The 140922-nt window shown below is 47.3% G+C and overlaps 51 non-coding genes across 51 annotated transcripts; all 51 read left to right on the forward strand.

The window, feature by feature from the left end:
* The first annotated feature begins 4862 nt into the window (after positions 1–4862).
* On the forward strand, positions 4863–4934 carry trnad-guc (transfer RNA aspartic acid (anticodon GUC)). Its single transcript has one exon. It is a non-coding gene; the product is annotated as a tRNA-Asp (tRNA).
* A 3260-nt stretch (positions 4935–8194) lies between these two features.
* On the forward strand, positions 8195–8266 carry trnad-guc (transfer RNA aspartic acid (anticodon GUC)). Its single transcript has one exon. It is a non-coding gene; the product is annotated as a tRNA-Asp (tRNA).
* A 1596-nt stretch (positions 8267–9862) lies between these two features.
* trnad-guc (transfer RNA aspartic acid (anticodon GUC)) lies at positions 9863–9934 on the forward strand. The gene has a single exon. It is a non-coding gene; the product is annotated as a tRNA-Asp (tRNA).
* Positions 9935–11528: 1594 nt separating this feature from the next.
* On the forward strand, positions 11529–11600 carry trnad-guc (transfer RNA aspartic acid (anticodon GUC)). The gene has a single exon. It is a non-coding gene; the product is annotated as a tRNA-Asp (tRNA).
* Positions 11601–14860: 3260 nt separating this feature from the next.
* On the forward strand, positions 14861–14932 carry trnad-guc (transfer RNA aspartic acid (anticodon GUC)). Its single transcript has one exon. It is a non-coding gene; the product is annotated as a tRNA-Asp (tRNA).
* Positions 14933–18192: 3260 nt separating this feature from the next.
* On the forward strand, positions 18193–18264 carry trnad-guc (transfer RNA aspartic acid (anticodon GUC)). Its single transcript has one exon. It is a non-coding gene; the product is annotated as a tRNA-Asp (tRNA).
* A 1594-nt stretch (positions 18265–19858) lies between these two features.
* trnad-guc (transfer RNA aspartic acid (anticodon GUC)) lies at positions 19859–19930 on the forward strand. The gene has a single exon. It is a non-coding gene; the product is annotated as a tRNA-Asp (tRNA).
* A 1594-nt stretch (positions 19931–21524) lies between these two features.
* trnad-guc (transfer RNA aspartic acid (anticodon GUC)) lies at positions 21525–21596 on the forward strand. The gene has a single exon. It is a non-coding gene; the product is annotated as a tRNA-Asp (tRNA).
* Positions 21597–23190: 1594 nt separating this feature from the next.
* On the forward strand, positions 23191–23262 carry trnad-guc (transfer RNA aspartic acid (anticodon GUC)). Its single transcript has one exon. It is a non-coding gene; the product is annotated as a tRNA-Asp (tRNA).
* Positions 23263–24856: 1594 nt separating this feature from the next.
* trnad-guc (transfer RNA aspartic acid (anticodon GUC)) lies at positions 24857–24928 on the forward strand. Its single transcript has one exon. It is a non-coding gene; the product is annotated as a tRNA-Asp (tRNA).
* Positions 24929–26524: 1596 nt separating this feature from the next.
* trnad-guc (transfer RNA aspartic acid (anticodon GUC)) lies at positions 26525–26596 on the forward strand. Its single transcript has one exon. It is a non-coding gene; the product is annotated as a tRNA-Asp (tRNA).
* An 8260-nt stretch (positions 26597–34856) lies between these two features.
* On the forward strand, positions 34857–34928 carry trnad-guc (transfer RNA aspartic acid (anticodon GUC)). Its single transcript has one exon. It is a non-coding gene; the product is annotated as a tRNA-Asp (tRNA).
* Positions 34929–36522: 1594 nt separating this feature from the next.
* trnad-guc (transfer RNA aspartic acid (anticodon GUC)) lies at positions 36523–36594 on the forward strand. The gene has a single exon. It is a non-coding gene; the product is annotated as a tRNA-Asp (tRNA).
* Positions 36595–38186: 1592 nt separating this feature from the next.
* On the forward strand, positions 38187–38258 carry trnad-guc (transfer RNA aspartic acid (anticodon GUC)). Its single transcript has one exon. It is a non-coding gene; the product is annotated as a tRNA-Asp (tRNA).
* Positions 38259–41517: 3259 nt separating this feature from the next.
* On the forward strand, positions 41518–41589 carry trnad-guc (transfer RNA aspartic acid (anticodon GUC)). The gene has a single exon. It is a non-coding gene; the product is annotated as a tRNA-Asp (tRNA).
* A 1592-nt stretch (positions 41590–43181) lies between these two features.
* trnad-guc (transfer RNA aspartic acid (anticodon GUC)) lies at positions 43182–43253 on the forward strand. The gene has a single exon. It is a non-coding gene; the product is annotated as a tRNA-Asp (tRNA).
* Positions 43254–46512: 3259 nt separating this feature from the next.
* On the forward strand, positions 46513–46584 carry trnad-guc (transfer RNA aspartic acid (anticodon GUC)). Its single transcript has one exon. It is a non-coding gene; the product is annotated as a tRNA-Asp (tRNA).
* A 3256-nt stretch (positions 46585–49840) lies between these two features.
* On the forward strand, positions 49841–49912 carry trnad-guc (transfer RNA aspartic acid (anticodon GUC)). The gene has a single exon. It is a non-coding gene; the product is annotated as a tRNA-Asp (tRNA).
* Positions 49913–51504: 1592 nt separating this feature from the next.
* Positions 51505–51576, forward strand: trnad-guc (transfer RNA aspartic acid (anticodon GUC)). The gene has a single exon. It is a non-coding gene; the product is annotated as a tRNA-Asp (tRNA).
* Positions 51577–53170: 1594 nt separating this feature from the next.
* On the forward strand, positions 53171–53242 carry trnad-guc (transfer RNA aspartic acid (anticodon GUC)). The gene has a single exon. It is a non-coding gene; the product is annotated as a tRNA-Asp (tRNA).
* Positions 53243–54835: 1593 nt separating this feature from the next.
* On the forward strand, positions 54836–54907 carry trnad-guc (transfer RNA aspartic acid (anticodon GUC)). Its single transcript has one exon. It is a non-coding gene; the product is annotated as a tRNA-Asp (tRNA).
* Positions 54908–56499: 1592 nt separating this feature from the next.
* trnad-guc (transfer RNA aspartic acid (anticodon GUC)) lies at positions 56500–56571 on the forward strand. Its single transcript has one exon. It is a non-coding gene; the product is annotated as a tRNA-Asp (tRNA).
* A 1592-nt stretch (positions 56572–58163) lies between these two features.
* On the forward strand, positions 58164–58235 carry trnad-guc (transfer RNA aspartic acid (anticodon GUC)). Its single transcript has one exon. It is a non-coding gene; the product is annotated as a tRNA-Asp (tRNA).
* A 1593-nt stretch (positions 58236–59828) lies between these two features.
* trnad-guc (transfer RNA aspartic acid (anticodon GUC)) lies at positions 59829–59900 on the forward strand. Its single transcript has one exon. It is a non-coding gene; the product is annotated as a tRNA-Asp (tRNA).
* A 1592-nt stretch (positions 59901–61492) lies between these two features.
* On the forward strand, positions 61493–61564 carry trnad-guc (transfer RNA aspartic acid (anticodon GUC)). Its single transcript has one exon. It is a non-coding gene; the product is annotated as a tRNA-Asp (tRNA).
* A 1593-nt stretch (positions 61565–63157) lies between these two features.
* On the forward strand, positions 63158–63229 carry trnad-guc (transfer RNA aspartic acid (anticodon GUC)). Its single transcript has one exon. It is a non-coding gene; the product is annotated as a tRNA-Asp (tRNA).
* Positions 63230–64820: 1591 nt separating this feature from the next.
* On the forward strand, positions 64821–64892 carry trnad-guc (transfer RNA aspartic acid (anticodon GUC)). The gene has a single exon. It is a non-coding gene; the product is annotated as a tRNA-Asp (tRNA).
* A 1592-nt stretch (positions 64893–66484) lies between these two features.
* trnad-guc (transfer RNA aspartic acid (anticodon GUC)) lies at positions 66485–66556 on the forward strand. Its single transcript has one exon. It is a non-coding gene; the product is annotated as a tRNA-Asp (tRNA).
* Positions 66557–68149: 1593 nt separating this feature from the next.
* Positions 68150–68221, forward strand: trnad-guc (transfer RNA aspartic acid (anticodon GUC)). Its single transcript has one exon. It is a non-coding gene; the product is annotated as a tRNA-Asp (tRNA).
* Positions 68222–71479: 3258 nt separating this feature from the next.
* Positions 71480–71551, forward strand: trnad-guc (transfer RNA aspartic acid (anticodon GUC)). Its single transcript has one exon. It is a non-coding gene; the product is annotated as a tRNA-Asp (tRNA).
* Positions 71552–73144: 1593 nt separating this feature from the next.
* On the forward strand, positions 73145–73216 carry trnac-gca (transfer RNA cysteine (anticodon GCA)). Its single transcript has one exon. It is a non-coding gene; the product is annotated as a tRNA-Cys (tRNA).
* Positions 73217–76473: 3257 nt separating this feature from the next.
* Positions 76474–76545, forward strand: trnad-guc (transfer RNA aspartic acid (anticodon GUC)). Its single transcript has one exon. It is a non-coding gene; the product is annotated as a tRNA-Asp (tRNA).
* A 1592-nt stretch (positions 76546–78137) lies between these two features.
* trnad-guc (transfer RNA aspartic acid (anticodon GUC)) lies at positions 78138–78209 on the forward strand. Its single transcript has one exon. It is a non-coding gene; the product is annotated as a tRNA-Asp (tRNA).
* A 1592-nt stretch (positions 78210–79801) lies between these two features.
* Positions 79802–79873, forward strand: trnad-guc (transfer RNA aspartic acid (anticodon GUC)). Its single transcript has one exon. It is a non-coding gene; the product is annotated as a tRNA-Asp (tRNA).
* A 1592-nt stretch (positions 79874–81465) lies between these two features.
* trnad-guc (transfer RNA aspartic acid (anticodon GUC)) lies at positions 81466–81537 on the forward strand. Its single transcript has one exon. It is a non-coding gene; the product is annotated as a tRNA-Asp (tRNA).
* Positions 81538–83129: 1592 nt separating this feature from the next.
* trnad-guc (transfer RNA aspartic acid (anticodon GUC)) lies at positions 83130–83201 on the forward strand. Its single transcript has one exon. It is a non-coding gene; the product is annotated as a tRNA-Asp (tRNA).
* A 1591-nt stretch (positions 83202–84792) lies between these two features.
* On the forward strand, positions 84793–84864 carry trnad-guc (transfer RNA aspartic acid (anticodon GUC)). Its single transcript has one exon. It is a non-coding gene; the product is annotated as a tRNA-Asp (tRNA).
* A 1592-nt stretch (positions 84865–86456) lies between these two features.
* On the forward strand, positions 86457–86528 carry trnad-guc (transfer RNA aspartic acid (anticodon GUC)). The gene has a single exon. It is a non-coding gene; the product is annotated as a tRNA-Asp (tRNA).
* Positions 86529–91449: 4921 nt separating this feature from the next.
* trnad-guc (transfer RNA aspartic acid (anticodon GUC)) lies at positions 91450–91521 on the forward strand. The gene has a single exon. It is a non-coding gene; the product is annotated as a tRNA-Asp (tRNA).
* Positions 91522–96432: 4911 nt separating this feature from the next.
* On the forward strand, positions 96433–96504 carry trnad-guc (transfer RNA aspartic acid (anticodon GUC)). The gene has a single exon. It is a non-coding gene; the product is annotated as a tRNA-Asp (tRNA).
* A 1592-nt stretch (positions 96505–98096) lies between these two features.
* trnad-guc (transfer RNA aspartic acid (anticodon GUC)) lies at positions 98097–98168 on the forward strand. Its single transcript has one exon. It is a non-coding gene; the product is annotated as a tRNA-Asp (tRNA).
* A 1592-nt stretch (positions 98169–99760) lies between these two features.
* trnad-guc (transfer RNA aspartic acid (anticodon GUC)) lies at positions 99761–99832 on the forward strand. Its single transcript has one exon. It is a non-coding gene; the product is annotated as a tRNA-Asp (tRNA).
* Positions 99833–101423: 1591 nt separating this feature from the next.
* On the forward strand, positions 101424–101495 carry trnad-guc (transfer RNA aspartic acid (anticodon GUC)). Its single transcript has one exon. It is a non-coding gene; the product is annotated as a tRNA-Asp (tRNA).
* Positions 101496–104752: 3257 nt separating this feature from the next.
* trnad-guc (transfer RNA aspartic acid (anticodon GUC)) lies at positions 104753–104824 on the forward strand. The gene has a single exon. It is a non-coding gene; the product is annotated as a tRNA-Asp (tRNA).
* Positions 104825–106417: 1593 nt separating this feature from the next.
* trnad-guc (transfer RNA aspartic acid (anticodon GUC)) lies at positions 106418–106489 on the forward strand. The gene has a single exon. It is a non-coding gene; the product is annotated as a tRNA-Asp (tRNA).
* A 1592-nt stretch (positions 106490–108081) lies between these two features.
* trnad-guc (transfer RNA aspartic acid (anticodon GUC)) lies at positions 108082–108153 on the forward strand. Its single transcript has one exon. It is a non-coding gene; the product is annotated as a tRNA-Asp (tRNA).
* Positions 108154–109745: 1592 nt separating this feature from the next.
* trnad-guc (transfer RNA aspartic acid (anticodon GUC)) lies at positions 109746–109817 on the forward strand. The gene has a single exon. It is a non-coding gene; the product is annotated as a tRNA-Asp (tRNA).
* Positions 109818–111409: 1592 nt separating this feature from the next.
* trnad-guc (transfer RNA aspartic acid (anticodon GUC)) lies at positions 111410–111481 on the forward strand. Its single transcript has one exon. It is a non-coding gene; the product is annotated as a tRNA-Asp (tRNA).
* Positions 111482–133029: 21548 nt separating this feature from the next.
* Positions 133030–133101, forward strand: trnad-guc (transfer RNA aspartic acid (anticodon GUC)). The gene has a single exon. It is a non-coding gene; the product is annotated as a tRNA-Asp (tRNA).
* Positions 133102–134695: 1594 nt separating this feature from the next.
* trnad-guc (transfer RNA aspartic acid (anticodon GUC)) lies at positions 134696–134767 on the forward strand. The gene has a single exon. It is a non-coding gene; the product is annotated as a tRNA-Asp (tRNA).
* A 3255-nt stretch (positions 134768–138022) lies between these two features.
* trnad-guc (transfer RNA aspartic acid (anticodon GUC)) lies at positions 138023–138094 on the forward strand. The gene has a single exon. It is a non-coding gene; the product is annotated as a tRNA-Asp (tRNA).
* The last annotated feature ends 2828 nt before the right edge of the window (positions 138095–140922 follow it).

Here is a 140922-nt window from a genome sequence, read left to right on the forward strand (position 1 = left end):
CATGAACTGGAAGGCCATTGTTGGCCTAACATAATTCAATCGTATAAAAAAAAAGAATGCAGGTTTGCTGCATAGACCAAGCAGATGCAGAACCGATGAAGCAGCATCAGAAAATTAGGATATCAGTTGGAAATGATGTGTAATACAAATTCAAGATCTCTGACTTATCTGAAGAGGCCCAGAAAGATCCTGCAAAGAAATGGAAAGTGCTAGAAGACCAGCTTCGCATCAGAGTAAAATTTAGAATTCATCGCCTGGAATTGATATCCTACAGGCACCAGCCATAGGAATCATTAGACCAATTCATCAGTAGATGCCATAGTAAGGACAACATAGACCATAGAACTGTACAGCACAGTGCAAGCCCTTCGGCCCCACGATGATGTGCCGAACATTTAACCTACTCTAATATCAAACTAACTACCTACCCTTCATTCTACTATCAGCCATGTACCTATCCAAGAGTCGCTTAAATGCCCCTAATGTATCTGCTTCTACTACCAACGCTGGCAGCGCATTCCACGCACCCACCACTCTCTGTGTAAAGAATCTACCTCTGACATCTCCCCGAAACCTTCCTCCAATCACAACAATTGTGATTATTCAGAAACTGAGCTGTTGGAGAGAATAAAGCAGCTGGTGATTATCTCAACACCTATTGAAGCGTTTCAAAAAGACCTCTTGGGAAAAAGAAAGGTCACAGCATAGACGTGCTGCTCGAGCATGTCTGGAAACATGAAGCCATTGTAGCTGGACAACAACATCAGTAAGCATTAGGTGCAGCAGACAGTATCAACGCAGTAATCAGGTCACAACAGCTCAACAAGTTGAGTGGTAAGACTGGTTTGTCCACTTACCATAAGGTTGCCCTGTATTTCAAGATCTGTGCAAGGTGTGTAGTGCAAAAGGATGCGAGGCCCAACTATGCAAGAAATCGGGCTCCAAATATGCAGCCAGACGTCACAATAGGACATAAACAAACAGAAGACAGGTGCGGTAGCATTGCACCAGCAGCAAAGACAGCCGCAGGGACCTGTATAAGTGCAAGCCGATACACAAAGTCCACAGCAAAATAGATTTGAGACAAGACAGCGTGGAGCGATTCTCAGCCAGAAGACGAGCAGACATTTCACATTGTGACCCTGACACATTGTGTTGATGAAGTCAAACAATTGGAAACTTTTGCTGTTATTAATATCATGTGTCCAAAGAAAGTTGGCAAACACACAGTCAGGACTAAAAGTTACACTGGAGTTAATGCAAATATCGTGCCAATCCGAATACTGAAGGAGATGATCCAGGGTTATTGGAAATGAATTATACAACTAACAACTGCAAAGTTAACTGCAGACAATACATACATAGAGGGGAGACTGGGAGTGGGGTTGGTGGTGGCGGGGTGGAGAAAGCATGGACATCAAGGTGGAATATGTGCTCAAATTCGATTTATTGCAATCAGAAACAGCCAATGATCCACAACTGAAGGCACTGCAAAGTGTCATCATATGATAAAAGAGGTGCAAGAAACCTTCCGATGATTTTGGTCTGATTGAGATGAACTCGGTATATCGAGAGGCATAAACCTACAAGGAAACCAAGTGATTGTGCCCAAAGCTCTCCGACAGGACATCTTGTCACCAAGGGCAAATGGATATAGAGTGAATAAGACAATTGACGGGGATTAACATTGACATCGGTGGCATGCGAGAGCCACCAGCCACAATAACGTAAAGAACTTGTACATCCTCACGAGATTCCGCCCGACCATTGATCCAAAATCACCACTGATCTGTTTACAGTGAGCGGAGAGGACTTTACCTTAGTCTCCAAATTTCCAGTTGACAGACTGGTAAAAGTGTAGTTGTCACAGACAAATTTAGTCCCATATTCAGTGTGTACAGTGCAATTGAAGAACTTATTTCTGTCAGTGAACCACAAACTTTCCAGGGATATGTTTGCCATATGGGGCATGAACCATGTGACGCCCTGACCACGTTAACCTAGAACTAACGATCTTGCCGAGTGAATGGTTTGCACAGTTAAATCGCTTAGCCTAAAGGTTAGGACCACGAAATAAGATTTTTGAGTTGTCATGATACACTTCAGAATGACCCCTATGGAAATAGGCTTACCGTCACGTGCAGAAATCATGTTTGGCAGACAGGTGAGAACGATTGTACCAAGCCAAGAGGCACTGAAAAAAGTGTTGGGAATGCAACATACACAATGCTCAAAGCCTGTACGATCCCTTTCCAACAGCTACTCAACGTATTCGAGTGATCAGCCCGTGGCCCTGATTTTATTTTTAATTCCCTTGCAGCACTCCTGCCATTCTTTCTTGAATGTTAACATTCAATCTGAAAGCGCACGACTTTCAGTCAGCTCACACAACAACATGCTACCTAAACTAATCCTTCTTGCCTTGTACGTCTGCTTCGAATGCGAATCACCTTATCTTCTTGTCCTCTGGTTAACCGTTCCCTCCTGCCACAAAAAAGCTTTCTCGCTCAAAACAGTCCTTGTTTGGAACACCAAGATCAAAACTTCTGTGAGCACGAGAGAACAACGCCCATCTTGCACTTTTGCACACCGTGTACCTGAAGTCATCCACGGCGAGCCCATGGTGCCAATCCTTCTCGATACCCACACGAAGGATTTCTTTCTAAAGTGTGGTGTCGGGAAAGGGGTAAAGAATAATGCAGCGTGGGCCAAAACATTGAACTCCAAGTATTTTGCATATCGTGCTTGCTTCTGTTGCAAAGCCAGGAAAAGAGAGAAAAACAAACAAGGAAAGAAAGAAAGAAACAAACAAGCAAACAAGCAAAAAAAAACCATATGCGTTTCCTGCTTGCCTGTAGTGGCCGATGATGTGCAATATCAAGCCCGCAAAAGTGCGAATCCGCCGTCCAGATCTCTGCAGCTGTCACAGGACTGAACTGGATGAAAGTGTTGAATGTATGCCATCACAGAGAGGAGGCAAATCACTGTGCGATGTAACATCAATGATGTGGGATGAGGGATAAAATTGAATTGATTGAGTCAAGAGCTTTAGCGGTGGTACTGCGTCGGCTACCTGGCTCCAAAGTAGAAGCCTAAATGGTGATGGAAACGTGCCCCCTCCAAGCTGACACAACTTCTACGAAGCCCAAATGTGGCTGGGAATCTCTGGCAAACTGTAGGAAGTTGCTCTATGTGCTTCCTCGTTAGTATAGTGGTGAGTATCCCCGCCTGTCACGCGGGCGACCGGGATTCAATTCCCGGACGGGGAGGCGTGAGCGCTGCTGAAGCCACCTGGGAGCTATTAGGGGAAACTTTTTGAATTCCAAATCGCTTTGCACTGCCGCATGGAGACTCTCATCCACAACACGTACGCGGCCCGCCACCCGTTTTATCAAAACTATCAACAGCAAACATGTTCCACACATCCGCCTATCACAATCACCGCACAACATCCGCTCTTTACTCATCAGACTGGCCACTTTCTCTTCTTTGCATTCACAAAGCGGCTCATTCAAAATGCACTAAACACATTTTCCTTGGCACATTTCATTGCTTCATTAAACTGCGACGCTTTCTACAACCAACATGCTTTATAAGCCACGACGCAACACATTTCACTACATCTTTCACGCGGCAGCAACACCATTGCGTTCATAGTCTGACAGCAAAATAGCCCTCTAGCAGCCACACACCACCACCTGTTCAAGGCAGATAGACAATCTGAGGAGGAAGGTCACACACCTTGTACGCCATCAAACTTCAGCAAGGGCCACCTGGACGGAAAGAAGTGAAAGGTGGCAAAGGTTAATAACCTCGAATGGCTCAGTAACAAGCGCAACGAGACAAGGTGCTCAGAGGCACTGAAGAAAGTGTTGGGAATGCTACATGCCCAATACACATAGCCTGTGCGATCCCTTTGCAAGAGCTACTCAACGTATTCGAGTGATCAGCCCTCGGCCCTGATTTTTTTTAAAATTCCCTTGCAGCATCCTGCCATTCTCTCTTGAATGTTAACATTCAATCTGAAAGCACACGACTTTCAGTCAGCTCACACAACAACATGCTGCCTAAACTAATCCTTCTTTCCTTGTACGTCTGCTTCGAATGCGAATCACCTTATCTTCTTGTCCTCTGGTTAACCCTTCCCTCCTGCCACAAAAAAGCTTGCACGCTCAAAACAGTCCTTGTTTGGAACACCAAGATCAAAACTTCTGTGAGCACGATAGATCAACGCCCATCTTGCACTTTTGCACACCGTGTACCTGAAGTCATCCACGGCGAGCCCATGGTGCCAATCCTTCTCGATACCCACACGAAGGATTTCTTTCTAAAGTGTGGTGTCGGGAAAGGGGAAAAGAATAATGCAGCGTGGGCCAAAACATTGAACTCCAAATATTTTGCATATCGTGCTTGCTTCTGTTGCAAAGCCAGGAAAAGAGAGAAAAACAAACAAGTAAAGAAAGAAAGAAACAAACAAGCAAACAAGCAAAAAAAAATCATATGCGTTTCCTGCTTGCCTGTAGTGGCGGATGATGTGCAATATCAAGCCCGCAAAAGTGCGAATCCGCCGTCCAGATCTCTGCAGCTGTCACAGGACTGAACTGGATGAAAGTGTTGAATGTATGCCATCACAGAGAGGAGGCAAATCACTGTGCGATGTAACATCAATGATGTGGGATGAGGGATAAAATTGAATTGATTGAGTCAAGAGCTTTAGCGGTGGTACTGCGTCGGCTGCCTGGCTCCAAAGTAGAAGCCGAAATGGTGATGGAAACGTGCCACCTCCAAGCTGACACAACATCTATGAAGCCCAAAGGTGGCTGGCAATCTCTGGCAAACTGTAGGATGGGTCTCTGTGTGCTTCCTCGTTAGTATAGTGGTGAGTATCCCCGCCTGTCACGCGGGAGACCGGGATTCAATTCCCCGACGGGGAGGCGTGAGCGTTGCTGAGGCCACCCGAGAGCTGGTCGGGGAAACTTTTTGAATTCCAAATCGCTTTGCACTGCCGCATGGAGACTCTCATCCACAACACGTACGCGGCCCGCCACCCGTTTTATCAAAACTATCAACAGCAAACATGTTCCACACATCCGCCTATCACAATCACCGCACAACATCCGCTCTTTACTCATCAGACTGGCCACTTTCTCTTCTTTGCATTCACAAAGCGGCTCATTCAAAATGCACTAAACACATTTTCCTTGGCATATTTCATTGCTTCATTAAACCGCGACGCTTTCTACAACCAACATGCTTTATAAGCCACGACGCAACACATTTCACTACATCTTTCACGCGGCAGCAACACCATTGCGTTCATAGTCTGACAGCAAAATGACCCTCTAGCAGCCACACACCACCACCTGTTCAAGGCAGATAGACAATCTGAGGAGGAAGGTCACACACCTTGTACGCCATCAAACTTCAGCAAGGGCCACCTGGACGGAAAGAAGTGAAAGGTGGCAAAGGTTAATAACCTCGAATGGCTCAGTAAGAAGCGCAACGAGACAAGGTGCTCAGAGGCACTGAAGAAAGTGTTGGGAATGCTACATGCCCAATACACATAGCCTGTGCGATCCCTTTGCAAGAGCTACTCAACGTATTCGAATGATCAGCCCACGGCCCTGATTTTTTTTTTAATTCCCTTGCAGCATCCTGCCATTCTCTCTTGAATGTTAACATTCAATCTGAAAGCACACGACTTTTAGTCAGCTCACACAACAACATGCTGCCTAAACTAATCCTTCTTTCCTTGTACGTCTGCTTCGAATGCGAATCACCTTATCTTCTTGTCCTCTGGTTAACCCTTCCCTCCTGCCACAAAAAAGCTTTCTCGCTCAAAACAGTCCTTGTTTGGAACACCAAGATCAAAACTTCTGTGAGCACGAGAGAACAACGCCCATCTTGCACTTTTGCACACCGTGTACCTGAAGTCATCCACGGCGAGCCCATGGTGCCAATCCTTCTCGATACCCACACGAAGGATTTCTTTCTAAAGTGTGGTGTCGGGAAAGGGGAAAAGAATAATGCAGCGTGGGCCAAAACATTGAACTCCAAGTATTTTGCATACCGTGCTTGCTTCTGTTGCAAAGCCAGGAAAAGAGAGAAAAACAAACAAGTAAAGAAAGAAAGAAACAAACAAGCAAACAAGCAAAAAAAAAATCATATGCATTTCCTGCTTGCCTGTAGTGGCTGATGATGTGCAATATCAAGCCCGCAAAAGTGAGAATCCGCCGTCCAGATCTCTGCAGCTGTCACAGGACTGAACTGGATGAAAGTGTTGAATGTATGCCATCACAGAGAGGAGGCAATTCACTGTGCGATGTAACATCAATGATGTGGGATGAGGGATAAAATTGAATTGATTGAGTCAAGAGCTTTAGCGGTGGTACTGCGTCGGCTGCCTGGCTCCAAAGTAGAAGCCTAAATGGTGATGGAAACGTGCCCCCTCCAAGCTGGCACAACATCTATGAAGTCCAAAGGTGGCTGGCAATCTCTGGCAAACTGTAGGAAGCATTTCTGTGTGCTTCCTCGTTAGTATAGTGGTGAGTATCCCCGCCTGTCACGCGGGAGACCAGCGTTCAATTCCCCGACGGGGAGGCGTGAGCGTTGTTGAGGCCACCCGAGAGCTGGTAGGGGAAACTTTTTGAATTCCAAATCGCTTTGCACTGCCGCATGGAGACTCTCATCCACAACACGTACGCGGCCCGCCACCCGTTTTATCAAAACTATCAACAGCAAACATGTTCCACACATCCGCCTATCACAATCACCGCACAACATCCGCTCTTTACTCATCAGACTGGCCACTTTCACTTCTTTGCATTCACAAAGCGGCTCATTCAAAATGCACTAAACACATTTTCCTTGGCACATTTCATTGCTTCATTAAACCGCGACGCTTTCGACAACCAACATGCTTTCTAAGCCACGACGCAACACATTTCACTACATCTTTCACGCGGCAGCAACACCATTGCGTTCATAGTCTGACAGCAAAATGACCCTCTAGCAGCCACACACCACCACCTGTTCAAGGCAGATAGACAATCTGAGGAGGAAGGTCACACACCTTGTACGCCATCAAACTTCAGCAAGGGCCACCTGGACGGAAAGAAGTGAAAGGTGGCAAAGGTTAATAACCTCGAATGGCTCAGTAAGAAGCGCAACGAGACAAGGTGCTCAGAGGCACTGAAGAAAGTGTTGGGAATGCTACATGCCCAATACACATAGCCTGTGCGATCCCTTTGCAAGAGCTACTCAACGTATTCGAGTGATCAGCCCACGGCCCTGATTTTTTTTTTAATTCCCTTGCAGCATCCTGCCATTCTCTCTTGAATGTTAACATTCAATCTGAAAGCACACGACTTTTAGTCAGCTCACACAACAACATGCTGCCTAAACTAATCCTTCTTTCCTTGTACGTCTGCTTCGAATGCGAATCACCTTATCTTCTTGTCCTCTGGTTAACCCTTCCCTCCTGCCACAAAAAAGCTTTCTCGCTCAAAACAGTCCTTGTTTGGAACACCAAGATCAAAACTTCTGTGAGCACGAGAGAACAACGCCCATCTTGCACTTTTGCACACCGTGTACCTGAAGTCATCCACGGCGAGCCCATGGTGCCAATCCTTCTCGATACCCACACGAAGGATTTCTTTCTAAAGTGTGGTGTCGGGAAAGGGGAAAAGAATAATGCAGCGTGGGCCAAAACATTGAACTCCAAGTATTTTGCATACCGTGCTTGCTTCTGTTGCAAAGCCAGGAAAAGAGAGAAAAACAAACAAGTAAAGAAAGAAAGAAACAAACAAGCAAACAAGCAAAAAAAAAATCATATGCGTTTCCTGCTTGCCTGTAGTGGCTGATGATGTGCAATATCAAGCCCGCAAAAGTGAGAATCCGCCGTCCAGATCTCTGCAGCTGTCACAGGACTGAACTGGATGAAAGTGTTGAATGTATGCCATCACAGAGAGGAGGCAAATCACTGTGCGATGTAACATCAATGATGTGGGATGAGGGATAAAATTGAATTGATTGAGTCAAGAGCTTTAGCGGTGGTACTGCGTCGGCTGCCTGGCTCCAAAGTAGAAGCCTAAATGGTGATGGAAACGTGCCCCCTCCAAGCTGGCACAACATCTATGAAGTCCAAAGGTGGCTGGCAATCTCTGGCAAACTGTAGGAAGCATTTCTGTGTGCTTCCTCGTTAGTATAGTGGTGAGTATCCCCGCCTGTCACGCGGGAGACCGGGGTTCAATTCCCCGACGGGGAGGCGTGAGCGTTGTTAAGGCCACCCGAGAGCTGGTAGGGGAAACTTTTTGAATTCCAAATCGCTTTGCACTGCCGCATGGAGACTCTCATCCACAACACGTACGCGGCCCGCCACCCGTTTTATCAAAACTATCAACAGCAAACATGTTCCACACATCCGCCTATCACAATCACCGCACAACATCCGCTCTTTACTCATCAGACTGGCCACTTTCACTTCTTTGCATTCACAAAGCGGCTCATTCAAAATGCACTAAACACATTTTCCTTGGCACATTTCATTGCTTCATTAAACCGCGACGTTTTCGACAACCAACATGCTTTCTAAGCCACGACGCAACACATTTCACTACATCTTTCACGCGGCAGCAACACCATTGCGTTCATAGTCTGACAGCAAAATGACCCTCTAGCAGCCACACACCACCACCTGTTCAAGGCAGATAGACAATCTGAGGAGGAAGGTCACACACCTTGTACGCCATCAAACTTCAGCAAGGGCCACCTGGACGGAAAGAAGTGAAAGGTGGCAAAGGTTAATAACCTCGAATGGCTCAGTAAGAAGCGCAACGAGACAAGGTGCTCAGAGGCACTGAAGAAAGTGTTGGGAATGCTACATGCCCAATACACATAGCCGGTGCGATCCATTTGCAAGAGCTACTGAACGTATTCGAGTGATCAGCCCTCGGCCCTGATTATTTTTTTTAATTCCCTTGCAGCATCCTGCCATTCTCTCTTGAATGTTAACATTCAGTCTGAAAGCACACGACTTTCAGTCAGCTCACACAACAATATGCTGCCTAAACTAATCCTTCTTTCCTTGTACGTCTGCTTCGAATGCGAATCACCTTATCTTCTTGTCCTCTGGTTAACCCTTCCCTCCTGCCACAAAAAAGCTTGCACGCTCAAAACAGTCCTTGTTTGGAACACCAAGATCAAAACTTCTGTGAGCACGATAGATCAACGCCCATCTTGCACTTTTGCACACCGTGTGCCTGAAGTCATCCACGGCGAGCCCATGGTGCCAATCCTTCTCGATACCCACACGAAGGATTTCTTTCTAAAGTGTGGTGTCGGGAAAGGGGAAAAGAATAATGCAGCGTGGGCCAAAACATTGAACTCCAAATATTTTGCATATCGTGCTTGCTTCTGTTGCAAAGCCAGGAAAAGAGAGAAAAACAAACAAGTAAAGAAAGAAAGAAACAAACAAACAAACAAGCAAAAAAAAATCATATGCGTTTCCTGCTTGCCTGTAGTGGCCGATGATGTGCAATATCAAGGCCGCAAAAGTGCGAATCTGCCGTCCAGATCTCTGCAGCTGTCACAGGACTGAACTGGATGAAAGTGTTGAATGTATGCCATCACAGAGAGGAGGCAAATCACTGTGCGATGTAACATCAATGATGTGGGATGAGGGATAAAATTGAATTGATTGAGTCAAGAGCTTTAGCGGTGGTACTGCGTCGGCTGCCTGGCTCCAAAGTAGAAGCCTAAATGGTGATGGAAGCGTTTCCCAGTTCCAAGATGACAGAACATCTATGAAGCCTAAAGGTGGATGGCAATCTCTGGCAAACTGTAGGATGGGTCTCTGTGTGCTTCCTCGTTAGTATAGTGGTGAGTATCCCCGCCTGTCACGCGGGAGACCGGGATTCAATTCCCCGACGGGGAGGCGTGAGCGTTGCTGAGGCCACCCGAGAGCTGTTAAGGGAAACTTTTTGAATTCCAAATCGCTTTGCACTGCCGCATGGAGACTCTCATCCACAACAGGTACGCGGCCCGCCACCCGTTTTATCAAAACTATCAACAGCAAACATGTTCCACACATCCGCCTATCACAATCACCGCACAACACCCGCTCTTTACTCATCAGACTGGCCACTTTCTCTTCTTTGCATTCACAAAGCGGCTCATTCAAAATGCACTAAACACATTTTCCTTGGCACATTTCATTGCTTCATTAAACCGCGACGCTTTCTACAACCAACATGCTTTATAAGCCACGACGCAACACATTTCACTACATCTTTCACGCGGCAGCAACACCATTGCGTTCATAGTCTGACAGCAAAATGACCCTCTAGCAGCCACACACCACCACCTGTTCAAGGCAGATAGACAATCTGAGGAGGAAGGTCACACACCTTGTACGCCATCAAACTTCAGCAAGGGCCACCTGGACGGAAAGAAGTGAAAGGTGGCAAAGGTTAATAACCTCGAATGGCTCAGTAAGAAGCGCAACGAGACAAGGTGCTCAGAGGCACTGAAGAAAGTGTTGGGAATGCTACATGCCCAATACACATAGCCTGTGCGATCCCTTTGCAAGAGCTACTCAACGTATTCGAGTGATCAGCCCTCGGCCCTGATTTTTTTTTTAATTCCCTTGCAGCATCCTGCCATTCTCTCTTGAATGTTAACATTCAATCTGAAAGCACACGACTTTTAGTCAGCTCACACAACAACATGCTGCCTAAACTAATCCTTCTTTCCTTGTACGTCTGCTTCGAATGCGAATCACCTTATCTTCTTGTCCTCTGGTTAACCCTTCCCTCCTGCCACAAAAAAAGCTTTCTCGCTCAAAACAGTCCTTGTTTGGAACACCAAGATCAAAACTTCTGTGAGCACGATAGAACAACGCCCATCTTGCACTTTTGCACACCGTGAACCTGAAGTCATCCACGGCGAGCCCATGGTGCCAATCCTTCTCGATACCCACATGAAGGATTTCTTTCTAAAGTGTGGTGTCGGGAAAGGGGAAAAGAATAATGCAGCGTGGACAAAACATTGAACTCCAAGTATTTTGCATATCGTGCTTGCTTCTGTTGCAAAGCCAGGAAAAGAGAGAAAAACAAACAAGTAAAGAAAGAAAGAAACAAACAAACAAACAAGCAAAAAAAAATCATATGCGTTTCCTGCTTGCCTGTAGTGGCCGATGATGTGCAATATCAAGCCCGCAAAAGTGCGAATCCGCCGTCCAGATCTCTGCAGCTGTCACAGGACTGAACTGGATGAAAGTGTTGAATGTATGCCATCACAGAGAGGAGGCAAATCACTGTGCGATGTAACATCAATGATGTGGGATGAGGGATAAAATTGAATTGATTGAGTCAAGAGCTTTAGCGGTGGTACTGCGTCGGCTGCCTGGCTCCAAAGTAGAAGCCTAAATGGTGATGGAAGCGTTTCAAGTTCCAAGCTGACACAAAATCTATGAAGCCCAAAGGTGTTTGGCAATCTCTGGCAAACTGTAGGATGGGACTCTGTGTGCTTCCTCGTTAGTATAGTGGTGAGTATCCCCGCCTGTCACGCGGGAGACCGGGATTCAATTCCCCGACGGGGAGGCGTGAGCGTTGCTGAGGCCACCCGAGAGCTGTTAAGGGAAACTTTTTGAATTCCAAATCGCTTTGCACTGCCGCATGGAGACTCTCATCCACAACAGGTACGCGGCCCGCCACCCGTTTTATCAAAACTATCAACAGCAAACATGTTCCACACATCCTCCTATCACAATCACCGCACAACATCCGCTCTTTACTCATCAGACAGGCCACTTTCTCTTCTTTGCATTCAAAAAGCGGCTCATTCAAAATGCACTAAACACATTTTCCTTGGCACATTTCATTGCTTCATTAAACCGCGATGCTTTCTACAACCAACATGCTTTATAAGCCACGACGCAACACATTTCACTACATCTTTCACGCGGCAGCAACACCATTGCGTTCATAGTCTGACAGCAAAATGACCCTCTAGCAGCCACACACCACCACCTGTTCAAGGCAGATAGACAATCTGAGGAGGAAGGTCACACACCTTGTACGCCATCAAACTTCAGCAAGGGCCACCTGGACGGAAAGAAGTGAAAGGTGGCAAAGGTTAATAACCTCGAATGGCTCAGTAACAAGCGCAACGAGACAAGGTGCTCAGAGGCACTGAAGAAAGTGTTGGGAATGCTACATGCCCAATACACATAGCCTGTGCGATCCCTTTGCAAGAGCTACTCAACGTATTCGAGTGATCAGCCCTCGGCCCTGATTTTTTTTTTAATTCCCTTGCAGCATCATGCCATTCTCTCTTGAATGTTAACATTCAATCTGAAAGCACACGACTTTTAGTCAGCTCACACAACAACATGCTGCCTAAACTAATCCTTCTTTCCTTGTACGTCTGCTTCGAATGCGAATCACCTTATCTTCTTGTCCTCTGGTTAACCCTTCCCTCCTGCCACAAAAAAAGCTTTCTCGCTCAAAACAGTCCTTGTTTGGAACACCAAGATCAAAACTTCTGTGAGCACGAGAGAACAACGCCCATCTTGCACTTTTGCACACCGTGTACCTGAAGTCATCCACGGCGAGCCCATGGTGCCAATCCTTCTCGATACCCACACGAAGGATTTCTTTCTAAAGTGTGGTGTCGGGAAAGGGGAAAAGAATAATGCAGCGTGGGCCATAACATTGAACTCCAAGTATTTTGCATATCGTGCTTGCTTCTGTTGCAAAGCCAGGAAAAGAGAGAAAAACAAACAAGTAAAGAAAGAAAGAAACAAACAAGCAAACAAGCAAAAAAAAATCATATGCGTTTCCTGCTTGCCTGTAGTGGCTGATGATGTGCAATATCAAGCCCGCAAAAGTGCGAATCCGCCGTCCAGATCTCTGCAGCTGTCACAGGACTGAACTGGATGAAAGTGTTGAATGTATGCCATCACAGAGAGGAGGCAAATCACTGTGCGATGTAACATCAATGATGTGGGATGAGGGATAAAATTGAATTGATTGAGTCAAGAGCTTTAGCGGTGGTACTGCGTCGGCTGCCTGGTTCCAAAGTAGAAGCCTAAATGGTGATGGAAACGTGCCCCCTCCAAGCTGGCATAACATCTATGAAGTCCAAAGTTGGCTGGCAATCTCTGGCAAACTGTAGGAAGCGTCACTGTGTGCTTCCTCGTTAGTATCGTGGGGGGTATCCCCGCCTGTCACGCGAGAGACCGATGTTCAATTCCCCGACGGGGAGGCGTGAGCGTTGCTGAGGCCACCCGAGAGCTGGTAGGGGAAACTTTTTGAATTCCAAATCGCTTTGCACTGCCGCATGGAGACTCTCATCCACAACACGTACGCGGCCCGCCACCCGTTTTATCAAAACTATCAACAGCAAACATGTTCCACACATCCGCCTATCACAATCACCGCACAACATCCGCTCTTTACTCATCAGATTGGCCACTTTCTCTTCTTTGCATTCACAAAGCGGCTCATTCAAAATGCACTAAACACATTTTCCTTGGCACATTTCATTGCTTCATTAAACCGCGACGCTTTCGACAACCAACATGCTTTCTAAGCCACGACGCAACACATTTCACTACATCTTTCACGCGGCAGCAACACCATTGCGTTCATAGTCTGACAGCAAAATGACCCTCTAGCAGCCACACACCACCACCTGTTCAAGGCAGATAGACAATCTGAGGAGGAAGGTCACACACCTTGTACGCCATCAAACTTCAGCAAGGGCCACCTGGACGGAAAGAAGTGAAAGGTGGCAAAGGTTATTAACCTCGAATGGCTCAGTAACAAGCGCAACGGGACAAGGTGCTCAGAGGCACTGAAGAAAGTGTTGGAAATGCTACATGCCCAATACACATAGCCTGTGCGATCCCTTTGCAAGAGCTACTCAACGTATTCGAGTGATCAGCCCTCGGCCCTGATTATTTTTTTTAATTCCCTTGCAGCATCCTGCCATTCTCTCTTGAATGTTAACATTCAATCTGAAAGCACACGACTTTCAGTCAGCTCACACAACAATATGCTGCCTAAACTAATCCTTCTTTCCTTGTACGTCTGCTTCGAATGCGAATCACCTTATCTTCTTGTCCTCCGGTTAACCCTTCCCTCCTGCCACAAAAAAGCTTGCACGCTTAAAACAGTCCTTGTTTGGAACACCAAGATCAAAACTTCTGTGAGCACGATAGATCAACGCCCATCTTGCACTTTTGCGCACCGTGTACCTGAAGTCATCCACGGCGAGCCCATGGTGCCAATCCTTCTCGATACCCACACGAAGGATTTCTTTCTAAAGTGTGGTGTCGGGAAAGGGGAAAAGAATAATGCAGCGTGGGCCAAAACATTGAACTCCAAATGTTTTGCATATCGTGCTTGCTTCTGTTGCAAAGCCAGGAAAAGAGAGAAAAACAAACAAGTAAAGAAAGAAAGAAACAAACAAACAAACAAGCAAAAAAAAATCATATGCGTTTCCTGCTTGCCTGTAGTGGCCGATGATGTGCAATATCAAGCCCGCAAAAGTGCGAATCCGCCGTCCAGATCTCTGCAGCTGTCACAGGACTGAACTGGATGAAAGTGTTGAATGTATGCCATCACAGAGAGGAGGCAAATCACTGTGCGATGTAACATCAATGATGTGGGATGAGGGATAAAATTGAATTGATTGAGTCAAGAGCTTTAGCGGTGGTACTGCGTCGGCTGCCTGGCTCCAAAGTAGAAGCCGAAATGGTGATGGAAACGTGCCACCTCCAAGCTGACACAACATCGATGAAGCCCAAAGGTGGCTGGCAATCTCTGGCAAACTGTATAAAGTGCTTCTGTGTGCTTCCTCGTTAGTATAGTGGTGAGTATCCCCGCCTGTCACGCGGGAGACCGGGGTTCAATTCCCCGACGGGGAGGCGAGAGCGTTGCTGAGGCCACCCGAGAGCTGTTCGGGGGAACTTTTTGAATTCCAAATCGCTTTGCACTGCCGCATGGAGACTCTCATCCACAACACGTACGCGGCCCGTCACCCGTTTTATCAAAATTATCAACAGCAAACATGTTCCACACATCCGCCTATCACAATCACCGCACAACATCCGCTCTTTACTCATCAGAGTGGCCACTTTCTCTTCTTTGCATTCACAAAGCGGCTCATTCAAAATGCACTAAACACATTTTCCTTGGCACATTTCATTGCTTCATTAAACCGCGACGCTTTCGACAACCAACATGCTTTATAAGCCACGACGCAACACATTTCACTACATCTTCCACACGGCAGCAACACCATTGCGTTCATAGTCTGACAGCAAAATGACCCTCTAGCAGCCACACACCACCACCTGTTCAAGGAAGATAGACAATCTGAGGAGGAAGGTCACACACCTTGTACGCCATCAAACTTCAGCAAGGGCCACCTGGACGGAAAGAAGTGAAAGGTGGCAAAGGTTAATAACCTCGAATGGCTCAGTAACAAGCGCAACGAGACAAGGTGCTCAGAGGCACTGAAGAAAGTGTTGGGAATGCTACATGCCCAATACACATAGCCTGTGCGATCCCTTTGCAAGAGCTACTCAACGTATTCGAGTGATCAGCCCTCGGCCCTGATTATTTTTTTTAATTCCCTTGCAGCATCCTGCCATTCTCTCTTGAATGTTAACATTCAATCTGAAAGCACACGACTTTCAGTCAGCTCACACAACAATATGCTGCCTAAACTAATCCTTCTTTCCTTGTACGTCTGCTTCGAATGCGAATCGCCTTATCTTCTTGTCCTCCGGTTAACCCTTCCCTCCTGCCACAAAAAAGCTTGCACGCTCAAAACAGTCCTTGTTTGGAACACCAAGATCAAAACTTCTGTGAGCACGATAGATCAACGCCCATCTTGCACTTTTGCACACCGTGTACCTGAAGTCATCCACGGCGAGCCCATGGTGCCAATCCTTCTCGATACCCACATGAAGGATTTCTTTCTAAAGTGTGGTGTCGGGAAAGGGGAAAAGAATAATGCAGCGTGGGCCAAAACATTGAACTCCAAATATTTTGCATATCGTGCTTGCTTCTGTTGCAAAGCCAGGAAAAGAGAGAAAAACAAGCAAGTAAAGAAAGAAAGAAAAAAACAAACAAACAAGCAAAAAAAAATCATATGCGTTTCCTGCTTGCCTGTAGTGGCCGATGATGTGCAATATCAAGCCCGCAAAAGTGCGAATCCGCCGTCCAGATCTTTGCAGCTGTCACAGGACTGAACTGGATGAAAGTGTTGAATGTATGCCATCACAGAGAGGAGGCAAATCACTGTGCGATGTAACATCAATGATGTGGGATGAGGGATAAAATTGAATTGATTGAATCAAGAGCTTTAGCGGTGGTACTGCGTCGGCTGCCTGGCTCCAAAGTAGAAGCCGAAATGGTGATGGAAACGTGCCACCTCCAAGCTGACACAACATCTCTGAAGCCCAAAGGTGGCTGGCAATCTCTGGCAAACTGTATAAAGGGCTTCTGTGTGCTTCCTCGTTAGTATAGTGGTGAATATCCTCGCCTGTCCCGCGGGCGACCGGGGTTCAATTCCCCGACGGGGAGGCGAGAGCGTTGCTGAGGCCACCCGAGAGCTGTTAGGGGAAACTTTTTGAATTCCAAATCGCTTTGCACTGCCGCATGGAGACTCTCATCCACAACACGTACGCGGCCCGCCACCCGTTTTATCAAAACTATCAACAGCAAACATGTTCCACACATCCGCCTATCACAATCACCGCACAACATCCGCTCTTTTCTCATCAGACTGGCCACTTTCTCTTCTTTGCATTCACAAAGCGGCTCATTCAAAATGCACTAAACACATTTTCCTTGGCACATTTCATTGCTTCATTAAACCGCGACGCTTTCGACAACCAACATGCTTTCTAAGCCACGACGCAACACATTTCACTACATCTTCCACACGGCAGCAACACCATTGCGTTCATAGTCTGACAGCAAAATGACCCTCTAGCAGCCACACACCACCACCTGTTCAAGGCAGATAGACAATCTGAGGAGGAAGGTCACACACCTTGTACGCCATCAAACTTCAGCAAGGGCCACCTGGACGGAAAGAAGTGAAAGGTGGCAAAGGTTAATAACCTCGAATGGCTCAGTAACAAGCGCAACGAGACAAGGTGCTCAGAGGCACTGAAGAAAGTGTTGGGAATGCTACATGCCCAATACACATAGCCTGTGCGATCCCTTTGCAAGAGCTACTCAACGTATTCGAGTGATCAGCCCTCGGCCCTGATTATTTTTTTTAATTCCCTTGCAGCATCCTGCCATTCTCTCTTGAATGTTAACATTCAATCTGAAAGCACACGACTTTCAGTCAGCTCACACAACAATATGCTGCCTAAACTAATCCTTCTTTCCTTGTACGTCTGCTTCGAATGCGAATCACCTTATCTTCTTGTCCTCCGGTTAACCCTTCCCTCCTGCCACAAAAAAGCTTGCACGCTCAAAACAGTCCTTGTTTGGAACACCAAGATCAAAACTTCTGTGAGCACGATAGATCAACGCCCATCTTGCACTTTTGCACACCGTGTACCTGAAGTCATCCACGGCGAGCCCATGGTGCCAATCCTTCTCGATACCCACACGAAGGATTTCTTTCTAAAGTGTGGTGTCGGGAAAGGGGAAAAGAATAATGCAGCGTGGGCCAAAACATTGAACTCCAAATGTTTTGCATATCGTGCTTGCTTCTGTTGCAAAGCCAGGAAAAGAGAGAAAAACAAACAAGTAAAGAAAGAAAGAAACAAACAAACAAACAAGCAAAAAAAAATCATATGCGTTTCCTGCTTGCCTGTAGTGGCCGATGATGTGCAATATCAAGCCCGCAAAAGTGCGAATCCGCCGTCCAGATCTCTGCAGCTGTCACAGGACTGAACTGGATGAAAGTGTTGAATGTATGCCATCACAGAGAGGAGGCAAATCACTGTGCGATGTAACATCAATGATGTGGGATGAGGGATAAAATTGAATTGATTGAGTCAAGAGCTTTAGCGGTGGTACTGCGTCGGCTGCCTGGCTCCAAAGAAGAAGCCGAAATGGTGATGGAAACGTGCCACCTCCAAGCTGACACAACATCTATGAAGCCCAAAGGTGGCTGGCAATCTCTGGCAAACTGTATAAAGTGTTTCTGTGTGCTTCCTCGTTAGTATAGTGGTGAGTATCCCCGCCTGTCACGTGGGAGACCGGGGTTCAATTCCCCGACGGGGAAGCGAGAGCGTTGCTGAGGCCACCCGAGAGCTGTTCGGGGGAACTTTTTGAATTCCAAATCGCTTTGCACTGCCGCATGGAGACTCTCATCCACAACACGTACGCGGCCCGCCACCCGTTTTATCAAAATTATCAACAGCAAACATGTTCCACACATCCGCCTATCACAATCACCGCACAACATCCGCTCTTTACTCATCAGAGTGGCCACTTTCTCTTCTTTGCATTCACAAAGCGGCTCATTCAAAATGCACTAAACACATTTTCCTTGGCACATTTCATTGCTTCATTAAACCGCGACGCTTTCTACAACCAACATGCTTTATAAGCCACGACGCAACACATTTCACTACATCTTCCACACGGCAGCAACACCATTGCGTTCATAGTCTGACAGCAAAATGACCCTCTAGCAGCCACACACCACCACCTGTTCAAGGCAGATAGACAATCTGAGGAGGAAGGTCACACACCTTGTACGCCATCAAACTTCAGCAAGGGCCACCTGGACGGAAAGAAGTGAAAGGTGGCAAAGGTTAATACCCTCGAATGGCTGAGTAACAAGCGCAACGAGACAAGGTGCTCAGAGGCACTGAAGAAAGTGTTGGGAATGCTACATGCCCAATACACATAGCCTGTGCGATCCCTTTGCAAGAGCTACTCAACGTATTCGAGTGATCAGCCCTCGGCCCTGATTATTTTTTTTAATTCCCTTGCAGCATCCTGCCATTCTCTCTTGAATGTTAACATTCAATCTGAAAGCACACGACTTTCAGTCAGCTCACACAACAATATGCTGCCTAAACTAATCCTTCTTTCCTTGTACGTCTGCTTCGAATGCGAATCACCTTATCTTCTTGTCCTCCGGTTAACCCTTCCCTCCTGCCACAAAAAAGCTTGCACGCTCAAAACAGTCCTTGTTTGGAACACCAAGATCAAAACTTCTGTGAGCACGATAGATCAACGCCCATCTTGCACTTTTGCACACCGTGTACCTGAAGTCATCCACGGCGAGCCCATGGTGCCAATCCTTCTCGATACCCACATGAAGGATTTCTTTCTAAAGTGTGGTGTCGGGAAAGGGGAAAAGAATAATGCAGCGTGGGCCAAAACATTGAACTCCAAATATTTTGCATATCGTGCTTGCTTCTGTTGCAAAGCCAGGAAAAGAGAGAAAAACAAGCAAGTAAAGAAAGAAAGAAACAAACAAACAAACAAGCAAAAAAAAATCATATGCGTTTCCTGCTTGCCTGTAGTGGCCGATGATGTGCAATATCAAGCCCGCAAAAGTGCGAATCCGCCGTCCAGATCTCTGCAGCTGTCACAGGACTGAACTGGATGAAAGTGTTGAATGTATGCCATCACAGAGAGGAGGCAAATCACTGTGCGATGTAACATCAATGATGTGGGATGAGGGATAAAATTGAATTGATTGAATCAAGAGCTTTAGGGGTGGTACTGCGTCGGCTGCCTGGCTCCAAAGTAGAAGCCGAAATGGTGATGGAAACGTGCCACCTCCAAGCTGACACAACATCTCTGAAGCCCAAAGGTGGCTGGCAATCTCTGGCAAACTGTATGAAGGGTTTCTGTGTGCTTCCTCGTTAGTATAGTGGTGAGTATCCCCGCCTGTCACGCGGGCGACCGGGGTTCAATTCCCCGACGGGGAGACGAGAGCGTTGCTGAGGCCACCCGAGAGCTGTTAGGGGAAACTTTTTGAATTCCAAATCGCTTTGCACTGCCGCATGGAGACTCTCATCCACAACACGTACGCGGCCCGCCACCCGTTTTATCAAAACTATCAACAGCAAACATGTTCCACACATCCGCCTATCACAATCACCGCACAACATCCGCTCTTTACTCATCAGACTGGCCACTTTCTCTTCTTTGCATTCACAAAGCGGCTCATTCAAAATGCACTAAACACATTTTCCTTGGCACATTTCATTGCTTCATTAAACCGCGACGCTTTCGACAACCAACATGCTTTCTAAGCCACGACGCAACACATTTCACTACATCTTCCACACGGCAGCAACACCATTGCGTTCATAGTCTGACAGCAAAATGACCCTCTAGCAGCCACACACCACCACCTGTTCAAGGCAGATAGACAATCTGAGGAGGAAGGTCACACACCTTGTACGCCATCAAACTTCAGCAAGGGCCACCTGGACGGAAAGAAGTGAAAGGTGGCAAAGGTTAATAACCTCGAATGGCTCAGTAACAAGCGCAACGAGACAAGGTGCTCAGAGGCACTGAAGAAAGTGTTGGGAATGCTACATGCCCAATACACACAGCCTGTGCGATCCCTTTGCAAGAGCTACTCAACGTATTCGAGTGATCAGCCCTCGGCCCTGATTATTTTTTTTAATTCCCTTGCAGCATCCTGCCATTCTCTCTTGAATGTTAACATTCAATCTGAAAGCACACGACTTTCAGTCAGCTCACACAACAATATGCTGCCTAAACTAATCCTTCTTTCCTTGTACGTCTGCTTCGAATGCGAATCACCTTATCTTCTTGTCCTCTGGTTAACCCTTCCCTCCTGCCACAAAAAAGCTTGCACGCTCAAAACAGTCCTTGTTTGGAACACCAAGATCAAAACTTCTGTGAGCACGATAGATCAACGCCCATCTTGCACTTTTGCACACCGTGTACCTGAAGTCATCCACGGCGAGCCCATGGTGCCAATCCTTCTCGATACCCACACGAAGGATTTCTTTCTAAAGTGTGGTGTCGGGAAAGGGGAAAAGAATAATGCAGCGTGGGCCAAAACATTGAACTCCAAATATTTTGCATATCGTGCTTGCTTCTGTTGCAAAGCCAGGAAAAGAGAGAAAAACAAACAAGTAAAGAAAGAAAGAAACAAACAAACAAACAAGCAAAAAAAAATCATATGCGTTTCCTGCTTGCCTGTCGTGGCCGATGATGTGCAATATCAAGCCCGCAAAAGTGCGAATCCGCCGTCCAGATCTCTGCAGCTGTCACAGGACTGAACTGGATGAAAGTGTTGAATGTATGCCATCACAGAGAGGAGGCAAATCACTGTGCGATGTAACATCAATGATGTGGGATGAGGGATAAAATTGAATTGATTGAGTCAAGAGCTTTAGCGGTGGTACTGCGTCGGCTGCCTGGCTCCAAAGTAGAAGCCGAAATGGTGATGGAAACGTGCCACCTCCAAGCTGACACAACATCTATGAAGCCCAAAGGTGGCTGGCAATCTCTGGCAAACTGTATAAAGGTTTTTTGTGTGCTTCCTCGTTAGTATAGTGGTGAGTATCCCCGCCTGTCACGCGGGAGACCGGGGTTCAATTCCCCGACGGGGAGGCGAGAGCGTTGCTGAGGCCACCCGAGAGCTGGTAGGGGAAACTTTTTGAATTCCAAATCGTTTTGCACTGCCGCATGGAGACTCTCATCCACAACAGGTACGCGGCCCGCCACCCGTTTTATCAAAACTATCAACAGCAAACATGTTCCACACATCCGCCTATCACAATCACCGCACAACATCCGCTCTTTACTCATCAGACTGGCCACTTTCTCTTCTTTGCATTCACAAAGCGGCTCATTCAAAATGCACTAAACACATTTTCCTTGGCACATTTCATTGCTTCATTAAACCGCGACGCTTTCGACAACCAACATGCTTTCTAAGCCACGACGCAACACATTTCACTACATCTTTCACGCGGCAGCAACACCATTGCGTTCATAGTCTGACAGCAAAATGACCCTCGAGCAGCCACACACCACCACCTGTTCAAGGCAGATGGACAATCTGAGGAGGAAGGTCACACACCTTGTACGCCATCAAACTTCAGCAAGGGCCACCTGGACGGAAAGAAGTGAAAGGTGGCAAAGGTTAATAACCTCGAATGGCTCAGTAACAAGCGCAACGAGACAAGGTGCTCAGAGGCACTGAAGAAAGTGTTGGGAATGCTACATGCCCAATACACACACCCTGTGCGATCCCTTTGCAAGAGCTACTCAACGTATTCGAGTGATCAGCCCTCGGCCCTGATTATTTTTTTTAATTCCCTTGCAGCATCCTGCCATTCTCTCTTGAATGTTAACATTCAATCTGAAAGCACACGACTTTCAGTCAGCTCACACAACAATATGCTGCCTAAACTAATCCTTCTTTCCTTGTACGTCTGCTTCGAATGCGAATCACCTTATCTTCTTGTCCTCCGGTTAACCCTTCCCTCCTGCCACAAAAAAGCTTGCACGCTCAAAACAGTCCTTGTTTGGAACACCAAGATCAAAACTTCTGTGAGCACGATAGAACAACGCCCATCTTGCACTTTTGCACACCGTGTACCTGAAGTCATCCACGGCGAGCCCATGGTGCCAATCCTTCTCGATACCCACACGAAGGATTTCTTTCTAAAGTGTGGTGTCGGGAAAGGGGAAAAGAATAATGCAGCGTGGGCCAAAACATTGAACTCCAAATATTTTGCATATCGTGCTTGCTTCTGTTGCAAAGCCAGGAAAAGAGAGAAAAACAAACAAGTAAAGAAAGAAAGAAACAAACAAACAAACAAGCAAAAAAAAATCATATGCGTTTCCTGCTTGCCTGTCGTGGCCGATGATGTGCAATATCAAGCCCGCAAAAGTGCGAATCCGCCGTCCAGATCTCTGCAGCTGTCACAGGACTGAACTGGATGAAAGTGTTGAATGTATGCCATCACAGAGAGGAGGCAAATCACTGTGCGATGTAACATCAATGATGTGGGATGAGGGATAAAATTGAATTGATTGAATCAAGAGCTTTAGCGGTGGTACTGCGTCGGCTGCCTGGCTCCAAAGTAGAAGCCGAAATGGTGATGGAAACGTGCCACCTCCAAGCTGACACAACATCTATGAAGCCCAAAGGTGGCTGGCAATCTCTGGCAAACTGTATAAGGGGTTTCAGTGTGCTTCCTCGTTAGTATAGTGGTGAGTATCCCCGCCTGTCACGCGGGAGACCGGGGTTCAATTCCCCGACGGGGAGGCGAGAGTGTTGCTGAGGCCACCCGAGAGCTGGTAGGGGAAACTTTTTGAATTCCAAATCGCTTTGCACTGCCGCATGGAGACTCTCATCCATACGCTTACGCGGCCCGCCACCCGTTTTATCAAAATTATCAACCGCAAACATGTTCCACACATCCGCCTATCACAATCACCGCACAACATCAGCTCTTTACTCATCAGAGTGGCCACTTTCTCTTCTTTGCATTCACAAAGCGGCTCATTCAAAATGCACTAAACACATTTTCCTTGGCACATTTCATTGCTTCATTAAACCGCGACGCTTTCTACAACCAACATGCTTTATAAGCCACGACGCAACACATTTCACTACATCTTCCACACGGCAGCAACACCATTGCGTTCATAGTCTGACAGCAAAATGACCCTCTAGCAGCCACACACCACCACCTGTTCAAGGCAGATAGACAATCTGAGGAGGAAGGTCACACACCTTGTACGCCATCAAACTTCAGCAAGGGCCACCTGGACGGAAAGAAGTGAAAGGTGGCAAAGGTTAATACCCTCGAATGGCTGAGTAACAAGCGCAACGAGACAAGGTGCTCAGAGGCACTGAAGAAAGTGTTGGGAATGCTACATGCCCAATACACATAGCCTGTGCGATCCCTTTGCAAGAGCTACTCAACGTATTCGTGTGATCAGCCCTCGGCCCTGATTTCTTTTTTAATTCCCTTGCAGCATCCTGCCATTCTCTCTTGAATGTTAACATTCAATCTGAAAGCACACGACTTTCAGTCAGCTCACACAACAACATGCTGCCTAAACTAATCCTTCTTTCCTTGTACGTCTGCTTCGAATGCGAATCACCTTATCTTCTTGTCCTCTGGTTAACCCTTCCCTCCTGCCACAAAAAAGCTTGCTCGCTCAAAACAGTCCTTGTTTGGAACACCAAGATCAAAACTTCTGTGAGCACGATAGAACAACGCCCATCTTGCACTTTTGCACACCGTGTACCTGAAGTCATCCACGGCGAGCCCATGGTGCCAATCCTTCTCGATACCCACACGAAGGATTTCTTTCTAAAGTGTGGTGTCGGGAAAGGGGAAAAGAATAATGCAGCGTGGGCCAAAACATTGAACTCCAAGTATTTTGCATATCGTGCTTGCTTCTGTTGCAAAGCCAGGAAAAGAGAGAAAAACAAACAAGTAAAGAAAGAAAGAAACAAACAAACAAACAAGCAAAAAAAAATCATATGCGTTTCCTGCTTGCCTGTAGTGGCCGATGATGTGCAATATCAAGCCCGCAAAAGTGCGAATCCGCCGTCCAGATCTCTGCAGCTGTCACAGGACTGAACTGGATGAAAGTGTTGAATGTATGCCATCACAGAGAGGAGGCAAATCACTGTGCGATGTAACATCAATGATGTGGGATGAGGGATAAAATTGAATTGATTGAGTCAAGAGCTTTAGCGGTGGTACTGCGTCGGCTGCCTGGCTCCAAAGTAGAAGCCTAAATGGTGATGGAAGCGTTTCCCAGTTCCAAGATGACAGAACATCTATGAAGCCTAAAGGTGGATGGCAATCTCTGGCAAACTGTCGGATGGGTCTCTGTGTGCTTCCTCGTTAGTATAGTGGTGAGTATCCCCGCCTGTCACGCGGGAGACCGGGATTCAATTCCCCGACGGGGAGGCGTGAGCGTTGCTGAGGCCACCCGAGAGCTGTTAAGGGAAACTTTTTGAATTCCAAATCGCTTTGCACTGCCGCATGGAGACTCTCATCCACAACAGGTACGCGGCCCGCCACCCGTTTTATCAAAACTATCAACAGCAAACATGTTCCACACATCCGCCTATCACAATCACCGCACAACACCCGCTCTTTACTCATCAGACTGGCCACTTTCTCTTCTTTGCATTCACAAAGCGGCTCATTCAAAATGCACTAAACACATTTTCCTTGGCACATTTCATTGCTTCATTAAACCGCGACGCTTTCTACAACCAACATGCTTTATAAGCCACGACGCAACACATTTCACTACATCTTTCACGCGGCAGCAACACCATTGCGTTCATACTCTGACAGCAAAATAACCCTCTAGCAGCCACACACCACCACCTGTTCAAGGCAGATAGACAATCTGAGGAGGAAGGTCACACACCTTGTACGCCATCAAACTTCAGCAAGGGCCACCTGGACGGAAAGAAGTGAAAGGTGGCAAAGGTTAATAACCTCGAATGGCTCAGTAACAAGCGCAACGAGACAAGGTGCTCAGAGGCACTGAAGAAAGTGTTGGGAATGCTACATGCCCAATACACATAGCCTGTGCGATCCCTTTGCAAGAGCTACTCAACGTATTCGAGTGATCAGCCCTCGGCCCTGATTTTTTTTTTAATTCCCTTGCAGCATCCTGCCATTCTCTCTTGAATGTTAACATTCAATCTGAAAGCACACGACTTTTAGTCAGCTCACACAACAACATGCTGCCTAAACTAATCCTTCTTTCCTTGTACGTCTGCTTCGAATGCGAATCACCTTATCTTCTTGTCCTCTGGTTAACCCTTCCCTCCTGCCACAAAAAAAGCTTTCTCGCTCAAAACAGTCCTTGTTTGGAACACCAAGATCAAAACTTCTGTGAGCACGATAGAACAACGCCCATCTTGCACTTTTGCACACCGTGAACCTGAAGTCATCCACGGCGAGCCCATGGTGCCAATCCTTCTCGATACCCACATGAAGGATTTCTTTCTAAAGTGTGGTGTCGGGAAAGGGGAAAAGAATAATGCAGCGTGGGCCAAAACATTGAACTCCAAGTATTTTGCATATCGTGCTTGCTTCTGTTGCAAAGCCAGGAAAAGAGAGAAAAACAAACAAGTAAAGAAAGAAAGAAACAAACAAACAAACAAGCAAAAAAAAATCATATGCGTTTCCTGCTTGCCTGTAGTGGCCGATGATGTGCAATATCAAGCCCGCAAAAGTGCGAATCCGCCGTCCAGATCTCTGCAGCTGTCACAGGACTGAACTGGATGAAAGTGTTGAATGTATGCCATCACAGACTGGAGGCAAATCACTGTGCGATGTAACATCAATGATGTGGGATGAGGGATAAAATTGAATTGATTGAGTCAAGAGCTTTAGCGGTGGTACTGCGTCGGCTGCCTGGCTCCAAAGTAGAAGCCTAAATGGTGATGGAAGCGTTTCCCAGTTCCAAGCTGACACAAAATCTATGAAGCCCAAAGGTGTTTGGCAATCTCTGGCAAACTGTAGGATGGGTCTCTGTGTGCTTCCTCGTTAGTATAGTGGTGAGTATCCCCGCCTGTCACGCGGGAGACCGGGATTCAATTCCCCGACGGGGAGGCGTGAGCGTTGCTGAGGCCACCCGAGAGCTGTTAAGGGAAACTTTTTGAATTCCAAATCGCTTTGCACTGCCGCATGGAGACTCTCATCCACAACAGGTACGCGGCCCGCCACCCGTTTTATCAAAACTATCAACAGCAAACATGTTCCACACATCCGCCTATCACAATCACCGCACAACATCCGCTCTTTACTCATCAGACTGGCCACTTTCTCTTCTTTGCATTCAAAAAGCGGCTCATTCAAAATGCACTAAACACATTTTCCTTGGCACATTTCATTGCTTCATTAAACCGCGATGCTTTCTACAACCAACATGCTTTATAAGCCACGACGCAACACATTTCACTACATCTTTCACGCGGCAGCAACACCATTGCGTTCATAGTCTGACAGCAAAATGACCCTCTAGCAGCCACACACCACCACCTGTTCAAGGCAGATAGACAATCTGAGGAGGAAGGTCACACACCTTGTACGCCATCAAACTTCAGCAAGGGCCACCTGGACGGAAAGAAGTGAAAGGTGGCAAAGGTTAATAACCTCGAATGGCTCAGTAACAAGCGCAACGAGACAAGGTACTCAGAGGCACTGAAGAAAGTGTTGGGAATGCTACATGCCCAATACACATAGCCTGTGCGATCCCTTTGCAAGAGCTACTCAACGTATTCGCGTGATCAGCCCTCGGCCCTGATTTTTTTTTTAATTCCCTTGCAGCATCATGCCATTCTCTCTTGAATGTTAACATTCAATCTGAAAGCACACGACTTTTAGTCAGCTCACACAACAACATGCTGCCTAAACTAATCCTTCTTTCCTTGTACGTCTGCTTCGAATGCGAATCACCTTATCTTCTTGTCCTCTGGTTAACCCTTCCCTCCTGCCACAAAAAAAGCTTTCTCGCTCAAAACAGTCCTTGTTTGGAACACCAAGATCAAAACTTCTGTGAGCACGAGAGAACAACGCCCATCTTGCACTTTTGCACACCGTGTACCTGAAGTCATCCACGGCGAGCCCATGGTGCCAATCCTTCTCGATACCCACACGAAGGATTTCTTTCTAAAGTGTGGTGTCGGGAAAGGGGAAAAGAATAATGCAGCGTGGGCCAAAACATTGAACTCCAAGTATTTTGCATATCGTGCTTGCTTCTGTTGCAAAGCCAGGAAAAGAGAGAAAAACAAACAAGTAAAGAAAGAAAGAAACAAACAAGCAAACAAGCAAAAAAAAATCATATGCGTTTCCTGCTTGCCTGTAGTGGCTGATGATGTGCAATATCAAGCCCGCAAAAGTGCGAATCCGCCGTCCAGATCTCTGCAGCTGTCACAGGACTGAACTGGATGAAAGTGTTGAATGTATGCCATCACAGAGAGGAGGCAAATCACTGTGCGATGTAACATCAATGATGTGGGATGAGGGATAAAATTGAATTGATTGAGTCAAGAGCTTTAGCGGTGGTACTGCGTCGGCTGCCCTGTTCCAAAGTAGAAGCCTAAATGGTGATGGAAACGTGCCCCCTCCAAGCTGGCACAACATCTATGAAGTCCAAAGTTGGCTGGCAATCTCTGGCAAACTGTAGGAAGCGTCACTGTGTGCTTCCTCGTTAGTATCGTGGGGGGTATCCCCGCCTGTCACGCGAGAGACCGAGGTTCAATTCCCCGACGGGGAGGCGTGAGCATTGCTGAGGCCACCCGAGAGCTGGTAGGGGAAACTTTTTGAATTCCAAATCGCTTTGCACTGCCGCATGGAGACTCTCATCCACAACACGTACGCGGCCCGCCACCCGTTTTATCAAAACTATCAACAGCAAACATGTTCCACACATCCGCCTATCACAATCACCGCACAACATCCGCTCTTTACTCATCAGATTGGCCACTTTCTCTTCTTTGCATTCACAAAGCGGCTCATTCAAAATGCACTAAACACATTTTCCTTGGCACATTTCATTGCTTCATTAAACCGCGACGCTTTCGACAACCAACATGCTTTCTAAGCCACGACGCAACACATTTCACTACATCTTTCACGCGGCAGCAACACCATTGCGTTCATAGTCTGACAGCAAAATGACCCTCTAGCAGCCACACACCACCACCTGTTCAAGGCAGATAGACAATCTGAGGAGGAAGGTCACACACCTTGTACGCCATCAAACTTCAGCAAGGGCCACCTGGACGGAAAGAAGTGAAAGGTGGCAAAGGTTAATAACCTCGAATGGCTCAGTAACAAGCGCAACGAGACAAGGTGCTCAGAGGCACTGAAGAAAGTGTTGGGAATGCTACATGCCCAATACACATAGCCTGTGCGATCCCTTTGCAAGAGCTACTCAACGTATTCGAGTGATCAGCCCTCGGCCCTGATTATTTTTTTTAATTCCCTTGCAGCATCCTGCCATTCTCTCTTGAATGTTAACATTCAATCTGAAAGCACACGACTTTCAGTCAGCTCACACAACAATATGCTGCCTAAACTAATCCTTCTTTCCTTGTACGTCTGCTTCGAATGCGAATCACCTTATCTTCTTGTCCTCCGGTTAACCCTTCCCTCCTGCCACAAAAAAGCTTGCACGCTCAAAACAGTCCTTGTTTGGAACACCAAGATCAAAACTTCTGTGAGCACGATAGATCAACGCCCATCTTGCACTTTTGCACACCGTGTACCTGAAGTCATCCACGGCGAGCCCATGGTGCCAATCCTTCTCGATACCCACACGAAGGATTTCTTTCTAAAGTGTGGTGTCGGGAAAGGGGAAAAGAATAATGCAGCGTGGGCCAAAACATTGAACTCCAAGTATTTTGCATATCGTGCTTGCTTCTGTTGCAAAGCCAGGAAAAGAGAGAAAAACAAACAAGTAAAGAAAGAAAGAAACAAACAAGCAAACAAGCAAAAAAAAATCATATGCGTTTCCTGCTTGCCTGTAGTGGCTGATGATGTGCAATATCAAGCCCGCAAAAGTGCGAATCCGCCGTCCAGATCTCTGCAGCTGTCACAGGACTGAACTGGATGAAAGTGTTGAATGTATGCCATCACAGAGAGGAGGCAAATCACTGTGCGATGTAACATCAATGATGTGGGATGAGGGATAAAATTGAATTGATTGAGTCAAGAGCTTTAGCGGTGGTACTGCGTCGGCTGCCCTGTTCCAAAGTAGAAGCCTAAATGGTGATGGAAACGTGCCCCCTCCAAGCTGGCACAACATCTATGAAGTCCAAAGTTGGCTGGCAATCTCTGGCAAACTGTAGGAAGCGTCACTGTGTGCTTCCTCGTTAGTATCGTGGGGGGTATCCCCGCCTGTCACGCGAGAGACCGAGGTTCAATTCCCCGACGGGGAGGCGTGAGCATTGCTGAGGCCACCCGAGAGCTGGTAGGGGAAACTTTTTGAATTCCAAATCGCTTTGCACTGCCGCATGGAGACTCTCATCCACAACACGTACGCGGCCCGCCACCCGTTTTATCAAAACTATCAACAGCAAACATGTTCCACACATCCGCCTATCACAATCACCGCACAACATCCGCTCTTTACTCATCAGATTGGCCACTTTCTCTTCTTTGCATTCACAAAGCGGCTCATTCAAAATGCACTAAACACATTTTCCTTGGCACATTTCATTGCTTCATTAAACCGCGACGCTTTCGACAACCAACATGCTTTCTAAGCCACGACGCAACACATTTCACTACATCTTTCACGCGGCAGCAACACCATTGCGTTCATAGTCTGACAGCAAAATGACCCTCTAGCAGCCACACACCACCACCTGTTCAAGGCAGATAGACAATCTGAGGAGGAAGGTCACACACCTTGTACGCCATCAAACTTCAGCAAGGGCCACCTGGACGGAAAGAAGTGAAAGGTGGCAAAGGTTAATAACCTCGAATGGCTCAGTAACAAGCGCAACGAGACAAGGTGCTCAGAGGCACTGAAGAAAGTGTTGGGAATGCTACATGCCCAATACACATAGCCTGTGCGATCCCTTTGCAAGAGCTACTCAACGTATTCGAGTGATCAGCCCTCGGCCCTGATTATTTTTTTTAATTCCCTTGCAGCATCCTGCCATTCTCTCTTGAATGTTAACATTCAATCTGAAAGCACACGACTTTCAGTCAGCTCACACAACAATATGCTGCCTAAACTAATCCTTCTTTCCTTGTACGTCTGCTTCGAATGCGAATCACCTTATCTTCTTGTCCTCCGGTTAACCCTTCCCTCCTGCCACAAAAAAGCTTGCACGCTCAAAACAGTCCTTGTTTGGAACACCAAGATCAAAACTTCTGTGAGCACGATAGATCAACGCCCATCTTGCACTTTTGCACACCGTGTACCTGAAGTCATCCACGGCGAGCCCATGGTGCCAATCCTTCTCGATACCCACATGAAGGATTTCTTTCTAAAGTGTGGTGTCGGGAAAGGGGAAAAGAATAATGCAGCGTGGGCCAAAACATTGAACTCCAAATATTTTGCATATCGTGCTTGCTTCTGTTGCAAAGCCAGGAAAAGAGAGAAAAACAAGCAAGTAAAGAAAGAAAGAAACAAACAAACAAACAAGCAAAAAAAAATCATATGCGTTTCCTGCTTGCCTGTAGTGGCCGATGATGTGCAATATCAAGCCCGCAAAAGTGCGAATCCGCCGTCCAGATCTTTGCAGCTGTCACAGGACTGAACTGGATGAAAGTGTTGAATGTATGCCATCACAGAGAGGAGGCAAATCACTGTGCGATGTAACATCAATGATGTGGGATGAGGGATAAAATTGAATTGATTGAATCAAGAGCTTTAGCGGTGGTACTGCGTCGGCTGCCTGGCTCCAAAGTAGAAGCCGAAATGGTGATGGAAACGTGCCACCTCCAAGCTGACACAACATCTCTGAAGCCCAAAGGTGGCTGGCAATCTCTGGCAAACTGTATGAAGGGTTTCTGTGTGCTTCCTCGTTAGTATAGTGGTGAATATCCTCGCCTGTCTCGCGGGCGACCGGGGTTTCAATTCCCCGACGGGGAGGCGAGAGCGTTGCTGAGGCCACCCGAGAGCTGTTAGGGGAAACTTTTTGAATTCCAAATCGCTTTGCACTGCCGCATGGAGACTCTCATCCACAACACGTACGCGGCCCGCCACCCGTTTTATCAAAACTATCAACAGCAAACATGTTCCACACATCCGCCTATCACAATCACCGCACAACATCCGCTCTTTTCTCATCAGACTGGCCACTTTCTCTTCTTTGCATTCACAAAGCGGCTCATTCAAAATGCACTAAACACATTTTCCTTGGCACATTTCATTGCTTCATTAAACCGCGACGCTTTCGAAAACCAACATGCTTTCTAAGCCACGACGCAACACATTTCACTACATCTTCCACACGGCAGCAACACCATTGCGTTCATAGTCTGACAGCAAAATGACCCTCTAGCAGCCACACACCACCACCTGTTCAAGGCAGATAGACAATCTGAGGAGGAAGGTCGCACACCTTGTACGCCATCAAACTTCAGCAAGGGCCACCTGGACGGAAAGAAGTGAAAGGTGGCAAAGGTTAATAACCTCGAATGGCTCAGTAACAAGCGCAACGAGACAAGGTGCTCAGAGGCACTGAAGAAAGTGTTGGGAATGCTACATGCCCAATACACATAGCCTGTGCGATCCCTTTGCAAGAGCTACTCAACGTATTCGAGTGATCAGCCCTCGGCCCTGATTATTTTTTTTAATTCCCTTGCAGCATCCTGCCATTCTCTCTTGAATGTTAACATTCAATCTGAAAGCACACGACTTTCAGTCAGCTCACACAACAATATGCTGCCTAAACTAATCCTTCTTTCCTTGTACGTCTGCTTCGAATGCGAATCACCTTATCTTCTTGTCCTCCGGTTAACCCTTCCCTCCTGCCACAAAAAAGCTTGCACGCTCAAAACAGTCCTTGTTTGGAACACCAAGATCAAAACTTCTGTGAGCACGATAGATCAACGCCCATCTTGCACTTTTGCACACCGTGTACCTGAAGTCATCCACGGCGAGCCCATGGTGCCAATCCTTCTCGATACCCACATGAAGGATTTCTTTCTAAAGTGTGGTGTCGGGAAAGGGGAAAAGAATAATGCAGCGTGGGCCAAAACATTGAACTCCAAATATTTTGCATATCGTGCTTGCTTCTGTTGCAAAGCCAGGAAAAGAGAGAAAAACAAGCAAGTAAAGAAAGAAAGAAACAAACAAACAAACAAGCAAAAAAAAATCATATGCGTTTCCTGCTTGCCTGTAGTGGCCGATGATGTGCAATATCAAGCCCGCAAAAGTGCGAATCCGCCGTCCAGATCTTTGCAGCTGTCACAGGACTGAACTGGATGAAAGTGTTGAATGTATGCCATCACAGAGAGGAGGCAAATCACTGTGCGATGTAACATCAATGATGTGGGATGAGGGATAAAATTGAATTGATTGAATCAAGAGCTTTAGCGGTGGTACTGCGTCGGCTGCCTGGCTCCAAAGTAGAAGCCGAAATGGTGATGGAAACGTGCCACCTCCAAGCTGACACAACATCTCTGAAGCCCAAAGGTGGCTGGCAATCTCTGGCAAACTGTATGAAGGGTTTCTGTGTGCTTCCTCGTTAGTATAGTGGTGAATATCCTCGCCTGTCTCGCGGGCGACCGGGGTTTCAATTCCCCGACGGGGAGGCGAGAGCGTTGCTGAGGCCACCCGAGAGCTGTTAGGGGAAACTTTTTGAATTCCAAATCGCTTTGCACTGCCGCATGGAGACTCTCATCCACAACACGTACGCGGCCCGCCACCCGTTTTATCAAAACTATCAACAGCAAACATGTTCCACACATCCGCCTATCACAATCACCGCACAACATCCGCTCTTTTCTCATCAGACTGGCCACTTTCTCTTCTTTGCATTCACAAAGCGGCTCATTCAAAATGCACTAAACACATTTTCCTTGGCACATTTCATTGCTTCATTAAACCGCGACGCTTTCGAAAACCAACATGCTTTCTAAGCCACGACGCAACACATTTCACTACATCTTCCACACGGCAGCAACACCATTGCGTTCATAGTCTGACAGCAAAATGACCCTCTAGCAGCCACACACCACCACCTGTTCAAGGCAGATAGACAATCTGAGGAGGAAGGTCGCACACCTTGTACGCCATCAAACTTCAGCAAGGGCCACCTGGACGGAAAGAAGTGAAAGGTGGCAAAGGTTAATAACCTCGAATGGCTCAGTAACAAGCGCAACGAGACAAGGTGCTCAGAGGCACTGAAGAAAGTGTTGGGAATGCTACATGCCCAATACACATAGCCTGTGCGATCCCTTTGCAAGAGCTACTCAACGTATTCGAGTGATCAGCCCTCGGCCCTGATTATTTTTTTTAATTCCCTTGCAGCATCCTGCCATTCTCTCTTGAATGTTAACATTCAATCTGAAAGCACACGACTTTCAGTCAGCTCACACAACAATATGCTGCCTAAACTAATCCTTCTTTCCTTGTACGTCTGCTTCGAATGCGAATCACCTTATCTTCTTGTCCTCCGGTTAACCCTTCCCTCCTGCCACAAAAAAGCTTGCACGCTCAAAACAGTCCTTGTTTGGAACACCAAGATCAAAACTTCTTTGAGCACGATAGATCAACGCCCATCTTGCACTTTTGCACACCGTGTACCTGAAGTCATCCACGGCGAGCCCATGGTGCCAATCCTTCTCGATACCCACACGAAGGATTTCTTTCTAAAGTGTGGTGTCGGGAAAGGGGAAAAGAATAATGCAGCGTGGGCCAAAACATTGAACTCCAAATGTTTTGCATATCGTGCTTGCTTCTGTTGCAAAGCCAGGAAAAGAGAGAAAAACAAACAAGTAAAGAAAGAAAGAAACAAACAAACAAACAAGCAAAAAAAAATCATATGCGTTTCCTGCTTGACTGTAGTGGCCGATGATGTGCAATATCAAGCCCGCAAAAGTGCGAATCCGCCGTCCAGATCTCTGCAGCTGTCACAGGACTGAACTGGATGAAAGTGTTGAATGTATGCCATCACAGAGAGGAGGCAAATCACTGTGCGATGTAACATCAATGATGTGGGATGAGGGATAAAATTGAATTGATTGAGTCAAGAGCTTTAGCGGTGGTACTGCGTCGGCTGCCTGGCTCCAAAGTAGAAGCCGAAATGGTGATGGAAACGTGCCACCTCCAAGCTGACACAACATCTATGAAGCCCAAAGGTGGCTGGCAATCTCTGGCAAACTGTATAAAGTGTTTCTGTGTGCTTCCTCGTTAGTATAGTGGTGAGTATCCCCGCCTGTCACGCGGGAGACCGGGGTTCAATTCCCCGACGGGGAAGCGAGAGCGTTGCTGAGGCCACCCGAGAGCTGTTCGGGGGAACTTTTTGAATTCCAAATCGCTTTGCACTGCCGCATGGAGACTCTCATCCACAACACGTACGCGGCCCGCCACCCGTTTTATCAAAACTATCAACAGCAAACATGTTCCACACATCCGCCTATCACAATCACCGCACAACATCCGCTCTTTACTCATCAGACTGGCCACTTTCTCTTCTTTGCATTCACAAAGCGGCTCATTCAAAATGCACTAAACACATTTTCCTTGGCACATTTCATTGCTTCATTAAACCGCGACGCTTTCTACAACCAACATGCTTTATAAGCCACGACGCAACACATTTCACTACATCTTCCACACGGCAGCAACACCATTGCGTTCATAGTCTGACAGCAAAATGACCCTCTAGCAGCCACACACCACCACCTGTTCAAGGCAGATAGACAATCTGAGGAGGAAGGTCACACACCTTGTACGCCATCAAACTTCAGCAAGGGCCACCTGGACGGAAAGAAGTGAAAGGTGGCAAAGGTTAATAACCTCGAATGGCTCAGTAACAAGCGCAACGAGACAAGGTGCTCAGAGGCACTGAAGAAAGTGTTGGGAATGCTACATGCCCAATACACATAGCCTGTGCGATCCCTTTGCAAGAGCTACTCAACGTATTCGAGTGATCAGCCCTCGGCCCTGATTATTTTTTTTAATTCCCTTGCAGCATCCTGCCATTCTCTCTTGAATGTTAACATTCAATCTGAAAGCACACGACTTTCAGTCAGCTCACACAACAATATGCTGCCTAAACTAATCCTTCTTTCCTTGTACGTCTGCTTCGAATGCGAATCACCTTATCTTCTTGTCCTCCGGTTAACCCTTCCCTCCTGCCACAAAAAAGCTTGCACGCTCAAAACAGTCCTTGTTTGGAACACCAAGATCAAAACTTCTGTGAGCACGATAGATCAACGCCCATCTTGCACTTTTGCACACCGTGTACCTGAAGTCATCCACGGCGAGCCCATGGTGCCAATCCTTCTCGATACCCACACGAAGGATTTCTTTCTAAAGTGTGGTGTCGGGAAAGGGGAAAAGAATAATGCAGCGTGGGCCAAAACATTGAACTCCAAATATTTTGCATATCGTGCTTGCTTCTGTTGCAAAGCCAGGAAAAGAGAGAAAAACAAACAAGTAAAGAAAGAAAGAAACAAACAAACAAACAAGCAAAAAAAAATCATATGCGTTTCCTGCTTGCCTGTAGTGGCCGATGATGTGCAATATCAAGCCCGCAAAAGTGCGAATCCGCCGTCCAGATCTCTGCAGCTGTCACAGGACTGAACTGGATGAAAGTGTTGAATGTATGCCATCACAGAGAGGAGGCAAATCACTGTGCGATGTAACATCAATGATGTGGGATGAGGGATAAAATTGAATTGATTGAATCAAGAGCTTTAGCGGTGGTACTGCGTCGGCTGCCTGGCTCCAAAGTAGAAGCCGAAATGGTGATGGAAACGTGCCACCTCCAAGCTGACACAACATCTCTGAAGCCCAAAGGTGGCTGGCAATCTCGGGCAAACTGTATGAAGTGTTTCTCTGTGTTTCCTCGTTAGTATAGTGGTGAGTATCCCCGCCTGTCTCGCGGGCGACCGGGGTTCAATTCCCCGACGGGGAGGCGAGAGCGTTGCAGAGGCCACCCGAGAGCTGTTAAAGGGAGCTTTTTGAATTCCAAATCGCTTTGCACTGCCGCATGGAGACTCTCATCCACAACACGTACGCGGCCCGCCACCCGTTTTATCAAAATTATCAACAGCAAACATGTTCCACACATCCGCCTATCACAATCACCGCACAACATCCGCTCTTTACTCATCAGACTGGCCACTTTCTCTTCTTTGCATTCACAAAGCGGCTCATTCAAAATGCACTAAACACATTTTCCTTGGCACATTTCATTGCTTCATTAAACCGCGACGCTTTCTACAACCAACATGCTTTATAAGCCACGACGCAACACATTTCACTACATCTTCCACACGGCAGCAACACCATTGCGTTCATAGTCTGACAGCAAAATGACCCTCTAGCAGCCACACACCACCACCTGTTCAAGGCAGATAGACAATCTGAGGAGGAAGGTCACACACCTTGTACGCCATCAAACTTCAGCAAGGGCCACCTGGACGGAAAGAAGTGAAAGGTGGCAAAGGTTAATAACCTCGAATGGCTCAGTAACAAGCGCAACGAGACAAGGTGCTCAGAGGCACTGAAGAAAGTGTTGGGAATGCTACATGCCCAATACACATAGCCTGTGCGATCCCTTTGCAAGAGCTACTCAACGTATTCGAGTGATCAGCCCTCGGCCCTGATTATTTTTTTAATTCCCTTGCAGCATCCTGCCATTCTCTCTTGAATGTTAACATTCAATCTGAAAGCACACGACTTTCAGTCAGCTCACACAACAACATGCTGCCTGAACTAATCCTTCTTTCCTTGTACGTCTGCTTCGAATGCGAATCACCTTATCTTCTTGTCCTCTGGTTAACCCTTCCCTCCTGCCACAAAAAAGCTTTCTCGCTCAAAACAGTCCTTGTTTGGAACACCAAGATCAAAACTTCTGTGAGCACGATAGAACAACGCCCATCTTGCACTTTTGCACACCGTGTACCTGAAGTCATCCACGGCGAGCCCATGGTGCCAATCCTTCTCGATACCCACACGAAGGATTTCTTTCCAAAGTGTGGTGTCGGGAAAGGGGAAAAGAATAATGCAGCGTGGGCCAAAACATTGAACTCCAAATATTTTGCATATCGTGCTTGCTTCTGTTGCAAAGCCAGGAAAAGAGAGAAAAACAAACAAGTAAAGAAAGAAAGAAACAAACAAACAAACAAGCAAAAAAAATCATATGCGTTTCCTGCTTGCCTGTAGTGGCCGATGATGTGCAATATCAAGCCCGCAAAAGTGCGAATCCGCCGTCCAGATCTATGCAGCTGTCACAGGACTGAACTGGATGAAAGTGTTGAATGTATGCCATCACAGAGAGGAGGCAAATCACTGTGCGATGTAACATCAATGATCTGGGATGAGGGATAAAATTGAATTGATTGAATCAAGAGCTTTAGCGGTGGTACTGCGTCGGCTGCCTGGCTCCAAAGTAGAAGCCGAAATGGTGATGGAAACGTGCCACCTCCAAGCTGACACAACATCTCTGAAGCCCAAAGGTGGCTGGCAATCTCTGGCAAACTGTATGAAGTGTTTCTGTGTGTTTCCTCGTTAGTATAGTGGTGAGTATCCCCGCCTGTCTCGCGGGCGACCGGGGTTCAATTCCCCGACGGGGAGGCGAGAGCGTTGCTGAGGCCACCCGAGAGCTGTTAGAGGGAGCTTTTTGAATTCCAAATCGCTTTGCACTGCCGCATGGAGACTCTCATCCACAACACGTACGCGGCCCGCCACCCGTTTTATCAAAATTATCAACAGCAAACATGTTCCACACATCCGCCTATCACAATCACCGCACAACATCCGCTCTTTACTCATCAGACTGGCCACTTTCTCTTCTTTGCATTCACAAAGCGGCTCATTCAAAATGCACTAAACACATTTTCCTTGGCACATTTCATTGCTTCATTAAACCGCGACGCTTTCTACAACCAACATGCTTTATAAGCCACGACGCAACACATTTCACTACATCTTCCACACGGCAGCAACACCATTGCGTTCATAGTCTGACAGCAAAATGACCCTCTAGCAGCCACACACCACCACCTGTTCAAGGCAGGTAGACAATCTGAGGAGGAAGGTCACACACCTTGTACGCCATCAAACTTCAGCAAGGGCCACCTGGACGGAAAGAAGTGAAAGGTGGCAAAGGTTAATGCCCTCGAATGGCTCAGCAACAAGCGCAACGAGACAAGGTGCTCAGAGGCACTGAAGAAAGTGTTGGGAATGTTACATGCCCAATACACATAGCCTGTGCGATCCCTTTGCAAGAGCTACTCAACGTATTCGAGTGATCAGCCCTCGGCCCTGATTTCTTTTTTAATTCCCTTGCAGCATCCTGCCATTCTCTCTTGAATGTTAACATTCAATCTGAAAGCACACGACTTTCAGTCAGCTCACACAACAACATGCTGCCTAAACTAATCCTACTTTCCTTGCACGTCTGCTTCGAATGCGAATCACCTTATCTTCTTGTCCTCTGGTTAACCCTTCCCTCCTGCCACAAAAAAGCTAGTTCGCTCAAAACAGTCCTTGTTTGGAACACCAAGATCAAAACTTCTGTGAGCACGATAGAACAACGCCCATCTTGCACTTTTGCACACCGTGTACCTGAAGTCATCCACGGCGAGCCCATGGTGCCAATCCTTCTCGATACCCACACGAAGGATTTCTTTCTAAAGTGTGGTGTCGGGAAAGGGGAAAAGAATAATGCAGCGTGGGCCAAAACATTGAACTCCAAGTATTTTGCATATCGTGCTTGCTTCTGTTGCAAAGCCAGGAAAAGAGAGAAAAACAAACAAGTGAAGAAAGAAAGAAATAAACAAACAAACAAGTAAAAAAAAATCATATGCGTTTCCTGCTTGCCTGTAGTGGCCGATGATGTGCAATATCAAGCCCGCAAAAGTGCGAATCCGCCGTCCAGATCTCTGCAGCTGTCACAGGAGTGAACTGGATGAAAGTGTTGAATGTATGCCATCACAGAGAGGAGGCAAATCACTGTGCGATGTAACATCAATGATGTGGGATGAGGGATAAAATTGAATTGATTGAGTCAAGAGCTTTAGCGGTGGTACTGCGTCGGCTGCCTGGCTCCAAAGTAGAAGCCTAAATGGTGATGGAAGCGTGCCCCCTCCAAGCTGACACAACATCTATGAAGCCCAAAGGTGGACGGCAATCTCTGGCAAACTGTAGGATGGGTCTCTGTGTGCTTCCTCGTTAGTATAGTGGTGAGTATCCCCGCCTGTCACGCGGGAGACGGGGATTCAATTCCCCGACGGGGAGGCGTGAGCGTTGCTGAGGCCACCCGAGAGCTGTTAAGGGAAACTTTTTGAATTCCAAATCGCTTTGCACTGCCGCATGGAGACTCTCATCCACAACAGGTACGCGGCCCGCCACCCGTTTTATCAAAACTATCAACAGCAAACATGTTCCACACATCCGCCTATCACAATCACCGCACAACATCCGCTCTTTACTCATCAGACTGGCCACTTTCTCTTCTTTGCATTCACAAAGCGGCTCATTCAAAATGCACTAAACACATTTTTCTTGGCACATTTCATTGCTTCATTAAACCGCGACGCTTTCTACAACCAACATGCTTTATAAGCCACGACGCAACACATTTCACTACATCTTCCACACGGCAGCAACACCATTGCGTTCATAGTCTGACAGCAAAATGACCCTCTAGCAGCCACACACCACCACCTGTTCAAGGCAGATAGACAATCTGAGGAGGAAGGTCACACACCTTGTACGCCATCAAACTTCAGCAAGGGCCACCTGGACGGAAAGAAGTGAAAGGTGGCAAAGGTTAATAACCTCGAATGGCTCAGTAACAAGCGCAACGAGACAAGGTGCTCAGAGGCACTGAAGAAAGTGTTGGGAATGCTACATGCCCAATACACATAGCCTGTGCGATCCCTTTGCAAGAGCTACTCAACGTATTCGAGTGATCAGCCCTCGGCCCTGATTATTTTTTTTAATTCCCTTGCAGCATCCTGCCATTCTCTCTTGAATGTTAACATTCAATCTGAAAGCACACGACTTTCAGTCAGCTCACACAACAATATGCTGCCTAAACTAATCCTTCTTTCCTTGTACGTCTGCTTCGAATGCGAATCACCTTATCTTCTTGTCCTCCGGTTAACCCTTCCCTCCTGCCACAAAAAAGCTTGCACGCTCAAAACAGTCCTTGTTTGGAACACCAAGATCAAAACTTCTGTGAGCACGATAGATCAACGCCCATCTTGCACTTTTGCACACCGTGTACCTGAAGTCATCCACGGCGAGCCCATGGTGCCAATCCTTCTCGATACCCACACGAAGGATTTCTTTCTAAAGTGTGGTGTCGGGAAAGGGGAAAAGAATAATGCAGCGTGGGCCAAAACATTGAACTCCAAATATTTTGCATATCGTGCTTGCTTCTGTTGCAAAGCCAGGAAAAGAGAGAAAAACAAACAAGTAAAGAAAGAAAGAAACAAACAAACAAACAAGCAAAAAAAAATCATATGCGTTTCCTGCTTGCCTGTAGTGGCCGATGATGTGCAATATCAAGCCCGCAAAAGTGCGAATCCGCCGTCCAGATCTCTGCAGCTGTCACAGGACTGAACTGGATGAAAGTGTTGAATGTATGCCATCACAGAGAGGAGGCAAATCACTGTGCGATGTAACATCAATGATGTGGGATGAGGGATAAAATTGAATTGATTGAATCAAGAGCTTTAGCGGTGGTACTGCGTCGGCTGCCTGGCTCCAAAGTAGAAGCCGAAATGGTGATGGAAACGTGCCACCTCCAAGCTGACACAACATCTCTGAAGCCCAAAGGTGGCTGGCAATCTCGGGCAAACTGTATGAAGTGTTTCTCTGTGTTTCCTCGTTAGTATAGTGGTGAGTATCCCCGCCTGTCTCGCGGGCGACCGGGGTTCAATTCCCCGACGGGGAGGCGAGAGCGTTGCAGAGGCCACCCGAGAGCTGTTAAAGGGAGCTTTTTGAATTCCAAATCGCTTTGCACTGCCGCATGGAGACTCTCATCCACAACACGTACGCGGCCCGCCACCCGTTTTATCAAAATTATCAACAGCAAACATGTTCCACACATCCGCCTATCACAATCACCGCACAACATCCGCTCTTTACTCATCAGACTGGCCACTTTCTCTTCTTTGCATTCACAAAGCGGCTCATTCAAAATGCACTAAACACATTTTCCTTGGCACATTTCATTGCTTCATTAAACCGCGACGCTTTCTACAACCAACATGCTTTATAAGCCACGACGCAACACATTTCACTACATCTTCCACACGGCAGCAACACCATTGCGTTCATAGTCTGACAGCAAAATGACCCTCTAGCAGCCACACACCACCACCTGTTCAAGGCAGGTAGACAATCTGAGGAGGAAGGTCACACACCTTGTACGCCATCAAACTTCAGCAAGGGCCACCTGGACGGAAAGAAGTGAAAGGTGGCAAAGGTTAATAACCTCGAATGGCTCAGTAACAAGCGCAACGAGACAAGGTGCTCAGAGGCACTGAAGAAAGTGTTGGGAATGCTACATGCCCAATACACATAGCCTGTGCGATCCCTTTGCAAGAGCTACTCAACGTATTCGAGTGATCAGCCCTCGGCCCTGATTATTTTTTTAATTCCCTTGCAGCATCCTGCCATTCTCTCTTGAATGTTAACATTCAATCTGAAAGCACACGACTTTCAGTCAGCTCACACAACAACATGCTGCCTGAACTAATCCTTCTTTCCTTGTACGTCTGCTTCGAATGCGAATCACCTTATCTTCTTGTCCTCTGGTTAACCCTTCCCTCCTGCCACAAAAAAGCTTTCTCGCTCAAAACAGTCCTTGTTTGGAACACCAAGATCAAAACTTCTGTGAGCACGATAGAACAACGCCCATCTTGCACTTTTGCACACCGTGTACCTGAAGTCATCCACGGCGAGCCCATGGTGCCAATCCTTCTCGATACCCACACGAAGGATTTCTTTCTAAAGTGTGGTGTCGGGAAAGGGGAAAAGAATAATGCAGCGTGGGCCAAAACATTGAACTCCAAATATTTTGCATATCGTGCTTGCTTCTGTTGCAAAGCCAGGAAAAGAGAGAAAAACAAACAAGTAAAGAAAGAAAGAAACAAACAAACAAACAAGCAAAAAAAATCATATGCGTTTCCTGCTTGCCTGTAGTGGCCGATGATGTGCAATATCAAGCCCGCAAAAGTGCGAATCCGCCGTCCAGATCTATGCAGCTGTCACAGGACTGAACTGGATGAAAGTGTTGAATGTATGCCATCACAGAGAGGAGGCAAATCACTGTGCGATGTAACATCAATGATCTGGGATGAGGGATAAAATTGAATTGATTGAATCAAGAGCTTTAGCGGTGGTACTGCGTCGGCTGCCTGGCTCCAAAGTAGAAGCCGAAATGGTGATGGAAACGTGCCACCTCCAAGCTGACACAACATCTCTGAAGCCCAAAGGTGGCTGGCAATCTCTGGCAAACTGTATGAAGTGTTTCTGTGTGTTTCCTCGTTAGTATAGTGGTGAGTATCCCCGCCTGTCTCGCGGGCGACCGGGGTTCAATTCCCCGACGGGGAGGCGAGAGCGTTGCTGAGGCCACCCGAGAGCTGTTAGAGGGAGCTTTTTGAATTCCAAATCGCTTTGCACTGCCGCATGGAGACTCTCATCCACAACACGTACGCGGCCCGCCACCCGTTTTATCAAAATTATCAACAGCAAACATGTTCCACACATCCGCCTATCACAATCACCGCACAACATCCGCTCTTTACTCATCAGACTGGCCACTTTCTCTTCTTTGCATTCACAAAGCGGCTCATTCAAAATGCACTAAACACATTTTCCTTGGCACATTTCATTGCTTCATTAAACCGCGACGCTTTCTACAACCAACATGCTTTATAAGCCACGACGCAACACATTTCACTACATCTTCCACACGGCAGCAACACCATTGCGTTCATAGTCTGACAGCAAAATGACCCTCTAGCAGCCACACACCACCACCTGTTCAAGGCAGGTAGACAATCTGAGGAGGAAGGTCACACACCTTGTACGCCATCAAACTTCAGCAAGGGCCACCTGGACGGAAAGAAGTGAAAGGTGGCAAAGGTTAATGCCCTCGAATGGCTCAGCAACAAGCGCAACGAGACAAGGTGCTCAGAGGCACTGAAGAAAGTGTTGGGAATGTTACATGCCCAATACACATAGCCTGTGCGATCCCTTTGCAAGAGCTACTCAACGTATTCGAGTGATCAGCCCTCGGCCCTGATTTCTTTTTTAATTCCCTTGCAGCATCCTGCCATTCTCTCTTGAATGTTAACATTCAATCTGAAAGCACACGACTTTCAGTCAGCTCACACAACAACATGCTGCCTAAACTAATCCAACTTTCCTTGCACGTCTGCTTCGAATGCGAATCACCTTATCTTCTTGTCCTCTGGTTAACCCTTCCCTCCTGCCACAAAAAAGCTAGTTCGCTCAAAACAGTCCTTGTTTGGAACACCAAGATCAAAACTTCTGTGAGCACGATAGAACAACGCCCATCTTGCACTTTTGCACACCGTGTACCTGAAGTCATCCACGGCGAGCCCATGGTGCCAATCCTTCTCGATACCCACACGAAGGATTTCTTTCTAAAGTGTGGTGTCGGGAAAGGGGAAAAGAATAATGCAGCGTGGGCCAAAACATTGAACTCCAAGTATTTTGCATATCGTGCTTGCTTCTGTTGCAAAGCCAGGAAAAGAGAGAAAAACAAACAAGTGAAGAAAGAAAGAAATAAACAAACAAACAAGTAAAAAAAAATCATATGCGTTTCCTGCTTGCCTGTAGTGGCCGATGATGTGCAATATCAAGCCCGCAAAAGTGCGAATCCGCCGTCCAGATCTCTGCAGCTGTCACAGGAGTGAACTGGATGAAAGTGTTGAATGTATGCCATCACAGAGAGGAGGCAAATCACTGTGCGATGTAACATCAATGATGTGGGATGAGGGATAAAATTGAATTGATTGAGTCAAGAGCTTTAGCGGTGGTACTGCGTCGGCTGCCTGGCTCCAAAGTAGAAGCCTAAATGGTGATGGAAGCGTGCCCCCTCCAAGCTGACACAACATCTATGAAGCCCAAAGGTGGACGGCAATCTCTGGCAAACTGTAGGATGGGTCTCTGTGTGCTTCCTCGTTAGTATAGTGGTGAGTATCCCCGCCTGTCACGCGGGAGACGGGGATTCAATTCCCCGACGGGGAGGCGTGAGCGTTGCTGAGGCCACCCGAGAGCTGTTAAGGGAAACTTTTTGAATTCCAAATCGCTTTGCACTGCCGCATGGAGACTCTCATCCACAACAGGTACGCGGCCCGCCACCCGTTTTATCAAAACTATCAACAGCAAACATGTTCCACACATCCGCCTATCACAATCACCGCACAACATCCGCTCTTTACTCATCAGACTGGCCACTTTCTCTTCTTTGCATTCACAAAGCGGCTCATTCAAAATGCACTAAACACATTTTCCTTGGCACATTTCATTGCTTCATTAAACCGCGACGCTTTCTACAACCAACATGCTTTATAAGCCACGACGCAACACATTTCACTACATCTTTCACGCGGCAGCAACACCATTGCGTTCATAGTCTGACAGCAAAATGACCCTCTAGCAGCCACACACCACCACCTGTTCAAGGCAGATAGACAATCTGAGGAGGAAGGTCACACACCTTGTACGCCATCAAACTTCAGCAAGGGCCACCTGGACGGAAAGAAGTGAAAGGTGGCAAAGGTTAATAACCTCGAATGGCTCAGTAACAAGTGCAACGAGACAAGGTGCTCAGAGGCACTGAAGAAAGTGTTGGGAATGCTACATGCCCAATACACATAGCCTGTGCGATCCCTTTGCAAGAGCTACTCAACGTATTCGAGTGATCAGCCCTCGGCCCTGATTTTTTTTTTAATTCCCTTGCAGCATCCTGCCATTCTCTCTTGAATGTTAACATTCAATCTGAAAGCACACGACTTTTAGTCAGCTCACACAACAACATGCTGCCTAAACTAATCCTTCTTTCCTTGTACGTCTGCTTCGAATGCGAATCACCTTATCTTCTTGTCCTCTGGTTAACCCTTCCCTCCTGCCACAAAAAAAGCTTTCTCGCTCAAAACAGTCCTTGTTTGGAACACCAAGATCAAACCTTCTGTGAGCACGAGAGAACAACGCCCATCTTGCACTTTTGCACACCGTGTACCTGAAGTCATCCACGGCGAGCCCATGGTGCCAATCCTTCTCGATACCCACACGAAGGATTTCTTTCTAAAGTGTGGTGTCGGGAAAGGGGAAAAGAATAATGCAGCGTGGGCCAAAACATTGAACTCCAAGTATTTTGCATATCGTGCTTGCTTCTGTTGCAAAGCCAGGAAAAGAGAGAAAAACAAACAAGTAAAGAAAGAAAGAAACAAACAAGCAAACAAGCAAAAAAAAATCATATGCGTTTCCTGCTTGCCTGTAGTGGTTGATGATGTGCAATATCAAGCCCGCAAAAGTGCGAATCCGCCGTCCAGATCTCTGCAGCTGTCACAGGACTGAACTGGATGAAAGTGTTGAATGTATGCCATCACAGAGAGGAGGCAAATCACTGTGCGATGTAACATCAATGATGTGGGATGAGGGATAAAATTGAATTGATTGAGTCAAGAGCTTTAGCGGTGGTACTGCGTCGGCTGCCTGGCTCCAAAGTAGAAGCCTAAATGGTGATGGAAGCGTGCCCCCTCCAAGCTGACACAACATCTATGAAGCCCAAAGGTGGCTGGCAATCTCTGGCAAACTGTAGGGTGGGTCTCTGTGTGCTTCCTCGTTAGTATAGTGGTGAGTATCCCCGCCTGTCACGCGGGAGACCGGGATTCAATTCCCCGACGGGGAGGCGTGAGCGTTGCTGAGGCCACCCGAGAGCTGTTCAGGGAAACTTTTTGAATTCCAAATCGCTTTGCACTGCCGCATGGAGACTCTCATCCACAACACGTACGCGGCCCGCCACCCGTTTTATCAAAATTATCAACAGCAAACATGTTCCACACATCCGCCTATCACAATCACCGCACAACATCCGCTCTTTACTCATCAGAGTGGCCACTTTCTCTTCTTTGCATTCACAAAGCGGCTCATTCAAAATGCACTAAACACATTTTCCTTGGCACATTTCATTGCTTCATTAAACCGCGACGCTTTCTACAACCAAAATGCTTTATAAGCCACGACGCAACACATTTCACTACATCTTCCACACGGCAGCAACACCATTGCATTCATAGTCTGACAGCAAAATGACCCTCTTGCAGCCACACACCACCACCTGTTCAAGGCAGATAGACAATCTGAGGAGGAAGGTCACACACCTTGTACGCCATCAAACTTCAGCAAGGGCCACCTGGACGGAAAGAAGTGAAAGGTGGCAAAGGTTAATAACCTCGAATGGCTCAGTAACAAGCGCAACGAGACAAGGTGCTCAGAGGCACTGAAGAAAGTGTTGGGAATGCTCCATCCCAATACACATAGCCTGTGCGATCCCTTTGCAAGAGCGACTCAACGTATTCGAATGATCAGCCCTCGGCCCTGATTTCTTTTTTAATTCCCTTGCAGCATCCTGCCATTCTCTCTTGAATGTTAACATTCAATCTGAAAGCACATGACCTTCAGTCAGCTCACACAACAACATGCTGCCTAAACTAATCCTTCTTTCCTTGTACGTCTGCTTCGAATGCGAATCACCTTATCTTCTTGTCCTCTGGTTAACCCTTCCCTCCTGCCACAAAAAAGCTTGCTCGCTCAAAACAGTCCTTGTTTGGAACACCAAGATCAAAACTTCTGTGAGCACGATAGAACAACGCCCATCTTGCACTTTTGCACACCGTGGACCTGAAGTCATCCACGGCGAGCCCATGGTGCCAATCCTTCTCGATACCCACACGAAGGATTTCTTTCTAAAGTGTGGTGTCGGGAAAGGGGAAAAGAATAATGCAGCGTGGGCCAAAACATTGAACTCCAAGTATTTTGCATATCGTGCTTGCTTCTGTTGCAAAGCCAGGAAAAGAGAGAAAAACAAACAAGTAAAGAAAGAAAGAAACAAACAAACAAACAAGCAAAAAAAAATCATATGCATTTCCTGCTTGCCTGTAGTGGCCGATGATGTGCAATATCAAGCCCGCAAAAGTGCGAATCCGCCGTCCAGATCTCTGCAGCTGTCACAGGACTGAACTGGATGAAAGTGTTGAATGTATGCCATCACAGAGAGGAGGCAATTCACTGTGCGATGTAACATCAATGATGTGGGATGAGGGATAAAATTGAATTGATTGAGTCAAGAGCTTTAGCGGTGGTACTGCGTCGGCTGCCTGGCTCCAAAGTAGAAGCCTAAATGGTGATGGAAGCGTGCCCCCTCCAAGCTGACACAACATCTATGAAGCCCAAAGGTGGCTGGCAATCTCTGGCAAACTGTAGGGTGCGTCTTTGTGTGCTTCCTCGTTAGTATAGTGGTGAGTATCCCCACTTGTCAGGCGGGAGACCGGGGTTCAATTCCCCGACGGGGAGGCGTGAGCGTTGCTGAGACTACCCGAGAGCTGGTCGGGGAAACTTTTTCAATTCCAAATCGCTTTGCACTGCCGCATGGAGACTCTCATCCACAACACGTACGCGGCCCGCCACCCGTTTTATCAAAACTATCAGCAGCAAACATGTTCCACACATCCGCCTATCACAATCACCGCACAACATCCGCTCTTTACTCATCAGACTGGCCACTTTCTCTTCTTTGCATTCACGAAGCGGCTCATTCAAAATGCACTAAACACATTTTCCTTGGCACATTTCATTGCTTCATTAAACCGCGACGCTTTCTACAACCAACATGCTTAATAAGCCACGACGCAACACATTACACTACATCTTTCACGCGGCAGCAACACCATTGCGTTCATAGTCTGACAGCAAAATGACCCTCTAGCAGCCACACACCACCACCTGTTCAAGGCAGATAGACAATCTGAGGAGGAAGGTCACACACCTTGTACGCCATCAAACTTCAGCAAGGGCCACCTGGACGGAAAGAAGTGAAAGGTGGCAAAGGTTAATAACCTCGAATGGCTCAGTAACAAGCGCAACGAGACAAGGTGCTCAGAGGCACTGAAGAAAGTGTTGGGAATGCTACATGCCCAATACACATAGCCTGTGCGATCCCTTTGCAAGAGCTACTCAACGTATTCGAGTGATCAGCCTCGGCCCTGATTTTTTTTTTTAATTCCCTTGCAGCATCCTGCCATTCTCTCTTGAATGTTAACATTCAATCTGAAAGCACACGACTTTCAGTCAGCTCACACAACAACATGCTGCCTGAACTAATCCTTCTTTCCTTGTACGTCTGCTTGGAATGCGAATCACCTTATCTTCTTGTCCTCTGGTTAACCCTTCCCTCCTGCCACAAAAAAGCTTTCTCGCTCAAAACAGTCCTTGTTTGGAACACCAAGATCAAAACTTCTGTGAGCACGATAGAACAACGCCCATCTTGCACTTTTGCACACCGTGTACCTGAAGTCATCCACGGCGAGCCCATGGTGCCAATCCTTCTCGATACCCACACGAAGGATTTCTTTCTAAAGTGTGGTGTCGGGAAAGGGGAAAAGAATAATGCAGCGTGGGCCAAAACATTGAACTCCAAATATTTTGCATATCGTGCTTGCTTCTGTTGCAAAGCCAGGAAAAGAGAGAAAAACAAACAAATAAAGAAAGAAAGAAACAAACAAACAAACAAGCAAAAAAAATCATATGCGTTTCCTGCTTGCCTGTAGTGGCCGATGATGTGCAATATCAAGCCCGCAAAAGTGCGAATCCGCCGTCCAGATCTCTGCAGCTGTCACAGGACTGAACTGGATGAAAGTGTTGAATGTATGCCATCACAGAGAGGAGGCAAATCACTGTGCGATGTAACATCAATGATCTGGGATGAGGGATAAAATTGAATTGATTGAGTCAAGAGCTTGAGCGGTGGTACTGCGTCGGCTGCCTGGCTCCAAAGCAGAAGCCTAAATGGTGATGGAAACGTGCCCCCTCCAAGCTGACACTACATCGATGAAGCCCAAAGGTGGCTGGCAATCTCTGGCAAACTGTAGGAAGCCTTTCTGTGTGCTTCCTCGTTAGTATAGTGGTGAGTATCCCCGCCTGTCACGCGGGAGACCGGGGTTCAATTCCCCGACGGGGAGGCGTGAGCGTTGCTGAGGCCACCCGAGAGCTGGTCGGGGAAACTGTTTGAATTCCAAATCGCTTTGCACTGCCGCATGGAGACTCTCATCCACAACACGTACGCGGCCCGCCACCCGTTTTATCAAAACTATCAACAGCAAACATGTTCCACACATCCGCCTATCACAATCACCGCACAACATCCGCTCTTTACTCATCAGAGTGGCCACTTTCTCTTCTTTGCATTCACAAAGCGGCTCATTCAAAATGCACTGAACACATTTTCCTTGGCACATTTCATTGCTTCATTAAACCGCGACGCTTTCTACAACCAACATGCTTTATAAGCCACGACGCAACACATTTCACTACATCTTTCACGCGGCAGCAACACCATTGCATTCATAGTCTGACAGCAAAATGACCCTCTAGCAGCCACACACCACCACCTGTTCAAGGCAGATAGACAATCTGAGGAGGAAGGTCACACACCTTGTACGCCATCAAACTTCAGCAAGGGCCACCTGGACGGAAAGAAGTGAAAGGTGGCAAAGGTTAATAACCTCGAATGGCTCAGTAACAAGCGCAACGAGACAAGGTGCTCAAAGGCACTGAAGAAAGTGTTGGGAATGCTACATGCCCAATACACATAGCCTGTGCGATCCCTTTGCAAGAGCTACTCAACGTATTCGAGTGATCAGCCTCGGCCCTGATTTTTTTTTTAATTCCCTTGCAGCATCCTGCCATTCTCTCTTGAATGTTAACATTCAATCTGAAAGCACACGACTTTCAGTCAGCTCACACAACAACATGCTGCCTAAACTAATCCTTCTTTCCTTGTACGTCTGCTTCGAATGCGAATCACCTTATCTTCTTGTCCTCTGGTTAACCATTCCCTCCTGCCACAAAAAAGCTTGCTCGCTCAAAACAGTGTTTGTTTGGAACACCAAGATCAAAACTTCTGTGAGCACGATAGAACAACGCCCATCTTGCACTTTTGCACACCGTGTACCTGAAGTCATCCACGGCGAGCCCATGGTGCCAATCCTTCTCGATACCCACACGAAGGATTTCTTTCTAAAGTGTGGTGTCGGGAAAGGGGAAAAGAATAATGCAGCGTGGGCCAAAACATTGAACTCCAAGTATTTTGCATATCGTGCTTGCTTCTGTTGCAAAGCCAGGAAAAGAGAGAAAAACAAACAAGTAAAGAAAGAAAGAAAGAAACAAACAAACAAGCAAAAAAAAATCATATGCATTTCCTGCTTGCCTGTAGTGGCCGATGATGTGCAATATCAAGCCCGCAAAAGTGCGAATCCGCCGTCCAGATCTCTGCAGCTGTCACAGGACTGAACTGGATGAAAGTGTTGAATGTATGCCATCACAGAGAGGAGGCAAATCACTGTGCGATGTAACATCAATGATGTGGGATGAGGGATAAAATTGAATTGATTGAGTCAAGAGCTTTAGCGGTGGTACTGCGTCGGCTGCCTGGCTCCAAAGTAGAAGCCTAAATGGTGATGGAAGCGTGCCCCCTCCAAGCTGACACAACATCTATGAAGCCCAAAGGTGGCTGGCAATCTCTGGCAAACTGTAGGGTGCGTTTCTGTGTGCTTCCTCGTTAGTATAGTGGTGAGTATCCCCGCCTGTCACGCGGGAGACCGGGGTTCAATTCCCCGACGGGGAGGCGTGAGCGTTGCTGAGACTACCCGAGAGCTGGTCGGGGAAACTTTTTGAATTCCAAATCGCTTTGCACTGCCGCATGGAGACTCTCATCCACAACACGTACGCGGCCCGCCACCCGTTTTATCAAAACTATCAGCAGCAAACATGTTCCACACATCCGCCTATCACAATCACCGCACAACATCCGCTCTTTACTCATCAGACTGGCCACTTTCTCTTCTTTGCATTCACGAAGCGGCTCATTCAAAATGCACTAAACACATTTTCCTTGGCACATTTCATTGCTTCATTAAACCGCGACGCTTTCTACAACCAACATGCTTAATAAGCCACGACGCAACACATTACACTACATCTTTCACGCGGCAGCAACACCATTGCGTTCATAGTCTGACAGCAAAATGACCCTCTAGCAGCCACACACCACCACCTGTTCAAGGCAGATAGACAATCTGAGGAGGAAGGTCACACACCTTGTACGCCATCAAACTTCAGCAAGGGCCACCTGGACGGAAAGAAGTGAAAGGTGGCAAAGGTTAATAACCTCGAATGGCTCAGTAACAAGCGCAACGAGACAAGGTGCTCAGAGGCACTGAAGAAAGTGTTGGGAATGCTACATGCCCAATACACATAGCCTGTGCGATCCCTTTGCAAGAGCTACTCAACGTATTCGAGTGATCAGCCTCGGCCCTGATTTTTTTTTTAAATTCCCTTGCAGCATCCTGCCATTCTCTCTTGAATGTTAACATTCAATCTGAAAGCACACGACTTTCAGTCAGCTCACACAACAACATGCTGCCTGAACTAATCCTTCTTTCCTTGTACGTCTGCTTCGAATGCGAATCACCTTATCTTCTTGTCCTCTGGTTAACCCTTCCCTCCTGCCACAAAAAAAGCTTTCTCGCTCAAAACAGTCCTTGTTTGGAACACCAAGATCAAAACTTCTGTGAGCACGATAGAACAACGCCCATCTTGCACTTTTGCACACCGTGTACCTGAAGTCATCCACGGCGAGCCCATGGTGCCAATCCTTCTCGATACCCACACGAAGGATTTCTTTCTAAAGTGTGGTGTCGGGAAAGGGGAAAAGAATAATGCAGCGTGGGCCAAAACATTGAACTCCAAGTATTTTGCATATCGTGCTTGCTTCTGTTGCAAAGCCAGGAAAAGAGAGAAAAACAAACAAGTGAAGAAAGAAAGAAAGAAACAAACAAACAAGTAAAAAAAAATCATATGCGTTTCCTGCTTGCCTGTAGTGGCCGATGATGTGCAATATCAAGCCCGCAAAAGTGCGAATCCGCCGTCCAGATCTCTGCAGCTGTCACAGGAGTGAACTGGATGAAAGTGTTGAATGTATGCCATCACAGAGAGGAGGCAAATCACTGTGCGATGTAACATCAATGATGTGGGATGAGGGATAAAATTGAATTGATTGAGTCAAGAGCTTTAGCGGTGGTACTGCGTCGGCTGCCTGGCTCCAAAGTAGAAGCCTAAATGGTGATGGAAGCGTGCCCCCTCCAAGCTGACACAACATCTATGAAGCCCAAAGGTGGACGGCAATCTCTGGCAAACTGTAGGATGGGTCTCTGTGTGCTTCCTCGTTAGTATAGTGGTGAGTATCCCCGCCTGTCACGCGGGAGACCGGGATTCAATTCCCCGACGGGGAGGCGTGAGCGTTGCTGAGGCCACCCGAGAGCTGTTCAGGGAAACTTTTTGAATTCCAAATCGCTTTGCACTGCCGCATGGAGACTCTCATCCACAACACGTACGCGGCCCGCCACCCGTTTTATCAAAATTATCAACAGCAAACATGTTCCACACATCCGCCTATCACAATCACCGCACAACATCCGCTCTTTACTCATCAGAGTGGCCACTTTCTCTTCTTTGCATTCACAAAGCGGCTCATTCAAAATGCACTAAACACATTTTCCTTGGCACATTTCATTGCTTCATTAAACCGCGACGCTTTCTACAACCAAAATGCTTTATAAGCCACGACGCAACACATTTCACTACATCTTCCACACGGCAGCAACACCATTGCATTCATAGTCTGACAGCAAAATGACCCTCTTGCAGCCACACACCACCACCTGTTCAAGGCAGATAGACAATCTGAGGAGGAAGGTCACACACCTTGTACGCCATCAAACTTCAGCAAGGGCCACCTGGACGGAAAGAAGTGAAAGGTGGCAAAGGTTAATAACCTCGAATGGCTCAGTAACAAGCGCAACGAGACAAGGTGCTCAGAGGCACTGAAGAAAGTGTTGGGAATGCTACATGCCCAATACACATAGCCTGTGCGATCCCTTTGCAAGAGCGACTCAACGTATTCGAATGATCAGCCCTCGGCCCTGATTTCTTTTTTAATTCCCTTGCAGCATCCTGCCATTCTCTCTTGAATGTTAACATTCAATCTGAAAGCACACGACCTTCAGTCAGCTCACACAACAACATGCTGCCTAAACTAATCCTTCTTTCCTTGTACGTCTGCTTCGAATGCGAATCACCTTATCTTCTTGTCCTCTGGTTAACCCTTCCCTCCTGCCACAAAAAAGCTTGCTCGCTCAAAACAGTCCTTGTTTGGAACACCAAGATCAAAACTTCTGTGAGCACGATAGAACAACGCCCATCTTGCACTTTTGCACACCGTGTACCTGAAGTCATCCACGGCGAGCCCATGGTGCCAATCCTTCTCGATACCCACACGAAGGATTTCTTTCTAAAGTGTGGTGTCGGGAAAGGGGAAAAGAATAATGCAGCGTGGGCCAAAACATTGAACTCCAAGTATTTTGCATATCGTGCTTGCTTCTGTTGCAAAGCCAGGAAAAGAGAGAAAAACAAACAAGTAAAGAAAGAAAGAAAGAAACAAACAAACAAGCAAAAAAAAATCATATGCATTTCCTGCTTGCCTGTAGTGGCCGATGATGTGCAATATCAAGCCCGCAAAAGTGCGAATCCGCCGTCCAGATCTCTGCAGCTGTCACAGGACTGAACTGGATGAAAGTGTTGAATGTATGCCATCACAGAGAGGAGGCAAATCACTGTGCGATGTAACATCAATGATGTGGGATGAGGGATAAAATTGAATTGATTGAGTCAAGAGCTTTAGCGGTGGTACTGCGTCGGCTGCCTGGCTCCAAAGTAGAAGCCTAAATGGTGATGGAAGCGTGCCCCCTCCAAGCTGACACAACATCTATGAAGCCCAAAGGTGGCTGGCAATCTCTGGCAAACTGTAGGGTGCGTCTCTGTGTGCTTCCTCGTTAGTATAGTGGTGAGTATCCCCGCATGTCACGCGGGAGACCGGGGTTCAATTCCCCGACGGGGAGGCGTGAGCGTTGCTGAGACTACCCGAGAGCTGGTCGGGGAAACTTTTTGAATTCCAAATCGCTTTGCACTGCCGCATGGAGACTCTCATCCACAACACGTACGCGGCCCGCCACCCGTTTTATCAAAACTATCAGCAGCAAACATGTTCCACACATCCGCCTATCACAATCACCGCACAACATCCGCTCTTTACTCATCAGACTGGCCACTTTCTCTTCTTTGCATTCACGAAGCGGCTCATTCAAAATGCACTAAACACATTTTCCTTGGCACATTTCATTGCTTCATTAAACCGCGACGCTTTCTACAACCAACATGCTTAATAAGCCACGACGCAACACATTACACTACATCTTTCACGCGGCAGCAACACCATTGCGTTCATAGTCTGACAGCAAAATGACCCTCTAGCAGCCACACACCACCACCTGTTCAAGGCAGATAGACAATCTGAGGAGGAAGGTCACACACCTTGTACGCCATCAAACTTCAGCAAGGGCCACCTGGACGGAAAGAAGTGAAAGGTGGCAAAGGTTAATAACCTCGAATGGCTCAGTAACAAGCGCAACGAGACAAGGTGCTCAGAGGCACTGAAGAAAGTGTTGGGAATGCTACATGCCCAATACACATAGCCTGTGCGATCCCTTTGCAAGAGCTACTCAACGTATTCGAGTGATCAGCCTCGGCCCTGATTTTTTTTTTTAATTCCCTTGCAGCATCCTGCCATTCTCTCTTGAATGTTAACATTCAATCTGAAAGCACACGACTTTCAGTCAGCTCACACAACAACATGCTGCCTGAACTAATCCTTCTTTCCTTGTACGTCTGCTTCGAATGCGAATCACCTTATCTTCTTGTCCTCTGGTTAACCCTTCCCTCCTGCCACAAAAAAGCTTTCTCGCTCAAAACAGTCCTTGTTTGGAACACCAAGATCAAAACTTCTGTGAGCACGATAGAACAACGCCCATCTTGCACTTTTGCACACCGTGTACCTGAAGTCATCCACGGCGAGCCCATGGTGCCAATCCTTCTCGATACCCACACGAAGGATTTCTTTCTAAAGTGTGGTGTCGGGAAAGGGGAAAAGAATAATGCAGCGTGGGCCAAAACATTGAACTCCAAATATTTTGCATATCGTGCTTGCTTCTGTTGCAAAGCCAGGAAAAGAGAGAAAAACAAACAAATAAAGAAAGAAAGAAACAAACAAACAAACAAGCAAAAAAAATCATATGCGTTTCCTGCTTGCCTGTAGTGGCCGATGATGTGCAATATCAAGCCCGCAAAAGTGCGAATCCGCCGTCCAGATCTCTGCAGCTGTCACAGGACTGAACTGGATGAAAGTGTTGAATGTATGCCATCACAGAGAGGAGGCAAATCACTGTGCGATGTAACATCAATGATCTGGGATGAGGGATAAAATTGAATTGATTGAGTCAAGAGCTTGAGCGGTGGTACTGCGTCGGCTGCCTGGCTCCAAAGCAGAAGCCTAAATGGTGATGGAAACGTGCCCCCTCCAAGCTGACACTACATCGATGAAGCCCAAAGGTGGCTGGCAATCTCTGGCAAACTGTAGGAAGCATTTCTGTGTGCTTCCTCGTTAGTATAGTGGTGAGTATCCCCGCCTGTCACGCGGGAGACCGGGGTTCAATTCCCCGACGGGGAGGCGTGAGCGTTGCTGAGGCCACCCGAGAGCTGGTCGGGGAAACTGTTTGAATTCCAAATCGCTTTGCACTGCCGCATGGAGACTCTCATCCACAACACGTACGCGGCCCGCCACCCGTTTTATCAAAACTATCAACAGCAAACATGTTCCACACATCCGCCTATCACAATCACCGCACAACATCCGCTCTTTACTCATCAGAGTGGCCACTTTCTCTTCTTTGCATTCACAAAGCGGCTCATTCAAAATGCACTGAACACATTTTCCTTGGCACATTTCATTGCTTCATTAAACCGCGACGCTTTCTACAACCAACATGCTTTATAAGCCACGACGCAACACATTTCACTACATCTTTCACGCGGCAGCAACACCATTGCGTTCATAGTCTGACAGCAAAATGACCCTCTAGCAGCCACACACCACCACCTGTTCAAGGCAGATAGACAATCTGAGGAGGAAGGTCACACACCTTGTACGCCATCAAACTTCAGCAAGGGCCACCTGGACGGAAAGAAGTGAAAGGTGGCAAAGGTTAATAACCTCGAATGGCTCAGTAACAAGCGCAACGAGACAAGGTGCTCAGAGGCACTGAAGAAAGTGTTGGGAATGCTACATGCCCAATACACATAGCCTGTGCGATCCCTTTGCAAGAGCTACTCAACGTATTCGAGTGATCAGCCTCGGCCCTGATTTTTTTTTTAATTCCCTTGCAGCATCCTGCCATTCTCTCTTGAATGTTAACATTCAATCTGAAAGCACACGACTTTCAGTCAGCTCACACAACAACATGCTGCCTAAACTAATCCTTCTTTCCTTGTACGTCTGCTTCGAATGCGAATCACCTTATCTTCTTGTCCTCTGGTTAACCATTCCCTCCTGCCACAAAAAAGCTTGCTCGCTCAAAACAGTGTTTGTTTGGAACACCAAGATCAAAACTTCTGTGAGCACGATAGAACAACGCCCATCTTGCACTTTTGCACACCGTGTACCTGAAGTCATCCACGGCGAGCCCATGGTGCCAATCCTTCTCGATACCCACACGAAGGATTTCTTTCTAAAGTGTGGTGTCGGGAAAGGGGAAAAGAATAATGCAGCGTGGGCCAAAACATTGAACTCCAAGTATTTTGCATATCGTGCTTGCTTCTGTTGCAAAGCCAGGAAAAGAGAGAAAAACAAACAAGTAAAGAAAGAAAGAAAGAAACAAACAAACAAGCAAAAAAAAATCATATGCATTTCCTGCTTGCCTGTAGTGGCCGATGATGTGCAATATCAAGCCCGCAAAAGTGCGAATCCGCCGTCCAGATCTCTGCAGCTGTCACAGGACTGAACTGGATGAAAGTGTTGAATGTATGCCATCACAGAGAGGAGGCAAATCACTGTGCGATGTAACATCAATGATGTGGGATGAGGGATAAAATTGAATTGATTGAGTCAAGAGCTTTAGCGGTGGTACTGCGTCGGCTGCCTGGCTCCAAAGTAGAAGCCTAAATGGTGATGGAAGCGTGCCCCCTCCAAGCTGACACAACATCTATGAAGCACAAAGGTGGCTGGCAATCTCTGGCAAACTGTAGGGTGCGTTTCTGTGTGCTTCCTCGTTAGTATAGTGGTGAGTATCCCCGCCTGTCACGCGGGAGACCGGGGTTCAATTCCCCGACGGGGAGGCGTGAGCGTTGCTGAGACTACCCGAGAGCTGGTCGGGGAAACTTTTTGAATTCCAAATCGCTTTGCACTGCCGCATGGAGACTCTCATCCACAACACGTACGCGGCCCGCCACCCGTTTTATCAAAACTATCAGCAGCAAACATGTTCCACACATCCGCCTATCACAATCACCGCACAACATCCGCTCTTTACTCATCAGACTGGCCACTTTCTCTTCTTTGCATTCACGAAGCGGCTCATTCAAAATGCACTAAACACATTTTCCTTGGCACATTTCATTGCTTCATTAAACCGCGACGCTTTCTACAACCAACATGCTTAATAAGCCACGACGCAACACATTACACTACATCTTTCACGCGGCAGCAACACCATTGCGTTCATAGTCTGACAGCAAAATGACCCTCTAGCAGCCACACACCACCACCTGTTCAAGGCAGATAGACAATCTGAGGAGGAAGGTCACACACCTTGTACGCCATCAAACTTCAGCAAGGGCCACCTGGACGGAAAGAAGTGAAAGGTGGCAAAGGTTAATAACCTCGAATGGCTCAGTAACAAGCGCAACGAGACAAGGTGCTCAGAGGCACTGAAGAAAGTGTTGGGAATGCTACATGCCCAATACACATAGCCTGTGCGATCCCTTTGCAAGAGCTACTCAACGTATTCGAGTGATCAGCCTCGGCCCTGATTTTTTTTTTTAATTCCCTTGCAGCATCCTGCCATTCTCTCTTGAATGTTAACATTCAATCTGAAAGCACACGACTTTCAGTCAGCTCACACAACAACATGCTGCCTGAACTAATCCTTCTTTCCTTGTACGTCTGCTTCGAATGCGAATCACCTTATCTTCTTGTCCTCTGGTTAACCCTTCCCTCCTGCCACAAAAAAAGCTTTCTCGCTCAAAACAGTCCTTGTTTGGAACACCAAGATCAAAACTTCTGTGAGCACGATAGAACAACGCCCATCTTGCACTTTTGCACACCGTGTACCTGAAGTCATCCACGGCGAGCCCATGGTGCCAATCCTTCTCGATACCCACACGAAGGATTTCTTTCTAAAGTGTGGTGTCGGGAAAGGGGAAAAGAATAATGCAGCGTGGGCCAAAACATTGAACTCCAAATATTTTGCATATCGTGCTTGCTTCTGTTTCAAAGCCAGGAAAAGAGAGAAAAACAAACAAGTAAAGAAAGAAAGAAACAAACAAACAAACAAGCAAAAAAAATCATATGCGTTTCCTGCTTGCCTGTAGTGGCCGATGATGTGCAATATCAAGCCCGCAAAAGTGCGAATCCGCCGTCCAGATCTCTGCAGCTGTCACAGGACTGAACTGGATGAAAGTGTTGAATGTATGCCATCACAGAGAGGAGGCAAATCACTGTGCGATGTAACATCAATGATCTGGGATGAGGGATAAAATTGAATTGATTGAGTCAAGAGCTTGAGCGGTGGTACTGCGTCGGCTGCCTGGCTCCAAAGCAGAAGCCTAAATGGTGATGGAAACGTGCCCCCTCCAAGCTGACACTACATCGATGAAGCCCAAAGGTGGCTGGCAATCTCTGGCAAACTGTAGGAAGCGTTTCTGTGTGCTTCCTCGTTAGTATAGTGGTGAGTATCCCCGCTTGTCACGCGGGAGACCGGGGTTCAATTCCCCGACGGGGAGGCGTGAGCGTTGCTGAGGCCACCCGAGAGCTGGTCGGGGAAACTGTTTGAATTCCAAATCGCTTTGCACTGCCGCATGGAGACTCTCATCCACAACACGTACGCGGCCCGCCGCCCGTTTTATCAAAACTATCAACAGCAAACATGTTCCACACATCCGCCTATCACAATCACCGCACAACATCCGCTCTTTACTCATCAGACTGGCCACTTTCTCTTCTTTGCATTCACAAAGCGGCTCATTCAAAATGCACTGAACACATTTTCCTTGGCACATTTCATTGCTTCATTAAACCGCGACGCTTTCTACAACCAACATGCTTTATAAGCCACGACGCAACACATTTCACTACATCTTTCACGCGGCAGCAACACCATTGCGTTCATAGTCTGACAGCAAAATGACCCTCTAGCAGCCACACACCACCACCTGTTCAAGGCAGATAGACAATCTGAGGAGGAAGGTCACACACCTTGTACGCCATCAAACTTCAGCAAGGGCCACCTGGACGGAAAGAAGTGAAAGGTGGCAAAGGTTAATAACCTCGAATGGCTCAGTAACAAGCGCAACGAGACAAGGTGCTCAGAGGCACTGAAGAAAGTGTTGGGAATGCTACATGCCCAATACACATAGCCTGTGCGATCCCTTTGCAAGAGCTACTCAACGTATTCGAGTGATCAGCCTCGGCCCTGATTTTTTTTTTAATTCCCTTGCAGCATCCTGCCATTCTCTCTTGAATGTTAACATTCAATCTGAAAGCACACGACTTTCAGTCAGCTCACACAACAACATGCTGCCTAAACTAATCCTTCTTTCCTTGTACGTCTGCTTCGAATGCGAATCACCTTATCTTCTTGTCCTCTGGTTAACCATTCCCTCCTGCCACAAAAAAGCTTGCTCGCTCAAAACAGTGTTTGTTTGGAACACCAAGATCAAAACTTCTGTGAGCACGATAGAACAACGCCCATCTTGCACTTTTGCACACCGTGTACCTGAAGTCATCCACGGCGAGCCCATGGTGCCAATCCTTCTCGATACCCACACGAAGGATTTCTTTCTAAAGTGTGGTGTCGGGAAAGGGGAAAAGAATAATGCAGCGTGGGCCAAAACATTGAACTCCAAGTATTTTGCATATCGTGCTTGCTTCTGTTGCAAAGCCAGGAAAAGAGAGAAAAACAAACAAGTAAAGAAAGAAAGAAAGAAACAAACAAACAAGCAAAAAAAAATCATATGCATTTCCTGCTTGCCTGTAGTGGCCGATGATGTGCAATATCAAGCCCGCAAAAGTGCGAATCCGCCGTCCAGATCTCTGCAGCTGTCACAGGACTGAACTGGATGAAAGTGTTGAATGTATGCCATCACAGAGAGGAGGCAAATCACTGTGCGATGTAACATCAATGATGTGGGATGAGGGATAAAATTGAATTGATTGAGTCAAGAGCTTTAGCGGTGGTACTGCGTCGGCTGCCTGGCTCCAAAGTAGAAGCCTAAATGGTGATGGAAGCGTGCCCCCTCCAAGCTGACACAACATCTATGAAGCCCAAAGGTGGCTGGCAATCTCTGGCAAACTGTAGGGTGCGTTTCTGTGTGCTTCCTCGTTAGTATAGTGGTGAGTATCCCCGCCTGTCACGCGGGAGACCGGGGTTCAATTCCCCGACGGGGAGGCGTGAGCGTTGCTGAGACTACCCGAGAGCTGGTCGGGGAAACTTTTTGAATTCCAAATCGCTTTGCACTGCCGCATGGAGACTCTCATCCACAACACGTACGCGGCCCGCCACCCGTTTTATCAAAACTATCAGCAGCAAACATGTTCCACACATCCGCCTATCACAATCACCGCACAACATCCGCTCTTTACTCATCAGACTGGCCACTTTCTCTTCTTTGCATTCACGAAGCGGCTCATTCAAAATGCACTAAACACATTTTCCTTGGCACATTTCATTGCTTCATTAAACCTCGACGCTTTCTACAACCAACATGCTTAATAAGCCACGACGCAACACATTACACTACATCTTTCACGCGGCAGCAACACCATTGCGTTCATAGTCTGACAGCAAAATGACCCTCTAGCAGCCACACACCACCACCTGTTCAAGGCAGATAGACAATCTGAGGAGGAAGGTCACACACCTTGTACGCCATCAAACTTCAGCAAGGGCCACCTGGACGGAAAGAAGTGAAAGGTGGCAAAGGTTAATAACCTCGAATGGCTCAGTAACAAGCGCAACGAGACAAGGTGCTCAGAGGCACTGAAGAAAGTGTTGGGAATGCTACATGCCCAATACACATAGCCTGTGCGATCCCTTTGCAAGAGCTACTCAACGTATTCGAGTGATCAGCCTCGGCCCTGATTTTTTTTTTTAATTCCCTTGCAGCATCCTGCCATTCTCTCTTGAATGTTAACATTCAATCTGAAAGCACACGACTTTCAGTCAGCTCACACAACAACATGCTGCCTGAACTAATCCTTCTTTCCTTGTACGTCTGCTTCGAATGCGAATCACCTTATCTTCTTGTCCTCTGGTTAACCCTTCCCTCCTGCCACAAAAAAAGCTTTCTCGCTCAAAACAGTCCTTGTTTGGAACACCAAGATCAAAACTTCTGTGAGCACGATAGAACAACGCCCATCTTGCACTTTTGCACACCGTGTACCTGAAGTCATCCACGGCGAGCCCATGGTGCCAATCCTTCTCGATACCCACACGAAGGATTTCTTTCTAAAGTGTGGTGTCGGGAAAGGGGAAAAGAATAATGCAGCGTGGGCCAAAACATTGAACTCCAAATATTTTGCATATCGTGCTTGCCTCTGTTGCAAAGCCAGGAAAAGAGAGAAAAACAAACAAGTAAAGAAAGAAAGAAACAAACAAACAAACAAGCAAAAAAAATCATATGCGTTTCCTGCTTGCCTGTAGTGGCCGATGATGTGCAATATCAAGCCCGCAAAAGTGCGAATCCGCCGTCCAGATCTCTGCAGCTGTCACAGGACTGAACTGGATGAAAGTGTTGAATGTATGCCATCACAGAGAGGAGGCAAATCACTGTGCGATGTAACATCAATGATCTGGGATGAGGGATAAAATTGAATTGATTGAGTCAAGAGCTTGAGCGGTGGTACTGCGTCGGCTGCCTGGCTCCAAAGCAGAAGCCTAAATGGTGATGGAAACGTGCCCCCTCCAAGCTGACACTACATCGATGAAGCCCAAAGGTGGCTGGCAATCTCTGGCAAACTGTAGGAAGCGTTTCTGTGTGCTTCCTCGTTAGTATAGTGGTGAGTATCCCCGCCTGTCACGCGGGAGACCGGGGTTCAATTCCCCGACGGGGAGGCGTGAGCGTTGCTGAGGCCACCCGAGAGCTGGTCGGGCAAACTGTTTGAATTCCAAATCGCTTTGCACTGCCGCATGGAGACTCTCATCCACAACACGTACGCGGCCCGCCGCCCGTTTTATCAAAACTATCAACAGCAAACATGTTCCACACATCCGCCTATCACAATCACCGCACAACATCCGCTCTTTACTCATCAGACTGGCCACTTTCTCTTCTTTGCATTCACAAAGCGGCTCATTCAAAATGCACTGAACACATTTTCCTTGGCACATTTCATTGCTTCATTAAACCGCGACGCTTTCTACAACCAACATGCTTTATAAGCCACGACGCAACACATTTCACTACATCTTTCACGCGGCAGCAACACCATTGCGTTCATAGTCTGACAGCAAAATGACCCTCTAGCAGCCACACGCCACCACCTGTTCAAGGCAGATAGACAATCTGAGGAGGAAGGTCACACACCTTGTACGCCATCAAACTTCAGCAAGGGCCACCTGGACGGAAAGAAGTGAAAGGTGGCAAAGGTTAATAACCTCGAATGGCTCAGTAACAAGCGCAACGAGACAAGGTGCTCAGAGGCACTGAAGAAAGTGTTGGGAATGCTACATGCCCAATACACATAGCCTGTGCGATCCCTTTGCAAGAGCTACTCAACGTATTCGAGTGATCAGCCTCGGCCCTGATTTTTTTTTTAATTCCCTTGCAGCATCCTGCCATTCTCTCTTGAATGTTAACATTCAATCTGAAAGCACACGACTTTCAGTCAGCTCACACAACAACAAGCTGCCTAAACTAATCCTTCCTTCCTTGTACGTCTGCTTCGAATGCGAATCACCTTATCTTCTTGTCCTCTGGTTAACCCTTCCCCCCTGCCACAAAAAAGCTTTCTCGCTCAAAACAGTCCTTGTTTGGAACACCAAGATCAAAACTTCTGTGAGCACGATAGAACAACGCCCATCTTGCACTTTTGCACACCGTGTACCTGAAGTCATCCACGGCGAGCCCATGGTGCCAATCCTTCTCGATACCCACACGAAGGATTTCTTTCTAAAGTGTGGTGTCGGGAAAGGGGAAAAGAATAATGCAGCGTGGGCCAAAACATTGAACTCCAAATATTTTGCATATCGTGCTTGCTTCTGTTGCAAAGCCAGGAAAAGAGAGAAAAACAAACAAGTAAAGAAAGAAAGAAACAAACAAACAAACAAGCAAAAAAAATCATATGCGTTTCCTGCTTGCCTGTAGTGGCCGATGATGTGCAATATCAAGCCCGCAAAAGTGCGAATCCGCCGTCCAGATCTCTGCAGCTGTCACAGGACTGAACTGGATGAAAGTGTTGAATGTATGCCATCACAGAGAGGAGGCAAATCACTGTGCGATGTAACATCAATGATCTGGGATGAGGGATAAAATTGAATTGATTGAGTCAAGAGCTTGAGCGGTGGTACTGCGTCGGCTGCCTGGCTCCAAAGCAGAAGCCTAAATGGTGATGCAAACGTGCCCCCTCCAAGCTGACACTACATCGATGAAGCCCAAAGGTGGCTGGCAATCTCTGGCAAACTGTAGGAAGCGTTTCTGTGTGCTTCCTCGTTAGTATAGTGGTGAGTATCCCCGCCTGTCACGCGGGAGACCGGGGTTCAATTCCTCGACGGGGAGGCGTGAGCGTTGCTGAGGCCACCCGAGAGCTGGTCGGGGAAACTGTTTGAATTCCAAATCGCTTTGCACTGCCGCATGGAGACTCTCATCCACAACACGTACGCGGCCCGCCGCCCGTTTTATCAAAACTATCAACAGCAAACATGTTCCACACATCCGCCTATCACAATCACCGCACAACATCCGCTCTTTACTCATCAGACTGGCCACTTTCTCTTCTTTGCATTCACAAAGCGGCTCATTCAAAATGCACTGAACACATTTTTCTTGGCACATTTCATTGCTTCATTAAACCGCGACGCTTTCTACAACCAACATGCTTTATAAGCCACGACGCAACACATTTCACTACATCTTTCACGCGGCAGCAACACCATTGCGTTCATAGTCTGACAGCAAAATGACCCTCTAGCAGCCACACACCACCACCTGTTCAAGGCAGATAGACAATCTGAGGAGGAAGGTCACACACCTTGTACGCCATCAAACTTCAGCAAGGGCCACCTGGACGGAAAGAAGTGAAAGGTGGCAAAGGTTAATAACCTCGAATGGCTCAGTAACAAGCGCAACGAGACAAGGTGCTCAGAGGCACTGAAGAAAGTGTTGGGAATGCTACATGCCCAATACACATAGCCTGTGCGATCCCTTTGCAAGAGCTACTCAACGTATTCGAGTGATCAGCCTCGGCCCTGATTTTTTTTTTAATTCCCTTGCAGCATCCTGCCATTCTCTCTTGAATGTTAACATTCAATCTGAAAGCACACGACTTTCAGTCAGCTCACACAACAACATGCTGCCTAAACTAATCCTTCTTTCCTTGTACGTCTGCTTCGAATGCGAATCACCTTATCTTCTTGTCCTCTGGTTAACCATTCCCTCCTGCCACAAAAAAGCTTGCTCGCTCAAAACAGTGTTTGTTTGGAACACCAAGATCAAAACTTCTGTGAGCACGATAGAACAACGCCCATCTTGCACTTTTGCACACCGTGTACCTGAAGTCATCCACGGCGAGCCCATGGTGCCAATCCTTCTCGATACCCACACGAAGGATTTCTTTCTAAAGTGTGGTGTCGGGAAAGGGGAAAAGAATAATGCAGCGTGGGCCAAAACATTGAACTCCAAGTATTTTGCATATCGTGCTTGCTTCTGTTGCAAAGCCAGGAAAAGAGAGAAAAACAAACAAGTAAAGAAAGAAAGAAAGAAACAAACAAACAAGCAAAAAAAAATCATATGCATTTCCTGCTTGCCTGTAGTGGCCGATGATGTGCAATATCAAGCCCGCAAAAGTGCGAATCCGCCGTCCAGATCTCTGCAGCTGTCACAGGACTGAACTGGATGAAAGTGTTGAATGTATGCCATCACAGAGAGGAGGCAAATCACTGTGCGATGTAACATCAATGATGTGGGATGAGGGATAAAATTGAATTGATTGAGTCAAGAGCTTTAGCGGTGGTACTGCGTCGGCTGCCTGGCTCCAAAGTAGAAGCCTAAATGGTGATGGAAGCGTGCCCCCTCCAAGCTGACACAACATCTATGAAGCCCAAAGGTGGCTGGCAATCTCTGGCAAACTGTAGGGTGCGTTTCTGTGTGCTTCCTCGTTAATATAGTGGTGAGTATCCCCGCCTGTCACGCGGGAGACCGGGGTTCAATTCCCCGACGGGGAGGCGTGAGCGTTGCTGAGACTACCCGAGAGCTGGTCGGGGAAACTTTTTGAATTCCAAATCGCTTTGCACTGCCGCATGGAGACTCTCATCCACAACACGTACGCGGCCCGCCACCCGTTTTATCAAAACTATCAGCAGCAAACATGTTCCACACATCCGCCTATCACAATCACCGCACAACATCCGCTCTTTACTCATCAGACTGGCCACTTTCTCTTCTTTGCATTCACGAAGCGGCTCATTCAAAATGCACTAAACACATTTTCCTTGGCACATTTCATTGCTTCATTAAACCGCGACGCTTTCTACAACCAACATGCTTAATAAGCCACGACGCAACACATTACACTACATCTTTCACGCGGCAGCAACACCATTGCGTTCATAGTCTGACAGCAAAATGACCCTCTAGCAGCCACACACCACCACCTGTTCAAGGCAGATAGACAATCTGAGGAGGAAGGTCACACACCTTGTACGCCATCAAACTTCAGCAAGGGCCACCTGGACGGAAAGAAGTGAAAGGTGGCAAAGGTTAATAACCTCGAATGGCTCAGTAACAAGCGCAACGAGACAAGGTGCTCAGAGGCACTGAAGAAAGTGTTGGGAATGCTACATGCCCAATACACATAGCCTGTGCGATCCCTTTGCAAGAGCTACTCAACGTATTCGAGTGATCAGCCTCGGCCCTGATTTTTTTTTTTAATTCCCTTGCAGCATCCTGCCATTCTCTCTTGAATGTTAACATTCAATCTGAAAGCACACGACTTTCAGTCAGCTCACACAACAACATGCTGCCTGAACTAATCCTTCTTTCCTTGTACGTCTGCTTCGAATGCGAATCACCTTATCTTCTTGTCCTCTGGTTAACCCTTCCCTCCTGCCACAAAAAAAGCTTTCTCGCTCAAAACAGTCCTTGTTTGGAACACCAAGATCAAAACTTCTGTGAGCACGATAGAACAACGCCCATCTTGCACTTTTGCACACCGTGTACCTGAAGTCATCCACGGCGAGCCCATGGTGCCAATCCTTCTCGATACCCACACGAAGGATTTCTTTCTAAAGTGTGGTGTCGGGAAAGGGGAAAAGAATAATGCAGCGTGGGCCAAAACATTGAACTCCAAATATTTTGCATATCGTGCTTGCTTCTGTTGCAAAGCCAGGAAAAGAGAGAAAAACAAACAAGTAAAGAAAGAAAGAAACAAACAAACAAACAAGCAAAAAAAATCATATGCGTTTCCTGCTTGCCTGTAGTGGCCGATGATGTGCAATATCAAGCCCGCAAAAGTGCGAATCCGCCGTCCAGATCTCTGCAGCTGTCACAGGACTGAACTGGATGAAAGTGTTGAATGTATGCCATCACAGAGAGGAGGCAAATCACTGTGCGATGTAACATCAATGATCTGGGATGAGGGATAAAATTGAATTGATTGAGTCAAGAGCTTGAGCGGTGGTACTGCGTCGGCTGCCTGGCTCCAAAGCAGAAGCCTAAATGGTGATGGAAACGTGCCCCCTCCAAGCTGACACTACATCGATGAAGCCCAAAGGTGGCTGGCAATCTCTGGCAAACTGTAGGAAGCGTTTCTGTGTGCTTCCTCGTTAGTATAGTGGTGAGTATCCCCGCCTGTCACGCGGGAGACCGGGGTTCAATTCCCCGACGGGGAGGCGTGAGCGTTGCTGAGACTACCCGAGAGCTGGTAGGGGAAACTTTTTGAATTCCAAATCGCTTTGCACTGCCGCATGGAGACTCTCATCCACAACACGTACGCGGCCCGCCACCCGTTTTATCAAAACTATCAGCAGCAAACATGTTCCACACATCCGCCTATCACAATCACCGCACAACATCCGCTCTTTACTCATCAGACTGGCCACTTTCTCTTCTTTGCATTCACAAAGCGGCTCATTCAAAATGCACTAAACACATTTTCCTTGGCACATTTCATTGCTTCATTAAACCGCGACGCTTTCTACAACCAACATGCTTAATAAGCCACGACGCAACACATTACACTACATCTTTCACGCGGCAGCAACACCATTGCGTTCATAGTCTGACAGCAAAATGACCCTCTAGCAGCCACACACCACCACCTGTTCAAGGCAGATAGACAATCTGAGTAGGAAGGTCACACACCTTGTACGCCATCAAACTTCAGCAAGGGCCACCTGGACGGAAAGAAGTGAAAGGTGGCAAAGGTTAATAACCTCGAATGGCTCAGTAACAAGCGCAACGAGACAAGGTGCTCAGAGGCACTGAAGAAAGTGTTGGGAATGCTACATGCCCAATACACATAGCCTGTGCGATCCCTTTGCAAGAGCTACTCAACGTATTCGAGTGATCAGCCCTCGGCCCTGATTTTTTTTTTAATTCCCTTGCAGCATCCTGCCATTCTCTCTTGAATGTTAACATTCAATCTGAAAGCACACGACTTTCAGTCAGCTCACACAACAACATGCTGCCTAAACTAATCCTTCTTTCCTTGTACGTCTGCTTCGAATGCGAATCACCTTATCTTCTTGTCCTCTGGTTAACCCTTCCCTCCTGCCACAAAAAAGGTTGCTCGCTCAAAACTGTCCTTGTTTGGAACACCAAGATCAAAACTTCTGTGAGCACGAGAGAACAACGCCCATCTTGCACTTTTGCACACCGTGTACCTGAAGTCATCCACGGCGAGCCCATGATGCCAATCCTTCTCGATACCCACACGAAGGATTTCTTTCTAAAGTGTGGTGTCGGGAAAGGGGAAAAGAATAATGCAGCGTGGGCCAAAACATTGAACTCCAAATATTTTGCATATCGTGCTTGCTTCTGTTGCAAAGCCAGGAAAAGAGAGAAAAACAAACAAGTAAAGAAAGAAAGAAACAAACAAACAAACAAGCAAAAAAAATCATATGCGTTTCCTGCTTGCCTGTAGTGGCCGATGATGTGCAATATCAAGCCCGCAAAAGTGCGAATCCGCCGTCCAGATCTCTGCAGCTGTCACAGGACTGAACTGGATGAAAGTGTTGAATGTATGCCATCACAGAGAGGAGGCAAATCACTGTGCGATGTAACATCAATGATCTGGGATGAGGGATAAAATTGAATTGATTGAGTCAAGAGCTTGAGCGGTGGTACTGCGTCGGCTGCCTGGCTCCAAAGCAGAAGCCGAAATGGTGATGGAAACGTGCCCCCTCCAAGCTGACACAACATCTATGAAGCCCAAAGGTGGACGGCAATCTCTGGCAAACTGTAGGATGGGTCACTGTGTGCTTCCTCGTTAGTATAGTGGTGAGTATCCCCGCCTGTCACGCGGGAGACGGGGATTCAATTCCCCGACGGGGAGGCGTGAGCGTTGCTGAGGCCACCCGAGAGCTGTTAAGGGAAACTTTTTGAATTCCAAATCGCTTTGCACTGCCGCATGGAGACTCTCATCCACAACAGGTACGCGGCCCGCCACCCGTTTTATCAAAACTATCAACAGCAAACATGTTCCACACATCCGCCTATCACAATCACCGCACAACATCCGCTCTTTACTCATCAGACTGGCCACTTTCTCTTCTTTGCATTCACAAAGCGGCTCATTCAAAATGCACTAAACACATTTTCCTTGGCACATTTCATTGCTTCATTAAACCGCGAGGCTTTCTACAACCAACATGCTTTATAAGCCACGACGCAACACATTTCACTACATCTTTCACGCGGCAGCAACACCATTGCGTTCATAGTCTGACAGCAAAATGACCCTCTAGCAGCCACACACCACCACCTGTTCAAGGCAGATAGACAATCTGAGGAGGAAGGTCACACACCTTGTACGCCATCAAACTTCAGCAAGGGCCACCTGGACGGAAAGAAGTGAAAGGTGGCAAAGGTTAATAACCTCGAATGGCTCAGTAACAAGTGCAACGAGACAAGGTGCTCAGAGGCACTGAAGAAAGTGTTGGGAATGCTACATGCCCAATACACATAGCCTGTGCGATCCCTTTGCAAGAGCTACTCAACGTATTCGAGTGATCAGCCCTCGGCCCTGATTTTTTTTTTAATTCCCTTGCAGCATCCTGCCATTCTCTCTTGAATGTTAACATTCAATCTGAAAGCACACGACTTTTAGTCAGCTCACACAACAACATGCTGCCTAAACTAATCCTTCTTTCCTTGTACGTCTGCTTCGAATGCGAATCACCTTATCTTCTTGTCCTCTGGTTAACCCTTCCCTCCTGCCACAAAAAAAGCTTTCTCGCTCAAAACAGTCCATGTTTGGAACACCAAGATCAAACCTTCTGTGAGCACGAGAGAACAACGCCCATCTTGCACTTTTGCACACCGTGTACCTGAAGTCATCCACGGCGAGCCCATGGTGCCAATCCTTCTCGATACCCACACGAAGGATTTCTTTCTAAAGTGTGGTGTCGGGAAAGGGGAAAAGAATAATGCAGCGTGGGCCAAAACATTGAACTCCAAGTATTTTGCATATCGTGCTTGCTTCTGTTGCAAAGCCAGGAAAAGAGAGAAAAACAAACAAGTAAAGAAAGAAAGAAACAAACAAGCAAACAAGCAAAAAAAAATCATATGCGTTTCCTGCTTGCCTGTAGTGGCTGATGATGTGCAATATCAAGCCCGCAAAAGTGCGAATCCGCCGTCCAGATCTCTGCAGCTGTCACAGGACTGAACTGGATGAAAGTGTTGAATGTATGCCATCACAGAGAGGAGGCAAATCACTGTGCGATGTAACATCAATGATGTGGGATGAGGGATAAAATTGAATTGATTGAGTCAAGAGCTTTAGCGGTGGTACTGCGTCGGCTGCCTGGCTCCAAAGTAGAAGCCTAAATGGTGATGGAAGCGTGCCCCCTCCAAGCTGACACAACATCTATGAAGCCCAAAGGTGGCTGGCAATCTCTGGCAAACTGTAGGGTGGGTCTCTGTGTGCTTCCTCGTTAGTATAGTGGTGAGTATCCCCGCCTGTCACGCGGGAGACCGGGATTCAATTCCCCGACGGGGAGGCGTGAGCGTTGCTGAGGCCACCCGAGAGCTGTTCAGGGAAACTTTTTGAATTCCAAATCGCTTTGCACTGCCGCATGGAGACTCTCATCCACAACACGTACGCGGCCCGCCACCCGTTTTATCAAAATTATCAACAGCAAACATGTTCCACACATCCGCCTATCACAATCACCGCACAACATCCGCTCTTTACTCATCAGAGTGGCCACTTTCTCTTCTTTGCATTCACAAAGCGGCTCATTCAAAATGCACTAAACACATTTTCCTTGGCACATTTCATTGCTTCATTAAACCGCGACGCTTTCTCCAACCAAAATGCTTTATAAGCCACGACGCAACACATTTCACTACATCTTCCACACGGCAGCAACACCATTGCATTCATAGTCTGACAGCAAAATGACCCTCTTGCAGCCACACACCACCACCTGTTCAAGGCAGATAGACAATCTGAGGAGGAAGGTCACACACCTTGTACGCCATCAAACTTCAGCAAGGGCCACCTGGACGGAAAGAAGTGAAAGGTGGCAAAGGTTAATAACCTCGAATGGCTCAGTAACAAGCGCAACGAGACAAGGTGCTCAGAGGCACTGAAGAAAGTGTTGGGAATGCTACATGCCCAATACACATAGCCTGTGCGATCCCTTTGCAAGAGCAACTCAACGTATTCGAATGATCAGCCCTCGGCCCTGATTTCTTTTTTAATTCCCTTGCAGCATCCTGCCATTCTCTCTTGAATGTTAACATTCAATCTGAAAGCACACGACCTTCAGTCAGCTCACACAGCAACATGCTGCCTAAACTAATTTTCTTTCCTTGTACGTCTGCTTCGAATGCGAATCACCTTATCTTCTTGTCCTCTGGTTAACCCTTCCCTCCTGCCACAAAAAAGCTTGCTCGCTCAAAACAGTCCTTGTTTGGAACACCAAGATCAAAACTTCTGTGAGCACGATAGAACAACGCCCATCTTGCACTTTTGCACACCGTGTACCTGAAGTCATCCACGGCGAGCCCATGGTGCCAATCCTTCTCGATACCCACACGAAGGATTTCTTTCTAAAGTGTGGTGTCGGGAAAGGGGAAAAGAATAATGCAGCGTGGGCCAAAACATTGAACTCCAAGTATTTTGCATATCGTGCTTGCTTCTGTTGCAAAGCCAGGAAAAGAGAGAAAAACAAACAAGTAAAGAAAGAAAGAAAGAAACAAACAAACAAGCAAAAAAAAAAACATATGCATTTCCTGCTTGCCTGCAGTGGCCGATGATGTGCAATATCAAGCCCGCAAGAGTGCGAATCCGCCGTCCAGATCTCTGCAGCTGTCACAGGACTGAACTGGATGAAAGTGTTGAATGTATGCCATCACAGAGAGGAGGCAAATCACTGTGCGATGTAACATCAATGATGTGGGATGAGGGATAAAATTGAATTGATTGAGTCAAGAGCTTGAGCGGTGGTACTGCGTCGGCTGCCTGGCTCCAAAGTAGAAGCCTAAATGGTGATGGAAGCGTGCCCCCTCCAAGCTGACACAACATCTATGAAGCCCAAAGGTGGCTGGCAATCTCTGGCAAACTGTAGGGTGGGTCTCTGTGTGCTTCCTCGTTAGTATAGTGGTGAGTATCCCCGCCTGCATCGCGGGAGACCGGGGTTCAATTCCCCGACGGGGAGGCGTGAGCGTTGCTGAGACTACCCGAGAGCTGGTCGGGGAACCTTTTTGAATTCCAAATCGCTTTGCACTGCCGCATGGAGACTCTCATCCACAACACGTACGCGGCCCGCCACCCGTTTTATCAAAACTATCAGCAGCAAACATGTTCCACACATCCGCCTATCACAATCACCGCACAACATCCGCTCTTTACTCATCAGACTGGCCACTTTCTCTTCTTTGCATTCACGAAGCGGCTCATTCAAAATGCACTAAACACATTTTCCTTGGCACATTTCATTGCTTCATTAAACCGCGACGCTTTCTACAACCAACATGCTTAATAAGCCACGACGCAACACATTACACTACATCTTTCACGCGGCAGCAACACCATTGCGTTCATAGTCTGACAGCAAAATGACCCTCTAGCAGCCACACACCACCACCTGTTCAAGGCAGATAGACAATCTGAGGAGGAAGGTCACACACCTTGTACGCCATCAAACTTCAGCAAGGGCCACCTGGACGGAAAGAAGTGAAAGGTGGCAAAGGTTAATAACCTCGAATGGCTCAGTAACAAGCGCAACGAGACAAGGTGCTCAGAGGCACTGAAGAAAGTGTTGGGAATGCTACATGCCCAATACACATAGCCTGTGCGATCCCTTTGCAAGAGCTACTCAACGTATTCGAGTGATCAGCCTCGGCCCTGATTTTTTTTTTTAATTCCCTTGCAGCATCCTGCCATTCTCTCTTGAATGTTAACATTCAATCTGAAAGCACACGACTTTCAGTCAGCTCACACAACAACATGCTGCCTGAACTAATCCTTCTTTCCTTGTACGTCTGCTTGGAATGCGAATCACCTTATCTTCTTGTCCTCTGGTTAACCCTTCCCTCCTGCCACAAAAAAGCTTTCTCGCTCAAAACAGTCCTTGTTTGGAACACCAAGATCAAAACTTCTGTGAGCACGATAGAACAACGCCCATCTTGCACTTTTGCACACCGTGTACCTGAAGTCATCCACGGCGAGCCCATGGTGCCAATCCTTCTCGATACCCACACGAAGGATTTCTTTCTAAAGTGTGGTGTCGGGAAAGGGGAAAAGAATAATGCAGCGTGGGCCAAAACATTGAACTCCAAATATTTTGCATATCGTGCTTGCTTCTGTTGCAAAGCCAGGAAAAGAGAGAAAAACAAACAAGTAAAGAAAGAAAGAAACAAACAAACAAACAAGCAAAAAAATCATATGCGTTTCCTGCTTGCCTGTAGTGGCCGATGATGTGCAATATCAAGCCCGCAAAAGTGCGAATCCGCCGTCCAGATCTCTGCAGCTGTCACAGGACTGAACTGGATGAAAGTGTTGAATGTATGCCATCACAGAGAGGAGGCAAATCACTGTGCGATGTAACATCAATGATCTGGGATGAGGGATAAAATTGAATTGATTGAGTCAAGAGCTTGAGCGGTGGTACTGCGTCGGCTGCCTGGCTCCAAAGCAGAAGCCGAAATGGTGATGGAAACGTGCCCCCTCCAAGCTGACACAACATCGATGAAGCCCAAAGGTGGCTGGCAATCTCTGGCAAACTGTAGGAAGCGTCACTGTGTGCTTCCTCGTTAGTATTGTGGGGAGTATCCCCGCCTGTCACGCGGGAGACCGGGGTTCAATTCCCCGACGGGGAGGCGTGAGCGTTGCTGAGGCCACCCGAGAGCTGCTAGGGGAAACTTTTTGAATTCCAAATCGCTTTGCACTGCCGCATGGAGACTCTCATCCACAACACGTATGCGGCCCGCCACCCGTTTTATCAAAACTATCAACAGCAAACATGTTCCACACATCCGCCTATCACAATCACCGCACAACATCCGCTCTTTACTCATCAGACTGGCCACTTTCTCTTCTTTGCATTCACAAAGCATCTCATTCAAAATGCACGAAACACATTTTCCTTGGCACATTTCATTGTTTCATTAAACCGCGACGCTTTCGACAACCAACATGCTTTCTAAGCCACGACGCAACACATTTCACTACATCTTTCACGCGGCAGCAACACCATTGCGTTCATAGTCTGACAGCAAAATGACCCTCTAGCAGCCACACACCACCACCTGTTCAAGGCAGATAGACAATCTGAGGAGGAAGGTCACACACCTTGTACGCCATCAAACTTCAGCAAGGGCCACCTGGACGGAAAGAAGTGAAAGGTGGCAAAGGTTAATAACCTCGAATGGCTCAGTAACAAGCGCCACGAGACAAGGTGCTCAGAGGCACTGAAGAAAGTGTTGGGAATGCTACATGCCCAATACACATAGCCTGTGCGATCCCTTTGCAAGAGCTACTCAACGTATTCGAGTGATCAGCCCTCGGCCCTGATTATTTTTTTTAATTCCCTTGCAGCATCCTGCCATTCTCTCTTGAATGTTAACATTCAATCTGAAAGCACACGACTTTCAGTCAGCTCACACAACAATATGCTGCCTAAACTAATCCTTCTTTCCTTGTACGTCTGCATCGAATGCGAATCACCTTATCTTCTTGTCCTCCCGTTAACCCTTCCCTCCTGCCACAAAAAAGCTTGCACGCTCAAAACAGTCCTTGTTTGGAACACCAAGATCAAAACTTCTGTGAGCACGATAGATCAACGCCCATCTTGCACTTTTGCACACCGTGTACCTGAAGTCATCCACGGCGAGCCCATGGTGCCAATCCTTCTCGATACCCACACGAAGGATTTCTTTCTAAAGTGTGGTGTCGGGAAAGGGGAAAAGAATAATGCAGCGTGGGCCAAAACATTGAACTCCAAATATTTTGCATATCGTGCTTGCTTCTGTTGCAAAGCCAGGAAAAGAGAGAAAAACAAACAAGTAAAGAAAGAAAGAAACAAACAAACAAACAAGCAAAAAAAAATCATATGCGTTTCCTGCTTGCCTGTAGTGGCCGATGATGTGCAATATCAAGCCCGCAAAAGTGCGAATCCGCCGTCCAGATCTCTGCAGCTGTCACAGGACTGAACTGGATGAAAGTGTTGAATGTATGCCATCACAGAGAGGAGGCAAATCACTGTGCGATGTAACATCAATGATGTGGGATGAGGGATAAAATTGAATTGATTGAGTCAAGAGCTTTAGCGGTGGTACTGCGTCGGCTGCCTGGCTCCAAAGTAGAAGCCTAAATGGTGATGGAAACGTGCCCCCTCCAAGCTGGCACAACATCTATGAAGCCCAAAGGTGGCTGGCAATCTCGGGCAAACTGTAGGAAGGCTACCTGTGTGCTTCCTCGTTAGTATAGTGGTGAGTATCCCCGCCTGTCACGCGGGAGACCGGGGTTCAATTCCCCGACGGGGAGGCGTGAACTCTGCTGAGGCCACCCGAGAGCTGTTAAGGGAAACTTTGTGAATTCCAAATCGCTTGGCACTGCCGCATGGAGACTCTCACCCACAACACGTACGCGGCCCGCCACCCGTTTTATCAAAACTATCAACAGCAAACATGTTCCACACATCCGCCTATCACAATCACCGCACAACATCCGCTCTTCACTCATCAGACTTGCCACTTTCTCTTCTTTGCATTCACAAAGCTGCTGATTCAAAATGCACTAAACACATTTTCCTTGGCACATTTCATTGCTTCATTAAACCGCGACGCTTTCTGCAACCAACATGCTTTATAAGCCACGACGCAACACATTTCACTACATCTTTCACGCGGCAGCAACACCATTGCGTTCATAGTCTGACAGCAAAATGACCCTCTAGCAGCCACACACCACCACCTGTTCAAGGCAGATAGACAATCTGAGGAGGAAGGTCACACACCTTGTACGCCATCAAACTTCAGCAAGGGCCACCTGGACGGAAAGAAGTGAAAGGTGGCAAAGGTTAATAACCTCGAATGGCTCAGTAACAAGCGCAACGAGACAAGGTGCTCAGAGGCACTGAAGAAAGTGTTGGGAATGCTACATGCCCAATACACATAGCCTGTGCGATCCCTTTGCAAGAGCTACTCAACGTATTCGAGTGATCAGCCCTCGGCCCTGATTTTTTTTTTAATTCCCTTGCAGCATCCTGCCATTCTCTCTTGAATGTTAACATTCAATCTGAAAGCACACGACTTTCAGTCAGCTCACACAGCAACATGCTGCCAAAACTAATCCTTCTTTCCTTGTACGTCTGCTTCGAATGCGAATCACCTTATCTTCTTGTCCTCTGGTTAACCCTTCCCTCCTGCCACAAAAAAGCTTGCTCGCTCAAAACAGTCCTTGTTTTGAACACCAAGATCAAAACTTCTGTGAGCACGATAGAACAACGCCCATCTTGCACTTTTGCACACCGTGTCCCTGAAGTCATACACGGCGAGCCCATGGTGCCAATCCTTCTCGATACCCACACGAAGGATTTCTTTCTAAAGTGTGGTGTCGGGAAAGGGGAAAAGAATAATGCAGCGTGGGCCAAAACATTGAACTCCAAATATTTTGCATATCGTGCATGCTTCTGTTGCAAAGCCTGGAAAAGAGAGAAAAACAAACAAGTAAAGAAAGAAAGAAACAAACAAACAAATAAGCAAAAAAAATCATATGCGTTCCCTGCTTGCCTGTAGTGGCCGATGATGTGCAATAACAAGCCCGCAAAAGTGCGAATCCGCCGTCCAGATCTCTGCAGCTGTCACAGGACTGAACTGGATGAAAGTGTTGAATGTTTGCCATCACAGAGAGGAGGCAAATCACTGTGCGATGTAACATCAATGATGTGGGATGAGGGATAAAATTGAATTGATTGAGTCAAGAGCTTTAGCGGTGGTACTGCGTCGGCTGCCTGGCTCCAAAGTAGAAGCCTAAATGGTGATGGAAACGTGCCCCCTCCAAGCTGACACAACATCTCTGAAGCCCAAAGGTGGCTGGCAATCTCTGGCAAACTGTAGGGGGGGTCTTTGTGTGCTTCCTCGTTAGTATAGTGGTGAGTATCCCCGCCTGTCACGCGAGAGGCCGGGGTTCAATTCCCCGACGGGGAAGCGTGAGCGTTGCTGAGACTACCCGAGAGCTGGTAGGGGAAACTTTTTGAATTCCAAATCGCTTTGCACTGCCGCATGGAGACTCTCATCCACAACACGTACGCGGCCCGCCACCCGTTTTATCAAAACTATCAACAGCAAACATGTTCCACACATCCGCCTATCACAATCACCGCACAACATCCGCTCTTTACTCATCAGACTGGCCACTTTCTCTTCTTTGCATTCACAAAGCGGCTCATTCAAAATGCACTAAACACATTTTCCTTGGCACATTTCATTGCTTCATTAAACCGCGACGCTTTCTACAACCAACATGCTTAATAAGCCACGACGCAACACATTACACTACATCTTTCACGCGGCAGCAACACCATTGCGTTCATAGTCTGACAGCAAAATGACCCTCTAGCAGCCACACACCACCACCTGTTCAAGGCAGATAGACAATCTGAGGAGGAAGGTCACACACCTTGTACGCCATCAAACTTCAGCAAGGGCCACCTGGACGGAAAGAAGTGAAAGGTGGCAAAGGTTAATAACCTCGAATGGCTCAGTAACAAGCGCAACGAGACAAGGTGCTCAGAGGCACTGAAGAAAGTGTTGGGAATGCTACATGCCCAATACACATAGCCTGTGCGATCCCTTTGCAAGAGCTACTCAACGTATTCGAGTGATCAGCCCTCGGCCCTGATTTTTTTTTTAATTCCCTTGCAGCATCCTGCCATTCTCTCTTGAATGTTAACATTCAATCTGAAAGCACACGACTTTCAGTCAGCTCACACAACAACATGCTGCCTAAACTAATCCTTCTTTCCTTGTACGTCTGCTTCGAATGCGAATCACCTTATCTTCTTGTCCTCTGGTTAACCATTCCCTCCTGCCACAAAAAAGCTTGCTCGCTCAAAACAGTGCTTGTTTGGAACACCAAGATCAAACCTTCTGTGAGCACGATAGAACAACGCCCATCTTGCACTTTTGCACACCGTGTACCTGAAGTCATCCACGGCGAGCCCATGGTGCCAATCCTTCTCGATACCCACACGAAGGATTTCTTTCTAAAGTGTGGTGTCGGGAAAGGGGAAAAGAATAATGCAGCGTGGGCCAAAACATTGAACTCCAAATATTTTGCATATCGTGCTTGCTTCTGTTGCAAAGCCAGGAAAAGAGAGAAAAACAAACAAGTAAAGAAAGAAAGAAACAAACAAACAAACAAGCAAAAAAAATCATATGCGTTTCCTGCTTGCCTGTAGTGGCCGATGATGTGCAATATCAAGCCCGCAAAAGTGCGAATCCGCCGTCCAGATCTCTGCAGCTGTCACAGGACTGAACTGGATGTAAGTGTTGAATGTATGCCATCACAGAGAGGAGGCAAATCACTGTGCGATGTAACATCAGTGATGTGGGATGAGGGATAAAATTGAATTGATTGAGTCAAGAGCTTTAGCGGTGGTACTGCGTCGGCTTCCTGGCTCCAATGCAGAAGCCTAAATGGTGATGGAAACGTGCCCCCTCCAAGCTGACACTACATCGATGAAGCCCAAAGGTGGCTGGCAATCTCTGGCAAACTGTAGGAAGCATTTCTGTGTGCTTCCTCTTTAGTATAGTGGTGAGTATCCCCGCCTGTCACGCGGGAGACCGGGGTTCAATTCCCCGACGGGGAGGCGTGAGCGTTGCTGAGGCCACCCGAGAGCTGGTCGGGGAAACTATTTGAATTCCAAATCGCTTTGCACTGCCGCATGGAGACTCTCATCCACAACACGTACGCGGCCCGCCACCCGTTTTATCAAAACTATCAACAGCAAACATGTTCCACACATCCGCCTATCACAATCACCGCACAACATCCGCTCTTTACTCATCAGACTGGCCACTTTCTCTTCTTTGCATTCACAAAGCGGCTCATTCAAAATGCACTGAACACATTTTCCTTGGCACATTTCATTGCTTCATTAAACCGCGACGCTTTCTACAACCAACATGCTTTATAAGCCACGACGCAACACATTTCACTACATCTTTCACGCGGCAGCAACACCATTGCGTTCATAGTCTGACAGCAAAATGACCCTCTAGCAGCCACAAACCACCACCTGTTCAAGGCAGATAGACAATCTGAGGAGGAAGGTCACACACCTTGTACGCCATCAAACTTCAGCAAGGGCCACCTGGACGGAAAGAAGTGAAAGGTGGCAAAGGTTAATAACCTCGAATGGCTCAGTAACAAGCGCAACGAGACAAGGTGCTCAGAGGCACTGAAGAAAGTGTTGGGAATGCTACATGCCCAATACACATAGCCTGTGCGATCCCTTTGCAAGAGCTACTCAACGTATTCGAGTGGTCAGCCCTCGGCCCTGATTTTTTTTTTAATTCCCTTTCAGCATCCTGCCATTCTCTCTTGAATGTTAACATTCAATCTGAAAGCACACGACTTTCCATCAGCTCACACAACAACATGCTGCCTAAACTAATCCTTCTTTCCTTGTACGTCTGCTTCGAATGCGAATCACCTTATCTTCTTGTCCTCTGGTTAACCCTTCCCTCCTGCCACAAAAAAGCTTTCTCGCTCAAAACAGTCCTTGTTTGGAACACCAAGATCAAAACTTCTGTGAGCACGATAGAAAAACGCCAATCTTGCACTTTTGCACACCGTGTACCTGAAGTCATCCACGGCGAGCCCATGGTGCCAATCCTTCTCGATACCCACACGAAGGATTTCTTTCTAAAGTGTGGTGTCGGGAAAGGGGAAAAGAATAATGCAGCGTGGGCCAAAACATTGAACTCCAAATATTTTGCATATCGTGCTTGCTTCTGTTGCAAAGCCAGGAAAAGAGAGAAAAACAAACAAGTAAAGAAAGAAAGAAACAAACAAACAAACAAGCAAAAAAAATCATATGCGTTTCCTGCTTGCCTGTAGTGGCCGATGATGTGCAATATCAAGCCCGCAAAAGTGCGAATCCGCCGTCCAGATCTCTGCAGCTGTCACAGGACTGAACTGGATGAAAGTGTTGAATGTATGCCATCACAGAGAGGAGGCAAATCACTGTGCGATGTAACATCAATGATCTGGGATGAGGGATAAAATTGAATTGATTGAGTCAAGAGCTTGAGCGGTGGTACTGCGTCGGCTGCCTGGCTCCAAAGCAGAAGCCGAAATGGTGATGGAAACGTGCCCCCTCCAAGCTGACACAACATCTATGAATCCCAAAGGTGGCTGGCAATCTCTGGCAAACTGTAGGAATCGCTTCTGTGTGTTTCCTCGTTAGTATAGTGGTGAGTATCCCCGCCTGTCACGCGGGAGACCGGGGTTCAATTCCCCGACGGGGAGGCGTGAGCGTTGCTGAGACTACCCGAGAGCTGGTCGGGGAAACTTTTTGAATTCCAAACCGCTTTGCACTGCCGCATGGAGACTCTCATCCACAACACGTACGCGGCCCGCCACCCGTTTTATCAAAACTATCAGCAGCAAACATGTTCCACACATCCGCCTATCACAATCACCGCACAACATCCGCTCTTTACTCATCAGACTGGCCACTTTCTCTTCTTTGCATTCACGAAGCGGCTCATTCAAAATGCACTAAACACATTTTCCTTGGCACATTTCATTGCTTCATTAAACCGCGACGCTTTCTACAACCAACATGCTTAATAAGCCACGACGCAACACATTACACTACATCTTTCACGCGGCAGCAACACCATTGCGTTCATAGTCTGACAGCAAAATGACCCTCTAGCAGCCACACACCACCACCTGTTCAAGGCAGATAGACAATCTGAGGAGGAAGGTCACACACCTTGTACGCCATCAAACTTCAGCAAGGGCCACCTGGACGGAAAGAAGTGAAAGGTGGCAAAGGTTAATAACCTCGAATGGCTCAGTAACAAGCGCAACGAGACAAGGTGCTCAGAGGCACTGAAGAAAGTGTTGGGAATGCTACATGCCCAATACACATAGCCTGTGCGATCCCTTTGCAAGAGCTACTCAACGTATTCGAGTGATCAGCCCTCGGCCCTGATTTTTTTTTTAATTCCCTTGCAGCATCCTGCCATTCTCTCTTGAATGTTAACATTCAATCTGAAAGCACACGACTTTCAGTCAGCTCACACAACAACATGCTGCCTAAACTAATCCTTCTTTCCTTGTACGTCTGCTTCGAATGCGAATCACCTTATCTTCTTGTCCTCTGGTTAACCATTCCCTCCTGCCACAAAAAAGCTTGCTCGCTCAAAACAGTGCTTGTTTGGAACACCAAGATCAAAACTTCTGTGAGCACGATAGAACAACGCCCATCTTGCACTTTTGCACACCGTGTATCTGTAGTCATCCACGGCGAGCCCATGATGCCAATCCTTCTCGATACCCACACGAAGGATTTCTTTCTAAAGTGTGGTGTCGGGAAAGGGGAAAAGAATAATGCAGCGTGGGCCAAAACATTGAACTCCAAATATTTTGCATATCGTGCTTGCTTCTGTTGCAAAGCCAGGAAAAGAGAGAAAAACAAACAAGTAAAGAAAGAAAGAAACAAACAAACAAACAAGCAAAAAAAATCATATGCGTTTCCTGCTTGCCTGTAGTGGCCGATGATGTGCAATATCAAGCCCGCAAAAGTGCGAATCCGCCGTCCAGATCTCTGCAGCTGTCACAGGACTGAACTGGATGTAAGTGTTGAATGTATGCCATCACAGAGAGGAGGCAAATCACTGTGCGATGTAACATCAGTGATGTGGGATGAGGGATAAAATTGAATTGATTGAGTCAAGAGCTTTAGCGGTGGTACTGCGTCGGCTGCCTGGCTCCAAAGCAGAAGCCTAAATGGTGATGGAAACGTGCCCCGTCCAAGCTGACACTACATCGATGAAGCCCAAAGGTGGCTGGCAATCTCTGGCAAACTGTAGGAAGCATTTCTGTGTGCTTCCTCGTTAGTATAGTGGTGAGTATCCCCGCCTGTCACGCGGGAGACCGGGGTTCAATTCCCCGACGGGGAGGCGTGAGTGTTGCTGAGGCCACCCGAGAGCTGGTCGGGGAAACTATTTGAATTCCAAATCGCTTTGCACTGCCGCATGGAGACTCTCATCCACAACACGTACGCGGCCCGCCACCCGTTTTATCAAAACTATCAACAGCAAACATGTTCCACACATCCGCCTATCACAATCACCGCACAACATCCGCTCTTTACTCATCAGACTGGCCACTTTCTCTTCTTTGCATTCACAAAGCGGCTCATTCAAAATGCACTGAACACATTTTCCTTGGCACATTTCATTGCTTCATTAAACCGCGACGCTTTCTACAACCAACATGCTTTATAAGCCACGACGCAACACATTTCACTACATCTTTCACGCGGCAGCAACACCATTGCGTTCATAGTCTGACAGCAAAATGACCCTCTAGCAGCCACACACCACCACCTGTTCAAGGCAGATAGACAATCTGAGGAGGAAGGTCACACACCTTGTACGCCATCAAACTTCAGCAAGGGCCACCTGGACGGAAAGAAGTGAAAGGTGGCAAAGGTTAATAACCTCGAATGGCTCAGTAACAAGCGCAACGAGACAAGGTGCTCAGAGGCACTGAAGAAAGTGTTGGGAATGCTACATGCCCAATACACATAGCCTGTGCGATCCCTTTGCAAGAGCTACTCAACGTATTCGAGTGATCAGCCTCGGCCCTGATTTTTTTTTTAATTCCCTTGCAGCATCCTGCCATTCTCTCTTGAATGTTAACATTCAATCTGAAAGCACACGACTTTCAGTCAGCTCACACAACAACATGCTGCCTAAACTAATCCTTCCTTCCTTGTACGTCTGCTTCGAATGCGAATCACCTTATCTTCTTGTCCTCTGGTTAACCCTTCCCCCCTGCCACAAAAAAGCTTTCTCGCTCAAAACAGTCCTTGTTTGGAACACCAAGATCAAAACTTCTGTGAGCACGATAGAACAACGCCCATCTTGCACTTTTGCACACCGTGTACCTGAAGTCATCCACGGCGAGCCCATGGTGCCAATCCTTCTCGATACCCACACGAAGGATTTCTTTCTAAAGTGTGGTGTCGGGAAAGGGGAAAAGAATAATGCAGCGTGGGCCAAAACATTGAACTCCAAATATTTTGCATATCGTGCTTGCTTCTGTTGCAAAGCTAGGAAAAGAGAGAAAAACAAACAAGTAAAGAAAGAAAGAAACAAACAAACAAACAAGCAAAAAAAATCATATGCGTTTCCTGCTTGCCTGTAGTGGCCGATGATGTGCAATATCAAGCCCGCAAAAGTGCGAATCCGCCGTCCAGATCTCTGCAGCTGTCACAGGACTGAACTGGATGAAAGTGTTGAATGTATGCCATCACAGAGAGGAGGCAAATCACTGTGCGATGTAACATCAATGATCTGGGATGAGGGATAAAATTGAATTGATTGAGTCAAGAGCTTGAGCGGTGGTACTGCGTCGGCTGCCTGGCTCCAAAGCAGAAGCCGAAATGGTGATGGAAACGTGCCCCCTCCAAGCTGACACAACATCTATGAATCCCAAAGGTGGCTGGCAATCTCTGGCAAACTGTAGGAATCACTTCTGTGTGCTTCCTCGTTAGTATAGTGGTGAGTATCCCCGCCTGTCACGCGGGAGACCGGGGTTCAATTCCCCGACGGGGAGGCGTGAGCGTTGCTGAGACTACCCGAGAGCTGGTAGGGGAAACTTTTTGAATTCCAAATCGCTTTGCACTGCCGCATGGAGACTCTCATCCACAACACGTACGCGGCCCGCCACCCGTTTTATCAAAACTATCAGCAGCAAACATGTTCCACACATCCGCCTATCACAATCACCGCACAACATCCGCTCTTTACTCATCAGACTGGCCACTTTCTCTTCTTTGCATTCACAAAGCGGCTCATTCAAAATGCACTAAACACATTTTCCTTGGCACATTTCATTGCTTCATTAAACCGCAACGCTTTCTACAACCAACATGCTTAATAAGCCACGACGCAACACATTACACTACATCTTTCACGCGGCAGCAACACCATTGCGTTCATAGTCTGACAGCAAAATGACCCTCTAGCAGCCACACACCACCACCTGTTCAAGGCAGATAGACAATCTGAGTAGGAAGGTCACACACCTTGTACGCCATCAAACTTCAGCAAGGGCCACCTGGACGGAAAGAAGTGAAAGGTGGCAAAGGTTAATAACCTCGAATGGCTCAGTAACAAGCGCAACGAGACAAGGTGCTCAGAGGCACTGAAGAAAGTGTTGGGAATGCTACATGCCCAATACACATAGCCTGTGCGATCCCTTTGCAAGAGCTACTCAACGTATTCGAGTGATCAGCCCTCGGCCCTGATTTTTTTTTTAATTCCCTTGCAGCATCCTGCCATTCTCTCTTGAATGTTAACATTCAATCTGAAAGCACACGACTTTCAGTCAGCTCACACAACAACATGCTGCCTAAACTAATCCTTCTTTCCTTGTACGTCTGCTTCGAATGCGAATCACCTTATCTTCTTGTCCTCTGGTTAACCCTTCCCTCCTGCCACAAAAAAGCTTGCTCGCTCAAAACAGTCCTTGTTTGGAACACCAAGATCAAAACTTCTGTGAGCACGAGAGAACAACGCCCATCTTGCACTTTTGCACACCGTGTACCTGAAGTCATCCACGGCGAGCCCATGGTGCCAATCCTTCTCGAAACCCACACGAAGGATTTCTTTCTAAAGTGTGGTGTCGGGAAAGGGGAAAAGAATAATGCAGCGTGGGCCAAAACATTGAACTCCAAATATTTTGCATATCGTGCTTGCTTCTGTTGCAAAGCCAGGAAAAGAGAGAAAAACAAACAAGTAAAGAAAGAAAGAAACAAACAAACAAACAAGCAAAAAAAATCATATGCGTTTCCTGCTTGCCTGTAGTGGCCGATGATGTGCAATATCAAGCCCGCAAAAGTGCGAATCCGCCGTCCAGATCTCTGCAGCTGTCACAGGACTGAACTGGATGAAAGTGTTGAATGTATGCCATCACAGAGAGGAGGCAAATCACTGTGCGATGTAACATCAATGATCTGGGATGAGGGATAAAATTGAATTGATTGAGTCAAGAGCTTGAGCGGTGGTACTGCGTCGGCTGCCTGGCTCCAAAGCAGAAGCCGAAATGGTGATGGAAACGTGCCCCCTCCAAGCTGACACAACATCTATGAATCCCAAAGGTGGCTGGCAATCTCTGGCAAACTGTAGGAATGGCTACTGTGTGCTTCCTCGTTAGTATAGTGGTGAGTATCCCCGCCTGTCACGCGTGAGACCGGGGTTCAATTCCCCGACGGGGAGGCGTGAGCGTTGCTGAGACTACCCGAGAGCTGGTCGGGGAAACTTTTTGAATTCCAAATCGCTTTGCACTGCCGCATGGAGACTCTCATCCACAACACGTACGCGGCCCGCCACCCGTTTTATCAAAACTTTCAGCAGCAAACATGTTCCACACATCCGCCTATCACAATCACCGCACAACATCCGCTCTTTACTCATCAGACTGGCCACTTTCTCTTCTTTGCATTCACGAAGCGGCTCATTCAAAATGCACTAAACACATTTTCCTTGGCACATTTCATTGCTTCATTAAACCGCGACGCTTTCTACAATCAACATGCTTAATAAGCCACGACGCAACACATTACACTACATCTTTCACGCGGCAGCAACACCATTGCGTTCATAGTCTGACAGCAAAATGACCCTCTAGCAGCCACACACCACCACCTGTTCAAGGCAGATAGACAATCTGAGGAGGAAGGTCACACACCTTGTACGCCATCAAACTTCAGCAAGGGCCACCTGGACGGAAAGAAGTGAAAGGTGGCAAAGGTTAATAACCTCGAATGGCTCAGTAACAAGCGCAACGAGACAAGGTGCTCAGAGGCACTGAAGAAAGTGTTGGGAATGCTACATGCCCAATACACATAGCCTGTGCGATCCCTTTGCAAGAGCTACTCAACGTATTCGAGTGATCAGCCCTCGGCCCTGATTTTTTTTTTAATTCCCTTGCAGCATCCTGCCATTCTCTCTTGAATGTTAACATTCAATCTGAAAGCACACGACTTTCAGTCAGCTCACACAACAACATGCTGCCTAAACTAATCCTTCTTTCCTTGTACGTCTGCTTCGAATGCGAATCACCTTATCTTCTTGTCCTCTGGTTAACCATTCCCTCCTGCCACAAAAAAGCTTGCTCGCTCAAAACAGTGCTTGTTTGGAACACCAAGATCAAAACTTCTGTGAGCACGATAGAACAACGCCCATCTTGCACTTTTGCACACCGTGTACCTGAAGTCATCCACGGCGAGCCCATGGTGCCAATCCTTCTCGATACCCACACGAAGGATTTCTTTCTAAAGTGTGGTGTCGGGAAAGGGGAAAAGAATAATGCAGCGTGGGCCAAAACATTGAACTCCAAATATTTTGCATATCGTGCTTGCTTCTGTTGCAAAGCCAGGAAAAGAGAGAAAAACAAACAAGTAAAGAAAGAAAGAAACAAACAAACAAACAAGCAAAAAAAATCATATGCGTTTCCTGCTTGCCTGTAGTGGCCGATGATGTGCAATATCAAGCCCGCAAAAGTGCGAATCCGCCGTCCAGATCTCTGCAGCTGTCACAGGACTGAACTGGATGTAAGTGTTGAATGTATGCCATCACAGAGAGGAGGCAAATCACTGTGCGATGTAACATCAGTGATGTGGGATGAGGGATAAAATTGAATTGATTGAGTCAAGAGCTTTAGCGGTGGTACTGCGTCGGCTGCCTGGCTCCAAAGCAGAAGCCTAAATGGTGATGGAAACGTGCCCCCTCCAAGCTGACACTACATCGATGAAGCCCAAAGGTGGCTGGCAATCTCTGGCAAACTGTAGGAAGCGTCACTGTGTGCTTCCTCGTTAGTATAGTGGGGAGTATCCCCGCCAGTCACGCGGGAGACCGGGGTTCAATTCCCCGACGGGGAGGCGTGAGCGTTGCTGAGGCCACCCGAGAGCTGCTAGGGGAAACTTTTTGAATTCCAAATCGCTTTGCACTGCCGCATGGAGACTCTCATCCACAACACGTATGCGGCCCGCCACCCGTTTTATCAAAACTATCAACAGCAAACATGTTCCACACATCCGCCTATCACAATCACCGCACAACATCCGCTCTTTACTCATCAGACTGGCCACTTTCTCTTCTTTGCATTCACAAAGCATCTCATTCAAAATGCACTAAACACATTTTCCTTGGCACATTTCATTGTTTCATTAAACCGCGACGCTTTCGACAACCAACATGCTTTCTAAGCCACGACGCAACACATTTCACGACATCTTTCACGCGGCAGCAACACCATTGCGTTCATAGTCTGACAGCAAAATGACCCTCTAGCAGCCACACACCACCACCTGTTCAAGGCAGATAGACAATCTGAGGAGGAAGGTCACACACCTTGTACGCCATCAAACTTCAGCAAGGGCCACCTGGACGGAAAGAAGTGAAAGGTGGCAAAGGTTAATAACCTCGAATGGCTCAGTAACAAGCGCCACGAGACAAGGTGCTCAGAGGCACTGAAGAAAGTGTTGGGAATGCTGCATGCCCAATACACATAGCCTGTGCGATCCCTTTGCAAGAGCTACTCAACGTATTCGAGTGATCAGCCTCGGCCCTGATTATTTTTTTTAATTCCCTTGCAGCATCCTGCCATTCTCTCTTGAATGTTAACATTCAATCTGAAAGCACACGACTTTCAGTCAGCTCACACAACAATATGCTGCCTAAACTAATCCTTCTTTCCTTGTACGTCTGCATCGAATGCGAATCACCTTATCTTCTTGTCCTCCCGTTAACCCTTCCCTCCTGCCACAAAAAAGCTTGCAAGCTCAAAACAGTCCTTGTTTGGAACACCAAGATCAAAACTTCTGTGAGCACGATAGATCAACGCCCATCTTGCACTTTTGCACACCGTGTACCTGAAGTCATCCACGGCGAGCCCATGGTGCCAATCCTTCTCGATACCCACACGAAGGATTTCTTTCTAAAGTGTGGTGTCGGGAAAGGGGAAAAGAATAATGCAGCGTGGGCCAAAACATTGAACTCCAAATATTTTGCATATCGTGCTTGCTTCTGTTGCAAAGCCAGGAAAAGAGAGAAAAACAAACAAGTAAAGAAAGAAAGAAACAAACAAACAAACAAGCAAAAAAAAATCATATGCGTTTCCTGCTTGCCTGTAGTGGCCGATGATGTGCAATATCAAGCCCGCAAAAGTGCGAATCCGCCGTCCAGATCTCTGCAGCTGTCACAGGACTGAACTGGATGAAAGTGTTGAATGTATGCCATCACAGAGAGGAGGCAAATCACTGTGCGATGTAACATCAATGATGTGGGATGAGGGATAAAATTGAATTGATTGAGTCAAGAGCTTTAGCGGTGGTACTGCGTCGGCTGCCTGGCTCCAAAGTAGAAGCCTAAATGGTGATGGAAACGTGCCCCCTCCAAGCTGGCACAACATCTATGAAGCCCAAAGGTGGCTGGCAATCTCTGGCATACTGTAGGAAGGTTACCTGTGTGCTTCCTCGTTAGTATAGTGGTGAGTATCCCCGCCTGTCACGCGGGAGACCGGGGTTCAATTCCCCGAAGTGGAGGCGTGAACTCTGCTGAGGCCACCCGAGAGCTGTTAAGGGAAACTTTGTGAATTCCAAATCGCTTGGCACTGCCGCATGGAGACTTTCACCCACAACACGTACGCGGCCCGCCGCCGTTTTATCAAAACTATCAACAGCAAACATGTTCCACACATCCGCCTATCACAATCACCGCACAACATCCGCTCTTCACTCATCAGACTTGCCACTTTCTCTTCTTTGCATTCACAAAGCGGCTCATTCAAAATGCACTAAACACATTTTCCTTGGCACATTTCATTGCTTCATTAAACCGCGACGCTTTCTGCAACCAACATGCTTTATAAGCCACGACGCAACACATTTCACTACATCTTTCACGCGGCAGCAACACCATTGCGTTCATAGTCTGACAGCAAAATGACCCTCTAGCAGCCACACACCACCACCTGTTCAAGGCAGATAGACAATCTGAGGAGGAAGGTCACACACCTTGTACGCCATCAAACTTCAGCAAGGGCCACCTGGACGGAAAGAAGTGAAAGGTGGCAAAGGTTAATAACCTCGAATGGCTCAGTAACAAGCGCAACGAGACAAGGTGCTCAGAGGCACTGAAGAAAGTGTTGGGAATGCTACATGCCCAATACACATAGCCTGTGCGATCCCTTTGCAAGAGCTACTCAACGTATTCGAGTGATCAGCCCTCGGCCCTGATTTTTTTTTTAATTCCCTTGCAGCATCCTGCCATTCTCTCTTGAATGTTAACATTCAATCTGAAAGCACACGACTTTCAGTCAGCTCACACAGCAACATGCTGCCTAAACTAATCCTTCTTTCCTTGTACGTCTGCTTCGAATGCGAATCACCTTATCTTCTTGTCCTCTGGTTAACCCTTCCCTCCTGCCACAAAAAAGCTTGCTCGCTCAAAACGGTCCTTGTTTTGAACACCAAGATCAAAACTTCTGTGAGCACGATAGAACAACGCCCATCTTGCACTTTTGCACACCGTGTCCCTGAAGTCATACACGGCGAGCCCATGGTGCCAATCCTTCTCGATACCCACACGAAGGATTTCTTTCTAAAGTGTGGTGTCGGGAAAGGGGAAAAGAATAATGCAGCGTGGGCCAAAACATTGAACTCCAAATATTTTGCATATCGTGCATGCTTCTGTTGCAAAGCCTGGAAAAGAGAGAAAAACAAACAAGTAAAGAAAGAAAGAAACAAACAAACAAATAAGCAAAAAAAAATCATATGCGTTCCCTGCTTGCCTGTAGTGGCCGATGATGTGCAATAACAAGCCCGCAAAAGTGCGAATCCGCCGTCCAGATCTCTGCAGCTGTCACAGGACTGAACTGGATGAAAGTGTTGAATGTATGCCATCACAGAGAGGAGGCAAATCACTGTGCGATGTAACATCAATGATCTGGGATGAGGGATAAAATTGAATTGATTGAGTCAAGAGCTTGAGCGGTGGTACTGCGTCGGCTGCCTGGCTCCAAAGCAGAAGCCGAAATGGTGATGGAAACGTGCCCCCTCCAAGCTGACACAACATCTATGAATCCCAAAGGTGGCTGGCAATCTCTGGCAAACTGTAGGAATCGCTTCTGTGTGCTTCCTCGTTAGTGTAGTGGTGAGTATCCCCGCCTGTCATGCGGGAGACCGGGGTTCAATTCCCCGACGAGGAGGCGTGAGCGTTGCTGAGGCCACCCGAGAGCTGGTCGGGGGAACTTTTTGAATTCCAAATCGCTTTGCACTGCCGCATGGAGACTCTCATCCACAACACGTACGCGGCCCGCCACCCGTTTTATCAAAACTATCAACAGCAAACATGTTCCACACATCCGCCTATCACAATCACCGCACAACATCCGCTCTTTACTCATCAGACTGGCCACTTTCTCTTCTTTGCATTCACAAAGCGGCTCATTCAAAATGCACTGAACACATTTTCCTTGGCACATTTCATTGCTTCATTAAACCGCGACGCTTTCTCCAACCAACATGCTTTATAAGCCACGACGCAACACATTTCACTACATCTTTCACGCGGCAGCAACACCATTGCGTTCATAGTCTGACAGCAAAATGACCCTCTAGCAGCCACACACCACCACCTGTTCAAGGCAGATAGACAATCTGAGGAGGAAGGTCACACACCTTGTACGCCATCAAACTTCAGCAAGGGCCACCTGGACGGAAAGAAGTGAAAGGTGGCAAAGGTTAATAACCTCGAATGGCTCAGTAACAAGCGCCACGAGACAAGGTGCTCAGAGGCACTGAAGAAAGTGTTGGGAATGCTACATGCCCAATACACATAGCCTGTGCGATCCCTTTGCAAGAGCTATTCAACGTATTCGAGTGATCAGCCCTCGGCCCTGATTATTTTTTTTAATTCCCTTGCAGCATCCTGCCATTCTCTCTTGAATGTTAACATTCAATCTGAAAGCACACGACTTTCAGTCAGCTCACACAACAATATGCTGCCTAAACTAATCCTTCTTTCCTTGTACGTCTGCATCGAATGCGAATCACCTTATCTTCTTGTCCTCCCGTTAACCCTTCCCTCCTGCCACAAAAAAGCTTGCACGCTCAAAACAGTCCTTGTTTGGAACACCAAGATCAAAACTTCTGTGAGCACGATAGATCAACGCCCATCTTGCACTTTTGCACACCGTGTACCTGAAGTCATCCACGGCGAGCCCATGGTGCCAATCCTTCTCGATACCCACACGAAGGATTTCTTTCTAAAGTGTGGTGTTGGGAAAGGGGAAAAGAATAATGCAGCGTGGGCCAAAACATTGAACTCCAAATATTTTGCATATCGTGCTTGCTTCTGTTGCAAAGCCAGGAAAAGAGAGAAAAACAAACAAGTAAAGAAAGAAACAAACAAACAAACAAGCAAAAAAAAATCATATGCGTTTCCTGCTTGCCTGTAGTGGCCGATGATGTGCAATATCAAGCCCGCAAAAGTGCGAATCCGCCGTCCAGATCTCTGCAGCTGTCACAGGACTGAACTGGATGAAAGTGTTGAATGTATGCCATCACAGAGAGGAGGCAAATCACTGTGCGATGTAACATCAATGATGTGGGATGAGGGATAAAATTGAATTGATTGAGTCAAGAGCTTTAGCGGTGGTACTGCGTCGGCTGCCTGGCTCCAAAGTAGAAGCCTAAATGGTGATGGAAACGTGCCCCCTCCAAGCTGGCACAACATCTATGAAGCCCAAAGGTGGCTGGCAATCTCTGGCAAACTGTAGGAAGGCTACCTGTGTGCTTCCTCGTTAGTATGGTGGTGAGTATCCCCGCCTGTCACGCGGGAGACCGGGGTTCAATTCCCCGAAGTGGAGGCGTGAACTCTGCTGAGGCCACCCGAGAGCTGTTAAGGGAAACTTTGTGAATTCCAAATCGCTTGGCACTGCTGCATGGAGACTCTCACCCACAACGCGGCCCGCCACCCGTTTTATCAAAACTATCAACAGCAAACATGTTCCACACATCCGCCTATCACAATCACCGCACAACATCCGCTCTTCACTCATCAGACTTGCCACTTTCTCTTCTTTGCATTCACAAAGCGGCTCATTCAAAATGCACTAAACACATTTTCCTTGGCACATTTCATTGCTTCATTAAACCGCGACGCTTTCTACAACCAACATGCTTAATAAGCCACGACGCAACACATTACACTACATCTTTCACGCGGCAGCAACACCATTGCGTTCATAGTCTGACAGCAAAATGACCCTCTAGCAGCCACACACCACCACCTGTTCAAGGCAGATAGACAATCTGAGGAGGAAGGTCACACACCTTGTACGCCATCAAACTTCAGCAAGGGCCACCTGGACGGAAAGAAGTGAAAGGTGGCAAAGGTTAATAACCTCGAATGGCTCAGTAACAAGTGCAACGAGACAAGGTGCTCAGAGGCACTGAAGAAAGTGTTGGGAATGCTACATGCCCAATACACATAGCCTGTGCGATCCCTTTGCAAGAGCTACTCAACGTATTCGAGTGATCAGCCCTCGGCCCTGATTTTTTTTTTAATTCCCTTGCAGCATCCTGCCATTCTCTCTTGAATGTTAACATTCAATCTGAAAGCACACGACTTTCAGTCAGCTCACACAACAACATGCTGCCTAAACTAATCCTTCTTTCCTTGTACGTCTGCTTCGAATGCGAATCACCTTATCTTCTTGTCCTCTGGTTAACCATTCCCTCCTGCCACAAAAAAGCTTGCTCGCTCAAAACAGTCCTTGTTTGGAACACCAAGATCAAAACTTCTGTGAGCACGAGAGAACAACGCCCATCTTGCACTTTTGCACACCGTGTACCTGAAGTCATCCACGGCGAGCCCATGGTGCCAATCCTTCTCGATACCCACACGAAGGATTTCTTTCTAAAGTGTGGTGTCGGGAAAGGGGAAAAGAATAATGCAGCGTGGGCCAAAACATTGAACTCCAAATATTTTGCATATCGTGCTTGCTTCTGTTGCAAAGCCAGGAAAAGAGAGAAAAACAAACAAGTAAAGAAAGAAAGAAACAAACAAACAAACAAGCAAAAAAAATCATATGCGTTTCCTGCTTGCCTGTAGTGGCCGATGATGTGCAATATCAAGCCCGCAAAAGTGCGAATCCGCCGTCCAGATCTCTGCAGCTGTCACAGGACTGAACTGGATGAAAGTGTTGAATGTATGCCATCACAGAGAGGAGGCAAATCACTGTGCGATGTAACATCAATGATGTGGGATGAGGGATAAAATTGAATTGATTGAGTCAAGAGCTTTAGCGGTGGTACTGCGTCGGCTGCCTGGCTCCAAAGCAGAAGCCTAAATGGTGATGGAAACGTGCCCCCTCCAAGCTGACACTACATCGATGAAGCCCAAAGGTGGCTGGCAATCTCTGGCAAACTGTAGGAAGCGCTGCTGTGTGCTTCCTCGTTAGTATAGTGGTGAGTATCCCCGCCTGTCACGCGGGAGACCGGGGTTCAATTTCCCGCCGGGGAGGCGTGAGCGTTGCTGAGGCCACCCGAGAGCTGGTCGGGGGAACTTTTTGAATTCCAAATCGCTTTGCACTGCCGCATGGAGACTCTCATCCACAACACGTACGCGGCCCGCCACCCGTTTTATCAAAACTATCAACAGCAAACATGTTCCACAAATCCGCCTATCACAATCACCGCACAACATCCGCTCTTTACTCATCAGACTGGCCACTTTCTCTTCTTTGCATTCACAAAGCGGCTCATTCAAAATGCACTGAACACATTTTCCTTGGCACATTTCATTGCTTCATTAAACCGCGACGCTTTCTCCAACCAACATGCTTTATAAGCCACGACGCAACACATTTCACTACATCTTTCACGCGGCAGCAACACCATTGCGTTCATAGTCTGACAGCAAAATGACCCTCTAGCAGCCACACACCACCACCTGTTCAAGGCAGATAGACAATCTGAGGAGGAAGGTCACACACCTTGTACGCCATCAAACTTCAGCAAGGGCCACCTGGACGGAAAGAAGTGAAAGGTGGCAAAGGTTAATAACCTCGAATGGCTCAGTAACAAGTGCAACGAGACAAGGTGCTCAGAGGCACTGAAGAAAGTGTTTGGAATGCTACATGCCCAATACACATAGCCTGTGCGATCCCTTTGCAAGAGCTACTCAACGTATTCGAGTGATCAGCCTCGGCCCTGATTTTTTTTTTTAATTCCCTTGCAGCATCCTGCCATTCTCTCTTGAATGTTAACATTCAATCTGAAAGCACACGACTTTCAGTCAGCTCACACAACAACATGCTGCCTGAACTAATCCTTCTTTCCTTGTACGTCTGCTTCGAATGCGAATCACCTTATCTTCTTGTCCTCTGGTTAACCCTTCCCTCCTGCCACAAAAAGCTTTCTCGCTCAAAACAGTCCTTGTTTGGAACACCAAGATCAAAACTTCTGTGAGCACGATAGAACAACGCCCATCTTGCACTTTTGCACACCGTGTACCTGAAGTCATCCACGGCGAGCCCATGGTGCCAATCCTTCTCGATACCCACACGAAGGATTTCTTTCTAAAGTGTGGTGTCGGGAAAGGGGAAAATAATAATGCAGCGTGGGCCAAAACATTGAACTCCAAATATTTTGCATATCGTGCTTGCTTCTGTTGCAAAGCCAGGAAAAGAGAGAAAAACAAACAAGTAAAGAAAGAAAGAAACAAACAAACAAACAAGCAAAAAAAATCATATGCGTTTCCTGCTTGCCTGTAGTGGCCGATGATGTGCAATATCAAGCCCGCAAAAGTGCGAATCCGCCGTCCAGATCTCTGCAGCTGTCACAGGACTGAACTGGATGAAAGTGTTGAATGTATGCCATCACAGAGAGGAGGCAAATCACTGTGCGATGTAACATCAATGATCTGGGATGAGGGATAAAATTGAATTGATTGAGTCAAGAGCTTGAGCGGTGGTACTGCGTCGGCTGCCTGGCTCCAAAGCAGAAGCCGAAATGGTGATGGAAACGTGCCCGCTCCAAGCTGACACAACATCTATGAATCCCAAAGGTGGCTGGCAATCTCTGGCAAACTGTAGGAAGCATTTCTGTGTGCTTCCTCGTTAGTATAGTGGTGAGTATCCCCGCCTGTCACGCGGGAGACCGGGGTTCAATTCCCCGACGGGGAGGCGTGAGCGTTGCTGAGGCCACCCGAGAGCTGGTCGGGGAAACTATTTGAACTCCAAATCGCTTTGCACTGCCGCATGGAGACTCTCATCCACAACACGTACGCGGCCCGCCACCCGTTTTATCAAAACTATCAGCAGCAAACATGTTCCACACATCCGCCTATCACAATCACCGCACAACATCCGCTCTTTACTCATCATACTGGCCACTTTCTCTTCTTTGCATTCACGAAGCGGCTCATTCAAAATGCACTAAACACATTTTCCTTGGCACATTTCATTGCTTCATTAAACCGCGACGCTTTCTACAACCAACATGCTTAATAAGCCACGACGCAACACATTACACTACATCTTTCACGCGGCAGCAACACCATTGCGTTCATAGTCTGACAGCAAAATGACCCTCTAGCAGCCACACACCACCACCTGCTCAAGGCAGATAGACAATCTGAGGAGGAAGGTCACACACCTTGTACGCCATCAAACTTCAGCAAGGGCCACCTGGACGGAAAGAAGTGAAAGGTGGCAAAGGTTAATAACCTCGAATGGCTCAGTAACAAGCGCAACGAGACAAGGTGCTCAGAGGCACTGATGAAAGTGTTGGGAATGCTACATGCCCAATACACATAGCCTGTGCGATCCCTTTGCAAGAGCTACTCAACGTATTCGAGTGATCAGCCTCGGCCCTGATTATTTTTTTTAATTCCCTTGCAGCATCCTGCCATTCTCTCTTGAATGTTAACATTCAATCTGAAAGCACACGACTTTCAGTCAGCTCACACAACAACATGCTGCCTGAACTAATTTTTCTTTCCTTGTACGTCTGCTTCGAATGCGAATCACCTTATCTTCTTGTCCTCTGGTTAACCCTTCCCTCCTGCCACAAAAAAGCTTTCTCGCTCAAAACAGTCCTTGTTTGGAACACCAAGATCAAAACTTCTGTGAGCACGATAGAACAACGCCCATCTTGCACTTTTGCACACCGTGTACGTGAAGTCATCCACGGCGAGCCCATGGTGCCAATCCTTCTCGATACCCACACGAAGGATTTCTTTCTAAAGTGTGGTGTCGGGAAAGGGGAAAAGAATAATGCAGCGTGGGCCAAAACATTGAACTCCAAATATTTTGCATATCGTGCTTGCTTCTGTTGCAAAGCCAGGAAAAGAGAGAAAAACAAACAAGTAAAGAAAGAAAGAAAGAAAGAAACAAACAAGCAAAAAAAATCATATGCGTTTCCTGCTTGCCTGTAGTGGCCGATGATGTGCAATATCAAGCCCGCAAAAGTGCGAATCCGCCGTCCAGATCTCTGCAGCTGTCACAGGACTGAACTGGATGAAAGTGTTGAATGTATGCCATCACAGAGAGGAGGCAAATCACTGTGCGATGTAACATCAATGATCTGGGATGAGGGATAAAATTGAATTGATTGAGTCAAGAGCTTGAGCGGTGGTACTGCGTTGGCTGCCTGGCTCCAAAGCAGAAGCCGAAATGGTGATGGAAACGTGCCCCCTCCAAGCTGACACAACGTCTATGAATCCCAAAGGTGGCTGGCAATCTCTGGCAAACTGTAGGAATTGTTTCTGTGTGCTTCCTCGTTAGTATAGTGGTGAGTATCCCCGCCTGTCACGCGGGAGACCGGGGTTCAATTCCTCGACGGGGAGGCGTGAGCGTTGCTGAGACTACCCGAGAGCTGGTCGGGGGAACTTTTTGAATTCCAAATCGCTTTGCACTGCCGCATGGAGACTCTCATCCACAACACGTACGCGGCCCGCCACCCGTTTTATCAAAACTATCAGCAGCAAACATGTTCCACACATCCGCCTATCACAATCACCGCACAACATCCGCTCTTTACTCATCAGACTGGCCACTTTCTCTTCTTTGCATTCACGAAGCGGCTCATTCAAAATGCACTAAACACATTTTCCTTGGCACATTTCATTGCTTCATTAAACCGCGACGCTTTCTACAACCAACATGCTTAATAAGCCACGACGCAACACATTACACTACATCTTTCACGCGGCAGCAACACCATTGCGTTCATAGTCTGACAGCAAAATGACCCTCTAGCAGCCACACACCACCACCTGTTCAAGGCAGATAGACAATCTGAGGAGGAAGGTCACACACCTTGTACGCCATCAAACTTCAGCAAGGGCCACCTGGACGGAAAGAAGTGAAAGGTGGCAAAGGTTAATAACCTCGAATGGCTCAGTAACAAGCGCAACGAGACAAGGTGCTCAGAGGCACTGAAGAAAGTGTTGGGAAAGCTACATGCCCAATACACATAGCCTGTGCGATCCCTTTGCAAGAGCTACTCAACGTATTCGAGTGATCAGCCCTCGGCCCTGATTTTTTTTTAAATTCCCTTGCAGCATCCTGCCATTCTCTCTTGAATGTTAACATTCAATCTGAAAGCACACGACTTTCAGTCAGCTCACACAACAACATGCTGCCTAAACTAATCCTTCTTTCCTTGTACGTCTGCTTCGAATGCGAATCACCTTATCTTCTTGTCCTCTGGTTAACCATTCCCTCCTGCCACAAAAAAGCTTGCTCGCTCAAAACAGTGCTTGTTTGGAACACCAAGATCAAAACTTCTGTGAGCACGATAGAACAACGCCCATCTTGCACTTTTGCACACCGTGTACCTGAAGTCATCCACGGCGAGCCCATGGTGCCAATCCTTCTCGATACCCACACGAAGGATTTCTTTCTAAAGTGTGGTGTCGGGAAAGGGGAAAAGAATAATGCAGCGTGGGCCAAAACATTGAACTCCAAATATTTTGCATATCGTGCTTGCTTCTGTTGCAAAGCCAGGAAAAGAGAGAAAAACAAACAAGTAAAGAAAGAAAGAAACAAACAAACAAACAAGCAAAAAAAATCATATGCGTTTCCTGCTTGCCTGTAGTGGCCGATGATGTGCAATATCAAGCCCGCAAAAGTGCGAATCCGCCGTCCAGATCTGTGCAGCTGTCACAGGACTGAACTGGATGTAAGTGTTGAATGTATGCCATCACAGAGAGGAGGCAAATCACTGTGCGATGTAACATCAGTGATGTGGGATGAGGGATAAAATTGAATTGATTGAGTCAAGAGCTTTAGCGGTGGTACTGCGTCGGCTGCCTGGCTCCAAAGCAGAAGCCTAAATGGTGATGGAAACGTGCCCCCTCCAAGCTGACACTACATCGATGAAGCCCAAAGGTGGCTGGCAATCTCTGGCAAACTGTAGGAAGCATTTCTGTGTGCTTCCTCGTTAGTATAGTGGTGAGTATCCCCGCCTGTCACGCGGGAGAACGGGGTTCAATTCCCCGACGGGGAGGCGTGAGCGTTGCTGAGGCCACCCGAGAGCTGTCCGGGGAATCGATTTGAATTCGAAATCGCTTTGCACTGCCGCATGGAGACTCTCATCCACAACACGTACGCGGCCCGCCACCCGTTTTATCAAAACTATCAACAGCAAACATGTTCCACACATCCGCCTATCACAATCACCGCACAACATCCGCTCTTTACTCATCAGACTGGCCACTTTCTCTTCTTTGCATTCACAAAGCGGCTCATTCAAAATGCACTGAACACATTTTCCTTGGCACATTTCATTGCTTCATTAAACCGCGACGCTTTCTACAACCAACATGCTTTATAAGCCACGACATAACACATTTCACTACATCTTTCACGCGGCAGCAACACCATTGCGTTCATAGTCTGACAGCAAAATGACCCTCTAGCAGCCACACACCACCACCTGTTCAAGGCAGATAGACAATCTGAGGAGGAAGGTCACACACCTTGTATGCCATCAAACTTCAGCAAGGGCCACCTGGACGGAAAGAAGTGAAAGGTGGCAAAGGTTAATAACCTCGAATGGCTCAGTAACAAGCGCAACGAGACAAGGTGCTCAGAGGCACTGAAGAAAGTGTTGGGAATGCTACATGCCCAATACACATAGCCTGTGCGATCCCTTTGCAAGAGCTACTCAACGTATTCGAGTGATCAGCCTCGGCCCTGATTTTTTTTAAAATTCCCTTGCAGCATCCTGCCATTCTCTCTTGAATGTTAACATTCAATCTGAAAGCACACGACTTTCAGTCAGCTCACACAACAACATGCTGCCTAAACTAATCCTTCCTTCCTTGTACGTCTGCTTCGAATGCGAATCACCTTATCTTCTTGTCCTCTGGTTAACCCTTCCCTCCTGCCACAAAAAAGCTTTCTCGCTCAAAACAGTCCTTGTTTGGAACACCAAGATCAAAACTTCTGTGAGCACGATAGAACAACGCCCATCTTGCACTTTTGCACACCGTGTACCTGAAGTCATCCACGGCGAGCCCATGGTGCCAATCCTTCTCGATACCCACACGAAGGATTTCTTTCTAAAGTGTGGTGTCGGGAAAGGGGAAAAGAATAATGCAGCGTGGGACAAAACATTGAACTCCAAATATTTTGCATATCGTGCTTGCTTCTGTTGCAAAGCCAGGAAAAGAGAGAAAAACAAACAAGTAAAGAAAGAAAGAAACAAACAAACAAACAAGCAAAAAAAATCATATGCGTTTCCTGCTTGCCTGTAGTGGCCGATGATGTGCAATATCAAGCCCGCAAAAGTGCGAATCCGCCGTCCAGATCTCTGCAGCTGTCACAGGACTGAACTGGATGAAAGTGTTGAATGTATGCCATCACAGAGAGGAGGCAAATCACTGTGCGATTTAACATCAATGATCTGGGATGAGGGATAAAATTGAATTGATTGAGTCAAGAGCTTGAGCGGTGGTACTGCGTCGGCTGCCTGGCTCCAAAGCAGAAGCCGAAATGGTGATGGAAACGTGCCCCCTCCAAGCTGACACAACATCTATGAATCCCAAAGGTGGCTGGCAATCTCTGGCAAACTGTAGGAATCACTTCTGTGTGCTTCCTCGTTAGTATAGTGGTGAGTATCCCCGCCTGTCACGCGGGAGACCGGGGTTCAATTCCCCGACGGGGAGGCGTGAGCGTTGCTGAGACTACCCGAGAGCTGGTAGGGGAAACTTTTTGAATTCCAAATCGCTTTGCACTGCCGCATGGAGACTCTCATCCACAACACGTACGCGGCCCGCCACCCGTTTTATCAAAACTATCAGCAGCAAACATGTTCCACACATCCGCCTATCACAATCACCGCACAACATCCGCTCTTTACTCATCAGACTGGCCACTTTCTCTTCTTTGCATTCACAAAGCGGCTCATTCAAAATGCACTAAACACATTTTCCTTGGCACATTTCATTGCTTCATTAAACCGCGACGCTTTCTACAACCAACATGCTTAATAAGCCACGACGCAACACATTACACTACATCTTTCACGCGGCAGCAACACCATTGCGTTCATAGTCTGACAGCAAAATGACCCTCTAGCAGCCACACACCACCACCTGTTCAAGGCAGATAGACAATCTGAGTAGGAAGGTCACACACCTTGTACGCCATCAAACTTCAGCAAGGGCCACCTGGACGGAAAGAAGTGAAAGGTGGCAAAGGTTAATAACCTCGAATGGCTCAGTAACAAGCGCAACGAGACAAGGTGCTCAGAGGCACTGAAGAAAGTGTTGGGAATGCTACATGCCCAATACACATAGCCTGTGCGATCCCTTTGCAAGAGCTACTCAACGTGTTCGAGTGATCAGCCCTCGGCCCTGATTTTTTTTTTAATTCCCTTGCAGCATCCTGCCATTCTCTCTTGAATGTTAACATTCAATCTGAAAGCACACGACTTTCAGTCAGCTCACACAACAACATGCTGCCTAAACTAATCCTTCTTTCCTTGTACGTCTGCTTCGAATGCGAATCACCTTATCTTCTTGTCCTCTGGTTAACCCTTCCCTCCTGCCACAAAAAAGCTTGCTCGCTCAAAACAGTCCTTGTTTGGAACACCAAGATCAAAACTTCTGTGAGCACGAAAGAACAACGCCCATCTTGCACTTTTGCACACCATGTACCTGAAGTCATCCACGGCGAGCCCATGGTGCCAATCCTTCTCGATACCCACACGAAGGATTTCTTTCTAAAGTGTGGTGTCGGGAAAGGGGAAAAGAATAATGCAGCGTGGGCCAAAACATTGAACTCCAAATATTTTGCATATCGTGCTTGCTTCTGTTGCAAAGCCAGGAAAAGAGAGAAACACAAACAAGTAAAGAAAGAAAGAAAGAAAGAAACAAACAAGCAAAAAAAATCATATGCGTTTCCTGCTTGCCTGTAGTGGCCGATGATGTGCAATATCAAGCCCGCAAAAGTGCGAATCCGCCGTCCAGATCTCTGCAGCTGTCACAGGACTGAACTGGATGAAAGTGTTGAATGTATGCCATCACAGAGAGGAGGCAAATCACTGTGCGATGTAACATCAATGATCTGGGATGAGGGATAAAATTGAATTGATTGAGTCAAGAGCTTGAGCGGTGGTACTGCGTCGGCTGCCTGGCTCCAAAGCAGAAGCCGAAATGGTGATGGAAACGTGCCCCCTCCAAGCTGACACAACATCTATGAATCCCAAAGGTGGCTGGCAATCTCTGGCAAACTGTAGGAATTGCTTCTGTGTGCTTCCTCGTTAGTATAGTGGTGAGTATCCCCGCCTGTCACGCGGGAGACCGTTGTTCAATTCCCCGACGGGGAGGCATGAGCGTTGCTGAGACTACCCGAGAGCTGGTCGGGGAAACTTTTTGAATTCCAAATCGCTTTGCACTGCCGCATGGAGACTCTCATCCACAACACGTACGCGGCCCGCCACCCGTTTTATCAAAACTATCAGCAGCAAACATGTTCCACACATCCGCCTATCACAATCACCGCACAACATCCGCTCTTTACTCATCAGACTGGCCACTTTCTCTTCTTTGCATTCACGAAGCGGCTCATTCAAAATGCACTAAACACATTTTCCTTGGCACATTTCATTGCTTCATTAAACCGCGACGCTTTCTACAACCAACATGCTTAATAAGCCACGACGCAACACATTACACTACATCTTTCACGCGGCAGCAACACCATTGCGTTCATAGTCTGACAGCAAAATGACCCTCTAGCAGCCACACACCACCACCTGTTCAAGGCAGATAGACAATCTGAGGAGGAAGGTCACACACCTTGTACGCCATCAAACTTCAGCAAGGGCCACCTGGACGGAAAGAAGTGAAAGGTGGCAAAGGTTAATAACCTCGAATGGCTCAGTAACAAGCGCAACGAGACAAGGTGCTCAGAGGCACTGAAGAAAGTGTTGGGAATGCTACATGCCCAATACACATAGCCTGTGCGATCCCTTTGCAAGAGCTACTCAACGTATTCGAGTGATCAGCCCTCGGCCCTGATTTTTTTTTTAATTCCCTTGCAGCATCCTGCCATTCTCTCTTGAATGTTAACATTCAATCTGAAAGCACACGACTTTCAGTCAGCTCACACAACAACATGCTGCCTAAACTAATCCTTCTTTCCTTGTACGTCTGCTTCGAATGCGAATCACCTTATCTTCTTGTCCTCTGGTTAACCATTCCCTCCTGCCACAAAAAAGCTTGCTCGCTCAAAACAGTGCTTGTTTGGAACACCAAGATCAAAACTTCTGTGAGCACGATAGAACAACGCCCATCTTGCACTTTTGCACACCGTGTACCTGAAGTCATCCACGGCGAGCCCATGGTGCCAATCCTTCTCGATACCCACACGAAGGATTTCTTTCTAAAGTGTGGTGTCGGGAAAGGGGAAAAGAATAATGCAGCGTGGGCCAAAACATTGAACTCCAAATATTTTGCATATCGTGCTTGCTTCTGTTGCAAAGCCAGGAAAAGAGAGAAAAACAAACAAGTAAAGAAAGAAAGAAACAAACAAACAAACAAGCAAAAAAAAATCATATGCGTTTCCTGCTTGCCTGTAGTGGCCGATGATGTGCAATATCAAGACCGCAAAAGTGCGAATCCGCCGTCCAGATCTCTGCAGCTGTCACAGGACTGAACTGGATGTAAGTGTTGAATGTCTGCCATCACAGAGAGGAGGCAAATCACTGTGCGATGTAACATCAGTGATGTGGGATGAGGGATAAAATTGAATTGATTGAGTCAAGAGCTTTAGCGGTGGTACTGCGTCGGCTGCCTGGCTCCAAAGCAGAAGCCTAAATGGTGATGGAAACGTGCCCCCTCCAAGCTGACACTACATCGATGAAGCCCAAAGGTGGCTGGCAATCTCTGGCAAACTGTAGGAAGCATTTCTGTGTGCTTCCTCGTTAGTATAGTGGTGAGTATCCCCGCCTGTCACGCGGGAGACCGGGGTTCAATTCCCCGACGGGGAGGCGTGAGCGTTGCTGAGGCCACCCGAGAGCTGGTCGGGGAAACTATTTGATTTCCAAATCGCTTTGCACTGCCGCATGGAGACTCTCATCCACAACACGTACGCGGCCCGCCACCCGTTTTATCAAAACTATCAACAGCAAACATGTTCCACACATCCGCCTATCACAATCACCGCACAACATCCGCTCTTTACTCATCAGACTGGCCACTTTCTCTTCTTTGCATTCACAAAGCGGCTCATTCAAAATGCACTGAACACATTTTCCTTGGCACATTTCATTGCTTCATTAAACCGCGACGCTTTCTACAACCAACATGCTTTATAAGCCACGACGCAACACATTTCCCTACATCTTTCACGCGGCAGCAACACCATTGCGTTCATAGTCTGACAGCAAAATGACCCTCTAGCAGCCACACACCACCACCTGTTCAAGGCAGATAGACAATCTGAGGAGGAAGGTCACACACCTTGCACGCCATCAAACTTCAGCAAGGGCCACCTGGACGGAAAGAAGTGAAAGGTGGCAAAGGTTAATAACCTCGAATGGCTCAGTAACAAGCGCAACGAGACAAGGTGCTCAGAGGCACTGAAGAAAGTGTTGGGAATGCTACATGCCCAATACACATAGCCTGTGCGATCCCTTTGCAAGAGCTACTCAACGTATTCGAGTGATCAGCCCTCGGCCCTGATTTTTTTTTTTAATTCCCTTGCAGCATCCTGCCATTCTCTCTTGAATGTTAACATTCAATCTGAAAGCACACGACTTTCAGTCAGCTCACACAACAACATGCTGCCTAAACTAATCCTTCTTTCCTTGTACGTCTGCTTCGAATGCGAATCACCTTATCTTCTTGTCCTCTGGTTAACCCTTCCCTCCTGCCACAAAAAAGCTTGCTCGCTCAAAACAGTCCTTGTTTGGAACACCAAGATCAAAACTTCTGTGAGCACGAGAGAACAACGCCCATCTTGCACTTTTGCACACCGTGTACCTGAAGTCATCCACGGCGAGCCCATGGTGCCAATCCTTCTCGATACCCACACGAAGGATTTCTTTCTAAAGTGTGGTGTCGGGAAAGGGGAAAAGAATAATGCAGCGTGGGCCAAAACATTGAACTCCAAATATTTTGCATATCGTGCTTGCTTCTGTTGCAAAGCCAGGAAAAGAGAGAAAAACAAACAAGTAAAGAAAGAAAGAAACAAACAAACAAACAAGCAAAAAAAATCATATGCGTTTCCTGCTTGCCTGTAGTGGCCGATGATGTGCAATATCAAGCCCGCAAAAGTGCGAATCCGCCGTCCAGATCTCTGCAGCTGTCACAGGACTGAACTGGATGAAAGTGTTGAATGTATGCCATCACAGAGAGGAGGCAAATCACTGTGCGATGTAACATCAATGATGTGGGATGAGGGATAAAATTGAATTGATTGAGTCAAGAGCTTGAGCGGTGGTACTGCGTCGGCTGCCTGGCTCCAAAGCAGAAGCCGAAATGGTGATGGAAACGTGCCCCCTCCAAGCTGACACAACATCTATGAATCCCAAAGGTGGCTGGCAATCTCTGGCAAACTGTAGGAATTGCTTCTGTGTGCTTCCTCGTTAGTATAGTGGTGAGTATCCCCGCCTGTCACGCGGGAGACCGGGGTTCAATTCCCCGACGGGGAGGCGTGAGCGTTGCTGAGGCCACCCGAGAGCTGGCCGGGGAAACTATTTGAATTCCAAATCGCTTTGCACTGCCGCATGGAGACTCTCATCCACAACACGTACGCGGCCCGCCACCAGTTTTATCAAAACTATCAACAGCAAACATGTTCCACACATCCGCCTATCACAATCACCGCACAACATCCGCTCTTTACTCATCAGACTGGCCACTTTCTCTTCTTTGCATTCACAAAGCGGCTCATTCAAAATGCACTAAACACATTTTCCTTGGCACATTTCATTGCTTCATTAAACCGCGACGCTTTCTACAACCAACATGCTTAATAAGCCACGACGCAACACATTACACTACATCTTTCACGCGGCAGCAACACCATTGCGTTCATAGTCTGACAGCAAAATGACCCTCTAGCAGCCACACACCACCACCTGTTCAAGGCAGATAGACAATCTGAGTAGGAAGGTCACACACCTTGTACGCCATCAAACTTCAGCAAGGGCCACCTGGACGGAAAGAAGTGAAAGGTGGCAAAGGTTAATAACCTCGAATGGCTCAGTAACAAGCGCAACGAGACAAGGTGCTCAGAGGCACTGAAGAAAGTGTTGGGAATGCTACATGCCCAATACACATAGCCTGTGCGATCCCTTTGCAAGAGCTACTCAACGTATTCGAGTGATCAGCCCTCGGCCCTGATTTTTTTTTTAATTCCCTTGCAGCATCCTGCCATTCTCTCTTGAATGTTAACATTCAATCTGAAAGCACACGACTTTCAGTCAGCTCACACAACAACATGCTGCCTAAACTAATCCTTCTTTCCTTGTACGTCTGCTTCGAATGCGAATCACCTTATCTTCTTGTCCTCTGGTTAACCCTTCCCTCCTGCCACAAAAAAGCTTGCTCGCTCAAAACAGTCCTTGTTTGGAACACCAAGATCAAAACTTCTGTGAGCACGAGAGAACAACGCCCATCTTGCACTTTTGCACACCGTGTACCTGAAGTCATCCACGGCGAGCCCATGGTGCCAATCCTTCTCGATACCCACACGAAGGATTTCTTTCTAAAGTGTGGTGTCGGGAAAGGGGAAAAGAATAATGCAGCGTGGGCCAAAACATTGAACTCCAAATATTTTGCATATCGTGCTTGCTTCTGTTGCAAAGCCAGGAAAAGAGAGAAAAACAAACAAGTAAAGAAAGAAAGAAACAAACAAACAAACAAGCAAAAAAAATCATATGCGTTTCCTGCTTGCCTGTAGTGGCCGATGATGTGCAATATCAAGCCCGCAAAAGTGCGAATCCGCCGTCCAGATCTCTGCAGCTGTCACAGGACTGAACTGGATGAAAGTGTTGAATGTATGCCATCACAGAGAGGAGGCAAATCACTGTGCGATGTAACATCAATGATCTGGGATGAGGGATAAAATTGAATTGATTGAGTCAAGAGCTTGAGCGGTGGTACTGCGTCGGCTGCCTGGCTCCAAAGCAGAAGCCGAAATGGTGATGGAAACGTGCCCCCTCCAAGCTGACACAACATCTATGAATCCCAAAGGTGGCTGGCAATCTCTGGCAAACTGTAGGAATTGCTTCTGTGTGCTTCCTCGTTAGTATAGTGGTGAGTATCCCCGCCTGTCACGCGGGAGACCGGGGTTCAATTCCCCGACGGGGAGGCGTGAGCGTTGCTGAGACTACCCGAGAGCTGGTCGGGGAAACTTTTTGAATTCCAAATCGCTTTGCACTGCCGCATGGAGACTCTCATCCACAACACGTACGCGGCCTGCCACCCGTTTTATCAAAACTATCAGCAGCAAACATGTTCCACACATCCGCCTATCACAATCACCGCACAACATCCGCTCTTTACTCATCAGACTGGCCACTTTCTCTTCTTTGCATTCACGAAGCGGCTCATTCAAAATGCACTAAACACATTTTCCTTGGCACATTTCATTGCTTCATTAAACCGCGACGCTTTCTACAACCAACATGCTTAATAAGCCACGACGCAACACATTACACTACATCTTTCACGCGGCAGCAACACCATTGCGTTCATAGTCTGACAGCAAAATGACCCTCTAGCAGCCACACACCACCACCTGTTCAAGGCAGATAGACAATCTGAGGAGGAAGGTCACACACCTTGTACGCCATCAAACTTCAGCAAGGGCCACCTGGACGGAAAGAAGTGAAAGGTGGCAAAGGTTAATAACCTCGAATGGCTCAGTAACAAGCGCAACGAGACAAGGTGCTCAGAGGCACTGAAGAAAGTGTTGGGAATGCTGCATGCCCAATACACATAGCCTGTGCGATCCCTTTGCAAGAGCTACTCAACGTATTCGAGTGATCAGCCCTCGGCCCTGATTTTTTTTTTAATTCCCTTGCAGCATCCTGCCATTCTCTCTTGAATGTTAACATTCAATCTGAAAGCACACGACTTTCAGTCAGCTCACACAACAACATGCTGCCTAAACTAATCCTTCTTTCCTTGTACGTCTGCTTCGAATGCGAATCACCTTATCTTCTTGTCCTCTGGTTAACCCTTCCCTCCTGCCACAAAAAAGCTTTCTCGCTCAAAACAGTCCTTGTTTGGAACACCAAGATCAAAACTACTGTGAGCACGAGAGAACAACGCCCATCTTGCACTTTTGCACACCGTGTACCTGAAGTCATCCACGGCGAGCCCATGGTGCCAATCCTTCTCGATACCCACACGAAGGATTTCTTTCTAAAGTGTGGTGTCGGGAAAGGGGAAAAGAATAATGCAGCGTGGGCCAAAACATTGAACTCCAAATATTTTGCATATCGTGCTTGCTTCTGTTGCAAAGCCAGGAAAAGAGAGAAAAACAAACAAGTAAAGAAAGAAAGAAACAAACAAACAAACAAGCCAAAAAGATCATATGCGTTTCCTGCTTGCCTGTAGTGGCCGATGATGTGCAATATCAAGCCCGCAAAAGTGCGAATCCGCCGTCCAGATCTCTGCAGCTGTCACAGGACTGAACTGGATGAAAGTGTTGAATGTATGCCATCACAGAGAGGAGGCAAATCACTGTGCGATGTAACATCAATGATGTGGGATGAGGGATAAAATTGAATTGATTGAGTCAAGAGCTTGAGCGGTGGTACTGCGTCGGCTGCCTGGCTCCAAAGCAGAAGCCTAAATGGTGATGGAAACGTGCCCCCTCCAAGCTGACACTGCATCGATGAAGCCCAAAGGTGGCTGGCAATCTCTGGCAAACTGTAGGAAGCATTTCTGTGTGCTTCCTCGTTAGTATAGTGGTGAGTATCCCCGCCTGTCACGCGGGAGACCGGGGTTCAATTCCCCGACGGGGAGGCGTGAGCGTTGCTGAGGCCACCCGAGAGCTGGTCGGGTAAACTTTTTGTATTCCAAATCGCTTTGCACTGCCGCATGGAGACTCTCATCCACAACACGTACGCGGCCCGCCACCCGTTTTATCAAAACTATCAACAGCAAACATGTTCCACACATCCGCCTATCACAATCACCGCACAACATCCGCTCTTTACTCATCAGACTGGCCACTTTCTCTTCTTTGCATTCACAAAGCGGCTCATTCAAAATGCACTAAACACATTTTCCTTGGCACATTTCATTGCTTCATTAAACCGCGACGCTTTCTACAACCAACATGCTTTATAAGCCACGACGCAACACATTTCACTACTTCTTTCACGCGGCAGCAACACCATTGCGTTCATAGACTGACAGCAAAATAACCCTCTAGCAGCCACACACCACCACCTGTTCAAGGCAGATAGACAATCTGAGGAGGAAGGTCACACACCTTGTACGCCATCAAACTTCAGCAAGGGCCACCTGGACGGAAAGAAGTGAAAGGTGGCAAAGGTTAATAACCTCGAATGGCTCAGTAACAAGCGCAACGAGACAAGGTGCTCAGAGGCACTGAAGAAAGTGTTGGGAATGCTACATGCCCAATACACATAGCCTGTGCGATCCCTTTGCAAGAGCTACTCAACGTATTCGAGTGATCAGCCCTCGGCCCTGATTTTTTTTAAATTCCCTTGCAGCATCCTGCCATTCTCTCTTGAATGTTAACATTCAATCTGAAAGCACACGACTTTCAGTCAGCTCACACAACAACATGCTGCCTAAACTAATCCTTCTTTCCTTGTACGTCTGCTTCGAATGCGAATCACCTTATCTTCTTGTCCTCTGGTTAACCCTTCCCTCCTGCCACAAAAAAGCTTTCTCGCTCAAAACAGTCCTTGTTTGGAACACCAAGATCAAAGCTTCTGTGAGCACGAGAGAACAACGCCCATCTTGCACTTTTACACACCGTGTACCTGAAGTCATCCACGGCGAGCCTATGGTGCCAATCCTTCTCGATACCCACACGAAGGATTTCTTTCCAAAGTGTGGTGTCGGGAAAGGGGAAAAGAATAATGCAGCGTGGGCCAAAACATTGAACTCCAAGTATTTTGCATATCGTGCTTGCTTCTGTTGCAAAGCCAGGAAAAGAGAGAAAAACAAACAAGTAAAGAAAGAAAGAAACAAACAAGCAAACAAGCAAAAAAAAATCATATGCGTTTCCTGCTTGCCTGTAGTGGCCGATGATGTGCAATATCAAGCCCGCAAAAGTGCGAATCCACCGTCCAGATCTCTGCAGCTGTCACAGGACTGAACTGGATGAAAGTGTTGAATGTATGCCATCACAGAGAGGAGGCAAATCACTGTGCGATGTAACATCAATGATGTGGGATGAGGGATAAAATTGAATTGATTGAGTCAAGAGCTTTAGCGGTGGTACTGCGTCGGCTGCCTGGCTCCAAAGTAGAAGCCTAAATGGTGATGGAAACGTGCCCCCTCCAAGCTGACACAACATCCATGAAGCCCAAAGGTGGCTGGCAATCTCTGGCAAACTGTAGAAAGCGCCTCTGTGTGCTTCCTCGTTAGTATAGTGGTGAGTATCCTCGCCTGTCACGCGGGAGACCGGGGTTCAATTCCCCGACGGGGAGGCGTGAGCGTTGCTGAGGCCACCCGAGAGCGGTGAGTGAAAATTTTTTTGAATTCCAAATCGCTTTGCACTGCCGCATGGAGACTCTCATCCACAACACGTACGCGGCCCGCCACCCGTTTTATCAAAACTATCAACAGCAAACATGTTCCACAAATCCGCCTATCACAATCACCGCACAACATCCGCTCTTTACTCATCAGACTGGCCACTTTCTCTTCTTTGCATTCACAAAGCGGCTCATTCAAAATGCACTAAACACATTTTCCTTGCCACATTTCATTGCTTCATTCAACCGCCAAGCTTTCGACAACCAACATGCTTTATAAGCCACGACGCAACACATTTCACTACATCTTTCACGCCGCAGCAACACCATTGCGTTCATAGTCTGACAGCAAAATAACCCTCTAGCAGCCACACACCACCACCTGTTCAAGGCAGATAGACAATCTGAAGAGGAAGGTCACACACCTTGTACGCCATCAAACTTCAGCAAGGGCCACCTGGACGGAAAGAAGTGAAAGGTGGCAAAGATTAATAACCTCGAATGGCTCAGTAACAAGCGCAACGAGACAAGGTGCTCAGAGGCACTGAAGAAAGTGTTGGGAATGCTGCATGCCCAATACACATAGCCTGTGCGATCCCTTTGCAAGAGCTACTCAACGTATTCGAGTGATCAGCCCTCGGCCCTGATTTTTTTTAAATTCCCTTGCAGCATCCTGCCATTCTCTCTTGAATGTTAACATCCAATCTGAAAGCACACGACTTTCAGTCAGCTGACACAACAACATGCTGCCTAAACTAATCCTTCTTTCCTTGTACGTCTGCTTCGAATGCGAATCACCTTATCTTCTTGTCCTCTGGTTAACCCTTCCCTCCTGCCACAAAAAAGCTTTCTCGCTCAAAACAGTCCTTGTTTGGAACACCAAGATCGAAACTTCTGTGAGCACGAGAGAACAACGCCCATCTTGCACTTTTGCACACCGTGTACCTGAAGTCATCCACGGCGAGCCCATGGTGCCAATCCTTCTCGATACCCACACGAAGGATTTCTTTCTAAAGTGTGGTGTCGGGAAAGGGGAAAAGAATAATGCAGCGTGGGCCAAAACATTGAACTCCAAGTATTTTGCATATCGTGCTTGCTTCTGTTGCAAAGCCAGGAAAAGAGATAAAAACAAACAAATAAAGAAAGAAAGAAACAAACAAGCAAACAAGCAAAAAAAAACCATATGCGTTTCCTGTTTGCCTGTAGTGGCCGATGATGTGCAATATCAAGCCAGCAAAAGTGCGAATCCTCCGTCCAGATCTCTGCAGCTGTCACAGGACTGAACTGGATGAAAGTGTTGAATGTATGCCATCACAGAGAGGAGGCAAATCACTGTGCGATGTAACATCAATGATGTGGGATGAGGGATAAAATTGAATTGATTGAGTCAAGAGCTTTAGCGGTGGTACTGCGTCGGCTGCCTGGCTCCAAAGTAGAAGCCGAAATGGTGATGGAAACGTGCCCCCTCCAAGCTGACACAACATCTTTGAAGCCCAAAGGTGACTGGCAATCTCTGGCAAACTGTAAAAAGCATCTCCGTGTGCTTCCTCGTTAGTATAGTGGTGAGTATCCCCGCCTGTCACGCGAGAGACCGGCATTCAATACCAAGACGGGGAGGCGTGAGCGTTGCTAAGGCCACCCGAGAGCTGTTCGGGGCAACTTTTGGAATTCCAAATCGCTTTGCACTGCCGCATGGAGACTCTCATCCACAACACGTACGCGGCCCGCCACCCGTTTTATCAAAACTATCAACAGCAAACATGTTCCACACATCCGCCTATCACAATCATCGCACAACATCCGCTCTTTACTCATCAGACTGGCCACTTTCTCTTCTTTGCATTCACAAAGCGGCTAATTCAAAATGCACTAAACACATTTTCCTTGGCACATTTCATTGCTTCATTCAACCGCGAAGCTTTCGACAACCAACATGCTTTATAAGCCGCGACGCAACACATTTCACTACATCTTTCACGTGGCAGCAACACCAATGCATTCATAGTCTGACAGCAAAATAACCCTCTAGCAGCCACACACCACCACCTGTTCAAGGCAGATAGACAATCTGAGGAGGAAGGTCACACACCTTGTACGCCATCAAACTTCAGCAAGGGCCACCTGGACGGAAAGAAGTGAAAGGTGGCAAAGATTAATAACCTCGAATGGCTCAGTAACAAGCGCAACGAGACAAGGTGCTCAGAGGCACTGAAGAAAGTGTTGGGAATGCTACATGCCCAATACACATAGCCTGTGCGATCCCTTTGCAAGAGCGACTCAACGTATTCGAGTGATCAGCCCTCGGCCCTAATTTTTTTTTAATTCCCTTGCAGCATCCTGCCATTCTCTCTTGAATGTTAACATTCAATCTGAAAGCACACGACTTTCAGTCAGCTCACACAACAACATGCTGCCTAAACTAATCCTTCTTTCCTTGTACGTCTGCTTCGAATGCGAATCACCTTATCTTCTTGTCCTCTGGTTAACCTTTTACTCCTGCCACAAAAAAGCTTTCTCGCTCAAAACAGTCCTTGTTTGGAACACCAAGATCAAAACTTCTGTGAGCACGAGAGAACAACGCCCATCTTGCACTTTTGCACATCGTGTACCTGAAGTCATCCACGGGGAGCCCATGGTGCCAATCCTTCTCGATACCCACACGAAGGATTTCTTTCTAAAGTGTGGTGTCGGGAAAGGGGAAAAGAATAATGCAGCGTGGGCCAAAACATTGAACTCCAAGTATTTTGCATATCGTGCTTGCTTCTGTTGCAAAGCCAGGAAAAGAGAGAAAAACAAACAAGTAAAGAAAGAAAGAAAGAAACAAGCAAACAAGCAAAATAAAATCATATGCGTTTCCTGCTTGCCTGTAGTGGCCGATGATGTGCAATATCAAGCCCGCAAAAGTGCGATCCCGCCGTCCAGATCTCTGCAGCTGTCACAGGACTGAACTGGATGAAAGTGTTGAATGTATGCCATCACAGAGAGGAGGCAAATCACTGTGCGATGTAACATCAATGATGTGGGATGAGGGATAAAATTGAATTGATTGAGTCAAGAGCTTTAGCGGTGGTACTGCGTCGGCTGCCTGGCTCCAAAGTCGAAGCCGAAATGGTGATGGAAACGTGCCCCCTCCAAGCTGACACAACATCTTTGAAGCCCAAAGGTGGCTGGCAATCTCTGGCAAACTGTAAAAAGCGTCTCCGTGTGCTTCTTCGTTTTTATAGTGGTGAGTATCCCCGCCTGTCACGCGGGAGACCGGGGTTCAATACACCGACGGGGAGGCGTGAGCGTTGCTAAGGCCACCCGAGAGCTGTTCGGGGAAACTTTTTGAATTCCAAATCGCTTTGCACTGCCGCATGGAGACTCTCATCCACAACACGTACGCGGCCCGCCACCCATTTTATCAAAACTATCAACAGCAAACATGTTCCACACATCCGCCTATCACAATCACCGCACAACATCCGCTCTTTACTCATCAGTCTGGCCACTTTCTCTTCTTTGCATTCACAAAGCGGCTCATTCAAAATGCACTAAACACATTTTCCTTGGCACATTTCATTGCTTCATTAAACCGCGACGCTTTCGACAACCAACATGCTTTATAAGCCACGACGCAACACATTTCACTACATCTTTCACGCCGCAGCAACACCATTGCGTTCATAGTCTGACAGCAAAATGACCCTCTAGCAGCCACACACCACCACCTGTTCAAGGCAGATAGTCAATCTGAGGAGGAAGGTCACACACCTTGTACGCCATCAAACTTCAGCAAGGGCCACCTGGACGGAAAGAAGTGAAAGGTGGCAAAGGTTAATAACCTCGAATGGCTCAGTAACAAGCGCAACGAGACAAGGTGCTCAGAGGCACTGAAGAAAGTGTTGGGAATGCTACATGCCCAATACACATAGCCTGTGCGATCCCTTTGCAAGAGCTACTCAACGTATTCGAGTGATCAGCCCTCGGCCCTGATATTTTTTAAATTCCCTTGCAGCATCCTGCCATTCTCTCTTGAATGTTAACATTCAATCTGAAAGCACACGACTTTCAGTCAGGTCACACAACAACATGCTGCCTAAACTAATCCTTCTTACCTTGTACGTCTGCTTCGAATGCGAATCACCTTATCTTCTTGTCCTCTGGTTAACCCTTCCCTCCTGCCACAAAAAAGCTTTCTCGCTCAAAACAGTCCTTGTTTGGAACACCAAGATCAAAACTTCTGTGAGCACGAGAGAACAACGCCCATCTAGCACCTTTGCACACCGTGTACCTGAAGACATCCACGGCGAGCCCATGGTGCCAATCCTTCTCGATACCCACACGAAGGATTTCTTTCTAAAGTGTGGTGTCGGGAAAGGGGAAAAGAATAATGCAGCGTGGGCCAAAACATTGAACTCCAAGTATTTTGCATATCGTGCTTGCTTCTGTTGCAAAGCCAGGAAAAGAGAGAAAAACAAACAAGTAAAGAAAGAAACAAACAAACAAACAAACAAGCAAAAAAAAATCATATGCGTTTCCTGCTTGCCTGTAGTGGCCGATGATGTGCAATATCAAGCCCGCAAAAGTGCGAATCCGCCGTCCAGATCTCTGCAGCTGTCACAGGACTGAACTGGATGAAAGTGTTGAATGTATGCCATCACAGAGAGGAGGCAAATCACTGTGCGATGTAACATCAATGATGTGGGATGAGGGATAAAATTGAATTGATTGAGTCAAGAGCTTTAGCGGTGGTACTGCGTCGGCTGCCTGGCTCCAAAGTAGAAGCCTAAATGGTGATGGAAATGTGCCCCCTCCAAGCTGACACAACATCTATGAAGCCCAAAGGTGGCTGGCAATCTCTGGCAAACTGTAGAAAGTGTCTCTGTGTGCTTCCTCGTTAGTATAGTGGTAAGTATCCCCGCATGTCACGCGGGAGACAGGGGTTCAATTTCCCGACGGGGAGGCGTGAGCGTTGCTGAGGCCACCCGAGAGCGGGAAGAGAAAACATTTTGAATTTCAAATCGCTTTGCACTGCCGCATGGAGACTCTCATCCACAACACGTACGCGGCCCGCCACCCGTTTTATCAAAACTATCAACAGCAAACATGTTCCACACATCCGCCTATCACAATCACCGCACAACATCCGCTCTTTACTCATCAGACTGGCCACTTTCTCTTCTTTGCATTCACAAAGCGGCTCATTCAAAATGCACTAAACACATTTTCCTTGGCACATTTCATTGCTTCATTAAACCGCGACGCTTTCGACAACCAACATGCTTTATAAGCCACGACGCAACACATTTCACTACATCTTTCACGCGGCAGCAACACCATTGCGTTCATAGTCTGACAGCAAAATAACCATCTAGCAGCCACACACCACCACCTGTTCAAGGCAGATAGACAATCTGAGGAGGAAGGTCACACACCTTGTACGCCATCAAACTTCAGCAAGGGCCACCTGGACGGAAAGAAGTGAAAGGTGGCAAAGGTTGATAACCTCGAATGTCTCAGTAACAAGCGCAACGAGACAAGGTGCTCAGAGGCACTGAAGAAAGTGTTGGGAATGCTACATGCCCAATACACATAGCCTGTGCGATCCCTTTGCAAGAGCTACTCAACGTATTCGAGTGATCAGCCCTCGGCCCTGATTTTTTTTTTAATTCCCTTGCAGCATCCTGCCATTCTCTCTTGAATGTTAACATTGAATCTGAAAGCACACGACTTTCAGTCAGCTCACACAACAACATGCTGCCTAAACTAATCCTTCTTTCCTTGTACGTCTGCTTCGAATGCGAATCACCTTATCTTCTTGTCCTCTGGTTAACCCTTCCCTCCTGCCACAAAAAAAGCTTTCTCGCTCAAAACAGTCCTTGTTTGGAACACCAAGATCAAAACTCCTGTGAGCACGAGAGAACAACGCCCATCTTGCACTTTTGCACACCGTGTACCTGAAGTCATCCACGGCGAGCCCATGGTGCCAATCCTTCTCGATACCCACACGAAGGATTTCTTTCTAAAGTGTGGTGTCGGGAAAGGGGAAAAGAATAATGCAGCGTGGGCCAAAACATTGAACTCCAAGTATTTTGCATATCGTGCTTGCTTCTGTTGCAAAGCCAGGAAAAGAGAAAAAAACGAACAAGTAAAGAAAGAAAGAAACAAACAAGCAAACAAGCAAAAAAAAATCATATGCGTTTCCTGCTTGCCTGTAGTGGCCGATGATGTGCAATATCAAGCCCGCAAAAGTGCGAATCCGCCGTCCAGATCTCTGCAGCTGTCACAGGACTGAACTGGATGAAAGTGTTGAATGTATGCCATCACAGAGAGGAGGCAAATCACTGTGCGATGTAACATCAATGATGTGGGATGAGGGATAAAATTGAATTGATTGAGTCAAGAGCTTTAGCGGTGGTACTGCGTCGACTGCCTGGCTCCAAAGTACAAGCCTAAATGGTGATGGAAACGTGCCCCCTCCAAGCTGACACAACATCCATGAAGCCCAAAGGTGGCTGGCAATCTCTGGCACACTGTAGAAAGCGTCTCTGTGTGCTTCCTCGTTAGTATAGTGGTGAGTATCCCCGCATGTCACGCGGGAGACAGGGGTTCAATTTCCCGACGGGGAGGCGTGAGCGTTGCTGAGGCCACCCGAGAGCAGGAAGAGAAAACTTTTTGAATTTCAAATCGCTTTGCACTGCCGCATGGAGACTCTCATCCACAACACGTACGCGGCCCGCCACCCGTTTTATCAAAACTATCAACAGCAAACATGTTCCACACATCCGCCTATCACAATCACCGCACAACATCCGCTCTTTACGCATCAGACTGGCCACTTTCTCTTCTTTGCATTCACAAAGCGGCTCATTCAAAATGCACTAAACACATTTTCCTTTTCACATTTCATTGCTTCATTAATCCGCGACGCTTTCCACAACCAACATGCTTTATAAGCCACGATGCAACACATTTCACTACATCTTTCACGCGGCAGCAACACCATTGCGTTCATAGTCTGACAGCAAAATAACCATCTTGCAGCCACACACCACCACCTGTTCAAGGCAGATAGACAATCTGAGGAGGAAGGTCACACACCTTGTACGCCATCAAACTTCAGCAAGGGCCACCTGGACGGAAAGAAGTGAAAGGTGGCAAAGGTTAATAACCTCGAATGGCTCAGTAACAAGCGCAACGAGACAAGGTGCTCAGAGGCACTGAAGAAAGTGTTGGGAATGCTACATGCCCAATACACATAGCCTGTGCGATCCCTTTGCAAGAGCTACTCAACGTATTCGAGTGATCAGCCCTCGGCCCTGATTTTTTTTTAATTCCCTTGCAGCATCCTGCCATTCTCTCTTGAATGTTAACATTCAATCTGAAAGCACACGACTTTCAGTCAGCTCACACAACAACATGCTGCCTAAACTAATCCTTCTTTCCTTGTACGTCTGCTTCGAATGCGAATCACCTTATCTTCTTGTCCTCTGGTTAACCCTTCCCTCCTGCCACAAAAAAGCTTTCTCGCTCAAAACAGTCCTTGTTTGGAACACCAAGATCAAAACTCCTGTGAGCACGAGAGAACAACGCCCATCTTGCACTTTTGCACACCGTGTACCTGAAGTCATCCACGGCGAGCCCATGGTGCCAATCCTTCTCGATACCCACACGAAGGATTTCTTTCTAAAGTGTGGTGTCGGGAAAGGGGAAAAGAATAATGCAGCGTGGGCCAAAACATTGAACTCCAAGTATTTTGCATATCGTGCTTGCTTCTGTTGCAAAGCCAGGAAAAGAGAGAAAAAAAAACAAGTAAAGAAAGAAAGAAACAAACAAGCAAACAAGCAAAAAAAAAATCATATGCGTTTCCTGCTTGCCTGTAGTGGCCGATGATGTGCAATATCAAGCCCGCAAAAGTGCGAATCCGCCGTCCAGATCTCTGCAGCTGTCACAGGACTGAACTGGATGAAAGTGTTGAATGTATGCCATCACAGAGAGGAGGCAAATCACTGTGCGATGTAGCATCAATGATGTGGGATGAGGGATAAAATTGAATTGATTGAGTCAAGAGCTTTAGCGGTGGTACTGCGTCGGCTGCCTGGCTCCAAAGTAGAAGCCTAAATGGTGATGGAAACGTGCCCCCTCCAAGCTGACACAACATCTATGAAGCCCAAAGGTGGCTGGCAATCTCTGGCAAACTGTAGAAAGCGTCTCTGTGTGCTTCCTCGTTAGTATAGTGGTGAGTATCCCCGCCTGTCACGCGGGACACCGCGGTTCAATTCTCCGACGGGGAGGCGTGAGCGTTGCTGAGGCCACCCGAGAGCGGGAAGAGAAAACGTTTTGAATTCCAAATCGCTTTGCACTGCCGCATGGAGACTCACATCCACAACACGTACGCGGCCCGCCACCCGTTTTATCAAAACTATCAACAGCAAACATGTTCCACACATCCGTCTATCACAATCACCGCACAACATCCGCTCTTTACTCATCAGACTGGCCACTTTCTCTTCTTTGCATTCACAAAGCGGCTCATTCAAAATGCACTAAACACATTTTCCTTGGCACATTTCATTGCTTCATTAAACCGCGAAGCTTTCTGCAACCAACATGCTTTATAAGCCACGACGCAACACATTTCACTGCATCTTTCACGCGGCAGCAACACCATTGCGTTCATAGTCTGACAGCAAAATGACCCTCTAGCAGCCACACACCACCACCTGTTCAAGGCAGATAGACAATCTGAGGAGGAAGGTCACACACCTTGTACGCCATCAAACTTCAGCAAGGGCCACCTGGACGGAAATAAGTAAAAGGTGGCAAAGGTTAATAACCTCGAATGGCTCAGTAACAAGCGCAACGAGACAAGGTGCTCAGAGGCACTGAAGAAAGTGTTGGGAATGCTACATGCCCAATACACATAGCCTGTGCGATCCCTTTGCAAGAGCTACTCAACGTATTCGAGTGATCAGCCCTCGGCCCTGATATTTTTTAAATTCCCTTGCAGCATCCTGCCATTCTCTCTTGAATGTTAACATTCAATCTGAAAGCACACGACTTTCAGTCAGGTCACACAACAACATGCTGCCTAAACTAATCCTTCTTACCTTGTACGTCTGCTTCGAATGCGAATCACCTTATCTTCTTGTCCTCTGGTTAACCCTTCCCTCCTGCCACAAAAAAGCTTTCTCGCTCAAAACAGTCCTTGTTTGGAACACCAAGATCAAAACTTCTGTGAGCATGAGAGAACAACGCCCATCTAGCACTTTTGCACACCGTGTACCTGAAGTCATCCACGGCGAGCCCATGGTGCCAATCCTTCTCGATACCCACACGAAGGATTTCTTTCTAAAGTGTGGTGTCGGGAAAGGGGAAAAGAATAATGCAGCGTGGGCCAAAACATTGAACTCCAAGTATTTTGCATATCGTGCTTGCTTCTGTTGCAAAGCCAGGAAAAGAGAGAAAAACAAACAAGTAAAGAAAGAAACAAACAAACAAACAAACAAGCAAAAAAAAATCATATGCGTTTCCTACTTGCCTGTAGTGGCCGATGATGTGCAATATCAAGCCCGCAAAAGTGCGAATCCGCCGTCCAGATCTCTGCAGCTGTCACAGGACTGAACTGGATGAAAGTGTTGAATGTATGCCATCACAGAGAGGAGGCAAATCACTGTGCGATGTAACATCAATGATGTGGGATGAGGGATAAAATTGAATTGATTGAGTCAAGAGCTTTAGCGGTGGTACTGCGTCGGCTGCCTGGCTCCAAAGTAGAAGCCTAAATGGTGATGGAAATGTGCCCCCTCCAAGCTGACACAACATCTATGAAGCCCAAAGGTGGCTGGCAATCTCTGGCAAACTGTAGAAAGTGTCTCTGTGTGCTTCCTCGTTAGTATAGTGGTGAGTATCCCCGCATGTCACGCGGGAGACAGGGGTTCAATTTCCCGACGGGGAGGCGTGAGCGTTGCTGAGGCCACCCGAGAGCGGGAAGAGAAAACTTTTTGAATTTCAAATCGCTTTGCACTGCCGCATGGAGACTCTCATCCACAACACGTACGCGGCCCGCCACCCGTTTTATCAAAACTATCAACAGCAAACATGTTCCACACATCCGCCTATCACAATCACCGCACAACATCCGCTCTTTACGCATCAGACTGGCCACTTTCTCTTCTTTGCATTCACAAAGCGGCTCATTCAAAATGCACTAAACACATTTTCCTTTTCACATTTCATTGCTTCATTAAACCGCGACGCTTTCCACAACCAACATGCTTTATAAGCCACGACGCAACACATTTCACTACATCTTTCACGCGGCAGCAACACCATTGCGTTCATAGTCTGACAGCAAAATAACCATCTAGCAGCCACACACCACCACCTGTTCAAGGCAGATAGACAATCTGAGGAGGAAGGTCACACACCTTGTACGCCATCAAACTTCAGCAAGGGCCACCTGGACGGAAAGAAGTGAAAGGTGGCAAAGGTTAATAACCTCGAATGGCTCAGTAACAAGCGCAACGAGACAAGGTGCTCAGAGGCACAGAAGAAAGTGTTGGGAATGCTACATGCCCAATACACATAGCCTGTGCGATCCCTTTGCAAGAGCTACTCAACGTATTCGAGTGATCAGCCCTCGGCCCTGATTTTTTTTTAATTCCCTTGTAGCATCCTGCCATTCTCTCTTGAATGTTAACATTCAATCTGAAAGCACACGACATTCAGTCAGCTCACACAACAACATGCTGCCTAAACTAATCCTTCTTTCCTTGTACGTCTGCTTCGAATGCGAATCACCTTATCTTCTTGTCCTCTGGTTAACCCATCCCTCCTGCCACAAAAAAGCTTTCTCGCTCAAAACAGTCCTTGTTTGGAACACCAAGATCAAAACTCCTGTGAGCACGAGAGAACAACGCCCATCTTGCACTTTTGCACACCGTGTACCTGAAGTCATCCACGGCGAGCCCATGGTGCCAATCCTTCTCGATACCCACACGAAGGATTTCTTTCTAAAGTGTGGTGTCGGGAAAGGGGAAAAGAATAATGCAGCGTGGGCCAAAACATTGAACTCCAAGTATTTTGCATATCGTGCTTGCTTCTGTTGCAAAGCCAGGAAAAGAGAGAAAAACAAACAAGTAAAGAAAGAAAGAAACAAACAAGCAAACAAGCAAAAAAAAAATCATATGCGTTTCCTGCCGATGATGTGCAATATCAAGCCCGCAAAAGTGCGAATCCGCCGTCCAGATCTCTGCAGCTGTCACAGGACTGAACTGGATGAAAGTGTTGAATGTATGCCATCACAGAGAGGAGGCAAATCACTGTGCGATGTAACATCAATGATGTGGGATGAGGGATAAAATTGAATTGATTGAGTCAAGAGCTTTAGCGGTGGTACTGCGTCGGCTGCCTGGCTCCAAAGTAGAAGCCTAAATGGTGATGGAAACGTGCCCCCTCCAAGCTGACACAACATCTATGAAGCCCAAAGGTGGCTGGCAATCTCTGGCAAACTGTAGAAAGCGTCTCTGTGTGCTTCCTCGTTAGTATAGTGGTGAGTATCCCCGCCTGTCACGCGGGACACCGCGGTTCAATTCTCCGACGGGGAGGCGTGAGCGTTGCTGAGGCCACCCGAGAGCGGGAAGAGAAAACTTTATGAATTCCAAATCGCTTTGCACTGCCGCATGGAGACTCTCATCCACAACACGTACGCGGCCCGCCATCCGTTTTATCAAAACTATCAACAGCAAACATGTTCCACACATCCGTCTATCACAATCACCGCACAACATCCGCTCTTTACTCATCAGACTGGCCACTTTCTCTTCTTTGCATTCACAAAGCGGCTCATTCAAAATGCACTAAACACATTTTCCTTGGCACATTTCATTGCTTCATTAAACCGCGACGCTTTCTGCAACCAACATGCTTTATAAGCCACGACGCAACACATTTCACTGCATCTTTCACGCGGCAGCAACACCATTGCGTTCATAGTCTGACAGCAAAATAACCCTCTAGCAGCCACACACCACCACCTGTTCAAGGCAGATAGACAATCTGAGGAGGAAGGTCACACACCTTGTACGCCATCAAACTTCAGCAAGGGCCACCTGGACGGAAAGAAGTGAAAGGTGGCAAAGGTTAATAACCTCGAATGGCTCAGTAACAAGCGCAACGAGACAAGGTGCTCAGAGGCACTGAAGAAAGTGTTGGGAATGCTACATGCCCAATACACATAGCATGTGCGATCCCTTTGCAAGAGCTACTCAACGTATTCGAGTGATCAGCCCTCGGCCCTGATTTTTTTTTAATTCCCTTGCAGCATCCTGCCATTCTCTCTTGAATGTTAACATTCAATCTGAAAGCACACGACTTTCAGTCAGGTCACACAACAACATGCTGCCTAAACTAATCCTTCTTACCTTGTACGTCTGCTTCGAATGCGAATCACCTTATCTTCTTGTCCTCTGGTTAACCCTTCCCTCCTGCCACAAAAAAGCTTTCTCGCTCAAAACAGTCCTTGTTTGGAACACCAAGATCAAAACTTCTGTGAGCACGAGAGAACAACGCCCATCTAGCACTTTTGCACACCGTGTACCTGAAGACATCCACGGCGAGCCCATGGTGCCAATCCTTCTCGATACCCACACGAAGGATTTCTTTCTAAAGTGTGGTGTCGGGAAAGGGGAAAAGAATAATGCAGCGTGGGCCAAAACATTGAACTCCAAGTATTTTGCATATCGTGCTTGCTTCTGTTGCAAAGCCAGGAAAAGAGAGAAAAACAAACAAGTAAAGAAAGAAACAAACAAACAAACAAACAAGCAAAAAAAAATCATATGCGTTTCCTGCTTGCCTGTAGTGGCCGATGATGTGCAATATCAAGCCCGCAAAATTGCGAATCCGCCGTCCAGATCTCTGCAGCTGTCACAGGACTGAACTGGATGAAAGTGTTGAATGTATGCCATCACAGAGAGGAGGCAAATCACTGTGCGATGTAACATCAATGATGTGGGATGAGGGATAAAATTGAATTGATTGAGTCAAGAGCTTTAGCGGTGGTACTGCGTCGGCTGCCTGGCTCCAAAGTAGAAGCCTAAATGGTGATGGAAACGTGCCCCCTCCAAGCTGACACAACATCTATGAAGCCCAAAGGTGGCTGGCAATCTCTGGCAAACTGTAGAAAGCGTCTCTGTGTGCTTCTTCGTTAGTATAGTGGTGAGTATCCCCGCCTGTCACGCGGGAGTCTGGGGATTCAATTCCCGGACGGGGAGGCGTGAGCGTTGCTAAGGCCACCCGAGAGCTGTTAGGGGAAACTTTTTGAATTCCAAATCGCTTTGCACTGCCGCATGGAGACTCTCATCCACAACACGTACGCGGCCCGCCACCCGTTTTATCAAAACTATCAACAGCAAACATGTTCCACACATCCGCCTATCACAATCACCGCACAACATCCGCTCTTTACTCATCAGACTGGCCACTTTCTCTTCTTTCCATTCTCAAAGCGGCTCATTCAAAATGCACTAAACACATTTTCCTTGGCACATTTCATTGCTTCATTAAACCACGACGCTTTCTACAACCAACATGCTTTATAAGCCACGACGCAACACATTTCACTACATCTTTCACGCGGCAGCAACACCATTGCGTTCATAGTCTGACAGCAAAATAACCCTCTAGCAGCCACACACCACCACCTGTTCAAGGCAGATAGACAATCTGAGGAGGAAGGTCACACACCTTGTACGCCATCAAACTTCAGCAAGGGCCACCTGGACGGAAAGAAGTGAAAGGTGGCAAAGGTTAATAACCTCGAATGGCTCAGTAACAAGCGCAACGAGACAAGGTGCTCAGAGGCACTGAAGAAAGTGTTGGGAATGCTACATGCCCAATACACATAGCCTGTGCGATCCCTTTGCAAGAGCTACTCAACGTATTCGAGTGATCAGCCCTCGGCCCTGATTTTTTTTAATTCCCTTGCAGCATCCTGCCATTCTCTCTTGAATGTTAACATTCAATCTGAAAGCACACGACTTTCAGTCAGCTCACACAACAACATCCTGCCTAAACTAATCCTTCTTTCCTTGTACGTCTGCTTCGAATGCGAATCACCTTATCTTCTTGTCCTCTGGTTAACCCTTCCCTCCTGCCACAAAAAAGCTTGCTCGCTCAAAACAGTCCTTGTTTGGAACACCAAGATCAAAGCTTCTGTGAGCACGATAGAACAACGCCCATCTTGCACTTTTGCACACCGTGTACCTGAAGTCATCCACGGCGAGCCCATGGTGCCAATCCTTCTCGATACCCACACGAAGGATTTCTTTCTAAAGTGTGGTGTCGGGAAAGGGGAAAAGAATAATGCAGCGTGGGCCAAAACATTGAACTTCGAATATTTTGCATATCGTGCTTGCTTCTGTTGCAAAGCCAGGAAAAGAGAGAAAAACAAACAAGTAAAGAAAGAAAGAAACAAACAAGCAAACAAGCAAAAAAAAATCATATGCGTTTCCTGCTTGCCTGTAGTGGCCGATGATGTGCAATATCAAGCCCGTAAAAGTGCGAATCCTCCGTCCAGATCTCTGCAGCTGTCACAGGACTGAACTGGATGAAAGTGTTGAATGTATGCCATCACAGAGAGGAGGCAAATCACTGTGCGATGTAACATCAATGATGTGGGATGAGGGATAAAATTGAATTGATTGAGTCAAGAGCTTTAGCGGTGGTACGGCGTCGACTGCCTGGCTCCAAAGTAGAAGCCTAAATGGTGATGGAAACGTGCCCCCTCCAAGCTGACACAACATCTCTGAAGCCCAAAGGTGGCTGGCAATCTCTGGCAAACTGTAGGAAGATTTTCTGTGTGCTTCCTCGTTAGTATAGTGGTGAGTGTCCCCGCCTGTCATTCGGGAGTGCGGGGTTCAATTCACCGACGGTGAGGCGTGAGCCTTGCTGAGGTCACCCGAGAGCTGTTAGGGGAAACCTTTTGAATTCCAAATCGCTTTGCACTGCCGCATGGAGACTCTCATCCACAACACGTACGCGGCCCGCCATCCGTTTTATCAAAACTATCAACAGCAAACATGTTCCACACATCCGCCTCTCACAATCACCGCACAACATCCGCTCTTTACTCATCAGACTGGCCACTTTCTCTTCTTTGCATTCACAAAGCGGCTCATTCAAAATGCACTAAACACATTTTCCTTGGCACATTTCATTGCTTCATTCAACCGCGACGCTTTCTACAACCAACATGCTTTATAAGCCACGACGCAACACATTTCACTACATCTTTCACGCGGCAGCAACACCATTGCATTCATAGTCTGACAGCAAAATAGCCCTCTAGCAGCCACACACCACCACCTGTTCAAGGCAGATAGACAATCTGAGGAGGAAGGTCACACACCTTGTACGCCATCAAACTTCAGCAAGGGCCACCTGGACGGAAAGAAGTGAAAGGTGGCAAACGTTAATAACCTCGAATGGCTCAGTAACAAGCGCAACGAGACAAGGTGCTCAGAGGCACTGAAGAAAGTGTTGGGAATGCTACATGCCCAATACACATAGCCTGTGCGATCCCTTTGCAAGAGCTACTCAACGTATTCGAGTGATCAGCCCTCGGCCCTGATTTTTTTTTAAATTCCCTTGCAGCATCCTGCCATTGTCTCTTGAATGTTAACATTCAATCTGAAAGCACACGACTTTCAGTCAGCTCACACAACAACATGCTGCCTAAACTAATCCTTCTTTCCTTGTACGTCTGCTTCGAATGCGAATCACCTTATCTTCTTGTCCTCTGGTTAACCCTTCCCTCCTGCCACAAAAAAGCTTTCTCGCTCAAAACAGTACTTGTTTGGAACACCAAGATCAAAACTTCTGTGAGCACGAGAGAACAACGCCCACCTTGCACTTTTGCACACCGTGTACCTGAAGTCATCCACGGCGAGCCCATTTTGCCAATCCTTCTCGATACCCACACGAAGGATTTCTTTCTAAAGTGTGGTGTCGGGAAAGGGGAAAAGAATAATGCAGCGTGGGCCAAAACATTGAACTCCAAGTATTTTGCATATCGTGCTTGCTTCTGTTGCAAAGCCAGGAAAAGAGAGAAAAACAAACAAGTAAAGAAAGAAAGAAAGAAACAAGCAAACAAGCAAAAAAAAAAACCATATGCGTTTCCTGCTTGCATGTAGTGGCCGATGATGTGCAATATCAAGCCCGCAAAAGTGCGAATCCGCCGTCCAGATCTCTGCAGCTGTCACAGGACTGAACTGGATGAAAGTGTTGAATGTATGCCATCACAGAGAGGAGGCAAATCACTGTGCGATGTAACATCAATGATCTGGGATGAGGGATAAAATTGAATTGATTGAGTCAAGAGCTTTAGCGGTGGTACTGCGTCGGCTGCCTGGCTCCAAAGTAGAAGCCTAAATGGTGATGGAAACGTGCCCCCTCCAAGCTGACACAACATCTCTGAAGCCCAAAGGTGGCTGGCAATCTCTGGCAAACTGTAGGAAGATTTTCTGTGTGCTTCCTCGTTAGTATAGTGGTGAGTGTACCCGCCTGTCATTCGGGAGAGCGGGGTTCAATTCACCGGCGGTGAGGCGTGAGCCTTGCTGAATTCACCCGAGAGCTGTTAGGGGAAACTTTTTGAATTCCAAATCGCTTTGCACTGCCGCATGGAGACTCTCATCCACAACACGTACGCGGCCCGCCACCCGTTTTATCAAAACTATCAACAGCAAACATGTTCCACACATCCGCCTATCACAATCACCGCACAACATCCGCTCTTTACTCATCAGACTGGCCACTTTCTCTTCTTTGCATTCACAAAGCGGCTCATTCAAAATGCACTAAACACATTTTCCTTGGCACATTTCATTGCTTCATTAAACCGCGACGCTTTCTACAACCAACATGCTTTATAAGCCACGACGCAACACATTTCACTACATCTTTCACGCGGCAGCCACACCATTGCGTTCATAGTCTGACAGCAAAATAACCCTCTAGCAGCCACACACCACCACCTGTTCAAGGCAGATAGACAATCTGAGGAGGAAGGTCACACACCTTGTACGCCATCAAACTTCAGCAAGGGCCACCTGGACGGAAAGAAGTGAAAGGTGGCAAAGGTTAATAACCTCGAATGGCTCAGTAACAAGCGCAACGAGACAAGGTGCTCAGAGGCACTGAAGAAAGTGTTGGGAATGCTACATGCCCAATACACATAGCCTGTGCGATCCCTTTGCAAGAGCTACTCAACGTATTCGAGTGATCAGCCCTCGGCCCTGATTTTTTTTTTAATTCCCTTGCAGCATCCTGCCATTCTCTCTTGAATGTTAACATTCAATCTGAAAGCACACGACTTTCAGTCAGCTCACACAACAACATGCTGCCGAAACTAATCCTTCTTTCCTTGTCCGTCTGCTTCGAATGCGAATCACCTTATCTTCTTGTCCTCTGGTTAACCCTTCCCTCCTGCCACAAAAAAGCATTCTCGCTCAAAACAGTCCTTGTTTGGAACACCAAGATCAAAACTTCCGTGAGCACGAGAGAACAACGCCCACCTTGCACTTTTGCACACCGTGTACCTGAAGTCATCCACGGCGAGCCCATGGTGCCAATCCTTCTCGATACCCACACGAAGGATTTCTTTCTAAAGTGTGGTGTCGGGAAAGGGGAAAAGAATAATGCAGCGTGGGCCAAAACATTGAACTCCAAGTATTTTGCATATCGTGCTTGCTTCTGTTGCAAAGCCAGGAAAAGAGAGAAAAACAAACAAGTAAAGAAAGAAAGTAAGAAACAAGCAAACAAGCAAATAAAAAACCATATGCGTTTCCTGCTTGCCTGTAGTGGCCGATGATGTGCAATATCAAGCCCGCAAAAGTGCGAATCCGCCGTCCAGATCTCTGCAGCTGTCACAGGACTGAACTGGATGAAAGTGTTGAATGTATGCCATCACAGAGAGGAGGCAAATCACTGTGCGATGTAACATCAATGATGTGGGATGAGGGATAAAATTGAATTGATTGAGTCAAGAGCTTTAGCGGTGGTACTGCGTCGGCTGCCTGGCTCCAAAGTAGAAGCCTAAATGGTGATGGAAACGTGCCCCCTCCAAGCTGACACAACATCTCTGAAGCCCAAAGGTGGCTGGCAATCTCTGGCAAACTGTAGGAAGATTTTCTGTGTGCTTCCTCGTTAGTATAGTGGTGAGTGTTCTCGCCTGTCATTCGGGAGAGCGGGATTCAATTCACCGACGGGGAGGCGTGAGCCTTGCTGAGGTCACCCGAGAGCTGTTAGGGGAAACTTTTTGAATTCCAAATCGCTTTGCACTGCCGCATGGAGACTCTCATCCACAACACGTACGCGGCCCGCCACCCGTTTTATCAAAACTATCAACAGCAAACATGTTCCACACATCCGCCTATCACAATCACCGCACAACATCCGCTCTTTACTCATCAGACTGGCCACTTTCTCTTCTTTGCATTCTCAAAGCGGCTCATTCAAAATGCACTAAACACATTTTCCTTGGCACATTTCATTGCTTCATTAAACCGCGACGCTTTCTACAACCAACATGCTTTATAAGCCACGACGCAACACATTTCACTACATCTTTCACGCGGCAGCAACACCATTGCGTTCATAGTCTGACAGCAAAATGACCCTCTAGCAGCCACACACCACCACCTGTTCAAGGCAGATAGACAATCTGAGGAGGAAGGTCACACACCTTGTACGCCATCAAACTTCAGCAAGGGCCACCTGGACGGAAAGAAGTGAAAGGTGGCAAAGGTTAATAACCTCGAATGGCTCAGTAACAAGCGCAACGAGACTAGGTGCTCAGAGGCACTGAAGAAAGTGTTGGGAATGCTACATGCCCAATACACATAGCCTGTGCGATCCCTTTGCAAGAGCTACTCAACGTATTCGAGTGATCAGCCCTCGGCCCTGATTTCTTTTTAATTCCCTTGCAGCATCCTGCCATTCTCTCTTGAATGTTAACATTCAATCTGAAAGCACAAGACTTTCAGTCAGCTCACACAACAACATGCTGCCTAAACTAATCCTTCTTTCCTTGTACGTCTGCTTCGAATGCGAATCACCTTATCTTCTTGTCCTCTGGTTAACCCTTCCCTCCTGCCACAAAAAAGCTTTCTCGCTCAAAACAGTCCTTGTTTGGAACACCAAGATCAAAACTTCTGTGAGCACGAGAGAACAACGACCACCTTGCACTTTTGCACACCGTGTACCTGAAGTCATCCACGGCGAGCCCATGGTGCCAATCCTTCTCGATACCCACACGAAGGATTTCTTTCTAAAGTGTGGTGTCGGGAAAGGGGAAAAGAATAATGCAGCGTGGGCCAAAACATTGAACTCCAAGTATTTTGCATATCGTGCTTGCTTCTGTTGCAAAGCCAGGAAAAGAGAGAAAAACAAACAAGTAAAGAAAGAAAGAAACAAACAAGCAAACAAGCAAAAAAAAAACCATATGCGTTTCCTGCTTGCCTGTAGTGGCCGATGATGTGCAATATCAAGCCCGCAAAAGTGCGAATCCGCCGTCCAGATCTCTGCAGCTGTTACAGGACTGAACTGAATGAAAGTGTTGAATGTATGCCATCACAGAGAGGAGGCAAATCACTGTGCGATGTAACATCAATGATGTGGGATGAGGGATAAAATTGAATTGATTGAGTCAAGAGCTTTAGCGGTGGTACTGCGTCGGCTGCCTGGCTCCAAAGGAGAAGCCTAAATGGTGATGGAAGAGTGCCCCCTCCAAGCTGACACAACATCTCTGAAGCCCAAAGGTGGCTGGCAATCTCTGGCAAACTGTCGGAAGCCTTTCTGTGTGCTTCCTCGTTAGTATCGTGGTGAGTATCCCCGCCTGTCAAGCGGGAGACGGGGGTTCAATTCCCCGACGGGGAGGCGTGAGCGTTGATGAGGCCTCCCGAGAGCTGTTAGGGGAAACTTTTTGAATTCCAAATCGCTTTGCACTGCCGCATGGAGACTCTCATCCACAACACGTACGCGGCCCGCCACCCGTTTTATCAAAACTATCAACAGCAAACATGTTCCACACATCCGCCTATCACAATCACCGCACAACATCCGCTCTTTACTCATCAGACTGGCCACTTTCTCTTCTTTGCATTCACAAAGCGGCTCATTCAAAATGCACTAAACACATTTTCCTTGGCACATTTCATTGCTTCATTAAACCGCGACGCTTTCTACAACCAACATGCTTTATAAGCCACGACGCAACACATTTCACTACATCTTTCAAGCGGCAGCAACACCATTGCGTTCATAGTCTGACAGCAAAATAGCCCTCTAGCAGCCACACACCACCACCTGTTCAAGGCAGATAGACAATCTGAGGAGGAAGGTCACACACCTTGTACGCCATCAAACTTCAGCAAGGGCCACCTGGACGGAAAGAAGTGAAAGGTGGCAAAGGTTAATAACCTCGAATGGCTCAGTAACAAGCGCAATGAGACAAGGTGCTCAGAGGCACTGAAGAAAGTGTTGGGAATGCTACATGCCCAATACACATAACCTGTGCGATCCCTTTGCAAGAGCTACTCAACGTATTCGAGTGATCAGCCCTCGGCCCTGATTTTTTTTTTATTCCCTTGCAGCATCCTGCCATTCTCTCTTGAATGTTAACATTCAATCTGAAAGCACACGACTTTCAGTCAGCTCACACAGCAACATGCTGCCTAAACTAATCCTTCTTTCCTTGTACGTCTGCTTCGAATGCGAATCACCTTATCTTCTTGTCCTCTGGTTAACCCTTCCCTCCTGCCACAAAAAAGCTTTCTCGCTCAAAACAGTCCTTGTTTGGAACACCAAGATCAAAACTTCCGTGAGCACGAGAGAACAACACCCACCTTGCACTTTTGCACACCGTGTACCTGAAGTCATCCACGGCGAGCCCATGGTGCCAATCCTTCTCGATACCCACACGAAGGATTTATTTCTAAAGTGTGGTGTCGGGAAAGGGGAAAAGCGTTGGCCAAAACATTGAACTCCAAGTATTTTGCATATCGTGCTTGCTTCTGTTGCAAAGCCAGGAAAAGAGAGAAAAACAAACAAGTAAAGAAAGAAAGAAAGAAACAAGCAAACAAGCAAAAAAAAAACCATATGCGTTTCCTGCTTGCCTGTAGTGGCCGATGATGTGCAATATCAAGCCCGCAAAAGTGCGAATCCGCCGTCCAGATCTCTGCAGCTGTCACAGGACTGAACTGGATGAAAGTGTTGAATGTATGCCATCACAGAGAGGAGGCAAATCACTGTGCGATGTAACATCAATGATGTGGGATGAGGGATAAAATTGAATTGATTGAGTCAAGAGCTTTAGCGGTGGTACTGCGTCGGCTGCCTGGCTCCAAAGTAGAAGCCTAAATGGTGATGGAAACGTGCCCCCTCCAAGCTGACACAACATCTCTGAAGCCCAAAGGTGGCTGGCAATCTCTGGCAAACTGTCGGAATCCTTTTTGTGTGCTTCCTCGTTAGTATAGTGGTGAGTATCCCCGCCTGTCACGCGGGAGACCGGGGTTCAATTCCCCGACGGGGAGGCGTGTGCGTTGCTGAGGCCACCCGAGAGCTGTTAGGGTAAACTTCTTGAATTCCAAATCGCTTTGCACTGCCGCATGTAGACTCTCATCCACAACACGTACGCGGCCCTCCACCTGTTTTATCAAAACGATCAACAGCAAACATGTTCCACACATCCGCCTATCACAATCACCGCACAACATCCGCTCTTTACTCATCAGACTGGCCACTTTCTCTTCTTTGCATTCTCAAAGCGGCTCATTCAAAATGCACTAAACACATTTTCCTTGGCACATTTCATTGCTTCATTAAACCGCGACGCTTTCTACAACCAACATGCTTTATAAGCCACGACGCAACACATTTCACTACATCTTTCACGCGGCAGCAACACCATTGCGTTCATAGTCTGACAGCAAAATGACCCTCTAGCCGCCACACACCACCACCTGTTCAAGGCAGATAGATAATCTGAGGAGGAAGGTCACACACCTTGTACGCCATCAAACTTCAGCAAGGGCCACCTGGACGGAAAGAAGTGAAAGGTGGCAAAGGTTAATAACCTCGAATGGCTCAGTAACAAGCGCAACGAGACAAGGTGCTCAGAGGCACTGAAGAAAGTGTTGGGAATGCTAAATGCCCAATACACATAGCCTGTGCGATCCCTTTGCAAGAGCTACTCAACGTATTCGAGTGATCAGCCTTCGGCCCTGATTTTTTTTTTAATTCCCTTGCAGCATCCTGCCATTCTCTCTTGAATGTTAACATTCAGTCTGAAAGCACACGACTTTCAGTCAGCTCACACAACAACATGCTGCCTAAACTAATCCTTCTTGCCTTGTACGTCTGCTTCGAATGCGAATCACCTTATCTTCTTGTCCTCTGGTTAACCCTTCCCTCCTGCCACAAAAAAGCTTTCTCGCTCAAAACAGTCCTTGTTTGGAACACCAAGATCAAACCTTCTGTGAGCACGATAGAACAACGCCCATCTTGCACTTTTGCACACCGTGTACCTGAAGACATCCACGGCGAGCCCATGGTGCCAATACTTCTCGATACCCACACGAAGGATTTCTTTCTAAAGTGTGGTGTCGGGAAAGGGGAAAAGAATAATGCAGCGTAGGCCAAAACATTGAATTCCAAGTATTTTGCATATCGTGCTTGCTTCTGTTGCAAAGCCAGGAAAAGAGAGAAAAACAAACAAGTAAAGAAAGAAAGAAACAAACAAACAAACAAGCAAAAAAAAAATCATATGCGTTTCCTGTTTGCCTGTAGTGGCCGATGATGTGCAATATCAAGCCCTCAAAAGTGCGAATCCGCCGTCCAGATCTCTGCAGCTGTCACAGGACTGAACTGGATGAAAGTGTTGAATGTATGCCATCACAGAGAGGAGGCAAATCACTGTGCGATGTAACATCAGTGATGTGGGATGAGGGATAAAATTGAATTGATTGAGTCAAGAGCTTTAGCGGAGATACTGCGTCGGCTGCCTGGCTCTAAAGTAGAAGCCGAAATGGTGATGGAAACGTGCCCCCTCCAAGCTGACACAACATCTCTGAAGCCCAAAGGTGGCTGGCAATCTCTGGCAAACTGTCGGAAACCATTTTGTGTGCTTCCTCGTTAGTATAGTGGTGAGTATCCCCGCCTGTCACGCGGGAGACCGGGGTTCAATTCCCCGACGGGGAGGCGTGAGCGTTGCTGAGGCCACCCGAGAGCTGTTATGGGAAACTTTCTGAATTCCAGATCGCTTTGCACTGCTGCATGGAGACTTTCACCAACAACACGAACGCGGCACGCCACCCGTTTTATCAAAACTATCAACAGCAAACATGTTCCACACATCCGCCTATCACAATCACCGCACAACATCCGCTCTTGCTCATCAGACTGGCCACTTTCTCTTCTTTGCATTCACAAAGCGGCTCATTCAAAATGCACTAAACACATTTTCCTTGGCACATTTCATTGCTTCATTAAACCGCGACGCTTTCTACAACCAACATGCTTTATAAGCCACGACGCAACACATTTCACTACATCTTTCACGCGGCAGCAACACCATTGCGTTCATAGTCTGACAGCAAAATAGCCCTCTAGCAGCCACAAACCACCACCTGTTCAAGGCAGATAGACAATCTGAGGAGGAAGGTCACACACCTTGTACGCCATCAAACTTCAGCAAGGGCCACCTGGACGGAAAGAAGTGAAAGGTGGCAAAGGTTAATAACCTCGAATGGCTCAGTAACAAGCGCAACGAGACAAGGTGCTCAGAGGCACTGAAGAAAGTGTTGGGAATGCTACATGCCCAATACACATAACCTGTGCGATCCCTTTGCAAGAGCTACTCAACGTATTCGAGTGATCAGCCCTCGGCCCTGATTTTTTTAAAATTCCCTTGCAGCATCCTGCCATTCTCTCTTGAATGTTAACATTCAATCTGAAAGCACACGACTTTCAGTCAGCTCACACAACAACATGCTGCCTAAACTAATCCTTCTTTCCTTGTACGTCTGCTTCGAATGCGAATCACCTTATCTTCTTGTCCTCTGGTTAACCCTTCCCTCCTGCCACAAAAAAGCTATCTAGCTCAAAACAGTCCTTGTTTGGAACACCAAGATCAAAACTTCTGTGAGCACGAGAGAACAACGCCCATCTTGCACTTCTGCACACCGTGTACCTGAGTCATCCACGGCGAGCCCATGGTGCCAATCCTTCTCGATACCCACACGAAGGATTTCTTTCTAAAGTGTGGTGTCGGGAAAGGGGAAAAGAATAATGCAGCGTGGGCCAAAACATTGAACTCCAAGTATTTTGCATATCGTGCTTGCTTCTGTTGCAAAGCCAGGAAAAGAGAGAAAAACAAACAAGTAAAGAAAGAAAGAAAGAAACAAGCAAACAAGCAAAAAAATAACCATATGCGTTTCCTGCTTGCCTGTAGTGGCCGATGATGTGCAATATCAAGCCCGCAAAAGTGCGAATCCGCCGTCCAGATCTCTGCAGCTGTCACAGGACTGAACTGGATGAAAGTGTTGAATGTATGCCATCACAGAGAGGAGGCAAATCACTGTGCGATGTAACATCAATGATGTGGGATGAGGGATAAAATTGAATTGATTGAGTCAAGAGCTTTAGCGGTGGTAATGCGTCGGTTGCCTGGCTCCAAAGTAGAAGCCTAAATGGTGATGGAAACGTGCCCCCTCCAAGCTGACACAACATCTCTGAAGCCCAAAGGTGGCTGGCAATCTCTGGCAAACTGTAGGAAGATTTTTTGTGTGCTTTCTTGTTAGTATAGAGGTGAGTGTCCCCGCCTGTCATTCGAGAGAGCGGGGTTCAATTCACCGACGGGGAGGCGTGAGCCTTGCTGAGGTCAACCGAGAGCTGTTAGGGGAATCTTTTTGAATTCCAAATCGCTTTGCACTGCCGCATGGAGACTCTCATCCACAACACGAACGCGGCCCGCCACCCGTTTTATCAAAACTATCAACAGCAAACATGTTCCACACATCCGCCTATCACAATCACCGCACAACATCCGCTCTTTACTCATCAGACTGACCACTTTCTCTTCTTTGCATTCTCAAAGCGGCTCATTCAAAATGCACTAAACACATTTTCCTTGGCACATTTCATTGCTTCATTAAACCGCGACGCTTTCTACAACCAACATGCTTTATAAGCCACGATGCAACACATTTCACTACATCTTTCACGCGGCAGCAACACCATCGTGTTCATAGTCTGACAGCAAAATGACCCTCTAGCAGCCACAGACCACCACCTGTTCAAGGCAGATAGACAATCTGAGGAGGAAGGTCACATACCTTGTACGCCATCAAACTTCAGTAAGGGCCACCTGGACGGAAAGAAGTGAAAGGTGGCAAAGGTTAATAACCTCGAATGGCTCAGTAACAAGCGCAACGAGACAAGGTGCTCAGAGGCACTGAAGAAAGTGTTGGGAATGCTACATGCCCAATACACATAGCCTGTGCGATCCCTTTGCAAGAGCTACTCAACGTATTCGAGTGATCAGCCCTCGGCCCTGATTTTTCTTTAATTCCCTTGTAGCATCCTGCCATTCTCTCTTGAATGTTAACATTCAATCTGAAAGCACACGACTTTCAGTCAGCTCACACAACACCATGCTGCCTAAACTAATCCTTCTTTCCTTGTACGTCTGCTTCGAATGCGAATCACCTTATCTTCTTGTCCTCTGGTTAACCCTTCCCTCCTGCCACAAAAAAGCTTTCTCGCTCAAAACAGTCCTTGTTTGGAACACCAAGATCAAAACTTCTGTGAGCACGAGAGAACAACGCCCATCTTGCACTTTTGCACACCGTGTACCTGAAGTCATCCTCGGCGAGCCCATGGTGCCAATCCTTCTCGATACACACACGAAGGATTTCTTTCTAAAGTGTGGTGTCGGGAAAGGGGAAAAGAATAATGCAGCGTGGGCCAAAACATTGAACTCCAAGTATTTTGCATACCGTGCTTGCTTCTGTTGCAAAGCCAGGAAAAGAGAGAAAAACAAACAAGTAAAGAAAGAAAGAAACAAACAAGCAAACAAGCAAAAAAAAACCATATGCGTTTCCTGCTTGCCTGTAGTGGCCGATGATGTGCAATATCAAGCCCGCAAAAGTGCGAATCCGCCGTCCAGATCTCTGCAGCTGTCACAGGACTGAACTGGATGAAAGTGTTGAATGTATGCCATCACAGAGAGGAGGCAAATCACTGTGCGATGTAACATCAATGATCTGGGATGAGGGATAAAATTGAATTGATTGAGTCAAGAGCTTTAGCGGTGGTACTGCGTCGGCTGCCTGGCTCCAAAGTAGAAGCCTAAATGGTGATGGAAACGTGCCGCTTCCAAGCTGTCACAACATCTCTGAAGCCCAAAGGTGGCTGGCAATCTCTGGCAAACTGTCGGAAACATTTTTGTGTGCTTCCTCGTTAGTATAGTGGTGAGTATCCCCGCTTGTCACGCGGGAGACCGGGGTTCAATTCCCCGACGGGGAGGCGTGAGCGTTGCTGAGGCCACCCGAGAGCGATGCGGGCTAACTTTTTGAATTCCAAATCGCTTTGCACTGCCGCATGGAGACTCTCATCCACAACACGTACGCGGCCCGCCACCCGTTTTATCAAAACTATCAACAGCAAACATGTTCCACACATCCGCCTATCACAATCACCGCACAACATCCGCTCTTTACTCATCAGACTGGCCACTTTCTCTTCTTTGCATTCTCAAAGCGGCTCATTCAAAATGCACTAAACACATTTTCCTTGGCACATTTCATTGCTTCATTAAACCGCGACGCTTTCTACAACCAACATGCTTTATAAGCCACGACGCAACACATTTCACTACATCTTTCACGCTGCAGCAACACCATTGCGTTCATAGTATGACAGCAAAATGACCCTCCAGCAGCCACACACCACCACCTGTTCAAGGCAGATAGACAATCTGAGGAGGAAGGTCACACACCTTGTACGCCATCAAACTTCAGCAAGGGCCACCTGGACTGAAAGAAGTGAAAGGTGGCAAAGGTTAATAACCTCGAATGGCTCAGTAACAAGCGCAACGAGACAAGGTGCTCAGAGGCACTGAAGAAAGTGTTGGGAATGCTACATGCCCAATACACATAGCCTGTGCGATCCCTTTGCAAGAGCTACTCAACGTATTCGAGTGATCAGCCCTCGGCCCTGATTTTTTTTTAATTCCCTTGCAGCATCCTGCCATTCTCTCTTGAATGTTAACATTCAATCTGAAAGCACACGACTTTCAGTCAGCTCACACAACAACATGCTGCCTGAACTAATCCTTCTTTCCTTGTACGTCTGCTTCGAATGCGAATCACCTTATCTTCTTGTCCTCTGGTTAACCCTTCCCTCCTGCCACAAAAAAGCTTTCTTGCTCAAAACAGTCCTTGTTTGGAACACCAAGATCAAAACTTCTGTGAGCACGAGAGAACAACGCCCATCTTGCACTTTTGCACACCGTGTACCTGAAGTCATCCACGGCGAGCCCATGGTGCCAATCCTTCTCGATACCCACACGAAGGATACCTTTCTAAAGTGTGGTGTCGGGAAAGGGGAAAAGAATAATGCAGCGTGGGCCAAAACATTGAACTCCAAGTATTTTGCATATCGTGCTTGCTTCTGTTGCAAAGCCAGGAAAAGAGAGAAAAACAAACAAGTAAAGAAAGAAAGAAACAAACAAACAAACAAGCAAAAAAAAAATCATATGCGTTTCCTGTTTGCCTGTAGTGGCCGATGATGTGCAATATCAAGCCCGCAAAAGTGCGAATCCGCCGTCCAGATCTCTGCAGCTGTCACAGGACTGAACTGGATGAAAGTGTTGAATGTATGCCATCACAGAGAGGAGGAAAATCACTGTGCGATGTAACATCAATGATGTGGGATGAGGGATAAAATTGAATTGATTGAGTCAAGAGCTTTAACGGTGGTACTGCGTCGACTGCCTGGCTCCAAAGTAGAAGCCTAAATGGTGATGGAAACGTGCCCCCTCCAAGCTGACACAACATCTCTGAAGCCCAAAGGTGGCTGGCAATCTCTGGCAAACTGTAGGAAGCTTTGCTGTGTGCTTTCTCGTTAGTATAGTGGCGAGTATCCCCCCCTGTCACGCGGGAGACTGGGGTTCAATTCCCCGACGGGGAGGCGTGAGCGTTGCTGAGGCCACTCGAGAGCGGGAAGAGAAAACCTTTTGAATTCCAAATCGCTTTGCACTGCCGCATGGAGACTCTCATCCACAACACGAACGCGGCCCGCCACCCGTTTTATCAAAACTATCAACAGCAAACATGTTCCACACATCCGCCTATCACAATCACCGCACAACATCCGCTCTTTACTCATCAGACTGGCCACTTTCTCTTCTTTGCATTCACAAAGCGGCTCATTCAAAATGCACTAAACACATTTTCCTTGGCACATTTCATTGCTTCATTAAACCGCGACGCTTTCTACAACCAACATGCTTTATAAGCCACGACGCAACACATTTCACTACATCTTTCACGCGGCAGCAACACCATTGCGTTCATAGTCTGACAGCAAAATAGCCCTCTAGCAGCCACACACCACCACCTGTTCAATGCAGATGGACAATCTGAGGAGGAAGGTCACACACCTTGTACGCCATCAAACTTCAGTAAGGGCCACCTGGACGGAAAGAAGTGAAAGGTGGCAAAGGTTAATAACCTCGAATGGCTCAGTAACAAGCGCAACGAGACAAGGTGCTCAGAGGCACTGAAGAAAGTGTTGGGAATGCTACATGCCCAATACACATAGCCTGTGCGATCCCTTTGCAAGAGCTACTCAACGTATTCGAGTGATCAGCCCTCGGCCCTGATTTTTTTTTAATTCCCTTGCAGCATCCTGCCATTCTCTCTTGAATGTTAACATTCAATCTGAAAGCACACGACTTTCAGTCAGCTCACACAACAACATGCTGCCGAAACTAATCCTTCTTTCCTTGTACGTCTGCTTCGAATGCGAATCACCTTATCTTCTTGTCCTCTGGTTAACCCTTCCCTCCTGCCACAAAAAAGCTTTCTCGCTCAAAACAGTCCTTGTTTGGAACACCAAGATCAAAACTTATGTGAGCACGAGAGAACAACGCCCATCTTGCACTTTTGCACACCGTGTACCTGAAGTCATCCACGGCGAGCCCATGGTGCCAATCCTTCTCGATACCCACACGAAGGATTTCTTTCTAAAGTGTCGTGTCGGGAAAGGGGAAAAGAATAATGCAGCGTGGGCCAAAACATTGAACTCCAAGTATTTTGCATATCGTGCTTGCTTCTGTTGCAAAGCCAGGA

This window comes from Heterodontus francisci, chromosome 34 (genome assembly GCF_036365525.1).
Source record: "Heterodontus francisci isolate sHetFra1 chromosome 34, sHetFra1.hap1, whole genome shotgun sequence".
Lineage (NCBI taxonomy): Eukaryota > Metazoa > Chordata > Chondrichthyes > Heterodontiformes > Heterodontidae > Heterodontus > Heterodontus francisci.